The sequence below is a fragment of the Nicotiana tabacum genome, chromosome 16 (assembly GCF_000715075.1).
Source record: "Nicotiana tabacum cultivar K326 chromosome 16, ASM71507v2, whole genome shotgun sequence".
Lineage (NCBI taxonomy): Eukaryota > Viridiplantae > Streptophyta > Magnoliopsida > Solanales > Solanaceae > Nicotiana > Nicotiana tabacum.
The window spans coordinates 3,757,650-3,901,828 of NC_134095.1; the positions used below are offsets into that span (position 1 = coordinate 3,757,650).

General features: G+C 36.7%; 6 protein-coding genes and 1 long non-coding RNA gene across 14 annotated transcripts; 4 read left to right on the top strand and 3 right to left on the bottom strand.

The window, feature by feature from the left end:
- Positions 1-37,729: 37,729 nt before the first annotated feature.
- On the top strand, positions 37,730-41,387 carry LOC107785588 (uncharacterized). Of its 4 annotated transcripts, none has more exons than XR_001647888.2 (5): positions 37,731-37,881; positions 38,176-39,479; positions 39,601-40,170; positions 40,258-40,540; positions 40,637-41,387. It is a non-coding gene; the product is annotated as an uncharacterized LOC107785588 (long non-coding RNA). The 4 variants fall into 4 exon arrangements; XR_001647899.2 differs by having other exon boundaries at positions 39,605-40,170; XR_001647912.2 differs by having other exon boundaries at positions 37,732-37,881; positions 38,176-38,221; positions 39,361-40,170.
- Positions 41,388-60,076: 18,689 nt separating this feature from the next.
- On the bottom strand, positions 60,077-61,700 carry LOC107821183 (protein FAR1-RELATED SEQUENCE 4-like). The gene is made up of 3 exons (XM_075232516.1): positions 61,645-61,700; positions 60,652-61,396; positions 60,077-60,379 (listed from the first exon to the last, which is right to left on the bottom strand). Exons 1-3 carry the CDS (start codon positions 61,698-61,700, stop codon positions 60,077-60,079), a joined length of 1,104 nt encoding a protein of 367 aa, XP_075088617.1.
- A 6,527-nt stretch (positions 61,701-68,227) lies between these two features.
- On the bottom strand, positions 68,228-69,405 carry LOC107764142 (uncharacterized). Its single transcript, XM_075232517.1, has 3 exons — positions 68,773-69,405; positions 68,668-68,689; positions 68,228-68,556 (listed from the first exon to the last, which is right to left on the bottom strand). The coding sequence occupies exons 1-3, from the start codon at positions 69,403-69,405 to the stop codon at positions 68,228-68,230; spliced, it is 984 nt and encodes a 327-aa protein (XP_075088618.1).
- A 7,029-nt stretch (positions 69,406-76,434) lies between these two features.
- On the top strand, positions 76,435-80,843 carry LOC107821398 (uncharacterized protein At1g01500). Of its 4 annotated transcripts, none has more exons than XM_016647833.2 (3): positions 76,435-76,880; positions 77,677-78,540; positions 80,355-80,843. In XM_016647833.2, exons 2-3 carry the CDS (start codon positions 77,833-77,835, stop codon positions 80,574-80,576), a joined length of 930 nt encoding a protein of 309 aa, XP_016503319.1. In that variant the 5' UTR covers positions 76,435-76,880; positions 77,677-77,832; the 3' UTR covers positions 80,577-80,843. The 4 variants fall into 4 exon arrangements, with proteins under 4 accessions (XP_016503319.1, XP_016503332.1, XP_016503326.1 ...); XM_016647846.2 differs by lacking the exon at positions 76,435-76,880 and adding an exon at positions 76,888-77,533; XM_016647840.2 differs by lacking the exon at positions 76,435-76,880 and adding an exon at positions 76,899-77,181.
- Positions 80,844-81,905: 1,062 nt separating this feature from the next.
- LOC107821388 (uncharacterized) lies at positions 81,906-87,028 on the bottom strand. Of its 2 annotated transcripts, XM_075232558.1 has the most exons (7): positions 86,785-87,028; positions 84,773-84,836; positions 84,601-84,700; positions 84,050-84,226; positions 83,295-83,393; positions 82,949-83,194; positions 81,906-82,442 (listed from the first exon to the last, which is right to left on the bottom strand). In XM_075232558.1, exons 3-7 carry the CDS (start codon positions 84,658-84,660, stop codon positions 82,143-82,145), a joined length of 882 nt encoding a protein of 293 aa, XP_075088659.1. In that variant the 5' UTR covers positions 84,661-84,700; positions 84,773-84,836; positions 86,785-87,028; the 3' UTR covers positions 81,906-82,142. The 2 variants fall into 2 exon arrangements, with proteins under 2 accessions (XP_075088659.1, XP_075088660.1); XM_075232559.1 differs by lacking the exon at positions 84,773-84,836 and having other exon boundaries at positions 86,785-87,001.
- Positions 87,029-93,940: 6,912 nt separating this feature from the next.
- On the top strand, positions 93,941-94,822 carry LOC107785581 (uncharacterized). Its single transcript, XM_016606922.1, has 2 exons — positions 93,941-94,570; positions 94,667-94,822. The coding sequence occupies exons 1-2, from the start codon at positions 93,941-93,943 to the stop codon at positions 94,820-94,822; spliced, it is 786 nt and encodes a 261-aa protein (XP_016462408.1).
- A 1,070-nt stretch (positions 94,823-95,892) lies between these two features.
- On the top strand, positions 95,893-98,462 carry LOC142170627 (uncharacterized). Its single transcript, XM_075232518.1, has 6 exons — positions 95,893-96,280; positions 97,066-97,088; positions 97,506-97,616; positions 97,751-97,998; positions 98,261-98,372; positions 98,430-98,462. The coding sequence occupies exons 1-6, from the start codon at positions 95,893-95,895 to the stop codon at positions 98,460-98,462; spliced, it is 915 nt and encodes a 304-aa protein (XP_075088619.1).
- Positions 98,463-144,179: the final 45,717 nt, after the last annotated feature.

A 144,179-nucleotide genomic window follows, 5' to 3' on the forward strand; every position in this document is an offset into this window, starting at 1 on the left:
ACTCGGCAATTAAGGCAACAACTCAGGTCATTCAGAGCGGCACGGGAGGTACGCTCGGAAAGAAAAGGAGAGAGGAGGTCACGACAATAGAGGCAGGCAATTGGTCTAGATCTAAAGTCCCTTCCCCTCATTACCAATCCAAACCCCATCATCTAAACTACCCACACAATCAATACAATCCTCCACAACCCTACTACCCACCACAAGAACAACATTTTTCCATACATCACGCCCAAACTTACACCCAGCCTCTGGCTCGTCCACAATGGCGTTTACCGGCTCCCCAACATACATATCCCCCTCCACAAAATACATATCCACCACCGAGGGCCTACAGGAATCCTTCAGGGCCAAGCTTCCGCGGAAATCAGGCTTTCAGAAACGAAAGGATGCAGAAGCCAAGAACATTCACTCCGTTGGGAGAAACCTATACTTCTCTGTTTCACAAGTTGAAGCAGATAGGCCTACTAAGTCCTGTTGAAACCAAATTGCCAAATCCCCTTCCCAGAAATCTGGACCATTCAGTGAGCTGCGAATATTGTTCGGGTGCTCCCGGGCACGATACTGAGAAATGTTGGAAGTTGAAGACTGCCATACAAGATCTTATTGACACAAATAGGATCGAGGTTCAGGCACCAGGGGCCCCCAACATCAATGAAAATCCGTTACTGGTGCACCATGAAGCCCACATAATCGAATTAGTGCACGAGGGAGGGAAACCAAAAACACCCTCACAAACGGTAATGATGATTCGCGCCAGTACTAATGAAGAGTCAACTAGTGGAAAGGCAGTGGTACAGTCGGGAAAGGTATATGACAAGCCCTTTGTAGTAGCAGGGAAAGGGTCATCTATTACTGCGAAGAGGCCAGAGTCAGTCAGAGCAGTGTTGCAGGGAGTAGCAAACAAACCAAGGTTGGTAGTAAAAGGGGTCCATGTGGGACCGGTTGTTATCAAGCCGGTCATACAGTTGCCGATAACAAGTGAGAAGGTTGTGCCATGGAGCTACAATCAAGTGACGGTGACGCATAAGGGGAAGGAGGTTGTAGAAGACGTATGCGAGGCACAAGGGTTAACTCGATCGGGAAGGTGTTTTGCTCCAGCAGAGTTGAGAAGGGTCAATCCTGAAACAATAAAGAAACCTGTAACAGAGGAAGAAGCAGAGGAATTTTTGAAGAAGATGAAGGCGCAGGATTACTCAATTATAGAGCAATTGAGAAAGACCCCAGCCCAGATTTCGTTGCTATCCTTGTTAATCCATTCAAACGATCACTGTCAGGCCTTAATGAATATTCTGAACGAGGGCTATGTCCCGGACAAACTCTCAGTGAACAACTTGGAGAAAGTAGCGCACAAGATCTTTGAAGTAAACCGAGTGACATTCTATGACGATGAGTTACCGGTAGAGGGTACTGAACACAACAGAGCACTCTATCTGACGGTAAAATGCGAAGAATCGGTGGTCACTCGAGCATTAATTGATAACGGGTCAAGTGCCAATATCTATCCTTTGGCCACTCTCAACAAGCTAAAGGTTGTTGATGACAGGATCCACCAGAACAGTGTCTGCGTCCGAGGGTTTGATGGGGGAAGCATTCACACAGTAGGTGATATCGTACTGGAACTAACCATTGGCCCAGTCGAGTTCACCATGGAATTTCAAGTAATAGATGTGGCAGTGTCATACAATCTTTTGTTGGGGCGACCATGGAAACATGCAGCTAAGGCAGTACCTTCTACACTGCATCAAGTGGTCAAATTTGAATGGGATAGACAAGAAATTGTGATACACGGGGATGATGGCACACATGCCATCAGTGATGCTATTGTGCCCTTCATAGAAACCGATGATGATAAGGGCCCGTGGATTTATCAAGTTTTTGATGCAGTCTCGGTAGACAAAATTCCTGAGGGTGAGGGCCTTCCACTTCCCAAAATCACAGTTGCAGCCTACATGATAGCAGCAGAAATGTTGAATAATGGGTTTGTACCAGGGAAAGGTCTGGGGGTTGATTTACAGGGAATGATCCAGCCAGTTTCTTTGCCCAAGAACCTGGAAACTTTCGGGTTAGGATTCAAGCCTACCACATCGGATGTGAAGCAAGCCCAAAAATTGAAGAAAAGAGTTTGGGTCCTTCCTAAACCAGTCCCACGCCTGTCCAGATCATTTGTCAAAGCAGGATGCAGAAAGTTGCCAGTCCCGGAAGTTCTTGGACCTTTGATAGGGTCAAACAGAGATTTGAATGAAAGCTTTGGAAGAGTGTTTGCCGACGTCAACATGATAGAAGCTGGAGAGGGTTCCAGTAAGGCAGACATACAGTTTGTGGGTCCTAAGGTCAAGGTCAACAATTGGATGGCTACTCCTCTGCCTACTTGGAAGGAGTCTTGGTAGTTGATTCTGATTTTCCTTTTCTGTTTTCTGGATTGTTCCAGGGTTGTAATCCAGAATTCTTTTTATTATATCGAATACAGTGTGAAACCTTGTTATCCTATAAATAAAGCGAAGTTTCTTCTTTATTTCTTATCTTATTTTCTATTATTTTAATTTTGTTTATTTCGTTTCTTTTTCTGAACAGTTCTTTTCATACTGGTTCTAATGACATGGCATGCACAACGGATCTTCAACCTAGTCTAAAAGATCAATCTAATTCCGAGCTAACCATACAAGAGGTCGATTTTGATAATGAATCGGAATACGATGAGGATGAAGCATTCGAGGAGATAAACCGGGAGTTGAGCCAGTTTGAAGAAAAATACAAACTCAACTTAAATGACACAAAAGCCATCAATTTAGGGGATGCCGGCGATATCAGAGAAACTAAAATAAGCATCCACATTGCACCAAATATCAGGGAGGAATTGATCAAAACACTTATTGAGTTCAAAGATGTTTTTGCATGGTCATATGATGACATGCCGGGGTTAAGCACAGATTTAGTGGTTCATAAATTGCCCACTGACCCGGCATGCCCTCCCGTCAAGCAAAAATTGAGGAAGTTCAAAACGGATATGAGTGTGAAGATTAAAGAAGAAGTAACCAAGCAGTTGCAAGCAAAGGTTATTCGTGTCACTCGATATCCTGATTGGTTGGCTAATGTGGTGCCGGTACCAAAGAAAGATGGAAAGATCAAGTGTGTGTCGATTACCGCAATCTGAATAGGGCAAGCCCTAAAGACAACTTTCCTTTACCCAAAATCCATATCTTGATCGACAATTGTGCCGGACGTAAGATCGAATCTTTTGTGGATTGCTATGCTGGGTATCATCAGATTCTGATGGATGAGGAAGTTGCGGAAAAGACAGCCTTCATTACGCCGTGGGGAACTTATTGCTACCGGGTAATGCCATTTAGTTTAAAGAATGCAGGGGCAACGTACATGAGAGCAATCACCACTGTGTTTTATGACATGATCCATAAACAAATTGAAGTGTACGTAGACAACGTAATCATAAAGTCCAAGCATCAGGAAGACCACGTAGCAGACCTAAGGAAGTTCTTTCAAAGATATGATATTAAGCTCAACCCGGCTAAATGTGCATTTGGTGTTCCATCTGGGAAACTTTTGGGATTCATTGTCAGCCGGCGAGGTATTAAACTGGATCCATCAAAAATCAAATCTATCCAAGATTTGCCACCACCTAAGAACAAAACAGAAGTAATGAGTCTGTTGGGAAGGTTGAATTACATCAACAGATTTATTGCTCAACTCACAGCAACCTATGAACCCATTTTTCGGCTGTTGAAGAAGGATGCTGCAATAGGATGGACGGTGGAATGCCAGGAGGAATTCGACCAGATCAAAGAATATTTATCAAATCCACCTGTATTGGTTCCCCCTGAGCCGGGAAGACCATTAATTTTTATTTAACGGTCTTGGAGAATTCTTTTGGTTGCGTGTTGGGGCAACACGATATTACAGGAAGAAAAGAGCAAGCCATCTATTATCTCAGCAAGAAGTTTACAGTATATGAGGTTAAGTACACTCAATTCGAGAAGACATGTTGCGCCCTAACCTGGGTGGCCCAGAAGTTGAAACATTATTTATCCTCATATACTACTTATCTCATTTCCCGGTTGGATCCGTTAAAGTATATTTTCCAGAAGCATATGCCCACAGGAAGGTTAGCAAAATGGAAAATATTACTCACAGAGTTTGACATCGTCTATGTGACAAGGACATCCATGAAGGCCCAAGCATTGGCAGATCACTTGGCTGAGAATCCTGTTGATGAAGAATACGAGCCGTTGAGGACGTATTTTCCTGACGAGGAAGTAATGAATATAGATGAGTTGAACTTACCTGAGGAACCAGGTTGGAACTTTTCTTTGATGGAGCCGCAAATGCGAAGGGAGTTGGAATAGGAGCAGTGCTTATTTCTGAAATAGGACGTCATTATCCTATTACAGCTCAACTGCGTTTCTATTGTACCAACAACATGGCTGAGTATGAAGCATGAATTTTGGGTTTGCGATTAGCTGCAGACATGGATGTTCAGGACGTCTTGGTCTTGGGGGATTCGGACCTCCTGGTGCATCAAATTCAGGGTGAATGGGAAACACGGGATTTGAAACTCATACTATATCGACAATGTTTGCACGATCTGAGCAAGCGATTTCGATCAGTGGAGTTCAGACACATCCCAAGAGTTCACAATGAGGTTGCCGATGCATTGGCCACTTTAGCATCAATGTTGCATCACCCAGACAAAATTCATGTTGACCCGTTGCACATCCAGGTTCGTGATCAACATGCCTATTGCAACATGATAGAGGAAGAAGTGGATGGCGAGCCATGGTTTTATGACGTCAAAGAGTACCTCAGGATGGGGATATGCCCGGAGCAGGCCACCGGAGATCAAAAAAGAGTCATTCGGCGATTGTCAAATGGATTCTTCCTCAGTGGAGGAGTGTTGTACAAAAGAACCCCAGATTTGGGATTGCTGAGATGTATAGATGTCAGTCAAGCCACGACAGTTATGACAGAGGTACATGCTGGAGTTTGTGGGCCACATATGAGCGGATATGTATTGGCAAAGAAGATTCTTCGAGCAGGGTATTATTGGCTCACTATGGAGCGTGATTGCATCAATTTCGTGCGGAAATGCCATTAGTGTCAGATACACGGAGATCTGATTCATTCTCCACCAACGGAGTTGCACACAATGTCAGCACCATGGCCATTTGTGGCATGGGGCATGGATGTCATTGGGCCCATTGAGCCGGCAGCTTCGAACGGTCACAGGTTCATTCTGGTAACCATTGATTATTTCACTAAGTGGGTTGAATCCAAAACTTTCAAGTCAGTAACCAAGAAGACAGTGGTGGATTTTGTCCATTCCCATATCATCTGTAGATTTGGGATCCCGAAAGTGATAATCACGGACAATGGTGCTAATCTTAACAGCAATTTGATGAGAGAAGTATGTGAACAGTTTAAGATTATACACTGTAACTCCACACCATATCGTCCCAAGGCGAATGGAGCTGTTGAAGCAGCCAACAAGAACATCAAGAAGATACTGAGGAAGATGGTAGAAGGATCCAAGCAATGGCATGAAAAATTACCATTTGCATTGTTGGGTTATCGCACTACCGTCTGGACTTCAGTAGGTGCAACCCCTTATTTGTTGGTATACGGAACTGAAGCAGTAATACCGGCGGAAGTTGAAATTCCATCCCTTCGGATTGTCGCCGAGGCTAAGATTGATGATGATGAGTGGGTCAAAACCCGTTTGGAACAGTTGAGCTTGATTGATGAAAAGAGATTGGCAGCTGTGTGTCATGGCCAGTTATATCAAAGGAGAATGGCAAGAGCCTATAACAAAAGGGTGCGCCCCAGAAAATTTGAAGTGGGGCAACAAGTGTTGAAACGAATCCTGCCACACCAAGCGGAAGCAAAGGGCAAGTTCGCCCCAAATTGGCAAGGACCATTCATTGTAACCAGAGTATTGTCCAATGGCGCTTTATGTTTAACAGATATCAAAGGAAAATGCGTCGATATGGCTATCAATTCCGACGCAATTAAGAGATATTATGTATGATCTCTTTTGATTGTAATTGACATTTGTTTGTGTTTGGCATTTATCGGAGAATGAAATGACGGAGGCAATTCTTTCTTCTATCAAAACACTTTAACCTTTGCTTACCCTTTTGAGCCTTATTTATTCTTTCATATCCCTTTTTTGGAATCAGTAATTAAAAAAATAAAAGATAAAAAGAGTGAAAAACAATAATAAAGACAAAATAAAATCACAAGAAAAAGAAAGAAAGTGGGAACTACGTTTGACCTGATTCCTCAAAGAAGGATACGTAGGCGCCTCACGGCTCGGTCATAATGTAACCAAAAAATAAAAATCCCCAAGCAAGAAGAACTGGGGCAGAAGTTGTGAAAAGAAAGTTGGATTCCAAGAGTTGTACTGTTTCACCCTTCCCAAATTATTTTAAACTTTTGATACCCCTTTTCTTTTTAGCCATACACAAAAAACCATATTGATGTCCAAAAAAGACCTCCCGATTAGTATCCGAGAAGTGCCAGGTTCATGCACGTGGAAGTTGGGAATAACACTCTAATACCCAGCAAAGAAGAGGATCATAAACTGGAAATGAATTGATAGCCGAAAGAATCCCCAACAAAGAGCGTCATATCGACAAACGCTCCAATCCCCAACAGAAAAATAAAATAAAATGAGAGAGTCTTATTGGTGAAAACCTTCACAGGCACCATGAGGCGACGGAAGTTGAGAGAAATGAGAGAGTCTTATTAGTGAAAACCCCTCGAAGGGCACTATGAGGCGACAAGGCAAGGTTGGCGGAAAAGGTCCACCTTTGGCAAAAGTTGAGTAATTATTTATCACCAGCGAGATAAGGCCATCCGAAAAGATTGATTGATACAAATAGACTGGGTTAATCAATCCGGAATGCACGACATGATCGTTGGGATTGGTTACATCATTCAGATAAGTTCTTTTCTTTTCTTTTTCCCCAGCATTTGTTCAGAAAGACTTCTTTTTCTATCTTTAAAATTATCACTCTTTCATTTTTTGGTTTAAAAGATTTTATTTCCCTAATAGTTTATTTTTGAAAAGGATTTTCAGAGCTTACTACCAGTTGCCAAAATGGTGCAAGGCAAAATGCGAAAAAGACAAGCCAAAGATAAGGCGACAAAGCGAAAAGAAGTTTGTCGCAAGACCAAATGATGAATGAGTCTAGATCTTAAGAGGCCCAAATTTCCAAGAGAAGTTATGGATCAAATTCCAAGATGATCCTCAGCAGATTTGCGAGATACAATGACAACTCCGACAGATTCTCGACCAAGCTCCACAATGGTTGGACGACACGGAGCGGGGAAGGAAGAGAAACGACAACCATCCCCAGCAGGAATATCAGCCCCAACAATCAATATTCTCCCCAACAAGTTTTATAGCAATGCAAGGAAAGGAAAAAGGAAAAACCATCCTCAGCAGAAGTGGCACGACCACTCGCCCCGTTTTAAACTAACAAATTTTTCTTTGATTTGAAACAGGGCAGGGAAATATTATTGACCGCAGGAAGACAGGGTCATTATTAAACTGGGGCAGAAAATTTTCTTAAAATCAGATAGTCATTTGGGAAAGAGAGAAGATAACACAAGTGTTGAAGGAAGAAAAATCCCCCAGCAGTATACGAGAAGGGAGAAACAAGTTTTAAGAGAAAAGCAATCTTGGAAGAAGCAAGATAATCAGTATCATCCTCACCATTATTAAAAGTAGAAAGATAATTCCCCAGCAGTGCTATTCCCGGCAGGTTTCAGGGAAGTGAAAATGCTAGCTTTAAAGGAAATAGTCTTTGATGAAGGAAAATGACACATTGATGAAATAAAATATCGGTGTTATCCCCAGCAATTTTCAGAGGAATAAAACACCAGTTTTGAAGGAAGAAGTTATTGAAGTCAGGAGCCCGCCTGGAGAATGGAGGCTGAATTATTTTGAGGAAGTTGTCGAAGTCAGGAGCCCGCCTGGAGAATAGAGGTGATAAAATTTAAGAAATTATTGAAGTCAGGAGCCCGCCTGGAGAATGGAGGCTGAATTATTTTAAGAAAGTTGCTGAAGTCAGGAGCCCGCCTGGAGAATGGAGGTGTTACATTTAAGTTGAAGAAGTCAGGATCCCGCCTGGAGAATGGAGGCTGAATTACTTTGAGAAAGTTGTTGAAGTCAGGAGCCCGCCTGGAGAATGGAGGTGTTAAAATTTAAGAAGTTATTGAAGTCAGGAGCCCGCGTGGAGAATGGAGGCTGAATTATTTAAAGAAGTTGTCGAAGTCAGGAGCCCGCCTGGAGAATAGAGGTGATAAAATTTAAGAAGTTATTGAAGTCAGGAGCCCGCCTGGAGAATGGAGACTGAATTACTTTAAGCAGTTGTTGAAGTCAGGAGCCCGCCTGTAGAACGGAGGGTGTTATATTTTAAGTTGAAGATGTCAGGAGCCCGCCTGTAGAATGGAGGTTGTTATATTTTAAGTTGAAGAAGTCAGGAGCTCTAGAGAATGGAGGCTGATTTATTTTTCAAAGTTAGAGAAGTCAGGAGCCCACCTGGAGAATGGAGGTGTTAAAATTTAAGAATTTATTGAAGTCAGGAGCCCGCCTGGAGAATGGAGGCTGAATTATTTAAAGAAGTTGTCAAAGTCAGGAGCCCGCCTGGAGAATAGAGGTGATAAAATTTAAGAAGTTATTGAAGTCAGGAGCCCGCCTGGAGAATGGAGGCTGAATTATTTTAAGCAGTTGTTGAACTCAGGAGCCCGCCTGTAGAACGGAGGGTGTTATATTTTGAGTTGGAGAAGTCAGGAGCCCGCCTATAGAATGGAGGTTGTTATATTTTAAGTTGAAGAAAGTCAGGAGTCCGCTTGGAGAATAGAGGTGTTAAAATTTTGAGAAAGATGTTGAAGTCAGAAGCCCGCCTGCCGAACAGAGGAACACATTTCCAGATCAAACAGAAATCAGTAATCAGGAGGAGTACAACGAAGAATCCCAACATAACAAGCTTTAATATAAGAAGCAGTTGTCCCCAGCAGACAGAACAGAATAATAAAGCTTATGCTCAAAAAGGCAAAAGGCCAGTGTCGTCCCCAGCAGTTTTCGAAAGAAAGACACCAGGGAAAACACAAGCCGACAAGAGTGAGGCAACCAGAGCAAAGGGAAGACAGATAAGATTTTGTAATTCCTAGCTTAGTCTAGCTTCTTATTTTCTTTTGGCACGATGTAATAAGGAGATCGGGAGGCAGTAGCAACAGCAAGCAACAATAGTAACAACAATCTCATGGTAGTCCCATCTACCAAAAGTTCCCGAACTACATTGACCTGATTCCCTTTTAGCCAGGGATATGTAGGAAACCTTTGAAGCAAGGTTCGGTCATATCTTTCAAAAATACTTCACACAAAATAGTCAAACGGGCAAAAATCGCTCGTATCCGCTCACTTTATCTTTGTACGAGAACTCTTCGTATTTTCGGACAAAGAGGGGCAGTTGTGAGCACGTGATTTTTGCCTCGAAAGAACTACTCCAAAAAAATCACAAATAATTTTTCTTTGTATGCAATTTTTGAATTTTCGTGACATTTCGTCTGTGCATGTGCATTTTATTCTAATTAAGGAAAAAAACAGAAAAATAGTAATATAGGTACATGTGCATTTAGGAATTAATGTTGCGTTTTCATAATTAATTAATCATGAGTTTATATAAAAGGATAAAATAAAATATATTTAGGAATTAAATAAACCATAGTTGGTTTTAAAAGAAGAAAATATGCATTTAAAGTGTGCCATCGTGGGATTTTATTTTTTACTTGTGTGGTAATTGTTGATAAGAGTTAATATTTTGAAGTTTGATTTTGGTTTTATATTCCATTTTTTATTTTAGAATTTTTGTTAAAGTGTTGATTAAAAGAAGAAATGAGAAGAATAAAAAACATAGGCCAATCAGATCTGGGCCAAGAAACTTTAAACCAAAAATCAGGCCCAAAACTTTCTCTATACCCGGCCAAATCCAGTCCACCTACAGCCAATCCAAACGACGTCGTATTGGAACCTTACATCTGGACCGTCGATCAAGATGATTTAATGGTCCAGATCAATTCTCTTGTTAAACCAAACGACGTCGTATGGCTGTATTTGATCAGGACCGTTCATCGTTATTGATCCAATGGCTCCCAGGCTTTCCCTCCTAACCCGACCCATCCCCATCTGAGGCCGACACAATCCCCACTAAACAAAAACTGCATCGTTCCTTTAAGTGGAGAGATCCTGGCCATCGATCTTGCCTGATCTAACGGCCCAGATCAGACCACCCCTCCCCTATATAAACTGAATTCCTAACCCAGCCCCCTAACCAAACACCCCCCCTCGTCCTCCTGTTCATCATCGTCTCTGAGACGATGCCCAACCCCCCCAAACCCTAGCCGCCCTAGCTCCCCCTCGCCTAAAACCCGGCGGCAACTACGCTGCCGGTCACCAAACCAACACCCTAAGACCACCTGACCACCTTCTATCCAAATCTGGTAACCACTTAGCTCGAATCTTCATCGAGCTTCTCGAATCTTCATTTGAAGATTCGAGCCAAACTCAGATCCAAACCAACCAGTCCCTAATTAACACCACAGCACCCCCGAACCACCCTCGTTACAGATCTGTTGGTTTTCACCTCGAATCACCCTACATCGTCTCGAATCTTCAATCGAAGATTCGAGCATAACCTAAACCTACCCCAATGTACCCCAAACTCACACCAGTCACTCTCCTAACCTCACTCGTAACCAAACCAAACTTGGTTTGGTTAGAATCTGACCAGAAGTGGTTGAGCCCTAAATCAGACCCTCAAGAACCCTAAAATCCCAAATCTTGGAATTTGCCCAAATTAAGTAGAAGGTTGAGGTCTAATCGACCTTTATCGAAGTATTTTCAGTTGAGAATACTTCGACTAAGGTCTGTTCGATTTCAAAGTGTCCGAATCAGAGTTTCGAAGACTGGGTCCGTATAATTCTGTTATTGTGAGGTATTTTCTTTCTTTCCTTCGTGTTTGTTTTCATTATTTACGTATCTGTTTATTTACTATGTTGATTTTGGTTGTTTTTAGTCAAATTGACTCTATTCATTTTCAAAGGACCTTTTATTTGGTCCGATTCTGTCTATTATTTATAGTCGCCTTAACTGTATGTGTTATAAATTGTGAAATCGAGTCCTAAATTGCGTCGCTTAATTAATTCCCTGATTAGTATATAAGTTCGTCAGTAACACTGTTTGATAGTTGTTTTGTTACTGATTTGTTTAAGTGTTAATTGTAATATATAATCGATTAATTAAAGAGGTCGTTCATATAATTTGAGTCACTTGGCATCCTGTTGATAATAGTGTCCGAGTAGTCTCATGTTGTTGTGTTTGATCCTTTCTCTCTTAATTATTTACCATCTTTTGCATATATTTCCATTCAAAGTGTTTACAATGTTCTGTATCTAGGATTTGTATATATGTCAATTGTTATTCTAGTTAATCCAATTTCTTGATCCCTATTCTAATGCTACTCAATCTGATTTGAGCCCTATATGTTGAGTAATCTGAATTGGTTATAGCTGTTGGCCAGAAGTAATCTTAGATAACTGTTAGATTAAGCAGAGGTCAGATTTTAAAAGTTGTAATGCAATAGTGTTTGTGTTAGGAAGACAGTAATATTAAGAGTTTTTAGGGGTATTATGGGAATGAAACAGTAGGAATAATATGTTAGTATTAGTGTGTTATTAGTGGAATGTTAATGGCTTTAATTTAATGTGATAATGGGGAACAAAAGGAAATGGGGGGCTGAAAATCAGGGAAAAGGCTTACTTAATGGGATTTAAAGTAAAAAGAGCAGATTTTGAGTGGGGAATTCTGATTTTTTGAAAAGAAGAAGAGTCGGGCAGCACTTAAGGAGAGGGGACGGACTTGTATAAAGAGAGGGGGGGATCTGAAAAAAACAGACAGAGATTTTTAGAAGAAAAAGGCAGACTGAAAAGAGAGAAAACTGGACTAATTTTCGAAAAAAGTGACATTAGGCTGGACTCTTTAACCTAAAAGACCATTGTATTTCAAGAGGGATAAGGCTGAGGTTTATTTCAATAGTCTCATTTTGTTTCATTTGAGTGTTCAAAGTAAGGCAACTCTTGTTACTTTGCATCTATTTCTCTTCTGCTTTGATTGTGGCTGCATTTTGGTATTACTGGGTTTCATTTGGCATTGCTGTTTATTTTGCTTGAAGCTACTATTGGATATTCTTAAGTTTGCTGTTGGTTTTTCAATCTGCTACTGGTTTATCTGTTATTGGTTTTACTGGTTGTATTGCTGGATACTGTTGAACCTACTATTGATGTTGCTGTTGTTTACTACTGCACTACTGATCTCCCACATCTTCTTTGCCTTTCCAATATCAGGTACCATTTTTGAACTCGCTACCATGTAACTAAACTGGAAGTTGGAATAAAGAAGTTCCATCAATTCTATGTGCCAATGAATGCCTCCTGTTGATTGATAGAACTTAGTTATTTTGTGGTAGTTATGCTGACATTGTATAAGGCTGATGATTTCGTGAAGTACTTGGCTGTATAATGGGGACATTTACAGTTTGTTTAGAACTATGTTAATTGGAGTTTATATTGGACTATTTGAATTGTATTAACTAGACCTCGAATTTGAATTAGTTGGATTATTAAACTCTGGAACATGCGGCTTCAATGAAGCGTAACTGAACTTGTGTGTTAATCATAGCTATACGAAATCATCAAAAACAGAATCAGTTTGCCATTATTAGTCGTTATTTCCAGCTTGTTGTTCACTTAGTATAAATAAGTTAGTCGTTGTTTCAAGTCTGCGTAAGTAGTAAAATACGATACTAACCTCATGTTTACATAATTAATTTGTAATGACCTGGATTGCCTAACCCAAAATAATTGGTCCATTTTGTGTTTGTAAATCACGTTCCATTTAGGATTTCACATTAATATTATTGGAGAATTCAAGTAAAAGTCAGTAGGTAAAATGACGAGAATTAAAATGCAGTCACTTAACGTTTGGTGCACTTGGACCCAATAAGAATCAATTTCAGTAGGTGTTCTCATCTATCTGGGCTATCAGATCTCCCAGGCGCCTTTGAGCCTTGTTACTTGTGTTGAAGGCCCAGGTCCTGTCATAAGTATTTGTCTATTTGGACCTGGGCCAAGCTTCACTGGTCTACCCTCTGTCCGGTGTGGATTGATGTCGGGCCCAATATATTGGTGGGTTGAAATTTTGTCTTGCCCGCATGTGTCATTTTGCTTCGGGCTTCTTGGGCCCAAGACTGAAGTGGCCACTGATTCATTAGCACTTAAATGACAGGCTATGGGTTTTAAGTTAGGTAGCGGGTTCCAGCTAAGAGGTTCGTCCTTTTGTTTGGACCCGGACTTGAATTCGAAACCCGGACTTTGATGTTAACCAATTGTCACACCACCTTTTTCCGCGCCCGAGGGGGCGTAGGGGGAGTTTTTTCCAATTAAAGGACAATCGAGACGGGATTGGTTTAATTATTTCAGAGTCGCCACTTAGGAGATTTAGGGTGTCCCAAGTCACCAATTTTAATCCCGAATCGAGGAAAATAATGACTCTATATTATAGTCTGCGTACCAGAAATCTGGATAAGGAATTCTGTTAACCCGGGAGAAGGTGTTAGGCATTCCCGAGTTCCGTGGTTCTAGCACGGTCGCTCAACTGTTATATTCGGCTTATTTATATGATTTTTAATGCAATTATGAACCATGTGCAAATTTTATCTTTTAACCGCTTTATTAATTATTATTATTAGGAATGTGAACGTCGCTTAAAACATGTCTTTGGACTGCGTCACATGAAATGCACCCACAATCCGGAACATATCTTATTTGACGTTTTGGGATTTGGATTTGGGTCGCATGAAATGCACACCCCAAGTTTTAAGAAAGTAAATTATTAAACACGCGCCTAAAGAGACTATCGCGTTATTATTTTGGGAAGGCCACGAAATTCACTAAGCGGCCCTCCTGAATTCTAAGTAATTTAAAACAAGTATTTACTGAGGGCCCCGCAATTTGTGTTTTTTATTCGGCGAGGCTCATCTCATTCTTATTTTTTAAAGGGATTTGCAACGTCAGGGAAATGCATCTCGGGCCACACCATAATCAATATAACCGTGATTAGAGACACATTTTCGAGTCCGTTGAGATTTAGATTTGGGTCACATAAATGTGCACCCGAGTTTAGGAAAATTAAATTATTAAAGGCGCGCCTAGAGCAACTAGCGCACTATTATTTTGGGTAAGGCCGTGAAATTTGCTAACGGCCCGTCCCGGAATCTAAGTATTTAATATATACATTTAGAGGGCCTCGCAATCTGTACATTTTATTTGGCGAAGCTAGCCTCGTTTTTTTTTTTATTTTATTTATTATTTTTTTTAAAAAAAAGGACAAGGCTAAAATGACTACATTTCTTTGCTACTTCGCGAGGTCATGGGTTGTAGATTAAACTTATTTGATGAAACGAATATCTTTCCGCGGGATTAGATTACTACTATGATTTTAACATTACTACTACACGTACACACAACTATTAAGACAAACATTTAGATGACAATAATCTGAGCGTGAAGAAACAAAATGCCGAATAACTACTAAACATGACGAAACAAAGGAAATGCATTCACGACCAAATTTCAATATCATACGGAGTTAATTAACAAGAAATAGTGATTTACAAACATCATATGAATATGTCTCGCTCATTTGCATACTATTCGCATGAACTAGGATTGTATTTCAACAAACACATATATATATTACTAACATAAAACATGAAGGACACGGGCAGGGATACCTACTTGCGATCGACGTCCGGTGCGTTGGACCTGCGACGAAACCTCGGACAACAACCTCGACGTACCGAACCTCGACGGAAAACAGAAAACTCGGCAAGGCGGGATCGCAGCGACCCACAACTGCTCGCGAAAGATGGAACAACGTCGACAGCAGTAAGGTCGACGCGAGGGGAGGGGGTTTAATGACGTGGCTGTTCGGTGGTGGGATTACTGGTTCGCTTCTGTGAGTGCGAGGGATCGTTTGGGCAATGGACGATGGTTAACGGGGGTGGCGATGCAGCAACAAAAGCTGTTGCTTGATGGGTGGTTTCTGGATGGTGGAGGCAGCTGCGGTGGTGGTGTTCGGGTGGTGGTTTGGGCTGGTTGCGAGACGACGGGGGAGATGGTGTCGGGATGGTCGCCGGACGTGAGGAGGGTGACGGACTGTTTGGTCGTTTGGTGGTGGTGTTTGGAGGAATCCGTTCGGACAGTAGGGTGGTTGCCGTTGATGGAGGTGGGTTTTTCCAGTAGGTTTTTTGGTTTTTTAAAGAAGACCCAGGAACAGTGGTCGTTGATGGTGTTCGGTCGACGGTGATGGGGGAGCTGGTCGGGACGGAGTGGTCGTTTGGTGGTGGTGTTTCGCTGGGGAGAAGTAGGGTTTTCTTTCTTTCTTCTTTTTGAAGAAGAAAGAGGAACAGTAGTCTTTCCTGCAAAAATTTTCAAAGTCCCTCCCAGTCTGTCCGTTGGTCCCCCCCTTTAAAAATGTGTTTGTCCGTGTTTTTGTAATACAATGCCCATGAAAATGAGCCCCACGCGTGGTGGGGTTCGAGGCATATGTCCCCCACGCGTGGTGGGGTTCCCCACGTGTCCTGGACACGGTTTATTACGGGCTAGGTCCGAAAATTAGGCCTAAAACCGGGCAGTTTAAACCCGAATATTATTCTTTTGCCCGGACCCGAGAAATAGGAACGTGTTGCTTAACTAGTCCTATGTAAGCAAAATAACTACCAAAAATAAGACTAGTATTTAAACAAAACTATATCTTTTTTAAATATTTTTCAAGATTTAAAATAGCTACAAAATATTAATAAAACTATTTTTTTGTAATAAAAATATGAAGTAATATTTTTTGTATTTTTCAAAGTTAAAATGATTATAGAATATTAATAAAACTATTTTTTTTGTAATTTTCGTTCTTTAATAAAGACAAAAATATGAAGTAATATTTTGTATTTTTTCAAAATTATAATGACTGCAAACATTAATAGAACTATATTTTTTTTTGTAATTTTCGAATTTATATAAAGTACCAAAATAAAGTACAATTTTTGTATTTTTCAAGTTTATGAGAGATACATAAACTAAAATTTATATATATATTTTTTGAAATTTTCTTTTTTGCAACGAAATAAAGTAAAAATAGTTAAAATAGCTATACTAGACCCAATTTCACATATTCACGCTAAAAATGTGAAAATTCTCGGGGAGGGTCAAAAATCACGTGCTTACAGCTGCCCCTCTTTGATTGGAAACACGAAGAGTTTTCCGACAAAGAACGACTAGACGTGTTTTTGACCCGACCATTACTTGGACGGACTACACTTAAGGAAAGAGAGGGAATGTGACCGAGCCCTGGTATCTGAGCTGCCTACATATCCTTGGTTATACAGGAAACAGGCCACGTGTAGTTCGGGATGAGAGAGATAGTGAAGTGTACCGAGGTGAAGAGCCGATCGAGGTGCCGTTCTGTTGAGGTTCCGGTCCGCGGTCCTGTCATTACAACAAAAGTGAAAACTGAAAAAGACTACCTAAGCCTATCAGCTACTAGTTACAAGGATTCTTATCTCTTAAGTCTTCTGAAACTTGGTCTTGAGTCTTGAATGGTGCTTCATACAGACTTTGGATTTGAACCTTGATACTTGCTAGTTGTAGGCGCTAGTTCTTGAGCATATCACATCTGTTCTCCACTTCCGTGCTTTGGATTCATTCATTTTTCTTCTTCTTTTTTTTTGTGTGTTTTTGTGACTAGCTCTTGTTGACCCTCTCAGACTGTTGACTCGCATTCTTGGGGCGAGCTTCTTGTTGCTTCTATCTTGGATTGAGTGCTGGGGACTTCTATCGTAGCCTTCTGCCTTCCAATGGGTTGCGGCTTGACTTTGAACGATGTTCCGCTGTTCTACAGGCGGACCCCTAACTTCTTCAATCTTCGGCGTACAACAACCTCCGCTCTATAGGCAGGCTCCTGACAACCAAAACAAACAACACAAATGAAATTTCCTAACCCAGTTTGCACTGGGAAAGTTTGTGAGTCATTAGCAAAATTGTAACTCATTGATACTACTGATGCAGTGCTGAGAGTGAACTAAACACTAGACTAGGATGTATTCCCTTGTTATACAGGTGGGCGCCTAATTTCAATGCTTGAAATGTAAGGACTGAAATGTATTCCTCTGTTCTATAGGCGGGCTCCCAATTTCAACACTTGAAAAGTAAAGACTGAAATGTATGCCTCTGTTATCTGGGCGGGCTCCCAATTTCAACACTTGAAATAAAAACTGGAATGTATTCCTCTCGTTATACAGGTGGGCGTCTGGGTTTAGGAAAATGACTCTTTTTTCCTTTCTTTTTTTTTTCAAAAATGTTTTTTTTTAGCATCTTAGGAGAAAGATTCATCGGACTAAGATTTTGATCCTAGGAGAAGGTTCGTCAGACTAGGTCTCTATCTTAGGAGAAAAATTCGTCAGACTAAGATTTTGATCCTAGGAGAAGGTTCATCAGACTAGGTCTTTTATTTTTGGTTATCTTAGGAGAAAGATTCATCAGACTAAGATTTTGATCCTAGGAGAAGGTTCGTCAGACTAGGTCTCTATCTTAGGAGAAAAATTCGTCGGACTAAGATTTTGATCCTAGGAGAAGGTTCATCAGACTAGGTTTTTTCTTTTTGGTATCTCAGGAGAAAGATTCATCAGACTAAGATTTTGATCCTAGGAGAAGGTTCGTCAGACTAGGTCTCTATCTTAGGAGAAAAATTCGTCAGACTAAGATTTTGATCCTAGGAGAAGGTTCATCAGACTAGGTTTTTTTTTTCTTTTTGGTATCTCAGGAGAAAGATTCATCAGACTGAGATTTTGATTTTGGTATCTTAGGAGAAAGATTCATCGGACTAAGATTTTGATCCTAGGAGAAGGTTCGTCAGACTAGGTCTCTATCTTAGGAGAAAAATTCGTCAGACTAAGATTTTGATCCTAGGAGAAGGTTCATCAGACTAGGTTTTTTCTTTTTGGTATCTCAGGAGAAAGATTCATCAGACTGAGATTTTGATCCTAGGAGAAGGTTCGTCAGACTAGGTCTCTATCTTAGGAGAAAAATTCGTCGGACTAAGATTTTGATCCTAGGAGAAGGTTCATCAGACTAGGTTTTTTTTTTTGTTTGTTATTTTTTTTTTTGTTATTATTTTTTTTGTTATTATTATTATTTTTTTTTTAATCTTTAACAACCACTTAGGAGGAAATGCATCTCCTATGGGTGAAACTAAAACTTAAACTTAGGAGGAAATGCGTCTCCTATGGGTAAAACTCAAACTTAGGAGGAAATGCATCTCCTATGGGTGAAACTAAACAAACCTAGGAGGAAATGCGTCTCCTATGGGTGAAACTAAACAAACCTAGGAGGAAATGCATCTCCTATGGGTAAAACTAAACAAACCTAGGAGGAAATGCATCTCCTATGGGTAAAGACGTGGAATGTATTCCCTTATTATACAGGTGGGTGCCTAATGGTAACGACACAAAATGTATTCCCTTGAAGGGCGGATGAACCCGACATATCCTATTTGAGGGCGGATGAACCCGACAGATCCTATTTGAGGGCGGATTAACCCGACAGATCCTATTTGAGGGCGGATTAACCCAACAGATCCTATTTGAGGGCGGATTAACCCGACATATCCTATTTGAGGGCGGATGAACCCAACATATCCTATTTGAGGGCGGATGAACCCAACAGATCCTATTTGAGGGCGGATTAACCCGACATATCCTTAAGACTTGAAGATGTCTTACCTCGAATACTTGCTGGGGATTGGGATGAATTTTCCTTTTCTACCTTCCCCATTTTTATTATTATTCTTTTTTTTTATTTATTATTATTATTATTATTATTATTATTAGCTTCCTCCTTTGAAGTCTAACCGCTGAGGATACCGACTTTCCAACCTTGTGTTAGACCCCTCGCAACTGCTAGGGATAACACTATTGAGGAATTATTTACTTACCTGTTGGGGGTAAAATGTTATCAGCTGGGGGTACCTGACTTTCAGAAAATTTTCTAAATGGAAGGAAAATTTTCTGCCCCAGTTTGATGATATCCCTTGTGGCACGCAGTTCTGGCATCAATGCCATTTCCTTTACCTGTTTCAAATCAAACAAAATTGTTAGTTTAAAACATGGTGGTTGGTTGTGATACTTCCAACGGGATGACTTTTCCTTTTTTCCTTCCTTGCTTTGCGTTGCTCAACTTGTTGGGGATGATCTTATGTGCTGGGGATAATCCCTTCCTGCTGGGGGATATCCCTCTTCTTTTGTGGCATAGCTCGGAAACTGGCATTTCCCCGACCTTTTAGTCTAGTATGGATTTCGCCAAATCATGCTCACTGCTTTCCTTGCTTTGTTCATGGGCCTTGGCCTTGAGGTTTATAACTTTTGATAAAGGCAATGGTATCCCTCTTGACGCTTGTGAATCCTTCTGTCAATTCCCTTTTGCTGGGGATATCTTTTTGACACTGGCCTCGCGTTTGTTCCCTGCTGACTATACCACTTGGATGTACTAGTCAGATCTCATTTTGGAAAGCTGATGGCCTATTTGAAGTCATTTCATACTTGTTCTGACCAGACAGACTCTATTGGGGATTTTTCTATGAAAGGAAAAAGATAAAAGGGAACAGAATAAAAAGACAAAGGAAAAAAAAACATGACTCTTTAACAAAAGAAACTATAAATAAAAACCTATCAAACGCAGATACCGACTCTAATGGCCATGACATGCATATGGGGGCCTATCCTTTACCGTCAATCATCTTTCGAGATCCTCAATTGGCGATTCCCCATCTGATTCTCACTCTTATTCGACTTGTAGTGCCCGAAGGGTTTTCACTATCAAGCCTCTCTCATTTTGGTTTTCTCTCAGCTTTTATCGCCTTATGGTGCCTGTGAAGGTTTTCACCAATAAGACTCTCTCATTTGTATCACTTTCCAGCTGGGAATTTGGAGTGTTGCCGGCATGATTCTTTTTGTTGGAGATTAGAGTCCTTTCTGCTGTGGAAACAGAATGTTATGTTCGACGGTAAGAATCTTATTTGTCTGACTTGGCATCTTTTGAAGACTGGTCAGAAGGTCTTTTTTTGGACCGTAATGTGGGTTTTGGATAGGGCTAGAAAGAAAGGGTATTAAAGGCTCAAAAATGAATCGATTTTGGGTTATTAATTACAACCTTCGGAATTAGATTTATTTACAACAAACGCAACTTTTGCCCCAGTTTCTTGCTTGGGGATATTTTGATTGGTTTTTTTTTTTCATTTTTCAAAACTATGACCGAGCCGTGAAGCGCCTACGTATCCTCTTTGAGGAATCAGGTCAAACGTAGTTCCCAATTCCTCTTTTCATTTGATTTTTTTTTCTCTTTGTTATCAATTTCTTTTCTTTTCTTTTTCTCTTTTTTTTCTCTTTTTTCGTTTTGTTGTTTTCTTTCTTTCTCTTTTTTTCTTCTTTTTCGTTGCTACTGATTCCGAACGAGGGGTATGAAAGAAAATAAATAAGGCCCAAAAGGGGTTAACGAAGGATAAAGTGTTTGGGTAGCAGAACAAAATGCCTTCGTCATTCCAGTCTTCAAATCATACCAAGTGCAAACAACACAACTTAAATTCGTAGTCTCTCCTGATGGTGCTGGACTTGACAATTATATTCAACATCTGTTTGGTCATTTGTCACTTCTAAAGCACCGTTGGGCGACACTCTCATTCTCATTATTATGAATGACCCTCATGCCAATTTAGGCGAATCTTTCTTTAACGGTTTTCTTTGTGTTTAACTTGCCCCAGTTCAACATGACTCGAGCTCTGAATAATCTCAATCGTCCTTATTTCCTTTAAATGGTCTGAATCGCCTTTCCAGGGTTTTATGATTAACTTTTAAGATTAGGCCCAAACTGGGTGCGCATGTCATGTCCTTAGAATCGGCATTGAACAAAAATGGTAAAAAGGACCAAACAAAAGATGACTGGAAATAATAAAAGATTGGATTTTGTGCTAGACTACCGGTGAAATGGTTTGAATAACAAACAAACGAAATAAAAATCCTAAACAACCTGGACAAAACTAAAACAAACCGCCATGACAAAACGGAAAGATAAGCGGAAAGATAATGACACAAAACAAAATCCGAATTACAATCCTAATAATCCGAACAAACAGGAATGACAACAAAATAAGCCACCAACTGCTTCTTTCTTGTTAACCAAGGAACGGAGCGTCCTCTCATTTTATCAAACTTGGCATCGTAGCCACTGAGCTTTGCATTAGTATTGCAATGACGATTGCCAACTTCCATATCATTACCCTTAGTCAACAAGTTCCCAATAGGACTCGAATGCTTCCGTCATCAAGCCTGATCCCCGCAGAGTGTGCATCAGGAGGTGCGAGTAAAGGATTCTGGGTGTCACTGTCCGGCTTACCACAAACCAACCACCTTAACTTATTTGCAAAACAAACAGGTTAGAATGGACTCAGTCGGTCCTCATTATTGACAACACCTTTTCTTTCTTTTCTCTTTTTGATGTTTTTTTCTTTTTTTTTCTTTTTTTTCGCTTTTTCTTTTTCATTCTTTTTTCATTTCTTTTTTTTTCATTTCTTTTTTTTTCATTTTATTTGTTGTGGTGGTCGAATCTTATGGAGATTGCCTACGTATCATGACCCCGCATGAATTAGACCTTGCGTAGTTCGGACCAATAAAAGATAAACAATAATGAATATTTTTTTTCTTTTCACTTTCATATTAAAACAAACTGGGTTTCAAAGGTTTAAAGATGACCTACAAACTTGAAAATCAAACAACCCGCCTATTTTAATCAAAAGGTTTACCAACTTCAAAAACAAAAGGCTAGCTCCCTTTCTCTGTTCAACAAATGCAACCAAACGGTTATTTTTGCAAATGTGGCCCCTTCCAAATTTCACATGAATTTTGAGGCCGGGGAGGATTATTTTGACACTTTAAAACTTGTCCATTCTTTTACGAAAATAACCTTTCGACAACTGAAAGATACTCTAAGGCTATTTCGGCAAGAACGGTTTAAGACGCGGCCGAAGCTGGCTCAGCTTATTATGACAAAAGACGGTATTCACATGACCGTTGACTCTTTGATTTTTTTCTTTTTAAAATTACCATGAAAGACTTGGCGTTGTAAACATGGCCCTTCAGCGCCTCGGGGACGAAGATTTATAAGGCTTGTGGGTCCATATCTCAAAATGACCCAAAGGTGGCTGTTTATGCCAAGTCAGCCTTCCGGCGTCCCTTTCGGAAACATTCGGCCCTTTTTATGACAAAACAGCATCACCTGACTTATTTATAACTTTTTTTTTCATCGTTTTTTTTTCAAATTAGAAAAATCAATATTGCAAACACGGCCTTTCAACGTCTCGGGGACGAAGATTTTTAGGTTGTGGGGGTCAACTGGACCAAGTCTTAAAAAGTGACCCAAAGGTGGCTGTTTATGCAAAGTCAGCCTTCCGGCGTCCCTTCCGGGAACATTCGGCTATGTCTTGATAAAACAGCGTCACCTGACTTCTTTATGACAAAATTGAAATTTTGACATGTTTTTTTTTTATTATTATTATTATTTGTTTGTTTGTTTTTGGCTTTTTAGCAAAACGGTGGGGTTGGACCCGATGAGGGTTGCCTACGTATCTCACATCCGGTGAGAATCAAACCCGCGTAGTTCGGGCAAATAAACTGTTTTTGAGAGGACCCTTTTCCATTTTCTATATTTTTTTTATTTTATTATTATTTTCACAACAATCAAATAGACTATTATTTTTCATTCATAACAAACAAACAAATTAACGAAAAACATAAAACATTCCTTCTTTTTTGAGAAGGTGGGGTTGGACCCGATGAGGGTTGCCTACGTATCTCACATCCGGTGAGAATCAAACCCGCGTAGTTCGGTCAAATAAGGATAAGTAGATGAACTAACCCTTTTTTTTTTGAATTTGAAAGAACTACTTTAAAAGAAGAAAGGAAGTATATTTTTGATTTTTGATTGATTTTCTTTTTAAAAGAAACACTTCTAAAGAAGAATAAGTAGAAAATAAGGATAAGTAGAAAATATTTTGATTTTTTTTTAAGATATATTTTTGAATTTCATTTGCTTTTTTTTTATTCTAAAGAAGAAGAAGAAAATATTTTTTTGGAATTTTACCTTTAATAAAAGAAATGCTTCTAAAATGTTTTTTTTTTGAATTTTGAATTTTCATTTCTATTCTAAAGAAGAAGAAGAAAGACTTTCTAAAAACTTTTGGCAATAATTAGAAAAATATATTTTAGAAAAACAATTAGAAAGACTTTCTAAAGAAGTCAATAATGGAAAATATTTTTGGATCATTTGTTTTGAAAAATTGGGATTCTAAAACTTTTGGCAAGACCAATGTTCTTGCAACAGATAAAGATATATATATACATATTTTGGAAATAAAGAAAAACTTTTTGGATTTTTTTTTATATATATATATATATATTTGCAACAAATAGTAAAACTACTTTCAACGCCCAACTCTTTTTATTCTTATTTCTGGCATTTTCATAGACAAACAAAATAAAATAAAATAAAACATTTTTTTAAAAAAAAACAAAACAAACTCTTTTCATTTTCATTTAATGGCAAAACAAACTTTTATGGCAAAACAATGATTATTTTTTCTACTTTTCCTTTGCTTTAATAAAACAAACTAATAAGACATATTTTTTTATTTTTATTTTATATCCTCCAAATTTCGGCAGAGTTTCGACACTACTTGGACATTTGTTTTTTTCTAACAATAAGTAGTTATATCTCTACACTGTTATTTTCTCCTCTTTTCCACTATTTTCTAATTTGTGGATGATGATGAAAACATACACAATCTTTTTTTTCGAATTCAATGTTTTGTTTTTTATTTGTATTTTTATTTTTTATATTTATTATTTCTTTCAAAAATGTGGCATGTGAGACATAATGATTTCCAAGACTTCTTGGATTCCGCAAATGCTCCCCATGCGCTTTTCCCAACATATGAAGCGTGGGGGACATATGGGAATTCCAAGACTTCTTGGATTCCACAAATATTCCCCATGTGCTTTCCCAAAAAGCAAGCGTGGGGGACATAGGGAATTCCAAGGCTTTTTGGATTCCACAAATGTTCTCCATGCTTTGATTAAAATAACATCATGCTGGAAATGACCAGATGACCCATACGCCCTTGACTAAATACAACATGTAGCACATAGGATGCCAAAAGATTGTCTATTATTTTCAGGTTGCTTGTCCTAGACGGACTCAACCCCTATGTTGAGTCCCCTAAGTCAAATGCACATGATGCAAATAAACGTTCCTACTAGGGATCCGGCATGTGGCTTTGTTATACTAGGTTCATAACCTGGGTATTTGTTCTAGACCTGGCTTACCCAAACGGACAGTTTGAGCCGAAGCGGGGGCAACGTATCGGGAGCACGAAAGTCTGCCCGGCCTAGTTACTTGTCCCAACTCCGTCTTATTTGGTATGACTTTAACAGAAAGGTGGGTCACGCGCACGTGTACAACATAAATTCAGAAGACTCGGAAGGAAGGGGGTTTCGTAACAGTTGTATATATTCACAATTCAAATAATATTAAAGCGGTAAAAGCATCATTTAGCACATTAGGCTCAAAACATGCGATAATCAGATAATAAATAAAGCCAAATAATAACAATTATTTTAAGCTCGAATTCTTAACCCTGAACCAGTGGTTCTGGGTTATTCAATCCCCAGTAGAGTCGCCAGAGCTGTCACACCTCCTTTTTCCGCGCCCGAGGGGGTGCAGGGGGAGTTTTTTCCAATTAAAGGACAATCGAGGCGGGATTGGTTTAATTATTTCAGAGTCGCCACTTAGGAGATTTAGGGTGTCCCAAGTCACCAATTTTAATCCCGAATCGAGGAAAATAATGACTCTATATTATAGTCTGCGTACCAGAAATCTGGATAAGGAATTCTGTTAACCCGGGAGAAGGTGTTAGGCATTCCCGAGTTCCGTGGTTCTAGCACGGTCGCTCAACTGTTATATTCGGCTTATTTATATGATTTTTAATGCAATTATGAACCATGTGCAAATTTTATCTTTTAACCGCTTTATTAATTATTATTATTAGGAATGTGAACGTCGCTTAAAACATGTCTTTGGACTGCGTCACATGAAATGCACCCACAATCCGGAACATATCTTATTTGACGTTTTGGGATTTGGATTTGGGTCGCATGAAATGCACACCCCAAGTTTTAAGAAAGTAAATTATTAAACACGCGCCTAAAGAGACTATCGCGTTATTATTTTGGGAAGGCCACGAAATTCACTAAGCGGCCCTCCTGAATTCTAAGTAATTTAAAACAAGTATTTACTGAGGGCCCCGCAATTTGTGTTTTTTATTCGGCGAGGCTCATCTCATTCTTATTTTTTAAAGGGATTTGCAACGTCAGGGAAATGCATCTCGGGCCACACCATAATCAATATAACCGTGATTAGAGACACATTTTCGAGTCCGTTGAGATTTAGATTTGGGTCACATAAATGTGCACCCGAGTTTAGGAAAATTAAATTATTAAAGGCGCGCCTAGAGCAACTAGCGCACTATTATTTTGGGTAAGGCCGTGAAATTTGCTAACGGCCCGTCCCGGAATCTAAGTATTTAATATATACATTTAGAGGGCCTCGCAATCTGTACATTTTATTTGGCGAAGCTAGCCTCGTTTTTTTTTATTTTTATTTTATTTATTTATTTATTATTTTTTTTAAAAAAAAGGACAAGGCTAAAATGACTACATTTCTTTGCTACTTCGCGAGGTCATGGGTTGTAGATTAAACTTATTTGATGAAACGAATATCTTTCCGCGGGATTAGATTACTACTATGATTTTAACATTACTACTACACGTACACACAACTATTAAGACAAACATTTAGATGACAATAATCTGAGCGTGAAGAAACAAAATGCCGAATAACTACTAAACATGACGAAACAAAGGAAATGCATTCACGACCAAATTTCAATATCATACGGAGTTAATTAACAAGAAATAGTGATTTACAAACATCATATGAATATGTCTCGCTCATTTGCATACTATTCGCATGAACTAGGATTGTATTTCAACAAACACATATATATATTACTAACATAAAACATGAAGGACACGGGCAGGGATACCTACTTGCGATCGACGTCCGGTGCGTTGGACCTGCGACGAAACCTCGGACAACAACCTCGACGTACCGAACCTCGACGGAAAACAGAAAACTCGGCAAGGCGGGATCGCAGCGACCCACAACTGCTCGCGAAAGATGGAACAACGTCGACAGCAGTAAGGTCGACGCGAGGGGAGGGGGTTTAATGACGTGGCTGTTCGGTGGTGGGATTACTGGTTCGCTTCTGTGAGTGCGAGGGGTCGTTTGGGCAATGGACGATGGTTAACGGGGGTGGCGATGCAGCAACAAAAGCTGTTGCTTGATGGGTGGTTTCTGGATGGTGGAGGCAGCTGCGGTGGTGGTGTTCGGGTGGTGGTTTGGGCTGGTTGCGAGACGACGGGGGAGATGGTGTCGGGATGGTCGCCGGACGTGAGGAGGGTGACGGACTGTTTGGTCGTTTGGTGGTGGTGTTTGGAGGAATCCGTTCGGACAGTAGGGTGGTTGCCGTTGATGGAGGTGGGTTTTTCCAGTAGGTTTTTTGGTTTTTTAAAGAAGACCCAGGAACAGTGGTCGTTGATGGTGTTCGGTCGACGGTGATGGGGGAGCTGGTCGGGACGGAGTGGTCGTTTGGTGGTGGTGTTTCGCTGGGGAGAAGTAGGGTTTTCTTTCTTTCTTCTTTTTGAAGAAGAAAGAGGAACAGTAGTCTTTCCTGCAAAAATTTTCAAAGTCCCTCCCAGTCTGTCCGTTGGTCCCCCCCTTTAAAAATGTGTTTGTCCGTGTTTTTGTAATACAATACCCATGAAAATGAGCCCCACGCGTGGTGGGGTTCGAGGCATATGTCCCCCACGCGTGGTGGAGTTCCCCACGTGTCCTGGACACGGTTTATTACGGGCTAGGTCCGAAAATTAGGCCTAAAACCGGGTAGTTTAAACCCGAATATTATTCTTTTGCCCGGACCCGAGAAATAGGAACGTGTTGCTTAACTAGTCCTATGTAAGCAAAATAACTACCAAAAATAAGACTAGTATTTAAACAAAACTATATCTTTTTTAAATATTTTTCAAGATTTAAAATAGCTACAAAATATTAATAAAACTATTTTTTTGTAATAAAAATATGAAGTAATATTTTTTGTATTTTTCAAAGTTAAAATGATTATAGAATATTAATAAAACTATTTTTTTTGTAATTTTCGTTCTTTAATAAAGACAAAAATATGAAGTAATATTTTGTATTTTTTCAAAATTATAATGACTGCAAACATTAATAGAACTATATTTTTTTTTGTAATTTTCGAATTTATATAAAGTACCAAAATAAAGTACAATTTTTGTATTTTTCAAGTTTATGAGAGATACATAAACTGAAATTTATATATATATTTTTTGAAATTTTCTTTTTTGCAACGAAATAAAGTAAAAATAGTTAAAATAGCTATACTAGACCCAATTTCACATATTCACGCTAAAAATGTGAAAATTCTCGGGGAGGGTCAAAAATCACGTGCTTACACCAATTAGGATCTTTTCTTTTTCTTTTAGAAACAATAAAAAAAATTTATAGAAAAATATAGTTGCTCTTAGGTTTACCCTTTAAAATAAAATGAGACGAGCCTCGCTCAAGAAAATACAAAATGCGGGGCCCTCAATAATTGGTTATCGAAATATTTAGAAATTCGGGATGGGCCGTTTAGCGAGTTTCGTGGCCTTCCCAAAAGATTATGATACGTTAGACACTTTAGACGCGATTTTAATAAAATTACCTTCTTAAATTTGGGTGTGCATTTCATGCGACCCAAATCCAAATCTCAAAACGTTGAATAGAGTGTGTTTAGGATTGCGGGTGCATTTCATGTGACGCGATTCGAAGGCACGCCTTAAACGACGTTCACTTTCTCTTAAGTAATACATGTTGAATAAAAACGGTTAATGGTAAAAATTGGCACATAGGAACTTCATGTAATAAAATCAGATGAATAAGCTAAATACAACAGTTGAGCAACCGTGCTAGAACCACGGAACTCAGGAATGCCTGACACCTTCTCCCGGGCTAACAGAATTCCTTATCCGGATTTCTGGTTCATAGACTGTAATACAAGTCATTTTTTCCTCGATTCGGGATTAAAATTGGTGACTTGGGACACCCTAAAATCTCCCAAGTGGCGACTCTGAATCTTTTAATAATAAATCCCGTTTCGATTGTCCTTTAATTGGAAAAACTCCCTTATACCGCCTCGCGGGAGCGGAGAAGGAGGTGTGACAATACCGACATCATCGACGTTGAAGTTGTACTCCGATAACCTTGGTGCTTTCTTGGACCTGATAGGTCTGTCAAAACCATTCTTGTTCATGAGTCCCTAATTATTATGACCTAGATCACTGCTTCTTTCACTCCTTGCATGGCTACACCTGGACCCACTGCTTTTTCGATCTCTATTGTATAGCTGATACCGATCTCTGTTCGATATTGGTTCGTGATCGACGACTTTTTTTACATCTGTCACTGGTCCTGATGGGGTAAACAGACTCAGAAGGGGCCCCGAGCTGATCATCTTCGACCCTAATTTTTGATTGGTACCTCTTATGAACGTCGGCCCAGGTTATCGCCGGGTACTCTATTAAATTTTGCTTCAACTGATGTGAAGCCAATGAGCTTTGGGGATTGAGTCCTTGGGTGAATGCTTGAATGGACCAATCGTCTGCGACTAGAGGTAGATCCATTCGTTCCATTTGAAACCTCAACACAAATTCCCTAAGCATCTCGTTATCTCTTTGCTCTACCTCGAAAAGGTCTGACTTCCTGGTCTCGACTTTGATGGCCCCGGCATGTGCTTTTACAAAGTCATATGCAAGCATAGCAAACGAGTCAATAGAATTAGGGGTAAGTTATGATATCATATCATAGCTTGTTTTGACAAGGTCTCTATGAACTTTTTCAGCAGAACGGATTTGATTTCAACATCCTCCAAGTCGTTCCCCTTAATGGCACACGTGTAGGAGGTCACATGTTCATTTGGATCGGTCGTTCTATTATACTTCGGGATTTCAGGCATACGGAACTTCTTAGGGATCGGCTTCGGGGCTGCGCTTGGAGGGAAAGGCTTTTGGACAAACTTCTTGGAATCCAGGCCTTTCAGTATCGGTGGTGCTCCTGGAATTTGATCGACCCTGGAGTTATAGGTCTCTATCTTTTTGTCCTTAGCTTCGATTTTCTTTTCACCCGATTCTACCTGTTTCGTCAATTCCTCAATCATCTTTATTATCTTCGGGTTGGTCCCGGATTTAGCTTCACTCGGCCTTTCCTTGACTGGTTCAATTTCTGCGAGTGTTTTCCCGAGATAGTTTGGGCTCAACTCTACTAGGGGCACGGATTTGGTTCTGCAACTGACCTATCACCACATGTTGAGCCTATAACATTTCAAGATCACCCGCAAGTTGATCCCATCGCCTTCACCGCCTTGCGTATCCCTGGCTACCGACATGGCTCCCCTATGAATGCTATTTTCCGGATCGGTGGGCAAGTTAGCATCGATGGCCACGTAGGAGTTGGCATCGATTGGATCTGTGACTGGGACCTAGTTGGGGTTAGCATGGTGAGCCTTGTTGCTGGGTACTATATTGTTGTTCTCGCCGTGTTGGCCAAATTTAGCATCAACGTTTAGGTGAGTAGATTGAGAGTTTGACATCTTTAAATTTTCCTAAAATTAAGATCTCAAAGAACAAGAGTAAAGCAGAGTGTGCTGTGAAAATTTATATCAAATAGCCACAATTATCCTTAGTCCCACGGTGGGCGCCAAGATGTTTATCCTCAAAAATAGATAACAATTGAATTTATATGTGATTTTATGGATATGCGGATTAATTCAATACAAATGATAAATTTTCTTAGATTAGATAGATAAAAAATGTGATAAGTGTAAAACCAATTATGAGGGGTGAAACATGACTCAATAACAGCCTCAACGAAATGCCTGCCTTTGATTCCGGACTCACGATAACGAAACACTGATGAACGAAAATAAAGAACTTTGAATAATAGAGAAGATGAAAGTATATTGCCTTGGTGTGCGTATTGTAGTATATTGCCTTGGTGTGCGTATTACAATGAATTGATGAATAGTCAGACTCCCCTTTATATAGTATGGGAGTTTTACCCTAACCACAATTCTATAAATGGTAAATTCTTCTGTTTTACTAATCCCTGATCTTTTGTCAGTGCGTGCCGATATTCACGCCGTGATATCCGGCTGGGCACGGATATCATGGCCCTTTGTTAGTCATGCTCGATTGTTTGATTACATTCTCCGAAGTTTAGTGGTTCAAAATCGGGGGGTGTGACTCTGATTACTCCGAGGGCAGATGTTTTCCAGGACCTCAATTTGAGGAGCTTCTTGCCTCGATTCCTACTCCTCGCATTTGCAGTTCTGTTCCACTTACTTCATCGAGAACTGAGGCGTCCAAAGGGCTCGGTTTTACCCGTATACACCCTTGTATTGTTCAAACATGTTTTAAAAATGCTTTTCTTTAGCCGAAAGTCTATTCGAAATGATTTCTCTACCTCACATATAAGGTAGGGCTAAGGTTTATGTGAATTCTATCCTCCAGAAATCCACTTATGAAATCACACTTGTATATAACGCAATACTAGAGGTATGAATTTTAAAAATGGAGCACCACTAGTCACAAGAGATTTTAATAAAATATTTATTTGAATTTTCAAAGTAATAACTAGGTTAGTCACATAAATGTCTATTGATATTTTGGTTAGCGTTTTTTATTACAATTACAGGTGTCGATTCCTATCATTCTTTATTTTCTTACAAAGAACAAGAGGTGTACATTTTGCTCTTTATCATTTTGATTATCAGTTGATCGTTTAAATGATTACTTGCATGGACAGAGCTCAAATAACTGCAGTAAATTTCGAACCAAAATTGAGTAAACGGTGTTTTTTTTTAACAAAATTTGACGTTTGATGAACCCCCCAAAAAAAGTAATAACGTTTTTTCCTCTTTTTTTGGGGGGGAGGGGGAGGTACTGTTGGAAAACGGAATTGGAAATCTACACCGTGTAACCGCTCCAAAAATAATAACCAAAAAAATATCTCCCTCTCTCTATATAAAAATCAATCTTCCAAATCCATTTGGGCTTTTAATATATTAGGCCGACCAACCCATAATAATTATAATTGCTAGCCAAATTTACAATAATTGTAATTGGAAATTTTACTTCCTATAACAAATGTTAACACCTTATTTATTTTAAATAAATATCATTTAAAAAAATTATATTCTATAGATACCTTTTAAGGTTTATAGCAAAATATTTAATTTTGGTTACCTCCTAGCCCTAAGCCACTAAATACGCTAACCAGTTACATTATTTACTTTCTCTCTCTACTTTGATACATCTCATTCTCTTCCCACATCCCATTAAAATTAAAATCAATTACACCAGCATATCAAAACTTCTACCGCTGTTCTTGACTCTTGATTATCTAACGAGTGCCATTTGCGAGAAAGGGAATCCACAACACTATATATCAAAGCTATCAAATATGGAATTCATCACATCAATTCCCACATTATCTTCCTTCCCCAACATGAGATGTCCAATAGTTTACTCCTTTGTCCTTCTTAACAAATATTTGCGCAGAACTGATACTAAGTGCTGCTTTCGCTCATCAGCAACTCGAACAAATCTATCTGGAGCACTTGATCGCTGACCATGTTTAAGGGGCTCATCGTAAAATTCTCGGAAGTGTTCACGTGTCCCCAAGCAACCGGGTATCACCCAGTCGAACAGATTGAACAATTCCATTAATATTTCAATGTAATTTCAATGTATTACGCTGTATTCATGATTTTCATTGCATTCATTGTCTTTTTTATTGTAATTCAACGTATCTCGTTGTATTCTATGTATTTTATTGTATTTTTTTTTATCTTTTTTCATTATATTTCAATGTATCCCGTTGTATTCTATGTATTTTATCGTATTCACTGTGTCGTTATATGTCATGAATGTATTCATAAGTTCTTTTTAATTAATATAATTTATGTATTCACATGTATTATATAATTTCTCTGAAAATTGCTATGTTTTTTGGGTATTTTTTGGTTGAGAATCTTTTTTATAACTGAAAATACAAATTTTGTGTATTATAAATGAGTTTGTTGAGTTATATTAGGAGTCTATTATGTTAATTGATTCACTTTTCGTTTTAAAAACAGTGTAATCCCCTGTTTCACGCCGTGAATATAATCGAATACAGTCGAATACAATAATCTGTCAAACTGTAATCCCATGTTTCACTCCATGAATACAGTCGAATACACTCGAATACAACAATTGATTAGCTGGACTTCCCTGATTCACGCCTATTTTTGTTACTATATTCGTGAATACAATAACTTAAATACATCAAATATATCTTATAACCACATAAAAGGTATCTATAATCCGTAATATAGCAAATGGTATCTATAGATGGCTAATTATTACTAAAAGATAGTGCTTTATGAAAATTTCTCATTGTAATTATTATGGGTTGGTCGGCCTACAAATGGATGTAAAAATTGCACGAGGCGCCCTATTTGGTCGCTCCCATTTAACCTATATCCATTTTTTTAAAAACTTTTAACTTGTACCAACTTTTTAAATAACTTCAGCCCCCTTTCTCCTCCTTCTTCTCCTCCTCAAAGTTATATCCGCCTCTTCTTTCTCAAACTTCTCCTTCTCCCTTTTCTGCAAGAAATCTGTTACGGCTATGTATATAACCTGTGAATGCAAGTTCATTGGTGGTTGTCTGAGATTGTATAGTGTGGTGGAGCTACTGAATCTTTTGAATATGTCATCTTAGGGATCATTACTGTTCTTGGTAGTCTGAGTCTTTGTTGTTTTCATTTCAAAGTGGAATGCTTTTTCTGTGTTGCATCTCTTTTACTGCATTACACGCCATTACCCTTAATCGTTGTCATTCTCTTATTTTAAAGTTGTAATTGAACCTATAAGCCAGACTTCGACTCCAACATATCATAAAGATAAATCCTCATAAGGATTTCGTAATTGTTTTGTATTTTCGAATATCAGTTGCTTAGCAATAAAAATGGCTGAGCAAAGCTGAGTGTGAGTTAGACGAAATGAGGTTGCTGCATTTAAAGCGGACGATAACATAAAAAGCTTATTTTTCTAGAAAAAACTTTAGCTCTAGAGCTAAAGTTCGCCAGTTACAAATAAAAACTTCAGCTCTAGAGCTGAAGTTCGACAGTTACAAAACAAAACTTCAGCTCTAGAGCTGAAGTTCGACAGTTACAAAAACAAAAACTTCAATAGTTAAAAAACAAAAACTTCAGCTCTAGAGCTGAAGCTTACAAACAAAAACTTTAGCTCTAGAGCTGAAGTTCGCCAGTTACAAACAAAAACTTCAGATCTAGAGCTGAAGTTCGACAGTTACAAAACAAAAACTTCAGCTCTAGAGCTAAATTCAGGGCTGGCTACTAGAATGCTAAAGTTTTGCGCGATTGTCTTTGCTACTTCAGCCCCGTATCCTGAAGTTATGCGAAAACACGGGTACACTTGCAATTTTTTTTTGTAAAGCAGACACAAGTTAAAACGTGACACAAAAAGCGGATATAGATGCAAATGTCCCCAAATGGATTTGGAAGATTGATTATTTGGCCCACTAAGCAAAATAAAGTGGTTGGGCTTTATTGTCCAATATTCGAGCTAAGGTCCAATGAACTGATCCAACACTTGTCATTAAATTGTACGAGGCGCCTTATTTGGTCGCCCCCATTTAACCTATACGCTCTTTTTTTTAAAAATTTTTTAACTTGTACTCACTCTTTAAACAACTTCAGCCTCATTTCTCCTCCTCCTTCTTCTCCTTCGTTTTCTTCTTCTTCTTCTTCTTCTTCTTCTTCTTCTTCTTCTTCTTCTTCTTCTTCTTCTTCTTCTTCTTCTTCTTCTTCTTCTTCTTCTTCTTCTTTTTCTTCTTCTATTGTTGTTGGTGCTGCTATGAAACTTCAGTTCATGGGGATGATTGCCATAAGTATGTTTATCAAATTATTTAAAAACAAATTATAAATAACTTTCTAAAGTAAGTTTTGAAGAAGATAATAGTAACTTGTTGGATTCAGCTTTGTATATTATCAATGCATTTTAACCTGTTGTGCTAAATCATTTATCTAGTTTTATAAGTTACTAATTCTACTTATGATAAACTTATTATCTGTACAAAAAATCAATTACATGATAGCATAAAACATGCTGAAGTTCAGCAAATATAGAACAAAACTTCAGCTAAAACATGCTAAAGTTCAACAAATAGAGAACAAAACTTCAATTACTAGAATGCTTAAGTTCAGCAATTAAAAAACAAAAACTTCAGCCAACACTAAGTTTACGTGAAAAACTTCAGCTAAAACATGCTGAAGTTCAGCAATTACAAACAAAAACTTCAGCAAATAGAGAACAAAACTTCAGCTACTAGAATGGTTAAGTTCAGCAATTACAAACAAAAACTTCAGCAAATAGAGAACAAAACTTGCTTAAGTTCAGCAATTACAAACAAAAATTTCAGCACACCTGGTTCAGCAATTTTTGCTACTTCAGGCTCGTCTACTAGAATGCTGAAGTTTGCGTGATTGCCTTTGCTACTTCAGGTCCGTATGCTGAAGTTACACGAAAAGTGGGCACACTTGCATTTTTTTTTGAAAAGCGGGTACAAGTTAAAACGTGGACCAAAAAGCGGGTATAGATGCAAATGCCCCTCATTTCGTTTGAGGAAAAGTACACAAGCATCCATTCTTATAGCAGCTATTTAGAGATTAGTTAGTATTTATTTACCCTGGAAAATTAAACTGAAAATCATAAATTCAGGACATTTATCCCAAAAAATTGAACTGAAAAACTAAAATTCAAGTTATATGGACTATTCTAAATAACAATCCTTTGAAGCAGCTACCTGAGGTCATTTCTACTCTCGTTTAGTAAACTGATCAATTAATTCTGTTAAAATAGCACAGTCTAGCCAGTTTTCGGACTGGTCATTCAAAAATAGCCAGTATTTTCCAAGTCATTGAAAAATAGCCACTATTTTGCTGCAACAGAGACCGGTCCAGCATAATGTACTGGAGTTCGGTGTACCTGTGCATGGACTTCCAGCATATTATACTAGACCGGTATACTTTGCTGGCTCTAATATAATATACTGGAGTTCCAGCATAGTATACTGGAACTCCAAACTCCAATATAATATGTTGGAGTTCTAGTATTCTTTGCTGTAACTCCAGTAGTATAATATACTGGAGTATTTTTCAAATTTTGAACAGTGTTTTCGTTCAGATTCTTTGTATGAAAAGTGGCTAAATTTCGATGACTTTTGAAACTGTGGCTATTTTTGAATGACCACTTGTAAATCTAACTATTTTTGAATTTCTCCCATTAATTCTCGTCATTCACTGGTCAATAATTTGACAAGTTTGCAAAAATAACCAAAAAGTGCAAATAAGAAAATCTAGCTCCCAGTTGCTTATTCCCTACTGTAACCGTCTAAACTCTAAAGAACTAACCATGTAAACGTATAACTGATAAACTGATAATATATATGATTAAACCTAGTAAAACTGATAAACTGACCAAAATAGTTTTGCCTTATTTTCGATCGAGAAGCAGAAACTATATAAACCTACCACTATAATTATTTTATGATGTAGAGAAAAAGGGAATTACCAGTTATATCAGCCCATAAGTAAGTTAGTATAAGAATGAGTCAATTTATAAAATATTATTAATTATGTAGAAGATATGGAAAATTAATTATGTATATCACACTGTGTATTATATTTGTATCAAATATGTATCACATGTATATCCATATATACATGTGCGTGAAATACATGTGTGATACATGTTTGATACATGTGTCGCAGAAAAATTATCTTAAACTCGATTTCAAATCAGTCCAAATCACCTCCAATCTTCTTCAAATTTTGTAAGTTGACTCATATATATATTTTTAATGAATTTTAACAATATCCATTAAAAAAAAAGTTCCACTTATGACTCATCTTTTATATATATATGGGTTTTGCTAACATATTACCTTCATGTGGTATGTTAGCATTGTCCCCAACTTTCTTTCCTTTTAAATATCCTTAACAGTGGTTCAATAACACACTTAGTAGAGGGGTGTTTTTGTCCTTTTTCCCAAAAAATAAAAAACAATTTGTACTCCCCCATTTCCCTTTCTTTCTCCCTCTCGTTCTCTTTAAATTTTTGCTAACTTTCTCGATCTGTTTTTTTGGCTGCAAAGGTGTCGCTAGACTCGCTAGCTTCTTTTTTCTTTTTGTGATAATTTTGGGTTTTCATTCTTCTTTGAGTTATTTGTGAATATTTCCGGAGGCTGAGATTTAAATAAGTACTTGATTGAGCCAAAACTTTCAGAAAAAATCATGAAAAGAAAATGGGGAATACCAAATCTAAAATGCATTTCGTAAATGGATGTTACTCAACTCGATAACCAAACTATCTGAGAGGATTACATCAAAAAAAGGATTTCCGATGCAATTTCTTTTGATAAACGAAATTTTAAATCTTACTGATCTGATATGATAAGAGAAGGAAAATGCTTATAGGCGAAAAATAGTGAAGGTAGCGTAAAAACTATTTGAAAAGAAAATAATTGCAGAACAGATTGTCAGTGCCGAAACATTCTGCCATTGAAAGAGAGAAAAATTCGTTGAGGAGAATGACAATAAAAACTATCTTGCTCAAATTATAATTATAACCTTCAATTAATAAAAAACACAAGGGTACTTAAAAGGGCAATTTTGAAAATTAGAAAATGGACACAATGCTGGCATACTACCTTCATGTAGTATGTTAGCAAAACTATATCATCTTATTTGCTATTTCATTCATGAAATTTCCTTTTCGTCTTGCCTCTAATGTTGCTAATCACCCTTAAAAATATGGAAGGAGAACTTTGCATTTGATTCTTGGAGAGAAAGAATCTTTATTTATTTGGGTTTTCAATTTTTATATGTATCTAACTAGTTTTTGTAAGTGTATGATTAATGGCTACATGTTGATAAATTAGAACTTATTTGGAATATTTTTGCAAAATTCCCGAGAAGAAACTTACTTGCACTCGCTTACATATTAAGTTTGGAAATAGGCCAAAAATGTCCCTTTACTATGCGAAATTGAGGGCTCTCCTCCGTTAAAACTTTGGCTCTAGCCTAGGCCTCCCGTTAATACCTTGGGCCAAAAATGCCCTTTTTCGTTCCCCACCCAACAGAAAATAATTTAGGGATACATTAGAGTTAATTATATTATTAATTAATAAGATTTGACTATTTGACTTTTAAATAAATATTTTAAATTACTTTTTAACCTAACCCATTATAATCTAAGGTGACCCGACCCAACCCTGCTCTTTTAACCCCAATCAGTCCTCATTGTTATCTCATAACTCTCAGAATATTATGCGAGTTCTCTAGGCTACTCGTTCTAGGGCTTCGTTTGTGAGGGCTTTGCTGGTCGAAAAAGGAAAATCAAGGTATACTACTAGTCACTGTTATAATTTTTTATTGTGTAGTTAGGGTTTTGTTGGCCCTTTTTTGTTTAAAGAAATATTTTCTTTTTGGTGTTGTTGCAAGAGAAAATGATTTAAAAACTTGATTTTATATCTAAAGTTTATTTTTTTGATGTCTTTATTGGAATATTTTATGGCCCGATAGCCAGCTTCTTGCCTTTTAGGATTTATTATGATTTTTAATTGATACTTGTTGTTGTATAGTTACTGATGTGGTCCATCTTTTGTCTCCTTTTTTTGTTCCTTTGCATGTGAAAGCTATTGAAGATGATTCAGAAAGTTGACCTGATTTTCGACTATGGGGGTAATTTCACCTGAACTTCTATATAATCAGAATCTATTGTATGTTTTGTCTGGTCATGAATCTAGTGGTGTTCGATTTGCTGTTGTATGTGATGAGTTTACAAAGAACTTAGGTTTTAAAAAAAATCAAACATCTTTTAGTAACTGGACCTTCTGGAAGATATTACTTGGTAACAGATAATGATGGTATGAGGATCTTGTAGTATTTATTCAGTAAGGAGTTTAGAGTTATAAATTTCTTTGTTGTAGATGATTCAGATTTGAGGGTTTTTGCTCAAGATATCAAATACTACACTGAAACATACATTGTAAATTTTGATGTAGCTTCTGACCAAGAAAGTAGTGTACGTGATTGTGAGTCTGATGATCTAATTTCATATGGTTATAATTCTGAAGAACTTAAGGCATTTAGCCAATAAAGAATGAGGGATATGAGTTATAAATTAGAGAACTATAAGGAATTAGAAAAGGGTCAAACATTTAAAGATATGACTGAGGCCAGAAAGGTGATAAACTTCTATGCAATAGCTAATCGTAAATGTTTGAGGGTAAAAAAAAAAGTGATACTACTAGGGCCACATATAAGTGGCAAGATGAATGACCCTTTGACTATTTCATATCAGAAGATGGGAGGAGTGACACCTTTAGAATCAAAACCTTAAATCTCAATCACACTTGTGACCCTATGGTTAAAAATCTTAGGGCAGGTGCCAAAACATTAACACATATATTTAAGAGTAGGGTTCAGTATAATCCTCAATACAAGGTAAAAAGATATGAGAGGGGAGTTGAAGATTAGTTATGACCTAAATGTATCTAAGACTATCGTGAAAAGAGCTAAGAGGTTTGCTCTTGAGAAGTTTGAAGGTAGTTTCTTTGAGGACTACAAGAAACTTGAAGCATATGGTAGAACTTCTAATCCGGGAAGTGATGTAGTTATCAATATATCAAATGATGCTCTTGAACAAGGCAAAAGGAAGTTCTTGAGAATGTAAATTTGTTTGAAAGCAATGAAGGATGGATGGAAAAGTGGTTTGAGACCACTAATTGGTTTAGATGGTACTTTTCTAAAGGAAAAATATAAAGGGTAGTTGTTAGTGGCTATAGGGCAAGATTATATGGATTATTTTTTTCCCATAGCATGGGCAGCGGTAGATAAAGAAACAAGTAGAACTTGGAGTTGGTTTTTGGTGCTTTGGAAGCAATCTTTGGATTTTAAAGATGGAGATGGAGTGACATTCATCTCAGACATGCAAAAAGTAAGCAATTTTAATTTTTTTTTCCTTTCAGTTTTTTTCTGTCAAGTTCATTTTTTTCATAATTGTTGCTTAATGAATTTACATGAATTAATTGATGCTAAGAACATTGTGGTTCTTGAAGCTAGGCATAGATTTTGTGCAAGGCATATTGGTGTAAAAAATAAAAGAGTGGACAAGCAAAGAAGCTTATGTGGTGGTGTGTTTGGGCCACATATGAAGAAGACTTTAAGGATCAATTGAGAAAATTGGATGATATTAACGAAGAAGCTGCTAAAGACTTGCTAAAATATCCACCTCAAACTTGGTGGAGAGCTTATTTTGACACTCAGTGTACAAAATATCATGGTTGACAGGATAAATTTTTCCTCAAGTTGACATTAATTTCATTGAATCATTTAATGCATGGATTTTGGAGGCAAGACAGATGCATATCATCAAAATGTTGGAGGAGATAAGGTTGAAGGTTATGAAGATGTTGGTATACAGTCTAACTTGAATTGAAGCTATACAATTCTTATAGAGAAATAACTCTTGGTTTTCATATACACTTCAATGGTGAATTTGACTATGAAATCAGTGAGGGAGATGATAGACACACAGTTAATCTTGAGACAAAAGGTGCACCTGTAAGCTTTGGGGCTTATCTGGGATCTCATGCCCCTATGCTATCAAGGCTTTGTAGCATGATAAGGTATATTGTCTTGAGTTGAAACTTTTTTGTTACTGATGCAATTGTTTAATTTTTGATGTATTTTATTTTGCTTTGCTTGTATCTTAGATTGATCCAGTAACACAAATACATTGGTATCACAGTAAAGAGGCATACTTGATGAAGAGCAAATACAGCCTGTTAGGGAGGTTAATTCTGGAAGATCAATCCTGCACAAGCTATGAAGCCACCAGAAGTTGTGAAAACTGTAGGCATACCCAAAGTTAAGAGGAATAGAGTACTATATGAAAAAGGAAAAAGGAAGGGTGAATGTAGTGTTTCTAGGAAGGGAGCTACTATACACTGGAGTAAATGTGATAAAGCTGACCATAATGCAAGGTCTTGTTACAATGTAAGCATTTATTTTCTAATCTTTCCTTTTTATTTTGAGACTCAACTAAATCATTGTATATCTTCTTTTGATGACATGACACTACTCATGGAGAAGGTTCAAGCTCGAGGAAAAGAAAAAACTATGGACAAATATCAATTTCAACTGTACTAGTTTCAGGTGGCACACATGAAGAAGAAGAAGCAGAATTTCAAACTGAATCTGGGACACAACAATCATTTTATTCAACTGAATCTATAACACAACAATCAGTTTATTCAACTCAAGCTGTAACACAACAATCGCAACCTTATGGTCCTAAAGTTGGTATTGACGAAGACCCACTACTTAGGCCAAAGATTTTTTCTAAGACAATGACAAGACTGAAGGAGAGGATGACAAAGGCAAAGCCACCAATTGGGTCAAGGAGAATTATATTTACTAGAGATGCTAATGGGGTGTCAATACCATCGGGCTTGCCTTATTCACCAACTAAGACTACTTTGAAGGGTAAGGCAGTAATGACATCCAAACAGCTACAGGATGAAGGAAGAAAGAAAAAATTTAAGATAATTGATAGAAAGGGAAAAGGAGTACCAACTGATGAATCAATTGATGAGGAGGGATTTGAAGATTAGTTTGTTCGTAGCTTCTTTTTACTTACGTGGGAAAATCAATTAATTTATTGCTTGCATGTACTTGGAAACTAACTTGTGAAAATTCTCCAAATGTTTGGTTGATCTTCCATGAACTCACTTTCACAATTTATCTTGTTGACAAGATCACATGTAGAATTTGTAATGGATTAATGTGTATCTTAACTGCTTTTGGCTTGTTAATGTTAAGTCCAGAATGTGAAATTCTAGTATTTGTTGTGGAATCTCTTGTTCGTTGTTTACTTCATCTTATGGGAAAGTTTTAAAAAAAAAATTGTGGGATTATAGTGTTTGTTGTATATGTGTACTCTAGAATAGTAAATATTGTTTCTTGGAGAACTGTTTTGTGAAATAGTAATTGCCACCAATTCCTTTTGCTGCTTTGGAAACTATTACTCTCATACCATAATGTGGTCAATGATTTGAAGGGAGGCTATTGATTTTAGTTTGTTTCTGAGCTTGTTTTTTTTTTTTTCTCATGTGCTGTTATGAAGTTGAGGCTACTAGTGCTTAGCATTTGCTTCTGTAATCAGCTCACAACTTATGAAACAGTTGTTGATCTAAGGTTTCAGATACCAAACAATACTACTCTATATCGATGTTCAAAGTCCATTGGTCTTTCTTGCTTGCATTTTTAGTTTTAATAACAGTAGTAGCTGATTATTGTGATCACACAGAGCAATGTGTATCATGGCAGTTTTTAATTGTCATGTGTTCATATGTATTCACATTACTTGTAAGACTTCCTATTACTTTGATAAGTTTTGGGCTTCTTGTTAACTTACTGCAGCACCAACTAGTAGGGATTGAGGTGCGTCGTCAGTTGAAATTTGCATTTTAGTTCCAATTTTTGTTTACAATGTTATGAAGTGTTTAATGCATTGGCTTATTAGAGATTCTGGAGGAATGAATCACTGGAGTCCCTTTTCTTAACCTTAGCACTGATGATATCTCTTATGTAAAGGAATTAAGCTCACACATTAACATAAATCCACTTCCAAAATAGTTTTCAGCAAGCTTTATTGCACTGCAATTATACATTAACTTTGAAAATGCATCACAATACTAGTATTTAAGTCCATTTCTTATAGGCTCAAATAATATTGCTAATATCTTTTACCATAAGAAAATACATTACATACTTTATATTTCGTTAAACATCCTAATGCCATTACAATCAATCGAACAACAACAATGCATTTAACATAAGAATGTTAAATGCATAAGAATGAGAACCCAACAACTTTGCAACTACTCTATCATGATCAGTAGAAGAAGCTTCAAAGGCAGCAACTTTTTCCTTTAATACATTGATTTCAATATGAAGATAATCTGATTTTTTCTACAAAAAATCTATTTTCCTCACAAGAGCCTCCTTTCCCCTCTTCAATTTATTGATGACAACTAAAACTTTCGAAGAGAATTCATCGTCTTCCCATTCCCAATAACCACATAACCCCTTATTCTGCAATAAAAAAATTATAACATTAGAACAAATGATCCATATAAGTATGTTCAAAATTAGACACAAAATTCACAAGATACAAACGGCCAATTACATAAGGCTTTGGGCACCTAAAAAAACGTCTTCTAGGATTCTCAAGAGTTCCATAGAAACACATCCTATTACACCCGTAGAAAAACTAGAAAATTGAGAAACTTCATGAACAATGGAAATAAATAAATAAATAAAGAAGATGACTTTAATCTTACTCTAAAACTCTACACAATAAGAAATTTACTAGAATTAAAGAAAAAATAATACTCACTTGAGCAGAATTGAGAATTTTAGAAGAGGGGCTAGGGTTTTGAAGAAGGAGGGAAATAAATCTTAATAGAAGAAGAAAAATAGGTTCGGATCGCTTAAAAAATGATGGGTTGGAGAGAGGGGAGGGGGTTGGTACATTAATTAGGAGCATAAAAAGTCCCTAAATTATTTTCTGTTAGGTAGGGAACGAAAAAGAGTCATTTTTAGCCCAATGAATTAATGGAAGGGGTAGGCCAGAGCCAAAGTTTTAACAAAGGGCAGATGCCCTCAATTTCGCATAGTAGAGGGACACTTTTGGCCCATTTGAAGTTTAATTAGTTTAACTTTTGGAGGAGCACTACCCACTTGCTGAGGTAAAAATTGCACAGGCGCCCTATTTGGCCGTCCCTATTTAACTTATACCCATATTTTTAAAATTATTTAACCTATACCCTAATTTTTACAACTTTAGACGCCTCCTTCTTCCTGCGACTTGTGCGCTCCTTTAATTTTATAAGGTCATCACTTGCTTTAAAAGTAAATTCTGCGTTTTGAGGCCTCAAAAACCGCTTTCGACATCACCTCAATTTGCGTGCGCGGTCCGAACGCGTAGCCGGAAAGCCATTATGTGAAAATCTATGAAAAATGATGAATTTTAACTTTAAAATGGATTTAAGTTGACTTCGGTCAACATTTTGGGTAAACGGACCCAGACCCGTGATTTGACAGTCCCGGAGAGGGTCCGTAGGAAAATATGGAACTTGGGCGTATGCCCGGAATCGAATTCCGAGGTCCCAAGCCCGAGAAATAAATTTTTAAAGAAATTATTTTCTGGAATTATTTATGAGTTTTGGAAATGAAATGTGTTTAAAATTTGATGGTATCGGGCCCGTATTTTGGTTCCGATACCCGATACAGGACTTATATGTGATTTAAGATAAGTCTGTGAAATTTGGTAAGAAATGAACGTGAAATGATGTGAATCGGATCGTATTTGAGAAAATTGGAAAATTTAAAATTTTTAAGAAATTTCATGATTTTGATGCTAAATTCATAGTTGTTGATGTTATTTTAGTGATTTGAATGCACGAGCGAGTCTGTATGATGTTTTTAGGTTGGTGTGTATGTTTGGTTTGGAGCCCCAAAGGCTCAGGTGAGTTTTGGATAAGCCACAGAGTGGATTTTGGACTTGGAAAGTTGCAGACTTCAATTGTTTCATTGCAGGCCTGCAGGCTTCACATTTGCGAAGCCTAGCTCGCAAATGTGTGTTCGCAAATCCGAGGCTGAGTCGCAAATGCGAAACAGCCCAGGCCAGCCCCCCTTCGCAAATGCGAGATTTTCCTTCGCAAATGCGATGCTCCCCATTTGGGCTTGTCATCGCAAATGCGACTGTTTGTTGGCAATTCTGACTTCGCAAATGAGAAGTTAGCAGAGCCTGGGTCCGTAGTTGTGAACCCTGATCGTAATTGCGATGCCTGCAACCTGTAAGTTCATAACTTAGACGCATTTTCAATCATTTTTCACATCTTCTCAAAACATAAACTCTCTAGGGCTATTTTTCAAAGGTAACTTCTCTTCCTAAACGATTGTAAGTGATTTCTAACTAGTTTTCTTCAATCATTAACATCTTTTCACATGATTTCAACTCAAAATCAATGATTTTCATGGGGGAAATTGGGTGTTTTGGGTAAAACCTAGGTTTTTCAAAAATTGGGGATTTGGACCTCAATTTGAGGTCTGATTTCAAAACAAATTATATATTTGAGTTCGTGGGGGAATGGGTAAACGGGTTTTGGTTCGAACCTCGAGTTTTGACCATGTGGGCCCGGGGGTGATTTTTTTGACTTTTTGGGTAAAACTTTAGAAAACTCATTTTCAAATGCATTAGAGTTGATCCATTTAGCATTTATTGGTGTAATTAAGTAACTTGTGACTAGATACGAATGAATTGGTGGTGGAATCAAGAGGTAAGGCGATAGTATAGACTTGAATTGTGTTCGTGGCATCGAGGTAAGCGTTTGATCTAACCTTAGCTTGAGGGATTAGGAGTCGAGTCCTATTTGCTATGTGGTATTTGTCGAGTACGACATATATGCATGGTGACAAGTATCTATACGTTGGTGTCAAGCATGCCCGTGAGTCTTACATTGTGATTATTCTGACTTTGTTGTATTATTCATGCTTTGATGATAGTTTCTATTGTTGGGCAAAGTTTGTGAAAGTAATTGAGATATTTGAACATTGAGGAGCGTTGGCTCAAGTTGTACAATGAAATGTGAAAGTATAAGTGGTAATTGAATCTTTTAGAGCATTGACTCAAGTTGTGAAGTGAGTTGTGAAGTAAAAGTGAAAAAGAGAAGAGAATCATTATATTATCTCCCTTGCCGGGATATTGTTGCTTTTGATGTAATCTCCTTTGTCGGGATATTGATGTTTCTTTTGATGTTGTTCCCTTGCTGGGACTTGATTGTTGAACTATTGTTCCCTTGCCGGGATTCTTATTGTAATTTCATTTATTTCATTGCCCTATTGTTTGTGATTGTTGTTTGGGTGAGGAAGAGTGTTAAAGCACGAAGGGTGATGCCGTGTATTGTTTTGGTGAGAGAGTGTTAAAGCACAAATGGTAATGTCGTGTATGATTTGTGAGGAAAGAGTGTAAAGCACGAAGGGTGATGCCGTGCCGCATGATGTACAATTCCGTGCCGATTATATTGATTATATGGTGAGGACGAGAGTAAAAGCACGAAGGGTGATGCCGTGCACATTTTCATTACTTGATTGCTTTGGTGAGGATGAGAGTAAAAGTACGAAGAGTGATGTCGTGCACTTATTGATTCCTGATTTTTGTTGATATCTGAGATATGTTGTTCCTTTTTAATTTCCAGTTGTCTTTCTATTCTTAAGTTATAGTTCCCCGCAACATGTTTCCCCTCCCATACTTGACTTTATATTACCGTTCTTCTTTTCCGTTGTATATGGTTTAAACTGCACAGGTTTATCTGGCAGTCTGGTCCTAGCCTCGTCACTACTTCGCCGAGGTTAGGCTAGGCACTTACTAGCACATGGGGTCGGTTATGCTGATACTACACTCGATTCTGTGTGCAGATCCCGGAGCAACAACTTTTGGACCTTAGATTGGGTGGCTGCCTTCAGTCCACGCAGAGATCCAAGGTAGTCCTGCAGGCGTTCGCAGGTCCTTGCGTCTCCCTCTATCCCTTTATTCCTGTTTCATTTAATTAGTTCAGAAACAGTGTATCTTTTATCTTCCAGACTTTGTATGTAGTATTCTTAGACCGTCTGTGAAACTGTGACACCAGTTCTGGGTGGTCGAGCCTCAAACAGTTGTATTAGATACATATTTTCGATAGTTTACTACAAAACTAGAATCCTTCTTCCAGTTCGACTCTGAATCATCCGTTAACTAAATTCAACCATGCACACAAGTCGATACTCATATTATAAAGTTGTTCCAGACCTTACGCTGCCGGATGGAGCTTGATTTCTTAAAACGGCCGGCCGGGTCAAGAAACTAAATCTTGCAAGTAGGGGTTGGACTCATTAATGATAGAAGTAGATAGGAGCATCGAGACAAGTGTTTAAAATGTGAAGCAGATAAGAAACTTACAGCAAACATCAGTCTTCATAATTTGTTATATGAATAAGAAAATTTAGAACTATGCACATAAGTGCAATTAAGACAAACCTGTTCGATTGTCTTCTGCTTATTATAATTTTCGTTGTCTACACGTTATTGCTTTATAATTGTTAAAGAAGATAAAATGGGTAAAAAGATAATTTGTTCAAATAGTCGGCTTGCCTAGCTTACATTAGTAGGCACCATCACGACTCCCGAGGGTGAAAAATTCGGGTCGTGACAAATTTCTACTGAAATATGAAAGCACGACTTGATTCCCTGTGCATTAGGTGAAGATGTTACTTTCACTAATGGTTTTGTTTTATAGGAGTATTGCTTTTCAAATTTCCTGATAATTCCATTATAGCAACTGGATCTTAATAACAACTTGTCATAGAGCTGAGGTTCAGCAAATATAAAGAAAAACTTCAGCTCCTAGAATGCTGAATTTCAGCAAATACAAAACAAACTTCAGCCCTGAAGTTCATCACAAACATAACAAAGATTCAGTTAAAACATTCTGAAGTTAAGCAAATATAGAACAAAACTTCAGCTAAAACATGCTGAAGTTCAGCAAAATAGAGAACAAAACTTCAGCTACTAGAATGCTTAATGTCACGTCCTTAGTTGTTAACTAAGTACACGTGCGGCACTTGACAAGTCGCTCACGATCTTGCACAACTTGCTCACGTTCTTACTATGTCAAGTCAGCCTTACTACACTTAAGATCGCTAAGAGAATGGAAGAAAGAATACAAGAGAATTGTTAAAGGAAGCGTTGTATTAAAGAGAACTTGAATTGTTTGCTTGATAAATTACAAATGAATGGTTCCCTTTATATACTAGTCTCCTAGGGGCTAGTGGGTAAATATTAATTATTACACAAGTCCTTGATATTTACAAGATAAGAGCTTTTTCTAGAATTCTCTACAAGCCTAGAAGATTTCAAGGATTTTCCTAGCAAATCCATAAGGATCTAGGTTCTTCCTGAGGAAATGTTCATACCTCTCTAGAATCTTCTCACAAATGCTAGATTTCTTCTTATGTAAGCTTCCACATGGCATTAATATATGCCAAATGGCGCCTATGTGGCATGATGACATGGCAGGTCATCACACTCTCCCCCACCCAATATTGCGACGACTGCGACGCAATGCTGCTGCATAACCTCTCGGATCTTATCTTTGAATTTCCACAAGTCTTCATATCGTTCCCACGTGGCCTCCTCCAGTGATTGCCCTTTCCAATGGACAAGGAACATAACGGTGGCTTTTTGCCCTTATTTTCACTTGGTCTGGTAATCTATGATAGCCTCAATCTCCCGGTCATGCGAGGCGATGATAGTCATTGGCACCCGACTTGATTGGTCCCTACTCGGATCATCCTTATCTTCTTGATATGGCTTAAGCATGCTGGCATGGAAGGCAGAGTAGATCTTAAGATACGATGTCATGTCAAGCTTGTATGAGATCTTGCCTTTGTTAGCTAACTCGATAAGTTGTTTGGATGCTGCATCATGCTGCATGCCTTCTTTTATAGCCTCCCAAATGTCCCCACTCGCTGAAGTGATTGTAGCAATCTCAGCTTTCCGGCTCAAGGCATCGGCTACAACATTACCTTTTTCAGGCTTATACTCCAACGCATAATCAAACTCGGCTAAGAAATCCTGCCACATAGCCTACTTTGGTGTGATCTTCTTCTGTGTCTGAAAGTAGCTAGTAGCCATATTATCAGTCTTGACCATGAACCTCGACCCGAGCAGATAATGTCTCCATGTATGAAGGAAATTCACAATGACAGTCATTTCCTTCTCTTGCACTGTGTAATGCCACTCCGTCTCATTTAACTTGCGGCTCTCAAATGATATGGGATGCTTATCCTGCATCAGGACACCCCCAATGGCGAAGTCTGAGGCATCTGTGTGCACCTTAAATGTCTTGGCAAAGTCAGGTAATGCCAAGACTGGCTCTTCTGTTATAGCTGCCTTAAGGCATTCAAATGCCTTTTGACAATGCTCCGTCCAAACCCATGGCTTGTTCTTCTTTAGCAACTCAGTCAATGGTGCGGCCTTTGCTGAGTATCCACTGATGAACCGACGATAGTAGTTAACAAGGCCAAGGAAGGATCTCAACTCAATTACCTTTATGGGTGCCTCCCACTCCTGGATAGCATGTACCTTAGCCTCGTCCATGCGTAGCTCACCATTGCTAATGACATGGCCCAAGAAGTGTACCTTTGATTGTGCGAACTCACATTTCTCCCTCTTAATATATAGCTCGTTCTCTCGCAAGACTTGCAAAACCTTCTTTAAGTGCTCCATGTGCTCCTCCAAGGTGTTGTTGTAGATGACTATGTCGTCTAGGTAGACTACCACGAACTGATCAATGTAGGGATGGAAGATCTTGTTCATAAGGGTGCAAAATGTGGTCGGTGCATTGGTTAAGCCGAAGGACATAACCAACCACTCAAAGGCTCCATATCTCGTCACACATGTTGTCTTTGGCTCATCCCTTTCCGCAGTGCGAAACTGGTAGTAGCCCTTTCAAAGATCCACCTTGGTAAAGTACTTGGCTTGCCCAAGTCTATTGAACAAGTCCGCAATGAGCGATATCGGGTACTTATTCTTTAATGTGACCTTATTAAGTGCTCGGTAGTCTATGTACAAACGTAACGATCCATCCTTCTTCTTCTGGAACAATACTGGTGCGCCAAAAGGTGCCTTTGATGGGCGAATGTGACCAGCATCTAGCAGCTCCTTCAATTGTTTCCTGAGCTTCTCTAGCTCGGGAGGTGCCATACGATATGGGGAAAATGCGAATGGCTTAGCCCTTGGGTCCAACTCAATCTTGTGATCCACCTCTCGCCTGGGCGGCAAGTGCTTAGGCAACTCCTCGGGCATGGCATCTTTGTTTTCCTTAAGCAATTTCTCTATGCAATGCGGCACTGTCTCTTGAAAATTTTTGTCTTCCTCTAGACTTGCAGTGGTTGCCACGAACGTCGGCTCCCCCTTCTTGATCCCCTTGACAACCTGCATAGCTGAGAGTTGTGCTTGGATCTGTCCGTGTGGCATAGTCACTGTAGGTACCATGCAAGCTCCTTCTCGCTCCATAACCAAGAGACGTTGGAGGTAGGGGTCGATTAAAATATGACAATGTCTAAAGAACTCTTGCCCCAGTATGATGTCAAAGATATCCACAGCGGTTACGGTAAAGTTTGTTATACCTTTCTAAGTTCCCAATTTGACACCAACTCCATTAACCACCCCACGAACATTCTGTATCTCGGCATTCACGGTCTTGATGCGAGAGTTGGTTGGAGCAAGCTTCAATTCTAGTCTCTTTACGGCAGCCTCAGTCACGAAATTATGAGTTGCTCCAGTATCCACCATTGCACGAGCGGACTTGTTGTTAATGGTGAGATCCACGTACTGATTGCCATTCTCGGTAGGTTGGATAGCTTGTTTCGTGACAGCACCACATAATCCAATCATACTTAACTGTGTAGTTCTCAGACTCTCTCCTTGTGGCTGCTCCTTTCGCTCACGTACCATGGCACTAAGGCTCTTGAGGTCACGACAATTCCTGAAGCCATGTGGCCCTCCACATATTTAGCATCCCTTCTTCTCGACCTGCGCCTTCTTCTCGGTGTAGCCCTGACGACCACTCGACTTTTTGAAATCTTGAGTCTTGGAGTATTGTTATTGTATCTCCTTGACTTTGCCACAGTCTCCCCCACCTTTGGCATTGTTAACCTTTGACTCCTTGCCACTGCCTTTGTCGTGCTTGTCATGCCTGAAATCCATTAATGATTCGGCCTCCACTATGGCTTGGTCTATATCAGTAACTTGTCGGTGTTGCAACTCCTGCTTAGTCCAATTTTGCAACCCGTCCATGAAGTGGAACAACAAGTCATCATTAGTCAAGTTGGGGATTTAAAGCATAAGGGTAGTGAACTCCTTGACATAGTTACGTATGCTCCCTGTTTGCTTCAATTCCCTAAGCTTGCGCCTTGCCTCGTACAAGACATTGTTTGGAAAGAATTGTCGCTTGAACTCCACTTTGAACTAATCCCATATGCTAATAGTACATAGACCTTTATCCACATCGGCCATCTTCCTTCTCCACCATAGCATGGCAGTCTCTGAGAGGTACAACACCACAGTGTTGATCTTGGCCTCGTCGTCCCTCACTTTGCCACGCCTGAAGTAATTCTCCAAGTGCCAAAGGAAGTTTTCCACTTCTTGTGCATCACGAACACCTTTTAACACCGGGGGTTTGGGAGCCTCGATCTTGGCCTCCCTCGTCACCACAACATTGCTGGCTATCTCGGTCACGCCAGTATTGACATGCTCTTCGAGTGACTCTATATTTGCCTTCATAGCATCGATAGTACTCAAAGCCTCCATGAGTCTTCACTCTAAGGAAGTGATGGTTTGCCTTAGTTCCATCTCAGTCTGTGTACACCCCTCCAAGTCATTTCGGATACTCCCAATCTCTTCAAGAGTGTGCCCCTCAAGAACGTTAAGGGTTCCTTCCACCTTCCCCAATCGTTGGCCAAAAATCTCCACGGCGTCCATCCCTGCGTTCATCTTCATCATCCACTCTTTACCGAGCAACACGTCCTCTAGAAGGAACTCCACTTCATCCTCGCTCGCCTCAGTGGCAGATGGTTCTTGGGATGTAAGCCCTTCATTTGACACAACCTCAGGTGGCACCTCCTGCTCTTGTTGGTGGCATTCCTCTTTTTGCTACGACCGCTCTTGCCAGCAGCATCCTGGATGACGTTGGCTTGGGTGTTGGCAGCGTTAATTTCTCCGTCGTTCGCCATTCCCTTAGTTGAAACCTTTGCTCTGATATCACGTTGTCACATCCTTAGTTGTTAACTAAGTACACGTGCGACACTTGACAACTCGCTCACGATCTTGCACAACTTGCTCACGTTCTTGCTATGCCAAATCAGCCTTACTACACTCAAGATCGCTAAGAGAATGGAAGAAAGAACACAAGAGAATTGTTAAAAGGAAACTTTGTATTAGAGAGAACTTGAATAGTTTGTTTGATGAATTACAAATGAATGACCCCCTTTATATACTAGTCTCCTAGGGGCTAGTGTGTAAATATTAATTATTACACAAGTCCTTGATATTTACAAGATAAGGGCTTTTTCTAAAATTCTCTACAAGCCTAGAAGATTTCAAGGACTTTCCTAGCAAATCCATAAGGATCTAGGTTATTCCTAAGGAAATGTCCATACCTCTCTAGAATCTTCTCACAAATGCTAGCCTTCTTCTTATGTAAACTTCCACATAGCATTAATATATGCCAAATGGCGCCTATGTGGCATGATGACATGGTGGGTCATCACATTAAGTTCAGCAATTACAAACAAAAACTTCAGCAAATAGAGAACAAAACTTCAACTACTAGAATGTTTAAGTTCAGCAATTACAAACAAAAACTTTAGCCAACACTTGGTTCAACAATTTACTACTTCAAGCCCGTCTACTAGAATGCTGAAGTTTGTGTGATTGCCTTTGCTACTTCAGGCCCGTATGCCTGAAGTTACGCGAAAAGTGAGTATGCTTGCAATTTTTTTTTGCAAAGCGAGTATAAGTTAAACATGACCCAAAAAATGGGTATAGATGTAAATGCCCCGTGCTGAGGAGTTAAGTTTTTTTTTTCCGGCTTTTCATTCTTTGATTATCATCATTGCCATGATTCAAAGTGTTTTATTCAGGTTTTAATTTTATTTTTTTTCAAAAATTTTAGGAGAAATACGCGATGTTACTCATAAATATATAGAGTAGTAAAATAAGTGAATAGTCAGTAAAAGCTTTTTCTTAATCATGTGCAAATTCTTAATAAGTTATCCTAATTAAGTAACAAAATTTTAATTTAAAAAATAATAAATATATTTATTGATTTAATATAAATATTAAATATGCATAAGTTTTTTAGTCCCTGACTTGGTGACAAAGAAACCTAACAACATCGAGGTAGGTCGTAAAAAGAAAAATACCCTCACGAAATATACTAACATTCCGAGAAAGCTTGTATTTTTATTTGTATTTGGTGTTTATACAAATCTAATAAATACATGACACGTGTTACATGTCTTTACAAACATGAGTATTATTAAATTATAATTAATTAATGCTCATTCTTACCTTAATTATTAACTTTTTCCTATTTCTATCCCTGTCCCAATGAGTCGAAACTAAAGCTCTTATTTTTTATTGAGTATAGTTCGAGTAAGCCTTGAATGAGGCCCCGAAAGCTTGATGCCAATAAACAAAGTTTTCTTCTAGCTATATATCTCCATTTAATTATAGTCATTAAATAAATAAAACTTTGACGAAGAACTAGTCGATTTGGTTCTTCAATCTGCATACTTTATGTGACTCCCCTTTCATTCCATACCCGGATGCTATCTCTATATATACCTCCTCGTGCGTGTCAAATAGTGGTGATGAATCACTCCCCCCCTCTTTTCTCTTTTTTCCCCTTTTTCGAATAAGCGAAGAAAGAGAAAGAGTAAAAAAAAAAGTGGATTATTCGATATTTGGGCTCAAGTTCAAATTCACTTGATAGTGATAAATTAGTAAATTAAACATAAACACCTGAATGCGCATAAGTTTTTATAGTGAAAATGGCGTGTAGTAGCCACTAAATAAGGGTGTATTTAATTTTTATCCACTATTTAAAATGCTTATAAAAAATAGCCACTACTAAGGGGGAAAAGACACAATTACCCTTTCTCTATTTCTTGTATAATCCCAAAATCGACGAAAACCCTTATTTCATTCGTTCAGAGTTCTGCGTTTCTTCATCTTCCTCGTATGCAAACTGCAATCTCAGTTAAACTTCTGCTCCTTCATCTTCTCCGTCATCTTCATCTTCATCTTCTCCGTCATCTTCTATCCTTCATCTTCTTCGTCATCTTCTCCGTCATCTTCGTTTTTCTTTATTTGTAATTTGGTTCAATGCCATGTGAAGTATGTGTGAAATTTCAAAAATTAGCATTATATGTTGATTCAGTGTAGTATATTTTGTGTGATTCTGTTTTTGATAAAATTTTAGTGTGTGAAATTTAAAATGTGTTTGTGGTTGATTCAATATATTTGATTATGTAGGTATATTTCATAAATATAGTTGTAGAAATTCATAAGCTTACTGTGATTATGAATTTTCAGTTAACTGTGTTCATTAAATGTAAGGAAGAAACGACATTAAATTTTGTAGTTGGAATTCAAAGTTAAGGACTGATTGTCCTTAACTTTTGCACATGAAACTTGAAGTTAAGGACAAAATGTCCTTAACTTTGGATGTTGAAAGTATATGTTAAGGACTGTATTTCCTTAACCTATGCACTTACAATTTAAAGTTAAGGACTGATTGTCCTTAACTTTTGCACATGAAACTTAAAGTTAAGGATGTGTCCTTAACTTTGGATGTTGAAAGTATAAGTTAAGGACTGTATTTCCTTAACCTTTGCATTTACAATTTAAAGTTAAGGACTTATTATCCTTAACTTTTGCACATGAAACTTGAAGTTAAGGACTAAGTGTCCTTAACTTTGGAAGTTGAAAGTATAAGTTAAGGACTGTATTTCTTTAACGTTTGCACTTAAAATTTAAAGTTAAGGATTGTATTTGCTTAACTTTTAGACTTGAAATTTTAAGTTAAGTCCTAATCTTTGTTTGTTTTTCCTTCTTTTCTAGTGTTATAATGGAAGGCGATCATTTCTTTGATTTTGACGATTGGCGTAATTTTCTGGTATATTGGAAAGGAGATTTTCAATATAAGGAAACAATTAAAAGTTTTCTGTCGAATAGCCAATGGAAGAAATTGAGGGAAAGCATTTTTGGCAACTTCTTCAGATTACAAAGTGTGAAGTTCTCGGGTAAACTTATGCACTGTGTATTGCTTTCTGAAATTGTTAGTAATGAACCTGATTCGATGACCTTCAAGGTATTTGACCGCGATATTAAGTTTACTCGTGATGCATTCCATATTATTACTGGTTTGAAGTCTTATTCATCGCTTGACATGAAAGGTTTAAATGAGAAAGAGAATAGGCTTTTAAGAGTCTATTTCCCTAGAAAGGACAAAATTGAGTTGGCTGATTTGTATAGTTTTATTTTTAGTCGCCCACATGGTACAACTTCATCATTTGCTGGCAGTGATGATGATGCTTTGAAGTTGGCAACACTCTATTTTGTTGAGTCGGTTATTATGGGTCGGAGCAAATAATGAAAATTGTTGACGATGATGCACTTTGCGCTTCCTTCAACTGGGGCTCTCTTGCTTATGAGACGCTATTAAAATCATTGAAGAGTTGCTTGAAATTAAATGAGAATGATGTTCATAAGGAGAAAGAGAAAGAAAAAGATATTGATAGCTACACTTTAGTTGGCTTTCCTTTTGCGTTTTGTGTCTGGATTATGGAAGTACTTCCTATTTTCCAAGAGAAACAATTTGTGAACTTCAAAGAAGTTGGTTATCCTCGAATGTTATGTTATTCTGAAATGAAGTCTCCACAATTTGATGCTCTTTGTAGAAAATATTTCCATAATTAAAAAGTAAGTTAATGTAATTACTATCTCTTTTTTTGTTTATTTGTTTTAGTTATGTATACTTATGTTTAGTTTTTCTTATATAATAGGTGTTTAAGTTGATTGAGGTGTCACCCTTTATTCCCGTGGAAGAAGAAGATACACAGCCTCTTTGTGTGGAGGAGCCAGTTTCACAAGATCAAGGCTCAAGGTCTTCTTCCACACAATTTGACGAAGGCGTACTTAAGGAAATTGTTAGAGTATGTATTTCTGCCTTTTAATAGTATTAGTTTTTTATTTGATTATTTCTTGCTTACGAACACCTTTTTTTTATATTATGTTTTTTGATTCAGAGATTATCAGAGAGTTTTAAGAAGGATTTGCAAGCAGAAGTTACCAGAGTTAATCAGAAAATTGCTGTATCAGAAAAAAAGATTGAGAACGAAATCAAGGTAATTTCAGTTAGTCCAACTTTAGGATTTTGTGTCCTTAAATTTTGAACTTAGAATTGAAAGATAAGGACTTCTTGTCCTTAACTTTTGAACTTTGAAATGAAACTTAAGGACATCATGTCCTTAAGTTTTGAACTTGGAATTCAAAGTTAAGGACTTCTTGTCCTTAACTTTTGAACTTGGAGTTCAAACTTAAGGATTGCATTTCCTTAAGTTTTGAACTTTAAGTTCAAACTTAAGGACTGCCTGTCCTTAAGTTTTAAACATGTCCTTCTCTTTGTAACTTAGTTGCTTTCTCAGGATTTAAAGAAAACTCTAGGATCAAAGCTTGATACTTTGATGAACATGTTTGGGAAAGCTGATCAGATGAACACAGATAAAGAATCTAGTGTTCCAATTAGAAAATATGGATTTGATGATCATTGTCGTGCTACTGAGCGTACTGGCATATTCAACCAAGATGCAGGTGGTGTTGGACGTGATTATATGGATGTGCATGCAGAGGGTCAGTATGAAAGAGAATTTAGAGATGCACATCTAGATGATGAAACTGAAAATGTTACTGATATTGGGAAAGGTTAGTTATAGATTTTGATTTTTATTTTCGTTGAAATGTATATTCAATAGATTAATACATATAAACTATGCATGTGCATGCAGAAGTTTGTGGAGTGCCGGAGAAAATTTGTAGAGTTTGTGGATTGCAATCACAGGAGGATTTAACAAGTCCATTGGGGACAAGTGTCAGCGAGATTGTATGCAAATGCTTAGAAGGAACGTATGATCTCTCTACACCGCTGTCATACAAAGAAAAATTTGGAGTTCAAACTTGTGCCAGTCAAGGTTAGATAAAATTTTCATTATATATTGTATCTTTATTTCATTATATATTGTATCTTTTGAAGCAGCAAGCAAATAAGCTGAAGTGCAGTATCAAGAGAAAACTGGACTACAATCTCAAGACATAGGCAGAAGTGAGATTGGTTCCAAATCTATAGATGCAATATGTGATGATGATGATGTAGCTGGAATGATCTTGGATATTGCAAATGGTTAGGCAGTGCTTTTTAAATTTTATATATGTTTGTTTTAATTAAAGATTATTAACATGTTAGCTGTTGTAAATATTTTTGCAGAATCTTGTCAACAAGCATCTAAAGATCATGGTGAACAACTGCAAGATAAAGAAAATGTGGAATTGCAAGAAAAAGAAAATGCTGCACGCAATATTTTAGCTGAGTTGTCTCTTGAAAAAATACAAGAAGGTACTGTGGAGAAGACAGGTACTGATTGTGCCCTAATTATTATATGTACAATTGAAATTTTGTCTCTTCATTTGACCTGTTGCAGAAAACTAATATGAATATGTATATATATATATATATAGTGTCGCCAGCAGAGGAAAACAAAGAGGACACCAATGATGACAATCTTAACCAATATACAAGGAAAAGAAAGAGAGACAGTATTGGTTATGATGGTCCGTCATTTTCTCTTCTTACTCCTACTCCTCCAAGTATACAAATGGACAATGATGCGACTTTGACTATGGAGGGTGAAGGAAATGTTGAAGAAGAACTTGGTCGAGGTAAAAGGAACAAAAAGTTAAGCTGGCAGTTGAAATCTCCTTTTGATAAGGAAGGAAAAGCAGTAAGTTCCAAGGTAGACAATCCAAATACTCTGAAGAGTTCAGGTTGGATAAAATCAACCAATACTCGTAGGTGTATTTTTCATTATGCCAAAGAAGATGAAAAATTAGTGAAGAAATTCATTGTGTGGTTGGGCAAGGAGAAAAGGAGAGGTCGCAAAAAAGAGTAAGCCTCTTAATGTGTTTCACTACATCCTTAACTTCTGTGATTGTAAGACTAATTTTAGGACTAATTGTCCTTAACTTATAGATTCAAGTTTAAAACTTAAGGACTTCTTGTCCTTAAGTTTGAATTCAAAATTCATAAGCTAAGGACATGCAGTCCTTAAGTTTGAGTATCAAATTCAAAAGCTAAGGACACTTGGTCCTTAAGTTATAGATTAAAGTTTTCAAAATTCTAACTTGACATTTTCAAAATTTTCAGGGGACAAATTGATTAATATGCTGATGATAATAGTTTGAGGAAAAAACCATACAAATTGTATCATCAAAAAATCAGTAGCAAAATGTTTTTCCTTGAGCATTCAGATAGCAAATTTGTTCTTGATGATAAGGTTAGATAATTCACAAGGCATTTATTTTTTCTATTATTAATTTATCATTTTTTCATTATTTTATGACTGATTTGTTATTGATTTGTTTTATTTTTTGTCTTTTTATGAAGCATATTGACATTGCTCTCTATTTTCTGAGAAAGAAGGAATGCTACCACCCTCGCGATCATCCTTTTCGATGCACAACTACTGATGTTCTTTTTGATAATTATATGGCACTTGTGTATAAAGATTTCAGTGAAGATGCTAGTGATGAGTTTTGGTGTGCTGGTGATAATCAGTTATTTCTGACACCATATGTGTGGGGGACAGCCGTAGATGTGGAATTGCATGGACTGAGGTTGACAAAATCTTTTTTCCATGTCGGCTTCCTTCAGAAGATGATGAAGCTGTGACACACTTTTTGTTGGGAGTATTGGACTTGAATCAAAAAAAGATTGATGTATATGATTCCATATACAGTGAGCCATATGAAGCAGGAATGAACTACATGCAAATGTATGCACGCATGATCCCCCATTTGCTAAAGTTCTCACAGTTTGACAAAAATCACAAGTCTTTTGGGAATGTCTTCAACAAATTTGATATACAGTGGCAAAGATCACCACACCAAACTGAATCGTACGTGTTATTATTTGTTATATTATTTATATGTACTTAAGATTTATTGTTTAATTCACTGCATATCTTACATTTCTCTTAGGACTGATTGTGGTGCATTCCTGATCAAATTTGCCGAGTTGCTAATGATTGGAAAGGACGTGCAGCAATTCCAACCCGAAGACATAAAAGACTTTCGAAAAGAACTTGCTGCAAATCTTTGGGCACATGGTGAATGGAAAAGAAATTCTGGTTATGGTACTCCACCAGAAAATGTTGGTGATGATTATGAGAGTGAAAATGAAACATTCTGTCCAAAGGAGTTGTAAAGAAATTGTGGTGTTATTTTTGTATAAAATTGCTGTAAAGGTGACATCTGAATTATGCCAGTTTAGGATAGTTCTGAAATATTCTGTAAATTTGTGAAAAGGCACTTATATTTTGTTTTGTTGGCATAGCGTAATTTTTTGTAACAGCTATGCAAAATTACAATTTCAAAAGTTATGTCAAGGCATTTTGTTATTTATTTCGTTGTTTCTCTCAACTCTTGATTTGTCCATTGAGTTTGTTAGTATTTGTTCATGACTAAGTGTAAGTGAACTTCAAATTCAAAGTTAATGACCAAATGTCCTTAACTTTTGAACTTGAAATTCAAAGTTAAGGACCGACAGTCCTTAAGTATTGAACATGGGACTATAACTTAAGGACCTCATGTCCTTAACTTTTTAACTTGTATTTCAAACTTAAGGACTCCTGTAGTTAATGACAAACAGCCCTCAAGTTTTTAACATGGGACTATAACTTAAGGACCTCACGTCCTTAACGTTTGAACTTAAAATTTAAAGTTAAGGACAGACAGTCCTTAAGTTTTTAACTTGTATTTCAAACTTAAGGACTCCTGTAGTTAATGACAAACAGTCCTCAAGTTTTTAACATGGGACTATAACTTAAGGGCCTATGTCCTTAATGTTTGAACTTAATATTTAAAGTTAAGGACAGACAGTCCTTAAGTTTTTAACTTGTATTTCAAACTTAAGGACTCCGGTAGTTAATGACAAACAGTCCTCAAGTTTATAACATGGGACTATAACTTAAGGACCTATGTCCTTAACGTTTGAACTTAAAATTCAAAGTTAAGGACAGTCAGTCCTCAAGTTTTTAACTTGTATTTCAAACTTAAGGACTCCTGTAGTTAATGACAAACAGTCCTCAAGTTTTTAACATGGGGCTATAATTTAAGGACCTCATATCCTTAACGTTTGAACTTAAAATTCAAAGTTAAGGACAGACAGTCCTCAAGTTTTTAACATGGGACTATAACTTAAGGACCTCATGTCCTTAACTTTTGAACTTGAAATTCAAAGTTAAGGACAGACAGTCATTACGTTTTTAATATGGGACTATAACTTAAGGACCTCATGTCCTTAACGTTTGAACTTAAAATTTAAAGTTAAGGACAGACAGTCCTTAAGTTTTTAACATAAGACTATAACTTAAGGACCTCATGTCCTTAACTTTTGAACTTGAAATTCAAAGTTAAGGACACACAGTCATTACGTTTTCAAAATTTCAAGTTGAACTTACTGACTCCTGTTAATAACTTTTAATTGTTGAACTCAAAAGAAATTAAAAGAACGTAACAAGATATAAATATTGAAAATCTAGGCATCCGCTCAAATTAGAATAATAATGAATACAATCTATAGCAAAAACTTAAAAGAGTCGATAAACATAAGTGTATATTTCTACTCCTCTATGCTTTCTTGAAAATGGATGGAGTGCCGGAGAATATATACAAGCTGTTCTATTATGACCAATTCTTCTGCAACGACCACATTTGAATTTTATTTTTGATGGCTCGGTAGCAGGAATATGCCTTTTCTTTTGCCTTCTACCTGGTGGCACTTTGAAATCTGGAGGTTTAACAATTTGTGACTTAACACTCTCTGGTACAATCCATGAATCAGCGTGTCCTACGGGATGTATTTGTCTTTCATATGTTTTCAGCCAAGATTCCTTTAAGTACCAGTGCGAACAAAAGTCAGACTTCTTGATGTTTCTCTTCTCGATAGCTGCAATTGCATGTATTCATGGTAATTCATCAAGTTGAAATTGAAAACAATCACATGTTCTTTTGTTTAAGTCCACCAAGAAAGTTATTCCTTCTTCTTCAACTCTAGAGCGCCATGAATCAACAGGAAAGACCTTCAATGTTGAAAAATTATAAGTGAGTACATTATGTTAAAAAATGTCAAAATCATAATATAAACATAAAACATAATACTTACGTTCAAAGTAAATGCTACATCTATTCTGTTCTTCAATTCCTCCTCTACCCAACAAGAAACATCATAAAATGTTCCTTCTGCTTTATTTCTTCTTTCATAAAACCAATGTTGTAGCTTCACTTGAATGAAATCCATCATTCTTAGTATAGGCAGCTCCCTTGCTTCTAATAGCACTGAATTCATCGACTCAACTATATTTGTTGTGAGCATGTCATATCTTCGTTGTGGACTACAAGAACGTGCCCATCTTTCCTGTGGTTCTTCCATCAAGTAGTCATAAGTTTTTTTATTTACATTTGCAATATCTAACATGTATATGTCAAATTCTTTACGCTTGTATACTCTTGCAGCACTTTGGAAAAGTTTTATGACCTCACTTTTCACCTTTCTTCGCTTTAGGTTCTGCTCCAAATGATAGATGCAAATCCCATGATGGCTTTCAGGATATACCTTTACAATGCCATTTGCAATAGCTTGATGTCTGTCTGATAAAAAAATCAAATTCTCACAGCTCCTAATTGCATTGCGAAGATGACTAAAGTACCACTCATAGGAATTGTTGTTTTCAGATTCTGCTATTCCAAAGGCTAATGGGAAAATTTGGTTATTTGCATCTTTTGAAACTGAAATCGTTAAAACACCACGATATTTTGACTTCAAAAAAGTCGCATCAATAGCAATCACTGGTCTACAATGATTCCAATCAGCTATCGATGATCCATATGCGTAAAACATATAAAGAAACCTGAAAATACAATATAAAACAAGGTTAAAATACCCGAAGTTTAGGACAGTCAGTCCTTAACTTACATTTACAAGTTATAAAGTTAAGGACATGCTGTCCTTAACTTTTATTTCAAAGTTCAAAACTTAAGGACTGGAAGTCCTTAACTTTTAATTACAAGTTCAAAACTTAAGGATAGGCAGTCCTCAACTTCTGGTTATAACTCAAAAGTTAACAAGGCTAAAGACAGCATGTCCTAAATTGTTTACCTGTTGTTGTCGTCTATCTTTATGTTAGTATAAGTTCCCGGGTTTTTACTTGTCATCATATACAAGTATGAACACAATAATTCATAATTTTCTTCGGGACTTCCTCTTATTAAAGCGGAAGCATGTTGAATAGCACGCCACGCCTTGTGATATCAATGTCTAGTCCATGCAATTTTTGCATCTCTGCCATGACAAAAGCTGGTGTTACTTCAAATCTTGGGTCCCGAAGATTATCGATAATGTAACCACTAATCAACTTTGAAGTAGCATGCCTTTGATATGCTTTCCTAGTGTTAACAGAGCAGTCATACTTTTTCTCAAGCTTTACTATCTTGAATAATGTTGAGTCTTTAATTCTGAAAGCACGCACACACCAACGACACCTATCATCATTGCATGTCAACGAATATCTTTGTGAGCTTGATCTAACAACTTTGAATTCAAAATGTCCTTTGATTGCTACATTAGAAAAACAATTAATTATGCTCTTCTTCTTGTCAAATACTGATCCGACTTTTATTTGATCCAAAGAAGCATTTTCTCTTAATATCGTAGTTGGGGATTCTTTTTGTTTCAAATTTGATCTTTGTTTAGTTATTTGAGTGCAGGTTTTGTCAGCAATTACTTCGATTATCGGTGCACTCTCTAAGACTTGAATACCGAAAGCTTGTTCGTTGTCAATCTCTATAATGCTTTGTCCTTCTACTTGAATAGAATCAAATGTTTGATGCACCTCTTCATTTAATGGTTGAGCTTCAACCATATCTACTTCAACTATCTATTGGCATGACTCTTCATTGTCATGTTGAGTTTTTGTGTTGGCATGTTCATTGCTTGTTGATGCAAAAACTCTTTCCGAAATATCAACTATGAAACGACAGCTCTTGAAGAGTGAATGAGTTTTTAGCAACTCTATACATGTGTGAAGATCTAAATTTTTGGATACAAGCATTCCTTTTCTTGTTCCAAGGTTGATATCAAACCATATCACTATTTCAAACTTTTCACTATCCAATTCAATAAGCTCAAAAATCTGTTTAACAAAATCTTCAAACTGAATTGACTCAGGTGCTACTAAGCGTACTGGCATATTCAACCAAGATGCAGGTGGTGTTGAACGTGATTATATGGATGTGCATGCAAAGGGTCAGTATGAAAGAGAATTTAGAGATGCACATCTAGATGATGAAACTGAAAATGTTACTAATATTGGGAAAGGTTAGTTATAGATTTTGATTTTTATTTTCGTTGAAATGTATATTCAATAGATTAATACATATAAACTATGCATGTGCATGCAGAAGTTTGTGGAGTGCCGGAGAAAATTTGTAGAGTTTGTGGTTGCAATCACAGGAGGATTTAACAAGTCTATTGGGGACAAGTGTCAGCGAGATTGTATGCAAATGCTTAGAAGGAACGTATGATCTCTCTACACCGCTGTCATACAAAGAAAAATTTGTAGTTCAAACTTGTGCCAGTCAAGGTTATATAAAATTTTTATTATATATTGTATCTTTATTTCATTATATATTGTATCTTTTGAAGCAGCAAGCAAAGAAGCTGGAGTGCAGTATCAAGAGAAAACTAGACTACAATCTCAAGACATAGGCAGAAGTGAGATTGGTTCCAAATCTATAGATGCAATATGTGATGATGATGATGTAGCTGGAATGATCTTGGATATTGCAAATGGTTAGGCAGTGCTTTTTTAATTTTATATATGTTTGTTTTAATTAAAGATTATTAACATGTTAGCTGTTGTAAATATTTTTGCAGAATCTTGTCAACAAGCATCTAAAGATCATGGTGAACAACTGCAAGATAAAGAAAATGTGGAATTGCAAGAAAAAGAAAATGCTACACGCAATATTTTAGCTGAGTTGTCTCTTGAAAAAACACAAGAAGGTACTGTGGAGAAGACATGTACTGATTGTGCCCTAATTATTATATGTACAATTGAAATTTTGTCTCTTCATTTGACCTGTTGCAGAAAACTAATATGAATACGTATATATATATAGTGTCGCCAGCAGAGGAAAACAAAGAGGACACCAATGATGACAATCTTAACCAATATACAAGGAAAAGAAAGAGAGACAGTATTGGTTATGATGGTCCGTCATTTTCTCTTCTTACTCCTACTCCTCCAAGTATACAAATGGACATTGATGCGACTTTGACTATGGAGGGTGAAGGAAATGTTGAAGAAGAACTTGGTCGAGGTAAAAGGAACAAGAAGTTAAGCTGGCAGTTGAAATCTCCTTTTGATAAGGAAGGAAAAGCAATAAGTTCCAAGGTAGACAATCCAAATACTCTGAAGAGTTCAGGTTGGATAAAATCAACCTATACTTGTAGGTGTATTTTTCATTATGCCAAAGAATATGAAAAATTAGTGAAGAAATTCATTGTGTGGTTGGGCAAGGAGAAAAGGAGAGGTCGCAAAAAAGAGTAAGCCTCTTAATGTGTTTCACTACATCCTTAACTTCTGTGATTGTAAGACTAATTTTAGGACTAATTGTCCTTAACTTATAGATTCAAGTTTAAAACTTAAGGACTTCTTGTCCTTAAGTTTGAATTTAAAATTCATAAGCTAAGGACATACAGTCCTTAAGTTTGAGTATCAAATTCAAAAGCTAAGGACACTTGGTCCTTAAGTTATAGATTAAAGTTTTCAAAATTCTAACTTGACATTTTCAAAATTTTCAGGGGACAAATTGATTAATATGCTGATGATAATAGTTTGAGGAAAAAACCATACAAATTGTATCATCAAAAAATCAGTAGCAAAATATTTTTCCTTGAGCTTTCAGATAGCAAATTTGTTCTTGATGATAAGGTTAGATAATTCACAAGGCATTTATTTTTTCTATTATTAATTTATCATTTTTTCATTATTTTATGACTGATTTGTTATTGATTTGTTTTATTTTTTGCCTTTTTATGAAGCATATTGACATTGCTCGCGATCATCCTTTTCGATGCACAACTACTGATGTTCTTTTTGATAATTATATGGCACTTGTGTATAAAGATTTCAGTGAAGATGCTAGTGATGAGTTTTGGTGTGCTGGTGATAATCAGTTATTTCTGACACCATATGTGTGGGGGGACAGCCGTAGATGTGGAATTGCATGGACTGAGGTTGACAAAATCTTTTTTCCATGTCGGCTTCCTTCAGAAGATGATGAAGTTGTGACACACTTTTTGTTGGGAGTATTGGACTTGAATCAAAAAAAGATTGATGTATATGATTCCATATACAGTGAGCCATATGAAGCAGGAATGAACTACATGCAAATGTATGCACGCATGATCCCCCATTTGCTAAAGTTCTCACAGTTTGACAAAAATCACAAGTCTTTTGGGAATGTCTTCAACAAATTTGATATACAGTGGCAAAGATCACCACACCAAACTGGATCGTACGTGTTATTATTTGTTATATTATTTATATGTACTTAAGATTTATTGTTTAATTCACTGCATATCTTACATTTCTCTTAGGACTGATTGTGGTGCATTTCTGATCAAATTTGCCGAGTTGCTGATGATTGGAAAGGACGTGCAACAATTCCAACCCGAAGACATAAAAGACTTTCGAAAAGAACTTGCTGCAAATCTTTGGGCACATGGTGAATGGAAAAGAAATTCTGGTTATGGTACTCCACCAGAAAATGTTGGTGATGATTATGAGAGTGAAAATGAAACATTCTGTCCAAAGGAGTTGTAAAGAAATTGTGGTGTTATTTTTGTATAAAATTGCTGTAAAGGTGACATCTGAATTATGCCAGTTTAGGATAGTTCTGAAATATTCTGTAAATTTGTGAAAAGGCACTTATATTTTGTTTTGTTGGCATAGCGTAATATTTTGTAACAGTTATGCAAAATTACAATTTCAAAAGTTATGTCAAGGCATTTTGTTATTTATTTCGTTGTTTCTCTCAACTGTTGATTTGTCCATTGAGTTTGTTAGTATTTGTTCATGACTAAGTGTAAGTGAACTTCAAATTCAAAGTTAATGACCAAATGTCCTTAACTTTTGAACTTGAAATTCAAAGTTAAGGACCGACAGTCCTTAAGTTTTGAACATGGGACTATAACTTAAGGACCTCATGTCCTTAACTTTTGAACTTGTATTTCAAACTTAAGGACTCCTGTAGTTAATGACAAACAGTCCTCAAGTTTTTAACATGGGACTATAACTTAAGGACCTATGTCCTTAACGTTTGAACTTAAAATTCAAAGTTAAGGACAGACAGTCCTCAAGTTTTTAACATGGGACTATAACTTAAGGACCTCATGTCCTTAACGTTTGAACTTAAAATTTAAAGTTAAGGACAGACAGTCCTTAAGTTTTTAACTTGTATTTCAAACTTAAGGACTCCTGTAGTTAATGACAAACAGTCCTCAAGTTTTTAACATGGGACTATAACTTAAGGACCTATGTCCTTAACGTTTGAACTTAAAATTCAAAGTTAAGGACAGACAGTCCTCAAGTTTTTAACATGGGACTATAACTTAAGGACCTCATGTCCTTAACGTTTGAACTTAAAATTTAAAGTTAAGGACAGACAGTCCTTAAGTTTTTAACTTGTATTTCAAACTTAAGGACTCCTGTAGTTAATGACAAACAGTCCTCAAGTTTTTAACATGGGACTATAACTTAAGGACCTATGTCCTTAACGTTTGAACTTAAAATTTAAAGTTAAGGACAGACAGTCCTTAAGTTTTTAACTTGTATTTCAAACTTAAGGACTCCTATAGTTAATGACAAATAGTCCTCAAGTTTTTAACATGGGACTATAACTTAAGGACCTATGTCCTTAACGTTTGAACTTAAAATTCAAAGTTAAGGACAGACAGTCCTCAAGTTTTTAACTTGTATTTCAAACTTAAGGACTCCTGTAGTTAATGACAAACAGTCCTCAAGTTTTTAACATGGGACTATAACTTAAGGACCTATGTCCTTAATGTTTGAACTTAAAATTCAAAGTTAAGGATAGACAGTCCTCAAGTTTTTAACATGGGACTATAACTTAAGGACCTCATGTCCTTAACGTTTGAACTTAAAATTTAAAGTTAAGGACAGACAGTCCTTAAGTTTTTAACTTGTATTTCAAACTTAAGGACTCTTGTAGTTAATGACAAATAGTCCTCAAGTTTTTCACATGGGACTATAACTTAAGGACCTATGTCCTTAACGTTTGAACTTAAAATTCAAAGTTAAGGACAGACAATCCTCAAGTTTTTAACATGGGACTATAACTTAAGGACCTCATGTCCTTAACGTTTGAACTTAAAATTTAAAGTTAAGGACAGACAATCCTTAAGTTTTTAACTTGTATTTCAAACTTAAGGACTCCTGTAGTTAATGACTAACAGTCCTCAAGTTTTTAACATGGGACTATAACTTAAGGACCTATGTCCTTAACGTTTGAACTTAAAATTTAAAGTTAAGGACAGACAGTCCTTAAGTTTTTAACTTGTATTTCAAACTTAAGGACTCCTATAGTTAATGACAAATAGTCCTCAAGTTTTTAACATGGGACTATAACTTAAGGACCTATGTCCTTAACGTTTGAACTTAAAATTCAAAGTTAAGGACAGACAGTCCTCAAGTTTTTAACTTGTATTTCAAACTTAAGGACTCCTGTAGTTAATGACAAACAGTATTCAAGTTTTTAACATGAGACTATAACTTAAGGACCTATGTCCTTAATGTTTGAACTTAAAATTCAAAGTTAAGGACAGACAGTCCTCAAGTTTTTAACATGGGACTATAACTTAAGGACCTCATGTCCTTAACGTTTGAACTTAAAATTTAAAGTTAAGGACAGACAGTCCTTAAGTTTTTAACTTGTATTTCAAACTTAAGGACTCTTGTAGTTAATGACAAACAGTCCTCAAGTTTTTAACATGGGACTATAACTTAAGGACCTATGTCCTTAACGTTTGAACTTAAAATTCAAAGTTAAGGACAGACAATCCTTAGGTATTTAACTTGTATTTCAAACTTAAGGACTCCTGTAGTTAATGACAAACAGTCCTCAAGTTTTTAACATGGGACTATAACTTAAGGACCTCATATCCTTAACTTTTGAACTTGAAATTCAAAGTTAAGGATAGACAGTCCTTAAGTTTTTAACATGGGACTATAACTTAAGGACCTCATGTCCTTAACTTTTGAACTTGAAATTCAAAGTTAAGGACAGTCAGTCATTACGTTTTTAATATGGGACTATAACTTAAGGACCTCATGTCCTTAACATTTGAACTTAAAATTCAAAGTTAAGGACAAACAGTCCTTAAGTTTTTAACATAAGACTATAACTTAAGGACCTCATGTCCTTAACTTTTGAACTTGAAATTCAAAGTTAAGGACAGACAGTCATTACGTTTTCAAAATTGCAAGTTGAACTTACTGACTCCTGTTAATAACTTTTAATTGTTGAACTCAAAAGAAATTAAAAGAACGTAACAAGATATAAATATTGAAAATCTAGGCATCCGCTCAAATTAGAATAATAATGAATACAATCTATAGCAAAAACTTAAAAGAGTCGATAAACATAAGTGCATATTTCTACTCTTCTCTATGCTTTCTTGAAAATGGATGGAGTGCCGGAGAATATATACAAGCTGTTCTATTATGACCAATTCTTCTGCAACGACCACATTTGAATTTGATTTTTGATGGCTCGGTAGCAGGAATATGCCTTTTCTTTTGCCTTCTACCTGGTGGCACTTTGAAATCTAGAGGTTTAACAATTTGTGACTTAACACTCTCTGGTACAATCCATAAATCAGTATGTCCTACAGGATGTATTTGTCTTTCATATGTTTTCAGCCAAGATTCCTTTAAGTACCAGTGCGAACAAAAGTTAGACTTCTTGATGTTTCTCTTCTCGATAGCTGCAATTGCATGTATGCATGGTAATTCATCAAGTTGAAATTGAAAACAATCACATGTTCTTTTGTTTAAGTCCACCAAGAAAGTTATTCCTTCTTCTTCAACTCTAGAACGCCATGAATCAACAGGGAAAACCTTCAATGTTGAAAAATTATAAGTGAGTACATTATGTTAAAAAATGTCAAAATCATAATATAAACATAAAACATAATACTTACGTTCAAAGTAAATGCTAAATCTATTCTGTTCTTCAATTCCTCCTCTACCCAACAAGAAACATCATAAAATGTTCCTTCTGCTTTATTTCTTCTTTCATAAAACCAATGTTGTAGCTTCACTTGAATGAAATCCATCATTCTTAGTATAGGCAGCTCCCTTGCTTCTAATAGCACTGAATTCATCGACTCAACTATATTTGTTGTGAGCATGTCATATCTTCGTTGTGGACTACAAGAACGTGCCCATCTTTCTGGTGGTTCTTCCATCAAGTAGTCATAAGTTTTCTTATCTACATTTGTAATATCTGACATGTATATGTCAAATTCTTTACGCTTGTATACTCTTGCAGCACTTTGGAAATGTTTTATGACCTCACTTTTCACCTTTCTTCGCTTTAGGTTCTGCTCCAAATGATAGATGCAAATCCCATGATGGCTTTTAGGATATACCTTTACAATGCCATTTGCAATAGCTTGATGCCTATCTGATAAAAAAATCAAATTCTCACGGCTCCCAATTGCATTGCGAAGCTGACTAAAGTACCACTCATAGGAATTGTTGTTTTCAGATTCTGCTATTCCAAAGGCTAATGAGAAAATTTGATTATTTGCATCTTTTGAAACTGAAATCATTAAAACACCACGATATTTTGACTTCAAAAAGTTGCATCAATAGCAATCACTGGTCTACAATGATTCCAACCAGCTATCGATGATCCATATGCGTAAAACATATAAAGAAACCTGAAAATACAATATAAAACAAGGTTAAAATACCCGAAGTTTAGGACAGTCAGTCCTTAATTTTTATTTCAAAGTTCAAAACTTAAGGACTGGAAGTCCTTAACTTTTAATTACAATTTCAAAACTTAAGGATAGACAGTCCTCAACTTCTGGTTATAACTCAAAAGTTAACAAGGCTAAAGACAGCATGTGCTAAATTGTTTACCTGTTGTTGTCGTCTATCTTTATGTTAGTATAAGTTCCCGGGTTTTTACTTGTCATCATATACAAGTATGAACACAATAATTCATATTTTTCTTCAGGACTTCCTCTTATTAAAGCGGAAGCATGTTGAATAGCACGCCACGCCTTGTGATATCCAATGTCTAGTCCATGCAATTTTTGCATCTCTGCCATGACAAAAGCTGGTGTAACTTCAAATCTTGGGTCCCGAAGATTATCGATAATGTAACCACTAATCAACTTTGAAGTAGCATGCCTTTGATCTGCTTTCCTAGTGTTAACAGAGCAGTCATGCTTTTTCTCAAGCTTTACTATCTTGAATAATGTTGAGTCTTTAATTCTGAAAGCACGCACACACCAACGACACCTATCATCATTGCATGTCAACGAATATATTGTTGAGCTTGATCTAAAAACTTTGAATTCAAAATGTCCTTTGATTGCTACATTAGAAAAACAATTAATTATGCTCTTCTTCTTGTCAAATACTGATCCGACTTTTATTTGATCCAAAGAAGCATTTTCTCTTAATATCGTAGTTGGGGATTCTTTTTGTTTAAAATTTGATCTTCGTTTAGTTATTTGAGTGCAGGTTTTGTCAGCAATTACTTCGATTATCGGTGCACTCTCTAAGACTTGAATACCCAAAGCTTGTTCGTTGTCAATCTCCATAATGCTTTGTCCTTCTACTTGAATAGAATCAAATGTTTGATGCACCTCTTCATTTAATGGTTGAGCTTCAACCATATCTACTTTAACTATCTGTTGGCATCGCTCTTGATTGTCATGTTGAGTTTTTGTGTTGGCATGTTCATTGCTTGTTGATGCAAAAACTCTTTCCGAAATATCAACTATGAAACGACAGCTCTTGAAGAGTGAATGAGTTTTTAGCAACTCTATACATGTGTGAAGATCTAAATCTTTGGATACAAGCATTCTTTTGCTTGTTCCAAGGTTGATATCAAACCATATCACTATTTCAAACTTTTCACTATCCAATTCAATAAGCTCAAAAATCTGTTTAACAAAATCTTCAAACTGAATTGACTCAGGTGCTAGGAAAAGCTTTGTTTGATGATCAAGATATTTATAGTCTTCAGTCCATCTACCATTAAAAGCAACTATTATGCATATTGTTTCCATCCTACAAGTCAAGAGAATGGGAAACAAAGGACATACGTTATAAAGCAATCCTTGTAGAATTAAGAACAGGTGTACTGTAAGTGCAAGACCAAGATAAGGACTGTCTGTCCTTAACATTTAAACATGTAATTAAAGTTAAGGACTGCCAGTCCTTAACATTTAAACATGTAATTAAAGTTAAGAACTGTCAGTCCTTTAACATTTAAACATGTAATTAAAGTTAAGAACTGCCAGTCCTTAACATTTAAACATGGAATTAAATGTTAAGGACTGCCAGTCCTTAAGTTTTAAACATGGAATTAAAAGTTATGGACTGTCAGTCCTTAACTTTTGAACCAGAAATTAAAAGCTAAGGGCTGTCTGTCCTTTAACATTTAAACATGAAATTAAAAGTTAAGGACTGTCAGTCCTTAAGTTTTAAACATGGAATTAAAACTTAAGGATTGCTAGTCCTTAACTTTTGAACCAGAAATTAAAAGCTAAGGACTGTCTGCCCTTTAACATTTTAACATTGAATTAAAAGTTAAGGATTGTCAGTCCTTAACATTTAAACATGGAATTAAAACTTAAGGATTTCTAGTCCTTAACTTTTGAACCAGAAATTAAAAGCTAAGGACTGTCTGTCCTTTAACATTTAAACATGGAATTAAAATTAAAAGTTAAGGACTGCCAATCCTTAAGTTTTAAACATGGAATTAAAAGTTAAGGACTACCAGTCCTTAACTTTTGAACCAGAAATTAAAAGCTAAGGATTGCCTGTCCTTTAACATTTAAACATGGAATTAAAAGTTAAGGACTGCCAGTCCTTAAGTTTTAAACATGGAATTAAAACTTAAGGATTGCTAGTCCTTAACTTTTGAACCAGAAATTAAAAGCTAAGGACTGTCTGTCCTTTAACATTTAAACATGGAATTAAAAGTTAAGGACTGTCAGTCCTTAACATTTAGACATGGAATTAAAACTTAAGGATTTCTAGTCCTTAACTTTTGAACCAGAAATTAAAAGCTAAGGAATGTCTGTCCTTTAACATTTAAACATGGAATTAAAATTAAAAGTTAAGGACTGTCAGTCCTTAAGTTTTAAACATGGAATTAAAAGTTAAGGACTACCAGTCCTTAACTTTTGAACCAGAAATTAAAAGCTAAGGACTGCTTGTCCTTTAACATTTAAACATGGAATTAAAAGTTAAGGACTGCTAGTCCTTAACATTTAAACATGTATTTAAGAGTTAAGGACTGACATATTTAAGAGTTGTCAGTCTTTAACATTTGAACCAGAAATTAAAACATACAATTTGAAACTCAAGTTACAGGACTTTGTATACAGAAGAACAACAACAAAGTGAAGGACATTTTGTCCTTAAGTTTTTTTTATTCAATTTGCAAAATGAGGCCAGTAGAATCAAAGTTAAGGACATAGTGTTCTTATTTTTTTGAATTCAATTTCTAAAATGAAGACACTATGTCCGGAATACAGAATTATCATAGGAGGCGGTGTCTATAAATTTATCAATCCAGAAATTCAAAAAAAATCAAATTCTTATCTAATATATAATCAAATCAATACAGATCTAAAAAAGTATAACTATAGCGAAATAAAAATTGATAGAAACACATGAAATTACAACTTACTGTTTATCTATGTTGTTTTTTTGGATTAGATTGCTGAATTTTTGAAATCGGGAAGAGAAATGGTGGTTCGTCCTCAGTTGATCGCCGCTGCTGCTGTTGCTCGCTTCTTCTCTTTGTGTAACTGCTACTTGTGTTGATAGCGTATGTATAAGTTATACCAGAAGTGTATTTTCGTCCAGTCAGGTATAAGTTTTTTAAAAGGAATGGCTAAAGTCTAAATACATTGAAAATAGTGGCTTTAAAATAAAAGCCACAGCTTTTAGTGGCTATTTGTGCCATTCGCCCGTTTTTATATTGCATGACGTATCCGAGAGCATTTTGAAAAAAAAATTCACAACTCTGAATAGCTGAACTACTTATCTTCCAACGGCAGAGTTTCAACCATAAGAAAACTTACGATATAAAAAAAAATGAGAACCATGAAAATTCCATGTGGATGAAACAAAAAACTAATAGCATTCAACTTTTGAGAACCACAAATTTTCTACGTTGAAACAATCGTTTTGAATTTAAGACCAAGCACATAATTTTTATTATATTCAGTAAATGATAGTGACGTCCATTAACAGCTTGTTTGGATGGTTGTTACCGGTTAATTATATCGTATCATATTATTATTTTAAATATAATATTTATTTTGATTGTTACTTAAATTTTATTATATCGTATTGTTAAATTTGTTGTTACGTAACGATGAAATATGACACTTTATGTAACGACCGATTTGGTGTGGTCGCGTCATTTTCTTGTGTTTTTCTCTTAATCTCAACCTTTATTATTATAAAATAATTTTATTTTATCATTTATCCTACCTTTTTATATATGTATCATAATTTTTCTTTATAATATTGCACGTTTATTCATCATATTACTGGTGCGTGATACCATGAAATGACGGTAAAACTACACAATCCATCTAGATAATGTAATCATCAAACGATACAGTACAGTACAATATAATATAATACGATACATTATGAAACGATATGTAACAACCATCCTCTTAATTAGTTGTTAACTACAGACAAGTACTAAAATTCTAGATAGACTCTCAAGTTATAGTCTTCTGTTTAATTATGGATAAGTAAAAGTAAAATGCAATGAAAGCAATTATTTTTCTAATATTTAAGACTTTGAAATAAACTAAAATTTATTATTAAATCTTTCCTTATTTGAATTATGTAAAAAGTCCTAATATGTAGGACTTTAAAATTCATTAAGATTTGACCTTATATAAATTTATACCTCCTTATATTAATATAACTGTAACATCTTCTATATTAATTTTTTAATATTTAATACTTGAAATCAACAAAGAAATATCCCTGAAATCCTATGTGAATAAAAAAATGTTTGAAAAATATGTCCAAAATTTTAGCATAAACATGGAAGTCAATTAGTGATAGGATTTTAATGCACATGATTCTCGGATTCTATGACTTTTTTTTAAAGAAATTCTAGAAATTTATTATTTATCTTTTCTCATCACGAAAGTTCTATTTGAAAATTAAAGTATCTTTTATCTTCAGCTGTTACATGATATTGCTGCTTTTTTGCACTTATTTGCATGATTTTATCACATAGTCTAATTTTTTGTCTTGATCAATATTTTCATAGTTGCATGAGAAGTTTCTTTCCAATACTTTGATTAATTAATTTTCTTAGAGATGAGTGGTTTAACATCACTTTTCTAACACTACTTGATCACAATACTTTAAATTTAATGTATAAATATTCATGCAGATTGTGTACATATTAATTTTTTAACTGATTTAACAAAATAACTCTTTGAATCAATTAATTTGTTAAAGAATCAATTTTTTTTTTTTTTTTACAAATTCATCATATAAGTAATTACAAAACTTTAGTGTGCATAAATTTATTTATGTAAGAGGAGCATTGAATATTAAAGAAATAAAAAAAATAGAGCAACATTAGTTACAATATAGTATTGAGAGTTGGTTACACGCGCAAAGCGCGTACCCTAAGGCTAGTAGAAAAAATAGCACGAGCTAGCCAGTTTTCAGACTGATAATTGAAAATTAGTCAGCATTTGCAAAGTCATTGAAAAATAATCATTATTTTGCTGAAACACGGAAAGTTCCAGCATAATGTGTTGGATCATAGAGCTACTTCATATAAACTTCCAGCATATTATATTGGAAAGCACACAGAAAGTTCTAGCATAATATGCTGGATTATGGAGCTCATGCGTATAAACTTTCAATATATTGTGTTGGAACTGCTACACATTATGAAATTCATGTGCTGGAATTTCATATGTAAAAAAATTGAACTCCAACATATTATACTGAAATTTGTGTTTCTATTCAGATTTTACCTTTATCTGAAAAATGACTAAATTTTGGGTACTTTTATAATTGTGGCTATTTTTCAATTACCAGTTGTAAATCTGGCTATTTTTAATTCCCCCAAATTAATACCAACACAAATTTTTGCATAATACGATGTTCGTTTAGCTGTAATTTTTTCTTTTTTAAAACTAATATAATGTCTTGTTGACGATATTAAATAATAATAGATGTATTAAGTTGTACAGGAATTCAGATTTTTTGTGTGTACCAAATTAGAACGTGAATATTAGCAATAACTATTTAATAAAAATGTGTTATTAAAGTAAGTAATTTATATATAACAATCCCACCATTATTAATCATATTGTATAACAATTTTTTTTCTTTTTTTTATAGTGACCATATGAACAATCTCTTTATTATTTGCCACCACCTAAACTATCCTTGAATTATAACCTCTGCATAACTAGTAAGTGAATCAGAGGCTTAAGCAAATTAGGAGTATCATTTATCAGCAAAGGTTGCATGATTACTTGAAAAAAATGTCATACATGTATTAAACCACATTAATTTATCATGATTAAGTAACAAATTAAATTTAAATATATACTAATTAATATATAATTATAGTAGCATCCCTATATAACAATATTTCACTATAAAAGCTAAGCTTTTTGGTGAACCAACTTTTATATAACAACATCTCACTATAATAATCAAAAATATCCGGGAACAAACGTGTCTGTTATAGAGAGGTTTGACTGCAGTTCGCCTTTTCTAGGGTAATCTTTTGTTTGGTATGAGGTATAAGAAGGCATAAGGGTAGTATAAAATTTTAATATCACCTTAATACTCTGTTTGGTTAGCAAACAGGGTATAAGTTATCCCAATGTTAATTTTTACACCGGGATAACTTATACCTTATAGAAGGTGAGGTAATTAACACCGGTATAACTACCTTCTTCTTAGAAATTATGCAATTATCATTCTTAGAGGGTGTTTGGCTAAGCTTATAAACTGGTCAAATTGGCTTAGAAACACTTTTTGGCTTATCTACGCGTTTGGTAAAATTAAAAGTGCTAATAAGTTAAGTGCTTATAAGCCAAAAATAAGCCAAAAGCCATAAGTTGGTCTCCTCCAACTTATCAAATTTCAGCTTATATGCATTTTAAGTTTGACCAAAATATTTACTATTCTATGCCTGAATACTTATTTTTAAAACAAAACTCTTCGTATACTCAGTTCTTCAGCTGCATATTATTAATCTCAGCACTTTTATCCAAACACGTAACTGCTTATTTTTTAAATTAGTTTCAGCACCTAATATAACTTATCCCAATATAACTTATACCGGTATAAATCGTATTCTAACCAAACTATATTTATTGTATTCAATTAAGTGTTTAACGCTGAATTATGACTCTACATGTGGCTAGGTTCAAAGTTGATCAAAACTACGTACATTTTTAATTAAATTTAAACAAAACCTTCAAACCTAAACATCATTTTCAATTTAATTAAAGATGCCGAGTAAATCTCAAAATTTTATTCCTCATTTAGATAAGGTTCAAATGTAATCCAAATACCCATCCTCTGTCACAACCCCCCCTCCCCCAAAAAAAAAAAGAAAAACCAATCACCATCAACATTTTTTCTTGCTTATGAATTTCTGCTCCTTTTTTTTTCTTCCTTTTATTTCAGATTTGTATATATTATGCACCAACCTTAATATCAAAGGCTATGTACATTCTTTAGAATACTCAAAGATCCAAAACAGAAAGATCGGATCTTTTTACAGAATTAATATAGTTTTAAGTCTATATATATAATATACACACACATATACACTTTATATACATACATACACACAGAAAAAGAAAGACAACTGAAAAAAGCTGATTTTGATTCATAGGAATAGTCCATAAAGTAGCATCAGTGTGCTTAATTTTAGGCCACAAGATTTGGAGGAGGCAATCAAAAGCTCTTATTGGAGTTTTGAAAGTGATTTGATAGATAATTTGCAGATAAACTTGTGGATTTAATATTTCTCTGTGTAAGTTTATTGTGTAGAAAAAGATTTCAGCTTTTCTCTGTATTAGTCTATTTTTTTTTCTTCTACTATTTTATTTCTTGGGTATGGAAGTGAATTGGGTGTGTTATTTGGCAGCTTCTGTGATTTATATTTATTCTTAATAGCCTGCAATTTGTTAGCATATTTTTATCAATCTTTGAGAAGCCAAAAAGTGGTTCTTTAATTCCCATCTGCTGCTTGTTTTTGAGAGTGAAGAGCTGAAAGTTAGAAAAAAGATTTAATTTTTGATCACCAATTAGACTTCAAATCATTGGAGCTATAGGTGGGGTGGTCTTTGATTTTGATTATTTTGTATTTTCTCCTCTCTTTTTTCAAAAATACAAGATAGATTTGTGGACAATGTTGTTTTGATGTAATTTTTGATAAAGCCAATTTGTGTGGGTGTACAAATTCATATAAAGATTCCATTTTTGTGAATCTTTTTTATGTTTCTTTTGTAGTGATCTCCTCCATCTTTGGTTTTCTAGCCTTTTTAGCATAAATGACCTTTAAATCCTTTTTGTTGGGTAGTCTTCTTTTTTTTTTTTTCTCCATCAACCCTTTTGTAAGGTAGTTTGGTTTTCTTTTTATAGCCTTTTATTATTGATTCTGTCTTTTCTCTTCCTTATATCAAGGTATTCTGTTCCTGAAATTCAGGTTTCTTTTGTACCTGGCATACCTTCATTTCCATTTATGCTTTCGGTTATGATTCCTGTTATTTTTTCTTTACAAATTTAGTATATGATTATCTGATTAGAAAATGACTTTCTGTTGGCAGCCAGATTCAGATACTCCAGAGGCACCGTGTTGAGTAGGGATTTGAATTGAAACGGTGTTCCTTGGCCTAAGGGGGTGCCGGGTTTATGGTTCTGTTATGTTCTTATATCAGACAATGGTGAAGGATTATATATAGTGAGGGATAAACTCCTGAAATATGGAGAAATCGCGTGAATTGCTAAGCAATGGAAAACCAGCTGATGCTGGTCTCCAAATTATAAGGCACCCTTCTTACCAATCTTGTGGTAAACTATCGTTATCTTGGTTTGATATTAGAGTTTTCTACATCAGAATTAGCAATTTTGTGGTCGACGATTCAACCCCAGAAAGTCTTACTCTTAACCATATCCCATTAAGCCCTGATACACTGCTTGAAGTAAATGGTAAAAGATGTTCCATGTATTCGGAAGGAGTTTCTTGCCTTCTTCGAAGGGACCGGGTTGATAAGAAAGCTGAAGAAGCGACATTTGTGAGCACCGATAGCATAAGATTGACAGGGAATGTGAACTTTGAGGTTTTCCATAAAGATGATCTTGTTCTCTCTGGGGTTTTGGAAATGGCCGACGTCAATGGTTTTATTAGGGAGTCTAAAGAGACTGTTTGGAGATGGAGCATGAATTGCGAATCAGTTATGAGCGCTGGCACTGGCTTTCTCAAGGGAAAACACATTGTCGGTTCTGAATCATTCTCGCCGACAATTGAAGTATATGTTGCCGGTTGCTTTTCTGGTACACCTATCATCTTAACTAAGACTCTGCAGCTGATTCACAGGAAGAAGCACCACCGAAAGGGTATGTTAGATTCCATTCCGGAGCATGAAACAGCTGAACAGCAGAAAGAAGTCTCATCTGAACATGATCTGCAGGTACTGTTTGTACTTCAAACCTTGTTTTTTATGTTTATTAACAAATATATCGTCTAGTTGGTGTTCTTGAGTTGTATGTAGTGTTCATTATAATCGAAATGTTAACCATGCAATATTGGTGATAAGGCATATGCAAATAGCCAAACTCTTTACATAGTTAACCAACAGGTGTAGTGAGTTGATCAACACCGTTGCCTTCAGTGATTGGTGTGTTTCTTACATTTATTTTGACAACTTAAAATTGCTCTGTGATCCTTCTTCCACTTATATCTCCTCCTCTTTGATTCGAACTGAATTTGAGGTTATTTTCATGGTCAAAAGAAGCTAGAAAAGTTGAGGGAAAAGAGTCTATTAAAACGTAATATTGGGGCATGTTATCTTTGAAAGTTTCCAAATGGTTTACAAAACACCAGCTATGGTGACTTGAGCAATTCTACAGTTTTTCTCTTTCAAATGATAACAAGGTACATTGTACAAAATTTCACTTGTCTGGATGGTCTTTCAAAGATTCTTGTGCGTTTGAGCCCTAAATTGTTTACATCTCTTTTCCCTGTCGGTGATCCGCCAAGAGTGATGCCTTCACTAGCTATATTGGCCGGTTCTTTCCTCAGAATTGTTATTGTTGATTGCACGTGTACCCAGCTAGAGACCGAGATGCGGGTCCGGCCGAACCTAGTAAAGAATTTGTCTCTAGAACGTCATTTAATATGTATAAATTATTAATTTAGAATCCAATAACTTAAAAGAACTAGACTCCTGAGCTTCAAATCCTGGCTCTGCCTCCGCCTATGCATGTACCTTCAGATGTGTTTCTACCCTCCTTAAATTTCCTTGACCAAATGTAAATACTTTAATGGTATTTCAATTTTTGTGCTACAAAATTCATGCTATAGTTTATTGACAGAGTGGGGACTAAAGTGATAACCTTGACCCTGACAACTCCTTATGGTTACCCTACCATTGCATCTAGCTGCATAATGTTTCATATCTTGAAACATGTCACAACCTGTAAAAGTCTCGTATCTTGTAGGAAAAGTACCTGGCACTGGAAACAGAATCTTATCCTAAAAATGTCAGAGGGTATGGGCAGACTCATACTTTTAAGTTAATTGTTTAATATTCAATGCTCATTCTTTCCTGTTGCATTGTCCCTATCCTTCTAGATTTGAAGTTAACAAAAATGTGGTTGCATTTCATCTTCAGTTTCATATTATTAAGTTTTTTCTGTGTCATTCCAATTGGAAAATATTCTCAAGGCAGCAGCTGTTCGATTAGCAATTCTTAGTATTCATTTTGAAAGGTAAAGGGTTAGGTAGCCGAGCGTTGTCCTTGTTTGTAATCGTAGCTTTTGTACATTACTTAGTGTCAGTCGTGTATTTTTGTATTCCTAGACTTCTGTTATTACTTGTTGCTTTCGTTTCGGTTTTCTGATTGCATTACTTAGTATTAGTTTTGTATTTTCGCTTTGATTTTCTGATTGCATTACTTAGTTTTAGTTTTGTATTTTCGCTTTGGTTTTCTTATTGGTTTGCTTGTTGTTGACCCTTCCTTTTATCTGTCCTGAGCCGAGGGTCTATCGCACACAACCTCTCTGCCTTTTTTAAGGTAGGGGTAAGATCTGCATACAATACCCTCCTCAGACCCCACTTGTGGGATTACACTGAGTTTGTTGTTGTAGTATTCATTTTGAACCACAAATTATGTTTCATAGATGCAATTAATTAGATGAATCAACGCAGCTTCTCAGACACTTAACGCATGATTACTTGTTGATGGAAACTTCACGGCTTCTGAAGTTCATTTTGTGTTAACAGGTAACAGACAACAGAAGTTATAAACCAGAAAGCGAAGAAGACTATAACAACATGTACTGGAGACAAACAGAGCTTATGGATGGCGAAGACGGGGAACTATCCTGGTTCAATGCTGGAGTCCGAGTTGGTGTTGGGATTGGCCTTGGCATTTGTGTAGGAGTTGGAGTAGGAGTTGGGTTATTAGTCCGTAGTACTCGAAAATTACGAAGGCGCCTTATGTAATTATATATAGCATAATCCAAAGGCTAACAACAGAAAGATACTTGTTTTAAGAGTATATTCTACTTGTTAAACAAGCTTAGCATGTTTTCTGCTTCCCTTCCCCTAGTTTCTTTTTACCTCTCCAGTTTGCTGCCTTTTGAGTTTTGTAGCTGAGGAGTGCAACAGGTTGCTAAAGCTGTATGCACATGTTTAGCTGATGTTACATCATGTTTAAGCTTGTTTTGTTTTTGTGTAAATGTTTAGTTTTTGATAAGGTTTTGTATTTGAGATACTTATGTCCTGGAATTAGTGCCCTATTAATTGATGAAAAAGCAGAAGGGGAGTTGGAGCAACGATCAAATTGTCTCTGTGTGACCTATAAGTCATGGGTTCGAGCCATGGAATCAGCCACTTGATCGTGTTCGAGCCATGGAATCAGCCACTGATACTTGAATCTGGGTAGGCTGCCTACATAACATACCCTTGGGGTGCACCCCCCTCCTTTTTTTTTTAAAGTGATGAAAAAGCAGTCTACAATTTGTTCCAACAAATTTAATCCTCTGGAAAAAACAGCAAAAAAAATTAAATATGTATACAGCTGCTGTTAAAGTGTATTAAAAATGTCTGCCTGACTTAAATCAAAGAAAAAATACATTATCATAGATGGGAGATTAAACTTATATAACACAAAACAGACAAGTGTTGATTTCAAATTTTCAATTAGTTTGTTATTTAGACGTAATTAAATTAATATGTACTAGTTGATTACTCCTACTGTTCCATTTTGTTGTCATGTTTGCTAAAACTAATTGTTCCCAAATGTACTTGTCATTTAGAAAATCAAGAAAGAACTAATTATTTTCTCGGTAAATAAGTAATTAACTTGCTAATAGAAAATAGATTAATGTGGTCAAAGATTAAAGAATTAGCAAGTCTTAATCAAATTTAATGTTTTCTCGAAGGACATGTAAAAATTTATCCCGACAACAACAACAACAAACATTACCCCTATCTTGTGAAGGCAAAGAGGCTGTTTAAAGATGTTGTTTCAGATAGACCTTCAGCTCAGGGGGAAAAAAAACAGGAGCATATAGTCGCCAAAAAAAAAAAGAACTAAGTTTTAGCAACAATTGCCTGCATCATAAGAATACAAACCTGAGATTCCAGATTCTCATTCTGCTAAAACTTCCTCTTCATCTTCAGAAGACAACTAAATGGGAACAAAGGGAGTAATTGACTGATTGTAGTATTTTATGGTAGACGGTACCGACTCTCTCGATGCTGTTGATATTAAATGAAAATGGAAAAGCAAGACAGGAAAGATTAAGTAAAAGGTGAAAGAGGGGAAGATGAAGCCTTAAAGCTTGCAGCTCTTTGACTCTAAATAGAGCATAATACAACCAATAAATAAGGTACCAAGGTTTTCAGCTGCCATGAGTTAAATCTAGAAAATAACCTCAGGAAGTGTTCTAGTCTCTGATAATATGCTGGGGGTGGGTGGGGTGGGGGGACAAGATCTTACATTCCCCATTATTTATTTAACTCAGTTAGGCAATATAAGACTGAACTGGTCAGTGGATCAAGCATCTAAGCTATGGCTGGAGGGGCAATAGATTCAGGCTCTGGAGCAACCTCTGCCGCAGAGAAACCATTAGCATCAGATTGGTGTTTGTCGAAACCCCAAAACTTGGCAGCTTTCACATCATCTTGAGCCATTTGCCTTGAAAACTCCTCGTGATCATAATTCAAAGTCGCTGATCCTCCAAACTCAGTAGGAAGATTATCCACATCGAAGAATGACTTCATCAGTTCCACGCTATCCTTGTTCTTTGGATAGACAAATTTGACTTTCTGAAATGTTTTGGGATCCATAAAGTATTTGACAATCTGGAAAACAAGAAAATGGCGTTAATCAATGGAAAGGATAAAAATAAGGGAGTGACTGATGCTTGAACAATATAAATGAGCTCAACAGGTTGGAAAAGGAGCTGTAAATTATGAATTGCAACTAAATTGAATAAATAGTATGAGAGGGGGACAATTTCAAGCACATGGTAAAGAAAGAAAATTCGATACATGATATCACTACGCCAGATAGCACATATACCCTGTCAAAGGTTCGAAAGTTTACAGATCCACTCAAGAGACAGTTTTACCAAAGGCATTAACCAGCCACATCTACTTCTGAAAGGAAGTACTAATCTTTTTGTTTTACCCAACCAATGTTGTACAGTAGGAAATGTTTGTCCAAAGAAAAAGATCTTAAAATGATGGTGTACGTTGGTAATTTGGCACCTTTAATAAGTTCTGATGTCTTTGAAATAGTTAACACTACAATCAGCTAGGTTTGATCAACAAGCAGGGACAAAAGACAAAGAGGATGTAGATCATACCTTCCAAAATGCTTCAAAAATTCGCGGTGGGTTATAAAGAAATGCTACAGCGAGTCTCTCAGGGTAGTGGTTTTGCAAAATGTTGATCGTCTCGCGAGCAGATTTTATGGGAACATTATTGGTTATAGACCATCCTGTGAAGTCGATTAACCAGGCCATCTGTTCTTGACCTTCTGGCAGATTAAGAATGGCATTCTCTATCAGATATACCAAATGCTTCATTTGGTTGTCCAGTGCTGATGTGTTCTGCATATATGGGAAACATATTTAAAATTTCACTAGATGGAGAAGAAACTAAAAAATAACAAAGAGAGATTTTGAACACATCAACTTGCTTTTACATTACCTGCTTTCCTGGCCGCAATATAAGTACTGTCCTGCCGTAGCGGTCATGAAAATTTGCTTTATACACCTTCCCAGTCTCACCTTCTATTGCTACTTCATGCTAACAATGCAACACCATTTCTTGGTCAGCAGAAGCAATTGTAAACTCACATAATACTTAAAGGAAATCTTATCCGTGGAGGTCTAAATATGAAATTCGCAGAGCATTGAATGGTAGATATATCGATAATCATCTACTTCCAACAAGACTTATGGTTAAAGAAAAAGGAATTGTTCGTCAATAGAAACAAATAGACAACTACTACACTAATCTAAGTATTTCACATTAAATTAAGTCAAGTGGTCAATGCAGTTTCATCATCTCCTTTAAAATATTCACACAACACTACCAGAGACCCATACGTTTTTTTTTTCATCATTCAAGCTAGTCATGGTTATTAATGTGATTTCGGCAAATCCCAATGTTGGGGAATGGGAGTAACAACGTGGAGAATCCTACATGTTCATTTTCCAGCTACAACACTTGATGTGAGCCCATCTGCTCTCACCTTGATGAGCAGGATTACTTTGGTAACCTATGTTTGTGGACTGGACAGGTTACCCGGTGGATTAGTCGAGGTGTGAGCCCACACCACTGATTTAAAAAAAAGAAGTTAATGTGATTTCCGACCTAGATTTTTCATGCTAGCTCTGATAAAAAGGACATGTTATATAACAATAAAAGATATCACTAGTGCAAATATATTGTTCCCTTACCCAGCGGATTTCTTCAGGTTTAAAAGATGACCTCCATTTAAGTGTCTCCTCCAACATCTTCCTCGATTTATCTACACTCCAGTTCCGTGCTTCCAAATACCTCCTTAAACATGCATCAGTGCAGTACTGCAAGTTGCGCCCTGATAGTGGCCCCAGGGAAGCCCTAAGCTCCTTAACCTATAAGAAGAGCCAATATTCTAAGAGCTCATAATAGGATTTTGATTGGGAAAATCCAACAGAAACCAATGTCTAAAAATTTAAAGTATATTCAGCATCCTTGCCATGCGGTATTCAAGAGGATTCAAGCACACTTTATGAAACTTTTCCAGGATAAGTATCAATATGCAATGACAATGCACCCACAGAACATCAACAACTCTTCCAAAGTACGAACCCGTTCAAAATTTGTATAAACATAACAATAGAAAACAAGTCCTTGAAATGCCCAAAAATATACAGAACCAACTATAATCTAACTCAAAGCACTAACCCAAACAATGTCAGAATAGAGGCTATTAACAAACACATCCAAACAGTAGGACTATTGTTACCTTGTGCTGCTTCTCCTCACCCTCCTGTTCAACATTAGAATGATTCTTGCGACGAAACATGGTCAATGCTGCTATAATTGGTCTCTTAACTGAGCTTTACCTGATAAAAGGATCCATATGAACAAGCGAGTAACTTTCAAATAATTAAAAACTTTGCCAACATTAAAATTACCCATGTAGCAATGCAGACATTTTCTCGCAGCGGAAATGCTCACACAAATAGACGAGGGAACAACCTTCATTAAGCAAAGAAAAACAGAGGTACAGTAACTGACCTTTTATTAAAAAAAAAAAAAAGACTTAAGATTTGCAATGACAATGTCACAGTCTAATAAAGAAGCTCAGACCAATCTGCTGCACCTTTCAACATTTGTATGCTTAAACAAAGTGGATGATGGAATTGGGAGGAAGGGCATTTGTCCTAGAGTACATTTCTAAAGGCAACTGAGTTACATGTCTGAAAACCCCTATTAGGTATTCTGTCACTAAGCAGGTATCACTTTAATTCATCTTTTTAAGTATTAGTGGGTGTTTGGCTAAGCTTATAAGCTGGTCAAACTAACATATAAGCATTTTTCGGTTTATCTACGCGTTTGGTAAAGTTAAAAGTGCTTATAAGTAAAAAATAAGCCAAAAGACATAAACTGGTCACCCCCAGCTTATGAATTTTTAACTTATAAGCACTTTAAGTTTGACCAAGATTTTTACTTTATTCTTAAAATATTCCTTTTTAGAACAAAGCTCCTACATCGATACTCACTGCCTCAAGTAATCTTTCAACCTAACCTCCCCCCTCCCCCGTGCCTCTTCAAGTTTGCAATTCTCATTGACTATTTAAGATAAGCAAATTCTCTATTCCTTTGCATATTTGTATCTATGTGATTGTGTATTAATCTTTGAACTATATGTAATAAATGAGTACATATCAAATTTTTGATGTATTGCTTTCTAAGTGTTGTGGTGATGAAGACACTGTTTTGTTTGTTTCTCTTCCAATATTTTGTCCTATTTAGGTTTATTTTTTTACTGAAAAACTTTTGTAAATTTATTAATTATTATAACTTATGATTATATGCTTATCATAAAATAAATTATATTTATCATAAAAATTATCTTATGCAAGCACAATCGTATTTAAAATAAAATGACAAATATAATATTTTGTATTTTGAATTGACCCGGAATCTATAATTTTGAAGAAATTACGCCCTTATAAGTGTAAACAGTTCTAAGGTTATTTGAGTCATGTTAACAGAAAAAAAGTTTATCAGCACTTTTTTATCAAATATTGCAACAACTTATTATCAATTTCAGTATTTGTATCCAAACACATAATTGTTTATTTATTAAATCAGTTTCGTCACTTAAAAGTTCTTTTCAAATGCTTATCAGCTACTTCAAATCAGCCAATCCAAACCGGCTCTTAGTCTTTTTAGCACAAAATCATCATTATTCACTGGTTGAAACAAAAATTAAAGAACTAACACAATGTCAAATTCAGGAAGAAGTATAAGTTAGATGACAGAACAAAAACTATCAAACACATACACTCTTAGCAGAGCTAGTCTCTAGCTGTCTGACTAATGATCTACCTACAACAGAGAGGTGACTCATGAAAAAACACACTCTTTTCCTCATTCGCAACGCCAATTAGAGATTGCATAAGATAGGAAATATTGGAAAAAGAAAAAGAAAAAAGCTAAACTTTCCCTATCCATAATAACTTTAACTGTAAAACTAACACACTCATGTAAATAGTAATCAGCAACCATTCAATCAATCGATCATTTCCAGGTCGGCTCTGTCAGAATCATATGTATCTATTCAGCTCTATTCTTGCTCATTTCAGCTATTCAGGCCCATTCAAGAGTACTTAATTATGACATAAATCCCAAATCAAGCTTAAACATTAGATTAAGCCAAACAAATTCGGCAACAAGATAATCACCTATCCATAAAACAAAACAATCAACAGATCCAACAACCCAATTAACAAAAGCAAACACAAAATAAAAATAAAAAGTAAAAGAAAAAGAAAGGTACTTTACCAACTTATGAAAAAGAAAACACACACACACACGCACAGAGAGCAAACAAAGAACCCCAAATTTAACAAAAGTAAAAACACATAAAGTCTAAAAACTCTCCGCCACCCTGGGCGGCGGCGGCAGCCACTGATCATACCTGACGACTGAAGACAAACGGTAGCAGAAGCAGAGCACAAAAAAGGTGAGTTTTTCGGTCCTTTTTTCTAACAGAATAATGACATGCAAATTCTGCCAAAAACTGAACCCCAATTAATGCATATACTACGCGCACCTCTGAACTTTCTCTCTCTATATCTGGGGAGCAGAGTGTAAGAGTCTACACACCGTTTTCTCTCTCTATACATATAGTCTCATTTTCATATAAATATATGTAATATTATATAGGACTGTATGTAAGATATTTTTTATGTATAAATAAAAAGTTATTCGGCAATTCGACAATATTTAGAAAAATTAGTCCATTTGTACGACTCTTAAGGTCATTTCCTAATGATTTTTGCTATATAGTTTCTGGAAGGCGAGACTTTTGTCTGTCACAGACGACACGTGGCGTTTAGATCTACTCGATTGAGATTTCATGGTAAAAATCTCCCGAGTAATTTTATTTTGTGTCTCATACAATTTGCTCTAATTGTTTGAGGCTCTTTTTATCTTATATATTTGTGAATCCATATCTTACACATTTGGGTTCACAAAATTTTAGGACCACACAATTATGAAACAAAAAAGAGGCCCCACACAATTAGTGTTAATTACATGAGACACAAAATAAAATTTTTCTAATCTACCGTTTATTTCCTCGTGAGTGAGTGTCATGTGTTTGAGATCTGTCACGTTAGTCCAATTTGCCGTGCGTTACAGGTGCATTTTGTTGACCGAATGACCCCGGGTCCATCTGATTTACTCACCGTTTTAATTTATATGAACATATTTAAAATAAATACAAATATATTTTAATATAAAATAAAGTATATGTATTTTGTATAGTTATAAGTCATTATATAAAAGTAAATTATTCAAATATGGAAAGTAATTATTCTTTTTGACAGATTAAAAATAAAATAGATTCACATAAATTGAAACGGATGAACTAATGTTTTTTAAGCTTACTCTTTTTTTTCATTCAGTATCCACTTGGGGCTCGATTAATTTTAATTTGTGTCCTACTGCCAGGAAAATACACTTTGAAGGTAAAGTGCTTTCTGGCTCGAACCTATGATCTATGGTTAGGGGTGTCAATGGTTCGGTTCGACCGGTTGTTTTATAAAATTTGTACCATACCAATTTTTCGGTTATTCTATTATGTATTACCAAAATTAGACTTTTCGAAACCGTCCCAATCATGTCGGTTTCTCTTCGGTATCGGTACGGTTTGGTTAATTTTCGGTATTTTTTTTATATCATGTAAAATTCACCAGTAGAAGTAGAATGCAACAACATACGTTCTTTTATAGGACTTAGCAAAATTCTCTAGACATTTTTACTGTTTAAAGGGAGATGAATTAAAAAAAGAAGAAGAGATGACTAGAGTATAGATCCATCAACTATTCTACAACAGCGTAAAAGAAATCAAACAAAGGCAAAGAAAATATAAATCACACGAGTTGAAAGATATACCAAGTTGGGACTCGAGAATAAAGTCTATAGAAGATTAAATATTCAAAAAGATAAATCCAAATTATATGAAAGGAAACATATTCAATACATTGTAGTTTGCTACTCATAATCGCTAGAATACTTTTGGGTCTTGCTAATAAAGATACTTGAAATAACTTAGTTTAAGCAGAAGTAGAATAATAGGTTTTAGGAATTAGTATTTTGAGTTTAATTACTTGTTGGCTTGTAATAGTTTTCATAATTCCAAGGCTTAAAGAAAATTTAATGCATTATTACTTTTAAAATTACTAAATAAATATATTTTCTACATGTAAAATTTATTTGGTACGGTTCGGTATTTTTTCGGTTTATTTTTATCAAATAAAAAATCTACCCTAATTATCGATGCGGTTATAGATTTATATAAAAACCTACGGTTTCTTAAAAAGAAACCTAAAAATCGATTCGGCGCGGTACGGTTCGGTCGGTTTAGTCGATTTTCGAATATCCATTGACACCCCTATCTATGGTTATGGTTATGGATGACGAAATATTACTACTCCATTAAAATATTTGATGGTTCAATTTTTTAACTTAGTAGGATTTCTGTAATTTTCAATGTAAAATAAGTGGTTTCAGGCCATATACTTTGAAAATTTATTGAAGTTCTAAAATGAAGATGCTTGAAATCTTTTCGTGCCACATAAATCTTCTAGTAATATTGCAATATTTAGGGTGGGAGGTAAAGAAAAGTCTTAAATGCTATAATAATGATATTTATAGCATTTATGGAAGTACAACTTGCTGTTGCTCCAATTAATTTATAGTATTACTTTTTGTTCCATAAAATACTCACCTAATACTCCACGTTGGGCCTAGTTGTTTTATTCTTTTTTCTTTTCTTTTTTATTAAGAAAAAAAGGAAGAATATGGAAAGGTGCTAAGTGATATATACTAATATTCGAATCCTACACTTAATGGAGGAGTTGTATATCCTGTCTTATTATAAACTTTTGATTAGATCGATCACATTTTAGTTTCTATGTGGTTCCTAAAATTTGCCCATATGAACATTTCAAAGCATAATTGGTGGAGTATTAAGCATGATAAATGAGAAGGATTGCGGTAGGTCGAGAGTAATGTAAAAAAAATATCGTAATTAGTTGATTAATTAATTTAAAATCTGAATAATGGAGTTTATTGTGGACATACGCTAGTTTGTAATGAGGGAGTTATCGATCGGAGTAGTAATCTATTCCAAAGTAAAAATTGTATTTTGGTAAATACTTTTTTGTTTTTTTCTCTTTTGAAATTAGAGAATATTTCATGAATTAGAAAGAAAAGTCCAGAAACAGAATCATATTTTATTTTTTATTTTCTTACTGTTTAAAGAATAGAATTACTATTCAAAGTCAAGTTCGTTGTCTAAAGCCCATATCATACTGCCTTTTAATTTAAACTAGTAAATAATTTCCACAACTTTATGGGAAAGTTAAAAAAACACATTAAATAACTAAGGGTCCCCCTTTCCTTGACTGTGTTTTTTCCGTACATATGGCCTATTCCTTCAAGTTTGGTCATAAGAGTTGTTAGAAGTGAAAAGGGAAAATATTTGCATATTTAATACAGTTACTATTCATTTTTTTTTCCTTTTTTTTTCAAATTAAGAAAATGTTGTTACTTCAATTTTTTTTATTTAGTTAGAAGCTGAAAAGAAGAGTATTTGAAGTTGGAAAAGAATATTAAAGTTGTATATAATCAATTTCATTATTTGAAATAATGAAATACTACTACAAATTTTATGGCTTGAAACATTTTCCATTATTAATTTCTATATACTTCCCTTCCCTATTCAAGGCCAACTCTATCAACAAAAAAATATTTGAAAAAGAAAACTTTAAAGTAATTCACAAATGGCAGAAAAGGTTAACCCAAGTGGTTGTAGATGAAGACATTTCACTAATGTTGTATCCCCCCTACCTATGTAGGGAAAATGTTTTCTAAATAGGTTGAATATTTGAATATCATCCTAGTTAGTCTGGTGAACTAAATTTTTATTATAAAAAAAGTTCATGCAACTACTTTTAGAAGCTAATTTTAATCCACTCAGTTTATAAAAATAGAATTTAAAGAATCGCCTCAAAAGGGTCATACAATGCAAATAATATGCTTTTATATTAAATTGATTTCCTACTTAGATAAAGATAAAATAAAATAAAATAAAGGAGAGGATTGATGACTAATTTCACAAAGTTCAAGAGAAAATTTAGACCTTTTTTAAAAAAAAAATAAGGAAGAAATATATATATGCCTCCCATGGATCTCCAGTTGGCATATTTTATTTATACTAATCATTTTAAATCACCATATAAGGAAGAAAGATATATTGGTTTCCCATCTGGTGTTCAGTATTAGGATTGAAGTACAATTATATTCGGATTTGTGCCGCATAGGGTCCCATTGAAGGCTCCCTACCAACTATTTTTTCATACTCAACCTCAAAACCTCTGATTAAGGGAAGGACAGTCACATCTACTTCACCACATCTTTGGGGGTGGGAGGCATATATATTACATTTGAAATGACAAGATCATTTTTGTAGCAAACTTTTAACAAATAAAATAAAAAATTAATTTTCGTTCTTTTCCACTCTCATGCACGGAAATTCAAAATGTGATACTTTTGCCACTAAACTGTAGGGCTGTGCACGGATCGGATTGGATCGGATTTAGCCTATTTCGGATTCGGATTTCAGATTTCGGATTCTGAAAAGGGCAATCCGAATCCGATCCGAATTAACATTGGATTGGATCGGATTTTAAACTTTGGATCAGATAATTTTTCGGATTGTCGGATCGGATTGTCACAAAATTTTTCAACAATTTAAAGTTCATTCGGTGTCTCTATCTCATCTTCCATCTACCAAAACAAACAAAAAAATCAAAATAAAATCAAAAGTTGAAGAATAGAACATGAAATAGACATAAAAGACAGAAGAGAAGAGAAGAGAGGCGGAAGAAAGAGACATAAAATCAAAGTAAAATCGGAAGTTTGAGTCATTGAGACTCTTTTAGTCTTCATTGAAGAGAAGAGAGGTGCAAGAGAGGCAGAAAAATCTAAGTGAGTGAGGGGGTGTGTGAAAAATGAATAAGCATAACCCTAAAATTTTAGTGTGTATTTATATAGGTACATATAATTTCGGATATCGGATCGGATCGGATTAAAATCATACCAATCCGAATCCAATCCGAAATTTCATAAAACACAATCCGTATCCAATCCGAAAATCCGAAATTTGAAATCCGAAAATCCGAAATAGAGTGGATCGGATCGAATTTCGGATATCCGATCCAAATGCACAGCCCTACTAGACTGTCTCCTGAAACATCCACTTGTTGTTTCTGAGGAGATAAAGGGAAGAAATAAAGACAATGGGGCCCAGAAGTAGAATATGTAGTGTTAATAAAGTAGGTGTAATAGCATTGGACAAAATTTGCCAATTGGAAGAAGACATCCTAACAGAAAAATTGGAATTTTTTGGAGGAGAAGAAAATAACCTTTATCATTTTATATAATGAATCGAAAGTGCACATTCAATTATTTCTTTATTTATTCTTTTCCTTTTCTAGAAACGAAGATTATTCTATTCTGAGTTACTGATAGAAAATAAAGAAAAGAATGCGTCAAGTTTCGCTAACAAAGATTCCGTATTTTCCATGGACGTCTCCCCGAGAGCAAGGTGGGAAGTTCTTGGAGGGAACGATGCCGGGGGTCTATTTGGAAACAGCCTCTCTACCCCAGGGTAGGGGTAAGGTCTGGGTACACACTACCCTCCCCAGACCCCACTAAGTGGGATTATACTGGGTTGTTGTTGTTGTTGTTGTGAGTGAAATGGTTGTATTGGGAAAAATTATTATAAAGTGACACGTCATGACACGTGTACCAGTCAAAGGATGACAGTTGGCAAATAATAGATGAATAGGTACGAGCTTCAACAGACGCGGGCAGAGATCTAAGAAAATCAGAAAGGATAGATGCTCGAACCTCTTAATATTCGGAAGCCGTAACAGAAGAATGAACCTGGATAGCAAAAAGCGGTATAGATACGTGTTATCGATAATTAATTGGCATTAATTATGGAAAACGTTATGGAATCTATATTAAATCAATATGATTACCAATTGTAACGTTACTTAAATGCCATTAATTGCCGATTATGTCTCTATTATGAGAGAACAAAACGTATTACGTAGAGATAGCCATAAAAGGAGAAGACTGAACATTTGTAAGGACACGAAATACTATTGGAATATACTGATTTACTTTGCTGTATATTCAGCTGTTATTTATATCAATTATTCTTATTTCTATTTGATTATCAGTAGCCCAAGTTCTTCTAAAATAAGCTTTGGCCGAAATCCCAATTTTTGGTTAAACAAATTGGTTCTGTTACCGGAAATCTGATAATCGTTTGCTTTCTTAATCAATTCTTTCATAAAAAACAACCATGTCGAATGTCAACGACAATAATCAACACAATTTACCACTCCAAGATCCACAACATCAAGTAAATGATGCGGATGACAGGACCCCACCTCCTTCGCCGCATGATTCTCAGCGAAAGTCACGAGAGGGGACTCCAGATGGCTCTGAAGCAAATAACAGAGTTGCGAACCAAAACGGATCTGAAGCAAATCAAAATGACAGAGTTGCGAACGAACAAGCACTTGACGATGCTCTGAAGAAATTAATTGCTCAACAAGTCAATAATACTCTCCGGGCTTTTACCATCCAGTTACCGGTTGCACCACCAACACCAACTCGGAATCACAATACTTTGGAAAACCAGCGTTCTGGGCTCGTTAATTCAGGCAGTGGTGGAACTCCCAGCGAGTCTCGTGATGGTGAGCCAGGTAACATAGTTAATTCTGATTTACAAAATTTAGTATTAACCTTGCAGAAACAACTCAAGGAGCAAAGCGATCGCATAGAGCAAATATCTGGAGTACCGCCCGTAATCAAGGGAATAGATATGGATAAATATTTATAACAACCTTGGAAGCCCAGTGCTGCTCCTGTGCCGATTTCGAAGAAGTTCAAGATGCCCGATATTCCAAAATATATGGCACAACTGATCCACGAGACCACGTGACTGCGTTCACAATGGTGTGAAGGGAAACGACTTAACCAAACAAGAAACTGAATCAGTATTGGTCAAGAAATTCGGGGAAACACTCACCAAGGGAGCATTAATATAGTATTCTCTCTTACCCGAAAATTCTATAAATTCTTTTGCTGAGCTTGCAGATTCATTTATCAAAGTGCATTCGGGAGCTCAAAAAGTTGAAAAAAGAATAGAAGATATTTTCAAAATAAATCAAGGAGATTCCGAGCTGCTTAGAGATTTCGTAGATAGATTCCAACGTGAAAGGATGATGTTACCACGCGTACCTGATAACTGGGCAGCTATGGCTTTTGCCAGTAATTTTAATGAGAAAAACTCGGAAGCCACGAGACGATTCAAGGAAAGTCTACGTGAATTTCCAGCAACAACCTGGAATGATGTTTACAACAGATACAACACGAAGCTCAGGATAGAAGAAGATATGATCTCCCGGTCTTAAAAAGAGGAGAAGGTGAGTTCGAGACGTGCTGAAATCGAAAAAAGGTTTGGTAAAAATAGATATGAACCCTACATGGGCCCAGCAGGAAGAGACTCGCGTTCAAAGCAGGACAATTCAAGGTATGATCATAGATCGAGAGATAGAGAGTCAGGTTCATCATCAAGGTTTGGAAAAGATCGAAACGCACGAGAGACGCGAGATGATGATAGAAACTTAAAGGCAAGATTTGGTGGTTACAATTTTAATGTCAGCACTTCAGAGTTAGTAGCAGTATTAAGAAGCATGAGTGATAAGTTGCGGTGGCCAAAGAAAATAAGATCAAATCCAAATAGTCGTAATCCTGATCACTGGTGCAAATTTTATAACGATCATGGTCATAAAACGACAGATTGTAGATTGTTACGGGGTGAAGTAGACCATTTATTAAAGCAAAGATATCTTACCGAGCTATTTAGTGAGAAAGGTAAGCAAGAATACATGAAGAACAGGCAGGAGCCCCCTAAACCTCCTTTTCCAAAAAGGACCATTAACGTTATAAGCGGAGGAGAAGAAATTAACGGCATGACATATATGACAACCAAGAAAATTTCAAAAGTTACAATTACACATGGAAAGCGGGTACGACATGTTTTGGAGGAAGAAAGTATTACATTTGATGATGCAGATACGGACGGCGTGTTAACTCCACACAACAATGCACCGGTAATATCTATACTTGTACATGATACTAATGTGAAACGAGTTTTGATTGATCCAAGTAGTTCCGTGAACATCATTTTGCTAAGAGTATTAAACGAGATGCAAGCTGAAGATAAGCTAGTACCCAAGGCACATACTTTATCTGGCTTTGATAATTCAAGCGCCGTGACAAAAGGGGAAGTAGTACTTATAACATTCGCAGTAGGAGTTGTCAGAGATACAAAATTTCAGGTGGTAGAGATGGAAATGGCTTAAAATATGATTCTCGGAGGACCGTGGATTCACGAAATGGATGTTGTGCCGTCTACCTTACATCAAGTTATTAAATTCGCATCACTATGGGGAATACGCCAAATCCGTGGGGATCAACAGACATCCAGGAGCATCAACTTTGTAGCAGATTCAAGCACAAAAATGAAGAAAAGTAGCAATTATAGAATCCAGTTGAGGATACTATGACACAAGCCTCAACTGAACATGAGCGAACAGATGTGACTCAAGGCCCGATTCCATCCAAGAACCGGAAGAAAATAAAAATATCAAAACGACGATTGAAGAGTTGGAGGCTTTAGAACTATTCACACAATGTCCTGAAAAGAAAGTCTACATTGGGCCAACTTAAGCCACGAAATGGAAGGCAAGTTGATTGAATTTTTGAAAACTAACGTGGATTGCTTTGCCTGGTCCCATTCTGATATGACAAGAATACCCCCGGAAGTAATGACTCACAAGTTAAATGAAGATCCATCGTATCCACCTATCAAACAAAAGAAGAGAAGGCAGGGATTTTTCAAAAATCAGGTGATTCAAGATGAGGTCCAAAAACTTTTAAAAATTGGGTCTATCCGTGAGGTAAAGTATCCTAATTGATTAGCTAATACTGTAGTAGTACCAAAAAAGAATAGTAAATGGCAAGTTTGTGTAGATTATACCGACCTTAACAAAGCTTGTCTTAAAGATTCTTTTCCGTTACCACATATAGATCAACTAATTGATGCTACTGCAAGACATGAATTGTTAAGCTTTTTAGATGCATATTCAGAGTATAATCAAATCAAAATGGATCCCCTAGATGAGGAAAAAACTTCATTTATAACAGACAGGGAGACTTACTGTTACAAATTAATGCCATTTGGCCTAAAAAATGCTGGTGCCACGTATCAAAGATTGGTGACCAAAATGTTCCAAGAACATTTAGGAAAAACTATGAAAGTCTACATAGGTGATATGCTTGTCAAATCTCAACAATCAGGGAATCATATACAGCACCTGACTGATACATTTCAGATCTTACGAAAATTCAATATGAAGCTAAATCCTGAGAAATGGCATTTGGCGTTTCATCAGGTAAATTTTTGGATTTTCTTGTTTCTAACCGTGACATTGAGGTAAATTCCGCGCAGATTAAAGCCATTAAGGAAATACCTGATATGCTTACAAGTAAGAAAGAGGTACAGAGACTGACGGGAAGAATTGCAGCCTTGGGAAGATTTATTTCCAAATCATCAGAAAAATACTTTAAGTTCTTTTCAGCTCTTAAAAAGCAAGATCAGTTCGAATGGTCTGAGGAATGTCAACAAGCGCTCAAAAACTTGAAGGTATACCTGTCAAATCCATCGTTGCTCGCAAAACCAAAAGATGGGGAAAGGTTGCTTATCTACCCAGCTGTTTTAGAAGTAGCGGTGAGTGCTGTCTTAGTTCGTGAAGACCAAGGTAAACAGTCTCCAATTTATTATGTTATCAAGTCATTATTAGATGCTGAGACACGGTAGCCTCAGCTAGAAAAACTTGCACTTGCATTAATCATACCATCTATAAAGCTAAGGCCTTATTTTCAATGCCACCCTATCTATATAGTAACTACTTCCACTGCGTAATATATTACACAAACATGAGTTATCAGGTAGGTTAGCCAAGTGGGCCTAGAATTAAGTGAATATGTCATCACATATCAACCTAGAGCTGCAATAAAATCACAGGTGTTAGCAGATTTTTTAGCCGATTTTAGCCAAGGGATGCAACTAGAAGCAGAAAAAAAATTACAAGTATTCAAGGGTCTAATCCAGGAACTTGAACCTTATTTACTGATGGCTCATCAAATGTGAAAGGGGCAGGTCTAGGAATTGTTTTGGTACCACCTACGGGTGAAACCATACGACAATCCATAAAATGTCATCCTATAACTAACAATGAGGTAGAGTATGAAGCTGTGATTGCAGGTTTAGAACTGGCACGCGAACTTGGAATAGAGCATATCGTAATCAAAAACGATTCGCAACTCGTAGTTAATCAAATGTTGGGGACTTATACAGTTAGGGAAGCACGAATGCATCAATACTTAGAGAAGGCATGAGATCTGGTTAGGAAATTCCAAACCTGGAAAGTTGTGTAGATACCAAGAGAGGAAAATGTCGAGGTGGACGCCTTAGCTAATCTCGCATCTGCGGCAGATGTATCGAGTAACGAAAATGCTTTTGTAATTCATTTGTTTCATTCAGTACTTGATCATGACAAGAACGAGGTAAATTTCAATAACTTAACCTGGGATTGGAGGAACGAGATTGTCACTTTTTTGCAGTATGGAACCGTCCCTAAAGATAAGAAAAGGCCTCACACGCTTCGTAAAAAGGCCGCTCGGTATTGTTTAAAACAAGGCAATCTTTATCGTAAAATGTTCGGTGGTCCTTTAGCAAGATGCCTCGGGCCTTCTCAAACAGAGTATGTGATGAGAGAAATACACGAGGTGCATTGTAGAAATCACCCAAGAGGAAGATCTTTAGTAAAAACCATGATTAGAGCCGGCTATTATTGGCCCAAGATGGAAGAAGAAACGAAAATTTTTGTGACTAAATGTGCTAAGTGCCAAAGATTCGATAACAATATGCATAGACTCGCAGAGTTGTTACATCCGTTCATTGCACCGTGGCCTTTTATGAAGTGGGGAATGGATATTGTGGGTCTACTACCACAAGCAAAAGGCAAGGTAAAATTTCTGCTAGTACTCACTGATTACTTTACTAAATGGGTAGAAGCAGGTGCTTTTAAACAGGTACGTGAAAAAGAGGTCAGAGATTTCATTTGGCGAAATATTATATGTCAATTCGGCGTACCAAAGGAAATCGTATGTGATAACGGCCCGCATTTTATAGGCGCACAAATCAGAGATTTTTTTAAAGTTGGCAGATCAAAAGGATTACCTCAATGTCTTACCATCCGGTGGGTAATGGACAAGCTGAATCGATGAATAAAGTCATTGTCAACAATTTGAAGAAACGATTGGAAGAATCCAAAGGCAATTGGCCAGAGTTGCTACCTGGTGTTTTATGGGCGTACCACACAACAACAAAAATAAGTACGGGTGAAACACCATTTTCACTGGTGTACGGAGCTGAAACACTCATCTCAATTGAGATAGGGGAGCCAAGCACGAGGTATACACAAGCGACTGATGAATCCAATGAAGAAGAAATGCGAATAAACCTAGATTTACTTGAAGGAAAAAGGGAAGCTGGATTAATAAGAATGGCAGCATAAAAATAAGTCATGGAATGATATTATAATCGGAAAGCTCGCCTAAGATACTTCAAAATTGGGGACTTCATACTCAAGAAGGTTTTTCAACCCACGAGAGCAGCTATGCGGGAAAGTTAAGTCCAATTTGGGAATGACCTTATAAGATTCACGGTATTGCAGGAAAAGGAGCATACGAGCTGGAAACAATAGATGGCAAGATATTACCTTCACATTGGAATGTCATTCATCTGAAGAGATACTATTTCTAAGGAAAATAAGTATCCACGGTCAGGTATCCTCATTTTAAAATTTTATTCTTGAATTGTTGAAATTTTACTAACGATTTTAGATGATAGGCAAAAAGCTAGCCCATACTAAATGATGAATCACGACCTACAAGACACGTGGAAAAGTATAAATTCCCGATCTAGGGTTACAACTATTCTGATAGAAATTCAAACGGGTTAAGCAGTCTTCATCTATAATCGCACCTCCGAGTCCCATATGTTTTTTCCTTTTCAGAAAAAGGACCGAATGAGAGGAGTAATCAAGTGCTCGAGATTTCATACTTCAAAGCTCAAATACTTGGGGGACTATATAATATACATAGGACATATGTATAAAGAAGGCAAAGAAGACTGAGAAATAATCAAAGTTCAAGTCAAAGCCCGAAAGTCTACCCATTGAATGAATCAAGTGCAGAGCAAAGTTACGAGCCAATAACATAAAGCCAATCAAAAGAAAACCTTATGATATCTAGGTTAAAGGCAATGTATAGAAATAGGTTATAAATAAAAACCTTGGGTTTTATTTCCTTTTTTGAAATCTATTGTAAAGAAAACAGTTACGAAAAAATTATAGAAGTTATTTAAATACATGTAAGATGTTATTTAAACTTGACAAAGTTCAAATGAAAACTTTATCAAAGTTATTTCAAGAAACATGTGTGTTCCTATTTCTTTGTCGTACATTTACACCATTATGAAGTCTAGACGTCTTCTTCATTAAGTGTCGAATATAAAAGGGCCCTCTTTTATAAAATTCATGTTTGATTCAAACATTCATGAAGTTAAGAAAGTATTTTATGAAACAAAAATGCAAAAAAGGGTAAAGTATAAACCCATGAATTATCTAACAAGTCCTTGAATATAAAGGCAAGAACGAGCAAAACAGAAGTTCAGAATAACTAAGTCAAAACAGAAAACTTCTTAATATTGAAAAGTTTAGACTAAGTATGAACTTAGTCATAAACTATTTGTCATTTATACAAAATGCCCCAAAAAGGTCTGGAGACTTGTCATTTCCAAAAACTAAACCCCCAAATGGGACCAAGGGTTAAAACCACATTCCACTAAAAGAAAAAAAAGAGAAGTAACATGTCATAAACTTTTCACTAAGGGGATGAAGAAGGATCTAAAGCAGGATCACTAGCAACAGAAGGTTCGAGTTGGCTTGAAGGAGTTGGAACATTCACTGTACCCATGTCATCTTCAATGTGCTCGGGAGTATTAGCCACGGGAGAGGGAAAGTCTTGGCCTTGTTGAGTCTTTTCAACAGTCTCTCTTATCTTAGCTAACTCAGCATCCAAGTTAAAACCCTCTTGGCTAGCTTCCACCAGGGTATCATGGCGGGTATTTAAAATAGCCCAACTCACTTCAATTGTAGTCTTTTCCTCAAGAATCTCATAATCTTTCTCCCATTGATCAATCTTGTTTTTAAGCTTTTCATTCTCAGCCAAGGCAGAATTATAAGAAACTTGCAGATGAGAGAGTGAGCTTTCTAATAAACCGACCTTATCAGAAGACTCACGAAGATCTTCTTGGGTCTGTGTAAGTGTTTGTACGAGTTCACTAGCATAAACTTCTTTCTCACTTAATAGAGCTCTCAGTTCTCTGATTTCTTCACTGGCCTTGGAGAGTTGCTTAGAAAAAGATGTTTCAAGGAGATTCTTGTCCTTACCAGCTTGATTTGAGGAAGCCTTCTCAACTGCTAATTCTGAAGTCAAAACCTTCAATTGCTGCTCTAAGGTGCACTTGCTCTCTTCTAATGCTTCCATATCAATTTGAAGACTATCATACCGTTCTCTCTAGTTGTCCGCTTCAGTTTGATACTCATGCATTAACTGCTCCGTGTGAGAAACCCTCTTCATCATATCTGTGCCAACTAGATTGATCTGAAAAAGAAAAAGAAAGGCAAGAGCCCTAATAGAAGAAGGGGATAATGAAATAAGAAAAGGGATACCTTTAAAGATGACTGCACTATGTCGTTCATCCAAGTCAAAAAGTTGTGACTCTCAAGTTTGGATCTTTCAACTGGACCAATTAGAGGTTTCAACCACACATCAGCCCAACCTGATTTTCTCAAAAGGTTACCATCGGCAGGAACCTCGATGATAACTTGCTTCATAGCTCCACTTTCACTTGAGGAACCAACCTCTGTGTGATGAAAAATTATAGGAGGAACTGCGGAAGGATTCAAAATAGCTTGGGGCGGAGCAGCAACGGCGGCAGTCACAACTGGTAAAGAAGATGTCACAGGAGCAGGCATAGGACAAGAGGCACTTCATTAGAAACTGGACCCAAATTTTCATTGTCAAACCCACGAGCAAAAAGCTGATCGACAGAATCACGAGCAACCGCAGGAGTGTCATCATCAGAGATCACCATGGTGGCTTCAACAAGATCGATAAAAGGGACAGAACAGGGAGGAGACGCTTCATCATCTGAAAAGACACGTCTTCTAGCTCGTGGCCTATTTTATCTAAGAACCCCTATCTTGTTATTCCTCTTCTTCAGAATCTTGGACAACAGTAGCCTTCCTTTCGATAAAGAACCCAAAATTATCTCTTGGGCTCTTTCCAAAGAAACTCTAGAAGCTACGATGGCCTCAGCACTTACGCCTCGAATGGGAAATCCTGATAAAAAGAATGATCAAAATAAGTTCTAAAGAAAGAAGTAAATGGAAATACGAAGGATATAAGGGAAAAAACATTTACCGTGAGTTTTCACTTTCCAACCAAACCGATGAGAAAGGTTTTTCCAGGATTTACCTTCCATTGGAGCAACACTTAACAACTTTCCTACCCAACCATAGAAATTGGGAATCTCATTAACAGTTCCCATGGTTGCTGAAAAAGAAGAGGAACTTAAAATGACAACCATCAAAATTGAGAAAAAGGTATAGAAAAGTTATAATAAGAAAACTTACGTGCAAAATTCCACTTCTCAGGAAATGAAACATTCTCTTCACCCACTAAACCAATAGTGGGGGCAACAACAAACCTGGCATACTAGCCACGGTCTTTATCGTCCTCTGGGCTGACCAAAACTCTCTTGCTTCTCGCTACTAAAGTGAAAATTCCATGTCAGAAAAGTTTGGGAGAATAAAGGTGGATTAAATGGAAAAAAGTAAAAGGCAAGCCAACCATGTTGGCCAAATGCCTCAAACAAGCAACAACCCTCCACATGATGGGGCCAATTTGTCCTAAGGAAACGTCAAAAAAGCGACAGAATTCGATGATAATAGGGTCAATAGGAGGCTTGAAATTCAATGTAAAAGGGTATGTATATACGAAAGAAAACCCAATCAAGTAAGAAGTGATTCTTTGGTTTGCATTGGGAATTATAATGGGGAAATCATGACTCCAATGGCAATCTCTACGAACCACAGAAATCAAAGTAATCTGAGTTGGGTAAATATCAGCACGATCTAATGAAGACATAGAGGAAACTTGGTTTCTGATGGACTCTCTATCATTGTAAAAAGACAGTTCAGCAAGAACAATTTCATCTACCAAAGGTTCACGAAGAGGTTTATTGGGTTCTTTATTTCTAGATGAAGACCTTTGGGAATGAGAACCTCTGGTTCTGGAAGGTGGAGTAGAACTCGTTGAAGGAAAAGAAGAGCCTCGTGATGATGAAGATCCTAAACTGCGAAGTCTTCCTACTCTCCTACTTCTAACAGGAGCAAGAGGAAGGTTATCAACGATGGGGACTCTCCGAGGGTTAGGGTTTGAAGAAGACATAATAGTACGAGGAAGAAGAAAACAAGAATTAAATATTCTAAGCCTTTTATGAGAAATACAAAGATGAAAAGTTATATTTATACTCCAGAAGCAACCGTCAAAGGAAAAGGTGCAATGATGGAAATGTCATGATGGAAGCTGTCATTTCGTAATTTATGAAGCCGTAAAAAAGCATTAAAAGGCGCTGAAAAGTTGCAGAACCAACCAGGGGATGCCACGTGTCACGAACATTAGATGGAAGTGACAGATAAAGCATCAGTTCCAGAGAAGAATTAATGGCGGCTAATATTCTCGCTTTAATGAGATCCACTTCCCAAATATTTTATTGATGAATAAATGGCAAGTGGGGGGATTATCTGTATTGGGAAAAATTAAGTTCATATATAGAATTAATTATAAGGTGACACGTCATGACACATGTACCGGTCAAAGAATGATAGTTGGCAAAGAATAGATGAAGAGGCACGAGCTTCAACAGACACGGGCAGAAATCCAAGAAAATCAGAAAGGATAGATGCTCGAACCTCTTAATATTCGGAAGCCGTAACAGAAGAATGAACCTGGATAGAAAAAAGCAGTATAGATACGTGTTATCGATAATTAATTGGCATTAATTATGAAAAACGTTATGGAATCTATATTAAATCAATTATGATTACCAATTGTAACGTTACATTAAATGCCATTAATTGTCAATTATAGCTCTATTATGAGAGAAAAAAAATGTATTACGTAGAGATAACTATAAAAAGAGAAGACTGAACATTTGTAAGGACACGAAATACTATTGGAATATACTGATTTACTTTGCTTTATATTCAGCTGTTATTTATATCAATTATTCTTATTTCTATTTGATTATCAGTAGCCCGAGTTCTTCTAAACTAAGCTTTGGCCGAAATTCCAATTTTTGGTTAAACAATGGTTTGACTCAATTTTCAATTTTAAGTGATCCACAAAACTGAAACAATCTTTGTCCCCAAAAAACAATCTTATATTAATCTTAGTTTGTTTCTTCCATTTTTATCCATTTTCTATTTTTAAAAAAAGTATTTATATTTTTCTTATCTAAATTATATTAAAAGCACGAAGCCCCTTAGCGAAATGTCCTTCGCATTTTTTTACTCTTTTAAAATAAAGTTCGCATTGGATAAAATAGTCATTTAATTATTTTTTTAATATTTAAGAATAGTCATTTAATTACTTTCCTAATTTATAGGCCTTTAAAATAAAATAAATTTTATGTATTAAATTTTTCTTATTTGCACTATGTGATATACCATATTTGTAAAAGAAAAGAACACCAAAAATATTCAAAGTAGGAAACCTACGCCTTAGAGTTCCTACTTCTAGGAGTCTTTATTCTTTATCATAAAAAGTTATCTCTCTCTCTCTCTCTCTCTCTCTCTCTCTCTCTCTATATATATATATATATATATATATATATATATATATATATATATATATATATATATATATATATATATATATATATTACATGGCACCTCTCTTTGGCCAAGATGAGTATTTATTTATTTTTTTCGAATTTTTGGATTTTCATATCATAACTCAATTGTTAAATCTATAATATTAAGCTTCGGTTATAGTTACAAAATAATAGGGAATCGTAAACCGTTTCAAACCAAAATCTGCTTCAATTGCAATGGCACTAAAAACAGAGAATTACATTGCATCTTTAATGAACCGTTTCAAACTAAAATCTGCTTCAGCTGCATTGGCACTAAAAACAGAGAATAAATATGCAATCACTAAAACGACCTAAACAAAAGAAATAGATCTACCGAATAGCCGTTTCTGGAAAATACGTGTCCGTATTATTATGCGGACTTCGATATTGCCTCTTACCTTGAAGATAAGCATTCTGACATATACAATGTTCCTGTGATCTTCTTCTTTACATATGTGATGAATTTGCGGCGTTTTTTGGGTAAGAAAGTTTATGTTTTTTAACTTTTCCATTTTTCTTCTTCAATTTCTTCTAAAATAAATTTCCTGTTTCTTATGTGCTACTTATATTGCCTTTTCCCACCAACTTCTTATTGTGCTCCTTGCTGTGAAATAATCAGAATACTATTAAGATTTATAGATAGGGTTATTCTACTTTTACCAAAATAACTGTGAGCACGTGATTTTTGTTCTATATGAATTAGTCTCACAAATTCAAAACAAAATAAATTTTCCCATTATCCGCAATTTCGTAGATTTTGTAGCATTTTTTGTTAATTGTTTGCATTTGTCTGCACATGTTAGTTTTGTGTAATTCATGAAAAATACAAAATATGTTGCATTTATATTTATGATCTAATTTTATCTTTGTTAGATTAATTAGCAAATTAATTGTTTTTTTAAGAAATGGAAAAATCACAAAAAAGTTTATTTTTGCACTTTTTAATTTTAATTCTAAATTTTGGTAGATTTCCTTTTAATTTGGTTTTTAATTATTTGTAGTAAGTATTATTCAGAGTAATTAATTTAATTTGATAAGATAATTTGATTAGGGATTATTTTAGGTTTATTTTTAATTTTAATTTAAAAGAACTTAGAAAAATAAAAAGAAAATTGAATTGAAAGGGAAAAGAAGACAATGAAGAAAATCAGATTTTTTGGGCCAAAAATTCGAATTTCCCAAGCCCAAACCAATTTCCCCCAAAACCTAGTCCAGTTTCCCGCATAACCCAAACGACACTGTTTTGATTACCTTTGATCTGGATTTCCATGGATCAAACGGTCCGGAACTAAGGGTATCCCTAATATATAACTGTCCGAAACACGCATACCACCCCACCTTTTGATCGTCTCTCTCAACCCTTCATCTCTCAGAGACCAAACCGAAACCCTAAACCGCCGCCCCAGTTTCCACCGCCTCGAGCCCGGCAGCGCCACCACCAAATGACCCCAAATCCACACTACAGAACCACCTTCACCACCTCTTCCCTAATCTCTAATTCTTTTCCCTCGAATCCCCCCAAAACTCATCGAAACTTGAATAAAAATATGAAACCTAAAATCTCAAAATCCTAAAGTCGGCAAGCTTAGTGAAGATTGAGGCCGAAATTGACCTTGTTCATGTGTTTTCATTTGAGAACACATGATTAAGACTCATTTCGGTCAAAATCGAAGGATCGAGGAATGACTTCAAGGTCTGGCCAGCCCGGTTTAGGTATTTTCATCTTTTCTGTTTCTTTTCTTATATTTTTCTGTTTACTCTTCCTTCTTCATCTCTTTTCTGTCTCTTCATCTCTTTTTCTTCGTTATGTATTCGTGTTCAATTTTGTCCATGCATAAGTAGATTGATAATCAAACATAGTTTATTTTATTTTATTTTTTTATTATTGTTTAAAACTAATTAGTTCATTTCCCTTTTCGTTTGGGTTTTGGGTTTTGTCTTAAAGGTTCCGGGGTTTTCCCTTAGCCCGTTAAATTAGGATTTTGGATTGGGTCTCAATTTGGGTTTGGGTTTTGGGTTTTGGATTAGCCCAAAAAAGGGATTTGACCTGAGACCCATAGTAATTTGATTTGGGTCAACTTGACTCATACTTATTTGGTCTCTGAAGTAAAAATAGGGCTCTTAAGGGATAATCTAGGAAATCTAGGTGAGGGAATAATCTGTAACTAGCTGAGGGAAGCTTCCTAGAAGCTGTCATTGAGACCTGGATGAAATCTGAAATTTAAATTAAGGGTATGTGAGCAAAAACCAAAATGGCAAAAGGTCTTAAGTGCAAAAATGAGCTTACTCTTGCAGCCCTAAAAACCTTGCTTATAAAGGAACCTTTACTTCAAGCTCAAGTCAGAAGAATGAGGGATTGAAAAACACAAAAATTTTGAAAACGGCTAGATATTTTCTCTCAAGTAAGAACACTGAAAATTGTTTGAAGTTTTGGCTTGGTTTTCGAGTTTTATTTTCCTTTGGTAAATCAGAATTTCAAGGGTTCAGTAGAATGGTTTAAACTGGGTTTTAGAAGTCTGGAATTGATCAAGGCTTCGAGGCTTGTTCTACTGATTTTATACTGTTTCATTGCTGAATTTTAAGTTGGTTTCTGCTGCTGCTCCTTACTGATTCTTCACCTTTTTGTTCCCTTTTAGTTCCCAGGTACATGTTCTGAATCTTATCTGATGTGAGGCTCAATTTGAAGATGGAAATGAAAAACAGAATTGAGAGCGTAGTAATAGCTTTATTTACGATTCAATTGTGCTTTCTTCATGATGTTTGTGTCTCTATCAACCTGATTCAATGTATATTCTAGTTGATTTTTCTTTTGGATAGTTGAACTCTTATAATTGTATTTGACTTTGGGATTGTTAAGACATTGTGTTAAAAGACTCAATTAATTTACATATGTCTTAGATTTGCTTTAGTCTTGGACGAAATAGGCATTCATGCTTGGTGACAATTTCATGTTAAACTGACTATAGAGGGGTTAAGGATGAAATGAGGATGTGTAGTATGCTACTTGAAGGCACTGTGATGGATTGTTTTGCTCAGAATTATTTGTCTTATACAGTGTGACTGTAAACTCATGTTGAGAATAATTCGATTTGCCTATCAGTCTATGTTAAAGTTTGGCATGAATTAATTTAGTGCTTGATATCTTGTGAAGGTTTAAACCAATAAGTTTTTTTTAGATGTTGTTGAGAATCTTAGTGTGACTTTCGGGATCCAAATAATTCACCTGCTAATTTTCTGGATGGGTAATTATTAGTATCGAGAAGAGTTTAATTGATTTAAGTTTCTTGGGTAGTAGCTAGTGCAAAATCATGTGAAAAAAGGAGAAAAATGTTTTAAAATGCCTCTTTAAGGATAGAGGCAGACACTGATCTATTTTGGTTTTGCTTAGGAGCATGTTTAGGATAGATTTGGTTGCTTAAAATTCAGAACGTCAGCTGGTTGTTCTGTGCTAGAACAGTTAAACTTCAGAATCAAAATGCTAGTTTAATCATTTGTTCCATACAGTCCTAGCTGATTGGTATCTAATGGATTTTGTACAATTGTTGGTTTGAAAGTTGGGCCCAAAGCTGGCCCAGTTAATGAGAGTGCAATCTCAGACCTGAGTGCATGATTCTATGCCATTTGGTCATCCATTCTCTCGTCATAATTAGGCTCATTTGGAGCCCAAGTCCGAAGGTATTCATGAATGAGATTCGAACTTGTTTCGTTTGGTTGAGCCCAGTCTTCTTTTAAGTGTTTATGACGGCACAAGCCACTTCTTTAACTGATTGACCCCTTTTTCTTTTAACACAAGCTTTTTTTTAGACAAAATCTCAATTCCCTTAATGCTTAATAAAATAGATTTCAACAAATAGATTTGAGGTGTGCCATGGCAAATAAGATATAGTTAATGGCCCTCAAAGTTTAGTTTGAATTTTCCTTAAAAATTGGAATCGAGATATGCCATGCCAAATAAAATCTCAAAATGCATGGCCCTCGCTTAATTAATATTCTAATCCTTAGAATTCGAGGCGTGCTATTTAGCGAATTTTTCATGGGCCCCGCAAAATTGAAAATGCATAGTTGCTTTAGGCGCGTAATTTAAAATTACCTTCTTAAACTCGGGTATGCATTTCATGTGACCCAAATCCAAATCTTAACAACGTTAAATAAAATGTGTCTCAAACTGCGGGTGCATTTCATGTGGCGTGGTCCAAAGATGTGTTTTAGATGACGCTGAAATCTTCCTTAAAATAATTAAAAGCAGTTTTAAAGTTATAATGGCACCATAGGTTAAAACATGTATTAAAATTAGATAATTAGGCCAATAATACCAGTTGAGCGACCGTGCTAAAACCACGGAACCCGAGAATACCTAACATCTTCTCCTGGGTTAACAGAATTTCTTACCCAGATTTCTATGTTCATGGACTGTAATACAGAGTCAATCTTTTCCTTGATTTGGGATTTAAACCGGTGACTTGGGTCACCATGAATTATTCCAAGTTGCAACTCTGAATCTTTAAATAAATAATCCCGTTTCGCTTGTCACTTTAAATTGGAAACAACTCCCTTATACCCTTCCCGGGGTGTAGGTAAAAAGGAGGTGTGATAGCTCTGGTGACTCTGCTGGGGACCGAACCCCGAATCTCTGGTTCAGGGTTCAGAATTCGAGCTTAGATGAATTATTATAGTTGACTTTATTTATTATCTGATTTTGTTACATGTTTGGGCCTAATGTGCTAAGTGTTGCTTTTACCGCTTTAATATTCTCTGAAATGTGTATAAACTGCTACGAAACCCTCTTTCCGTATGAGTCTTCTAAATCATGGAGAAGGGTGCACTTCGTGTGACTTCTCTTCTATCTAGAGTCTTATCCTATTTTAGAATGAGGTTCAGACAAGTTGCAAAGCCGGTGAAGCTTCTTTATTCCCGGTACGCTACCCCCCCTCGGCTCGAGTTGTCCACTCGGATAAGCCAGGTCTAGAACAATAAAACCAGATTTTTAAACCTAGTATAACAAAGCCTCATGTCAGATCCCTAGTAGGAATGCTTATCTGCATCATGTGCATTTGACTTTGGAGACTCAACACAGGGGTTGGGTCTGTCTAGGACAGGTGTACCCGAAATGAAAAAGACCATCCTGATGCATCCTACTTGCTACTTGTGCATTCATTTGCTTCGGATTTGCATATTGACCGGCTTATAGGGAAAAGGTTGAGAGAAGGAAAGTCAATGTGAGGGCTAAGAGAGATAATTGCTTGCTTTTGAAAAAATCGATGTCCCAAAATATACTGAAACTCTGCCGAAATTTTGAAAAAAAAGAGAGAAATTTTTGTTTTGTTTAAAAAAAAGGAAAAAGTTGGTTTTTGTTTTGTCAAAATTGCCCGAACTACGCCAGTTTAATTCTCATCGGATGTGGGATACATAGGCAACCCCCATCGGGTCCAACTTCCCTTTTGCAAAAATAGCCCAAAAAGAACAAAAAATTTATTTTTATTGTAAATAAGTAAGGTGATGCTATTCGTGTAAAAAATAACCGAATGTCCCCAAAAGGGCGCCGGAAGGCTGTTTTTGCAAGAACAGTCGCCTTTGGTCTTTTTGCAAGGTTTTGGCCGGTTAGCGAACACAGCCTTAAGATCTTCTTCCTTGAAGTGTGGAATGGCCGTATTGGCAAAACCGGATATTTTTATGAAAATTTTGAAAAATAGTGATAACTTTTGAGTCAAAATGAGTCATAATTTTTCTCCTAATTAAAATCACCCTAATAAATGTGCAGGATGAGCACAGACGAAAATGAACCCTTCTCAGCTCTTAAAGAGATCCCCTTACAGCTCCACATGTGATGGAACGATTTAGGGAAAGACAATAGAGAAACTGTGGTCAAAGTTTTGGGTGGCCTTATCGGACTTTTGAACATCAAGCCAAGATTGGACGTGATTGAAACCCTAATACCTTTTTGGGATCCGACTCGCAATGTGTTCCGCTTTTCTGACTTCGAGCTCACACCCACGCTAGAGGAAATTGCGGGTTACGCCAGCCTTAGTGGAAACCTTAGAAGTTTTTACCCTGTGTCACCAAGACCGGTATCCTACACAAATTTCTCGACATGTTGAGTATTAGCTGGGACGTTTAGGATGGGAGTTTGTCTGAAGGGTATTGCACTTTTTAGTTCTTGTATCATCGCTATGGTAACCCCCAGGGCTTCGAAGCACCGAACACTGGTTTGACTTATGCCGGAAATAAAGATAAGTGGGAGGCAATGCGAGGTTTAGTTTTTATAGTGTCATTCTTGGGTACTATAGTTTGTCTACGAGACAATGTCAACATAGAATTGGGCCTCGTGGGAATGGTTGATGTTGCAATCAAGAGAGTTAATGGAACCTTGGTCCCCCTGATTTTGTCTGAGATTTATCGAGCTTTGACCATTTGTCAGGAAGGGGGAAAATTCTTCCAGGGTTGTAACTTGCTACTACAATTGTGGATGCAGGAGCATCTCTGCCACCGTGTTGGATATATGAACCACGGTTTGACTGGTTTGAAATGCATCAAAGAATTTGAAAACCGAAGCCTTCCCCGAGGGTACTGAGGCTTGGTTTGCACTTTTGAGTTTTTTGACTGCCGATAAAATTGAGTGGGCATTCAGATGGCTTCCTGTCACCGAAACAGTATACATGTCAGCTGAAGTGTGTTATCTTCTCTTTATGGGCAACATCCAGCCATACGCTCCTCACAGGGTGTTGCGCAAACTGGGCAGATTTCAAACCATTCCCCACGACGAGGATCTGAGTAGACATGTCATAGAGCTGGGCCCAAAGGCCGCATTTCTGGAAGGAAGAGTTCGCCAGGTGTGGAATCAATGCAGATTTCTTAAACCTAAGACCATCGTTCGGGACTTAGCCAAAGGTGAGGTAGACCCCAAGTACGTTATTTGGTTCGGCAAAAGGTTTCAGGTTCCTGAGAGACCTGCTAAGAGAGCTCATGTCCAACAATTTACCAACGACTCACAAGAGCAGTGGGGCTGGTTAGAAAAAGAAGAAAGCTATATGGCTAAAATAAGTAAGCTGGAAGGGTAGATTAGGGGCCTCAAGTTTGGAAACAGTATTCAGGTGGCCGCAGATGAAGGTGAAAAGAAAAGTCTAACTCAAGAGAATGAAGCCCTCAAAGCACAAATCCAGAAGATGAGAATAGTTGCTAGAAACCTGGGAAGAAGCCTATCGGATGAAAGGCTTATAAACGGTCTTAGAAAGAAAGCCCTTGAGTGTCAAGATGACTTAGAAAAGTCTGAGTCCAATCTAGTAAAAGTCCGGGCTTAATTGGCAAAAAAAGCAGAGGGGCGGGCACGGTTTGTGTAACAAATGAAAAGGAATTATGAAGGGACAATCACCAATCTGAAGAGAAAAGTAACTACCCTTGAGAATGAGGCAGCCAAATAGGCCAAGGACTTTAAAGCTGACAGGGAACATTGTTATGATTTGATGGCTCAGATGGAGGAAGAAATATAACAATTGCAAAATCAAAACCATCACGACACTCAGGTGTTGGAAGCCCGAAATCAGCAGATAGGGCGTTTGATTCAGGAAAAGGGTAGAATCCGAGAGAGGATCAGAGCCATTGGTGATTACATTGTCGTGAAATGCCAAGCGTGCGAGTACATGACTCGTACCACTTTCTTCGCTGTAGTGATGACATTCGTTCACCAGATAATGAGTGAGTTGGAGCGGTTGCAGGGGGATCTCACATATAGGCCCGTGGTGAGACCGAATGATGTCACACGGGCCCTAGGAGCATTTGAGGCATTGATATATTCATGATTTTTACTTGGGTCTGTATTTTCTTTCTGTGAGAGTCTGTTAGTTCGTTTTTGAGTCTGTCTTTTCATCTTGCTGCTGGAGTCTGTTAGTTTTCGTTTTCAAGTCTGTTGGTTTTATGGTTAAAATTCGGTAAGATGAGTCGTTGTAATCAAAACATTTTATTTTTATGAAAATTTGAAAATTCCAAAATGTTTTATTATTTATTTTTACACTCTGTAGGATTCGACCATAACCAAAAAAAAAGAGAAAAAAAGAAAAGGGGAAAAAGAGGAAAGAGAGAAAAAATAAGAAACCGTGGGGACGAAACAATGGGAGAATAAAAAACAAAGGGAAGTCAAGCAAAGAAAGGCAAGAATGAAAAAAAAGAGAAAAGAAAAAGAGAGGTTGCAAATGAGGGACAGCTAGAATGACGCAAGCAACCGATCAAGTGCATAATAGAAACGGTTAACTGCTTAGGTGCATTCATTCCCCAAATATGCAGTTGCCTATCTGTTAAACCCTTATCGCTAACAAGTTTGTTGTTGTCGTCAAGTAACAGGCAGGTGGTTAGTTTGTGTGGCATTCTGGCAACTCACCCATACAACACCCGGTCCAAAAACAAGACGATCATGGCTATTAAAGAACTTGATGTGAGTGTTATGGATCCTCGAGGAAGGTAGAAGAGTCGGAGGTTAATTTGATGAAAGAAGAGATGTATAAGCTGAAACAGCAGATGGCCGAAATGTACCAGGCATGGGCAAAAGGGCAACCACTACCAGCTTACCCCGCCAATCCTGCCTTCATCCTACCATTGGCTCAGTCTCAGGATCATCCTGCCACCGATTCGTCCCCGGGCTTTCCCATTTACCAACATTACCAGAGCACAACTTCCCAAACACCACTAGCTCCACCACCCAAACCAGTTTCATACCCTCCTCCACCAGCCACTCCTGTCTTTGTGGCGCCCCCTCCCGCTACACTCCACATATCCTTCAGCGAGCCTTTGTTCCCCATTCATGATAATCAGTATTATCCCCCGGAGCCCACTTTCAAAGCTCCAGAACCCTATTCCTACACGCCTCGTTTTGATCTCCCTGTGGAGGCTGAGAAACCATCCAATAATCCCGAACATGAGGAGATATTCAGGAAAATTAAAAGCCTGGAACAGTCATTCAGAGACATGCAGGGGTTGGGAGGTCAAGTAAGTGTGGCTTACAAAGATCTATGTCTATTTCTAGATGTGCAATTACCGACAGGGTTTAAGATGCCCATGTTTGATTTGTACGATGGGCACAGTGATCCAGTGGCACATTTGAGAGGGTTTTGTAGCAAAATGAGGGGAGCTAGCGGGAAAGACGAGTTGCTAATGGTATATTTCAGTCAGAGTCTGAGTGGTTCAGCGTTGGAGTGGTACACTCAGCAGGATCATGGAAGATAGTACACATGGGATGATCTAACCCAGACATTTGCTTGTCACTTCCAGTATAATCTTGAGATTATTCCGAATCGTTTGTCTTTGATGAAACTTGAGAAAAAGCACAATGAGAGTTTCAGGGAGTATGGTTTTCATTGGAGAGAGCAAGCAGCGAGGGTTGACCCTCTGATGAAAGAAAGTGAAATGGTGGATTATTTCTTGCAGGCCTTAGAGCCTACTTATTTCGGTCAGCTGGTATCAGTTGTAGGCAAGTCCTTCAACGAAATAGTGAAAATGGGGGGCATGGTAGAAGAAGAGCTCAAGTCCAACAAAATCATGAGCTGCTCAGCTATTAAGGCAACCACCCAGGCCATTCAAAACAGTACTGGGGGAGCAATTGGAAAGAAGAAGAAAGAGGATGTCGCAACAGTTGAGTCAGGGACTTGGTTCGGGCCTAGGGGTTCACCTCACCACTATCATCAGCCTCGTCCCCACCACCAAACCTACCCCCATACCCCATATAATCCACCCTAACACTACTACCCACCACCAGACCCCCATTTTTCTGTCCACCATGCCCAAACATACAGCAACCTCCTGCCCACGCACAATGGCGTGCGTCAGTCCCACAAAATACATACCCAGCTCCACAAAATGCCTATCCACCCTTAAGAGCCTACCAAAACCCCACTAGACCAGCTTTCCGGCCCAATCAAGCATTTAAGAATGAGAGGTTGCAGAAGAAGAAAACCTTCATGCCATTGGGAGAGTCCTATACTAGTTTGTTCCACAGGTTGATACAACTGGATATATTGAGGCCGATCGAGACAAAATTTCCAAACCCTCCCCCGAGAAATCTTGATCATTCTGTAAGTTGCGAATATTGTTTTGGTGCTCCGGGGCACGACACAGAGAAATGCAGGCAATTAAAAACAACGATTCAAGAGCTTATTGATACCAATCGGATTGAAGTCCAAGCACCAGAGGTGCCCAATATCAACCAGAACCCATTGCCGGCCCATCATGAGACACATATGATCGAGACAGTGCATAAGGGAGGGGAGCCTAAGAAGCCTTCGCAGACCGTCATGATGATTCGGTCATGTGAACCCAGGCCGGTTGAGACTTCAACAAGTGAGAAGTCAGGGATCAAGTTGAACAGGGCAAATAGTGAACCATCTGTGGTAGTCAAGAAGGGGTCCTCAAGTGATGTTGCAGTGAGACAAGAAAAAGCAAAAGTGGTGGTGCCAGGGGTGGCGAACAAGCCTGTCGTAATTGTGGAGGGTGCTCGCACAGATCCTGTCATTATCAAACCTGTAACCCAGCTTCTGATAGTCAACAGCAAGGCTTTCCCTTGGAATTTTCAGCGGGTGACAGTGACTTACAAAGGCAAAGAATTTAAAGAAGAAGTCTATGAGACTCATGGATTGACTCGGTCGGGGAGATGCTTTGCCCCTGAGGAGTTAAGAAAAGCTAAAATCTCCAAGGATAACCCAGTGCTGGTGAAGAAATCTGTGACCGAAGAAGAGGCAGAAGAGTTTTTGAGAAAGATAAAAGTGCAAGACTATTCCATTGTGGAGCAGTTGAGGAAGATGCCTGCTCAGATTTCATTGTTGTCATTGTTAATCCATTCAGACGAACACCGTCGGGCCTTGATGAAAATCCTAAACGAGGCCCACGTTCCTAACAAAATCTCAGTAAACCACTTGGAAAAGATAGCCAACAAGATTTTTGAGGTAAACAGAGTCACCTTTTTCTGATGATGAATTGCCCGTGGAGGGTACTGAGCACAATAGAGCCCTCTATCTTACGGTGAAATATGAAGATTCTGTGGTTACCTGGGTACTGGTCGACAATCGTTCCAGTGCGAATATTTGCCCTCTCTCCACTCTGAACAAGTTGAAAGTGGATGATAAAAGAATTCACAAGAACAGTATCTGCGTTCAGGGAATTGATGGTGGAGGGAAAGATTCAGTCGGTGACATAGTGCTCGAGCTGACAATCGAACCAATTGAATTTACCATAGAATTCCAGGTGCTAGATGTGGCTGTTTCTTACAATCTGTTGTTGGGTCGACCCTGGATTCATGCTACCAAGGCAGTTCTACACTACATCAGATGGTAAAGTTCGAATAGGATAGATATGAAATCGTTGTGCACGACGAGGATAATTTGCGTGCTCCCGGTGATGCCGTTGTTTCGCTCATTGAGGTTGAAGATGATAAGGGTCCTTGGGTTTACCAGGTTCTTGACATGGTGTCGGTAGAGAAAATTCTAGAAGGGAAGTGCGTCCCAATTTCGAGGGTAGCTGCTGCATCAGTCATGGTAGCTGTTAAAATGCTGAAAAATGGTTTTATACCTGGCAAGGGTTTGGGTGCGTCTCTGCAAGGTATCGTACAACTGGTGTCTCTCCCCAAAAACTTGGCTAAATTTGGTTTGGGGTTCAAGCCCATAGTTGCAGACGTGAAAAGAGCCAAAAAACTGAAATAGAGGGCATGGGGTCCTCCCAAAGCCCATCCCACGTCTCTCCAGATCATTTGTCAGGCTCGACACCAAGAAACGCCCAGTAACAACAGTTCCCCAGTTTTGTGGTTGGTCCTGATAAGGAGTTGATTGAAAGGTTTGAGAAGTTATTCGATGATGTGAACATGGTGGAAGCTAGAGAGGGTTCTAGCAAGGCGGATGTGCAATTTGTTGGGCCCAGTACAAAGATTAACAATTGGGAAGCTACTCCTCTCCCCACCAGGAAGGAGTTTTGGTAGTTTGCTTTGATTTTGTTTCAGTTTATCTGGATTATTCTAGGGTTGTAATTCAGATTCTATGTTCCGTCCGTTTGGATGTATAAACCTTGTTAACTGTTAATTTCAATGAAATGCAATTTCCCTTTTTCATTATTCCTGATAGTTTTTCTTTTCTTCCTTGTACAGTTCTTTTTGTGCTGGTTTTAATGACATGACATGCATGAGGAATCTTCGGCGCGGTCTTAAGAGCCAACCTAATTCTGAAATAATAATTCAAGAAATAGAGTGTGATGATGAATCAGAATATGATGAGAACGAGGCCCTTGAAGAGATTAGTAAAGAATTAAGCCATTTTGAAGAAAAACCCAAGCCTAACCTGAGTGATACAGAAGCAATCAATTTAGGGGACCCCGATAATATCAGAGAAACTAAGATAAGTGTCCGTCTTGAACCTTAACTCAGGGAGGAGATAATTAAAGCATTGTTTGAGTACCAAGATATTTTTGCATGGTCATATGATGACATGTCGGGTCTAAGCACTGACTTGATGGTTCACAAATTACCCACTGACCCGGCATTCCCTCCCGTCAAGCAGAAGTTGAGGAAGTTTAAAACAGATATGAGTGTAAAGATTAAAGAGGAGGTCACAAAGCAGTTTGAGGCAAAGGTCATTCGAGTCACGCGGTATCCCACTTGGTTAGACAATGTCGTGCCTGTACCAAAGAAGGATGGTAAGACTAGGGTGTGTGTTGATTATCGAGATCTCAACAAGGCAAGCCCAAAGGATAACTTCTCATTGCCAAACATCCACATTTTGATTGATAATTGAGCCAAACATGAGATTGGGTCTTTTGTGGATTGCTATGTTGGCTATCATCAGATCCTAATGGATGAGGAAGATGCGAAAAAGACAGCATTCATCACGCCATGGGGAACATACTGCTACAGGGTCATGCCTTTTGGTTTGAAGAATGCTGGGGCAACTTACATGAGGGAAATGACAACCATATTCCACGACATGATACACACGGAGATTGAGGTTTATGCGGATGATGTAATCATAAAGTCTAGAAAGCAGTCTGATTATGTCAGAGATTTGAGAAAGTTCTTCCAAAGGCTTCGCAGGTACAATCTTAAGCTCAATCCTGCAAAATGCGCATTTGGAGTGCCGTCTGGAAAACTGTTGGGAATCATAGTCAGTCGACGAGGTATTGAATTGGACCCGTCAAAGATCAAAGTTATCCACCCCCAAGAAACAAGACTGAGGTGATGAGTTTATTAGGGAGGTTGAACTACATCAACAGGTTTATTGCTCAGCTTATGACAACTTGTGAGCCTATTTCCAAACTGCTGAAGAAGGATGCTGTGGTCAAGAGGACAGATGAGTGTCAAGAAGCATTCGATAAGATAAAAGGGTACTTGTCAAACCCACCTATGTTGGTGCCACCGGAACCGGGGAGGCCTTTGATTCTGTATTTGACGGTCTTGGGCAATTCATTTGGTTGTGTATTAGGTCAGCATGACATCACCGGTAGGAAGAAGCAATCCATCTATTATCTCAGTAAGAAGTTCACGTCTTATGAGGTTAAGTACACTCACCTCGCGAGGACATGTTGCACCCTAACTTGGGCAGCACAGAAGTTGAAGCATTATTTTCCATCTTACACTACTTACCTCATCTCTCGTTTGGATCCGTTAAAGTATATCTTTCAGAATCCTATGCCCACAAGGAGGCTCGCAAAGTGGTAGATCTTGCTCACAGAATTTGACACTATCTATGTGACTCAGACTGCGATGAAAGCTCAAGCATTGGCTGACCATTTGGCCAAGAACCCAGTGGATGAAGAATACGAACCTTCGAAGACTTACTTCCCTGATGAAGAGGTAATGCACATTGATGAGGTGGAAACGGTTGAAAAGTCAGGGTGGAAACTTTTCTTTGATGGGGCTGCTAACATGAAAGGCGTCGGAGTAGGAGCGGTACTTATTTCTGAAACGGGGCATCACTACCCTATTACAGCTCAACTTCGTTTCTAATTTACTAACAACACGGCTGAGTACGAGGCGTGTATATTGGGTTTGAGGTTAGCCATAGACATGGGTGTCCCAGAAGTCTTGGTCTTGGGAGACTCAAACCTTCTGGTACACCAGATCCAAGGGGAATGGGAAACACGGGATTTAAAACTCATACCGTACCAGCAATGTTTGCATGATCTTTGCCAACGGTTTCGATCAGTAGAGTTCATGCATATTCCAAGGATCCATAACGAGGTTGCTGATGCTTTGGCTACCTTAGCATCAATGTTACATCATCTAGATAAGGCTTATGTGGACCCTTTGCATATTCAGGTCCATGATCAACATGCTTACTATAATGTAGTGGAAGAAGAACTTGATGGTGAGACTTGGTTTAATGATATCAAGGAATATATCAGGATGGGGGTGTATCCAGTACAAGCCGCAGATGATCAAAAGAGAACAATTCGGCAGTTGGCAAGCGGATTTTTCTTCAGTGGAGGGGTTTTGTACAAAAGGACTCCAGATCTTGGATTGTTGAGATGCATAGATGCTAGACATGCCACAACTATCATGACCGAAGTACATTTTGGAGTCTGTGGACCGCATATGAGTGGGTTCATGCTGGCAAAGAAGATTCTCCGAGCAGGTTATTATTGGCTCACTATGGAGCGGGATTGTATCAGTTTTGTGCGCAAGTGTCATCAATGCCAAATACACGGAGACTTGATCCATTCTCCGCCATCTGTATTACATACAATATCCGCACGGCCCTTTGTTTCTTGGGGTATGGATGCCATTGGACCAATTGAACCAGCAACATCCAATGTGCACAGGTTCATTCTGGTGGCCACTGATTATTTCACAAAGTGGGTTGAAGCTAAAACTTTCAAGTCCGTGACCAAGAAAGCAGTGGTCGATTTTTTGCACTCGAATATCATTTGCCGGTTCGAGATCCCGAAGGTAATCATCACAGATAATGGTACTAATCTCAACAGTCATTTGATGATAGAGGTATGTCAACAGTTTAAGATTACGCATCGCAATTCCACCCCATATCGCCCCAAGGCGAATGGAGCAGTCGAGGCAGCCAACAAAGAACATAAAGAAGATACTCCAGAAAATGGTGGAAGGTTCTAGGCAATGGCATGAGAAGTTGCCTTTTGCGTTGTTGGGTTATCGCACTACTATTCGCACTTCAGTAGGTGTGACTCCTTATTTATTGGTATATGGCACTGAGGCGGTGATACCCGCGAAAATCGAAATCCCATCCCTTCGGATTGTCGTAGAAGCCAAAATTGACGATGATGAATGGATCAAAACCCGCCTGGAACAATTGAGTTTGATCGATGAGAAAAGGTTGGCAGCAGTGTGTCATGGCCAGTTGTATTAACAGAGAATGGCAAGAGCATATAATAAGAAGGTGCGTCCGCGGAAGTTTGAAGTGGGTCAGTAAGTGTGAGACGTATACTTCCATATCATGCCGAGGCTAAAGGCAAGTTCGCCTCAAATTGGCAGGGGCCGTTCATCGTAACTAGAGTGTTTTCCAATGGTAATTTGTGTTTAACAGACATAGAAGGCAAGTGTGTAGAAATGGCCATCAAGAGATATTATGTATGATTTTCTTTGGTTAAATTGTATTTGTTTGTACTTGGCATATTTTGAAGATTGGAATAACGAAGGCATTTTGTTCTGCTATCCAAATACTTATCCTTTGTTACCCCCTTTGAGCCTTATTTATTTCCTTCATACCCCTCTTTTGGAATCAGTAGCAAAGATCAGAAACGCAAGCGTGAACGATAAGTAAAGGAAAAAGAGAAAATAAAAAGAATGAAAAGAGAGAGAAGAAAAAGAAAAAGAAAAGGAAAAAGAAAAAGAAAAAGAAAAGGAAAAAGAAAAAGAAAAGAAGAAAAAGAAAAAAACAACAACAAGAAGACAGCAAAATAACAAAAAGAGAAAAAGGAAGAAAAAAAAGAAAAGAAGAGAAAGAGGAAGAAAAAGAAAGAAAGATCACAAACAACAAAGTAATTTCTAGGACATGAACTACATTTGACCTGATTCCTTTTAAGAATATGTAGGCAGCCTCACGGTTCAGTCTCATCAAATAAAATCCAAAAGTCCCCAAGCAAAGGAACTGGAGCAAAAGTTGTGTTTGTTGTAAGAATATGATTCCGAAAGTCGTAATGTTGAACCCATTTGAATTGTTTTGAGCATTTTGATGCCCTTTCTTTCTAACCCTATCCAAAAGCCCACATTACGGTCCAAAGAAAGACCTTCCGATTAGTCTTCTAGAGATGCCAAGACGAGCAAGTAAAGATAATTCATATCAGGGGCAACACTCCGGTCTAAGCAAGAAAAATGAAAATGAGAGAGTCTTACTGGTGAAAACCCTCCCGGGCACCATATGGCAACAAAAGATGAGAGAAATTAAAATGAGAGAATATTATTGGTGAAAACCCTCACGGGGACCGTAAGGCGACAGTGAGTTGAGAGATGAACAAATGAGAGAGGTTTGCTGGTGAAAACCCATCAGGGCACCGTAGGTCGAACAAGGTCAAGGTTTTGGTGAAGAAATTGGGTTTTAAAGATCTCAGGGCACAAAGTACGACAACCAAAAGTTGATTGGTTGGATAGTCTTGGCCGATTAATCCAAAATGCATGTTATGATCATTGGTGCCAGCTGCTCCACTCAGATAAGTCTCTTTTTCTTTGTTCCCTTCAGACAGTCTTCCAACTGGATTTTTTCTTATCCTTACCTCTTAGAGTCATTGCATTTCATTACTTTTGGGTTTATTTCTCTAAGATGTTTTCAGTGTCAGTTCTGTTTAAGCAAATAAGAAAGGATTTCAAAGCTCACTACCAACTTCCAAAGTTACACAAAGCACAGGGCGGTCAAGGCATTGTTAAAGATAGTATGATGAAAAATGGGAAATAAGGTGTCAGGGAAGGTTCCATTGATCAAAAGGTTAGTAATTTCATGGGAGATGCAGAGGTTCAATAGATGGGTCATAGATGTAACACAACGGTTTGGGTATAGAACACTCGGGTCATCCAAGGTCATGAGGGTTGAAAGTCAGTCGGAAAGTCAAGCGATTTTTGGCCAGTTTGGGGAAGGCAATCAAAACGAAGCACGACAGCGGAGAGGCCACCTTCAGCAAGAATGCCACAAAGTAACCACCACATTTTAAACTGATAAGATTTTTCTTTGATTGAAACAGGGGCAGGAAATTTCGTTTGTTTTGGAAAAACCCTCCGTAAGGGAAAACAAGCACCAGACAGGTTTGATCATAAATTCTCAGGACCCTCCTGAATAATGGGACTTAGCTTTAAGATTTCCATTAGATAATAAGATTTAGCGTAAGTTCTGCTGTAGGGTAGTATAATTTAGCCGTAAAAAAAAATTGTCACTCTTAGGATAATACTTGATTTTTGACTTTCAGGACCCTCGTAGATAATGGGATTTTAAGACCTTCTTAGATAACCAGATTTAGCGGAAGTCATACCTTTAGAAAACATAATTTAGCTTTTTTTAAAAAAACTGTCATTTAACTAGGAGTTGTCAGGACCCTCCTGGATAATGGGATCTAGCTTTCAAATTCTTAAAATATTCGATAAACACTCACATATGTGCCCCGCTACCAAACTGGGGCAGAAAATTTTCTTTGTTTTGTCTATTTTGTTGAAATCAGGCGCCCACCTGGAGAGCACAGGAATACAGTTCAAGTTTGGTAATCAGGCGCCCACCTGGAGAGCAAGGGAATACAATTAAAGTTTAGCAATCAGGCGCCCACCTAGAGAGCACGTGAATACAGTTCAAGTTTGGTAATGAGGCGCCCACCTGGAGAGTACGGGAATACAGTTAAAGTTCAGCAATCAGGCGCCTACCTGGAGAGCACGAGAATACAGTTAAAGTTCAGCAATCAAGCGCCCACCTGGAGAGCACGGGAATACAGTTAAAATTTTGGCAATCAGGCGCCCACCAGGAGAACACGGGAATACAGTTCAAGTTTTGGTAATCAGGCGACCACCCGGAGAGCAAGGGAGAGCAATGCCAGTTTTAAGGAAGGGAAACAGTTTTAGTGTCGGTAATCAGGTGTCCACCTGGAGAAAAGGAAAGCATCTTAGATTATAATTTGATTTAGCAATCAGGCATCCACTTGAAGAAAGAGAAAGTGTCTCAGATCATAACTCAAGTTGCAACAAAGGGACTTCATCGAGAGAATACAAGTCAGCAAGGCAACAAGATTCACAAGATCAAGTTTGAAAATACAGATAGGATTTTTGTAATGCATAGAACATAGTTTAGTATAACTTCTTTTATTTTGCCATAGTGTAATAAGGAGTTCAGTAAGCAGTAGCAGCAACGACAGCAACAGTGAAATCACAGCTTCATGGTAGTCCCAGCTACCAAAACTTCCCGAACTACACTGACCTGATTCCTTTATAGCAAGGATATGTAGGTAACCTCGGAAGCAGGGTGCGGTCAAATCTTTCAAAAATGCTTCCCACGGAGAATTCAAATGGGCAAAAATCGTTCGTATCCACTCACTTTATCTTTGCACGAAAACTCTTTATGTTTTCGAGCAAAGAGGGGAAGCTGTGAGCACGTGATTTTTGCCTTATATGAATTACTCCCACAAATTCAAAACAAAATGAATATTCCCATTATCCGCAATTTCGTAGATTTTGTAGCATTTTTTGTTAATTGTTTGCATTTGTCTGTGCATGTTAGTTTTGTGTAATTCATGAAAAATACAAAATATGTTGCATTTACATTTAGGATCTAATTTTACCTTTGTTAGATTAATTAGCAAATTAATTATTTTTTTAAAAATGGAAAAATCACAAAAAGTTTATTTTTGCACTTTTTCTATTTAATTCTAAATTTTGGTAGCTTTCCCTTTAATTTGGTTTTTAATTATTTGTAGTAAGTATTATTTAGAGTAATTAATTTAATTTGATAAGATAATTTGATTAGGGATTAATTTAGGTTTAGTTTTAGTTTTAATTTAAAAGAAATTAGAAAAAGAAAAAGAAAATTGAATTGAAAGGGAAAAGAAGACAATAAAGAAAATCAGATTCTTTGGGCCAAAAATTCGAATTTCCCGAGCCCAAACCAATTTTTCCCAAAACTCGGTCCAATTTCCCGCATAACCCAAATGACACCGTTTTGATTACCTTTGATCTGGACCGTTGATTTCCTTGGATCAAATGGTCCGGAACTAAGGGTATCCCTAATAAAAAACTGTACGAAACTCGTATACCCCCCTTTTGATCGTCTCTCTCAACCCTTCATCTCTCATAGACCCAATCGAAACCCTAAACCACCGCCCCAGTTTCCACCGCCTCGAGCCCGGCGTCACCACCACCAAATGACCCCAAATCCATACCACAGAACCACCTTCACCTCCTCTTCTCTAATCTCTAATTCATTTCCCTCGAATCCCCACAGAACTCATCGAATCTTGAATCAAAATATGAAACCTAAAATCTCAAAATCCTAAAATCTACAAGCTTAGTGAAGATTGAGGCCGAAATTGACCTTGTTCATGTGTTTTCGTTTGAGAACACATGATTAAGACCCATTTCGGTCAAAATCGAAGGATCGAGGAATGACTTCAAGGTCTGGCCAGCCCGGTTTAGGTATTTTCATCTTTTCAATTTTTTTTCTTATATTTTTCTGTTTATTCTTCCTTCTTCATCTCTTTTTCTTCGTTACGTGTTCGTCTTCAATTTTGTCCATGCATAAGTAGATTGATAATCAAACATAGTTTATTTTGTTTTGTTTTTTTTATTATTGTTTAAAACTAATTAGTTCATTTCCTTTTCTTTTGGGTTTTGGATTTTGTCTTAAAGGTTCCGGGTTTTTCCCTTAGCCTGTTAAATTGGGATTTTGGATTGGGGCTCGATTGGAATTGTGAAATCAGAAAGCCCAAAAAAGGGATTTGACTTGAGACCCATAGTAATTTGATTTAGGTCAACTTGACCCATACTTGTTTGGTCTCCGAAGTAAAAATAGGGCTCTTAAGGGATAATCTAGGAAATCTAGGTGAGGGAATAATCTGTAACTAGCTGAGGGAAGCTTCCTAGAAGCTATCATTGGGACCTGAATGAAATCTGAAATTTAAATTAAGGGTATGTGAGCAAAAACCAAAATGGCAAAAGGTCTTAAGTGCAAAAATGAGCTTACTCCTGCAGCCCTAAAAACCTTGCCTATAAAGGCACCTTTACTTCAAGCTCAAGTCAGAAGAATGAGGGATTGAAAAACACAAAAATTTTGAAAACGGCTAGATATTTTCTCTCAAGTAAGAACACTGAAAATTGTTTGAAGTTTTGGCTTAGTTTTCGAGTTTTCTTTTCCTTTGGTAAATCAGAATTTCAAGGGTTCAGTAGAATGGTTCAAACTGGGTTTTAGAAGTCTGGAATTGATCAAGGCTTCGAGGCTTGTTCTGCTGATTTTATACTGTTTCATTGCTGAATTTTAAGTTGGTTTCTGCTGCTGCTCCTTACTGATTCTTCACCTCTTTGTTCCCTTTTAGTTCCCAGGTACATGTTCTGAATCTTATCTGATGTGAGACTCAATTTGAATATGGAAATGAAAAACAGAGTTGAGAGCATAGTAATAGCTTTATTTACGATTCAGTTGTGCTTTCTTCATGATGTTTGGGCCTCTATCAACCTGATTCAATGTATATTCTAGTTGATTTTTGTTTTGGATAGTTGAACTCTTATAATTGTATTTGACTTTGGGATTGTTAAGATGTTGTGTTAAAAGACTCAGTTAATTTACATATGTCTTAGATTTGCTTTAGTCTTGGACGAAATATGCATTCATACTTGGTGACAATTTCATGTTGAACTGACTATAGAGGGGTTAAGGATGAAATGAGGATGTGTAGTATGCTACTTGAAGGCACTGTGATGGATTGTTTTGCTCAGAATTATTTGTCTTGTGCAGTGTGACTATAAACTCATGTTGAGAATAATTCGATTTGCCTATCAGTCTATGTTAAAGTTTGGCATGAATTAATTTAGTGCTTGATATCTTGTGAAATAAGGGTTTAAACCTATTATTTTTTTTAGATGTTGTTGAGAATCTTAGTGCTACTTTCAGGATCCAAATAATTCACCTGCTAATTTTCTGGATGGGTAATTGTTAGTATTGAAAAGATTTTAATTGATTTAAGTTTCTTGGGTAGTAGCTAGTGCAAAATCATGTGAAAAAAAGAGAAAAATATTTTAAAATGCCTCTTTAAGGATAGAGGCAGTCACTGATCTATTTTGGTTTTACTTAGGAGCATGTTTAGGATAGATTTGGTTGCTTAAAATTCAGAATGTCAGCTGGTTGTTCTGTGCTCGAACAGTTAAACTTCAGAATCAAAATGTTAGTTTAATCATTTATTCCATACAGTCCTAGCTGATTGGCATCTAATGGATTTTGTACAATTGTTGGTTTGAAAGTTGGGCCTAAAGTTGGCCCAGTTAATGAGAGTGCAATCTCAGACCTGAGTGCATGATTCTATGCCGTTTGGTCATCCATTCTCTTGTCATAATTAGGCTCATTTGGAGCCCAAGTCCGAAGGTATTGCTGAATGAGATTCGAACTTGTTTCATTTGGTTGAGGCCAGTCTTCTATTAAGTGTTTATGACGGCACAAGCCACTTCTTTAACTGATTGACCCCTTTTTCTTTTAACGCAAGTTTTTTTTAGACAAAATCTCAATTCCCTTAATGCTTAATAAAATAGATTTCAGCAAATAGATTTGAGGTGTACCATGGCAAATAAGATATAGTTAATGACCCTCAAAGTTTAGTTTGAGTTTTCCTTAAAAATTGGAATCGAGGTGTGCCGTGCGAAATAAAATCTCAAAATGCATGGTCCTCGCATAATTAATATTCTAATCCTTAGAATTCGAGACGTTCCATTTAGCGAATTTTCCATGGCCCTCGCTAATTTGAAAATGCGTAGTTGCTTTAGGCGCGTAATTTAAAATTACCTTCCTAAACTCGGGTGTGCATTTTATGTGACCCAAATCCAAATCTTAACAACGTTAAATAAAATATGTCTTGAACTACGGGTGCATTTCATGTGGCGTGGTCCAAAGATATGTTTTAGATGACGTTGAAATCTTCCTTAAAATAATTAAAAGCGGTTTTAAAGTTAAAATGACACCATAGGTTAAAACATGTATTAAAATCAGATAATTAAGCCAATAATAACAGTTGAGCGACCGTGCTAAAGCCACGGAACCCGAAAATGCCTAACACCTTCTCCTAGGTTAACAGAATTCTTTACCCGGATTTCTGTGTTCGTGGACTGTAATACAGAGTCAATCTTTTCCTCGATTCGGGATTTAAACCGGTGACTTGGGACACCATGAATTATTCCAAGTGGCGACTCTGAATCTTTAAATAAATAATCCCGTTTCGATTTTCACTTTAAATTTGAAAAAACTCCCTTATACCCTTCCGGGGTGTAGGTAAAAAGGAGGTGTGACAATAACCTCTATAAATCATGAACAAATTGATGATTATATTGCACAATTAAGAGGAAGGAGAATGAAAATACAATATATGAGATATTGTGCCGAAAAGCTCTACGCTAATTAATTAGTAGCTAAAAAGTTCATTCATCCGTTTCCGCTTTCTTTTGCTAACTTTTACTAGGGTTTTATCAGGTTTATAATGGAGTTAAATGAAGTAATTGTGGAAGTTCTGCGTTGTTTCAGCTGTGAGTACAATCTTCATTAACTCTATATTCTAATGGCTACTTAATAACTTTAATCTCTATTTCAGATTTCTGTTCGTTTTCTGTTATTTTTTTTCTATCTCTTTTACTATAATTCTTCTTCTATGTCATTTTTGGGTTTATTATTTTGTTTTTAAATAATTTCATTGGTAGTAGGATGAATTTAATGGCATAATATTACAAAAGGAATCTAATATTCTTGATTTTACGCTTGATTTTAGGTTGGTTTGTAGCAATAAAGTTTGTATCTTTTGGTTATTTTTATCATTTTAATAAGTTTTTCATCGATCGTATGCATCGATAATGATACATTAAGGAAGTTTATTCACTGTATCTTGTATCTGTTTGCTCAATCAACTTCTTAATTTCTGTTTAATTTTAAAAGTATAAACGCTTTGGATTTTATATTGTTCCAGTAATTTTTTTCTCGAACACATAATGACTAATGAGGTCAAGATGTTGCCTTTCTCATTTCAGATTGATATGGGAGCTATGAATTTAGTTGGAGTAATATTCAAACATTTTGAACATTCAGATTCAGTGAAAGGATATGTATTTGTAGGTTTCTCTTTGTCAGTTACGCTTTTTAAATTTGTTTATATTGAACTTTGGGTTATACTAGCATTTGTTTTGCAGGTTCCATTAAAACGATATGAGACTTTTTTGATACACGTTGAAAATCGTGTTGCTAAGAGAGCACCAACAACTCTAATGTTCCAATTACTAATGCATGAGATGGTACTGGAGAACATTGTGGTTATACGTTATGGCGACTTAATTAAACATAGTTAACCATCTCTTCGTTTCTTCATCCTTCACTCATAATTTAGATAATCAGGAATTCAGTCGAAGCAACATTTGAATCATAAATATTAGCAAATATTTGTCGGATACAGAACATGAAGTAGAAGTTGAGAATGGTGAAGCCATAGTAATTAGTCTAAGCGGAAGAAGCGCTACAAATAGCAACACATGTAACAATTTTTCTTATAATCTTCTTTTCTTTTTGCTTTTTCCTTTTTCCTTTTTCCTTTTTTATAGAAGACAAATGATGAATTTATTATTTTTCATAATTCTTTTCTCTTTCTTCCTTGCTTACTCTCTGTAAGTTTGCACGAAATTTGTCAAACATAGTACAGAACAATATATGTGTTTACTTTTTTTAATTTTGAAATTATTATTTAAAAATATTTTTTGGCTTCTTAAATAGTACTCATATTATAGTAATATGGAGAAAGATGGAATCGTAGCTGTTATTTACTGACAAGGATAAAAGACTTTCACAATTAATGTAGTATTACCAATTCTAATAAGTCATTACCCGTTATAATGGTTCGTAGTAGAATCATGAAGAAATTTTTGATAAGCAAAGATTGAATTTCTTTCATATGTCATTTATTATTTAGGCATATTTTAATTATTTTTATTACCGCATGAAGCGCGGACAAATTTACTAGTTAATTAATAATAGAAATATTACTAACTCCACCATATTTTCCCCACAAAACTAACATGCAAGGGACGCAGCCACAATTATTCAGTGTTTGGATCAATCGAACAGGTTTGTCTTAATTGCACTTATGTGCATAGTTCTAAATTTTCTTATTCATATAACAAATTATGAAGACTGATGTTTGCTGTAAGTTTCTTATCTGCTTCACATTTTAAACACTTGTCTCGATGCTCCTATCTACTTCTATCATTAATGAGTCCAACCCCTACTTGCAAGATTTAGTTTCTTGACCCGGCCGGCCGTTTTAAGAAATCAAGCTCCATCCGGCAGCGTAAGGTCTGGAACAACTTTATAATATGAGTATCGACTTGTGTGCATGGTTGAATTCAGTTAACGGATGATTCAGAGTCGAACTGGAAGAAGGATTCTAGTTTTGAAAGTTTAAGTAGTGAGAATTTGACCGGAATTGGCCTTTTGAGTAAACGACATTGGAATGGGTTTTGGGTGATCTCAATAGTGTCGTATGGTGATTTTTGACTTAGACGCGCGTCCGGATTTGAATTTGGAGGTCCGTAGAGTAATTTGAGGCAACTTGGCACAAGTTGGAAAAGTTGAAGTTTAGAAAATGGAGAAGTTTGACTCATTGTTGACTTTTGTGCTATCGGGATCAAAATGCGATTTTGAAAGTTGGAACAGCTCCGTCTTGTCATTTGGGACTTGTCGGCAAAATTTGGCGTCATTCCGATTGATTTTATTGGTTTCGGCTTGAGTTTTCAAAGTTGGATGACTTGGAAGTTCATAGTTCGATTCTTGGCGCGATTTGCATTTTCGACGTTGTTTGATGTGATTTGAGACCTCGAGCGAGTCCATGTTAGTTTATATGACTTTTTTGCATGTATAGATGGGGTCACGGGGCCTCGGGTGTGTTTCCGACGAGTTCCGGATGTTTTGCATGGTTTTGAGCATGCCTGATTTCTGGTGTTTTCGCACCTGCAATGTTAGAGCACAGGTGCGACTCTGCTGCTGCGTGAGCCTGATCGCATCTGCGATCTTTGTGGCCTGGAAGCTAGCTCGCTTCTGCGAGTGCTGGAACGCAGGTGCGCAACCGCTTCTGCGGTTGATGCAATGTATCTGCGAAGGAGCCCCCTTCTGCGCTCCTATTATCGCTTCTGCGGGGCAGCTGATGCAGCTAATTGTCCGTAGATGTAGACCTATGCCTGTAAGTGAAGTTCACAAATGCGAACGTCTGCACGCAAATGTGATAGCACAGATGCGCTTAAGTATCCGCAAATGCGGAAGTGTTGGGAAGAATCCTTTATATCGAGGGATTGGCCATTTTATTCATATTTGGAGATTTGGATTTCGATTTTGGGAGCTTCTTTCGGGGTTTTTCAAGCAAATTGATTGGTTAATTTTGTTGGATTTGAGCCGTTCGGAGGTCTTTTCACCCGAGAACTACATTTTAGGGTATTGGTTTGTCGTCTTTGAGGTTAGTATCTTGCCTAATCTTGTGTGGGGGACTTTCCCATTTGATTTGAGTCTTCTATGTTGATTTTAGTTCGTGTACGCGAGGTAACGAGTACGTACTCTGACTTATTTGTGGGAAATTGGCCTTTTAGGGTTCTTAGGTCCTTATATTCACTATGTATGAAGTTATTCTTGATATGACTGAGTTTCCTATTTACTAGTTTTGCCTCTACATGCTTAATGGGAATTAATTGACTCATGATTCACTCTTATTGCATAATTGACTCCTATTTGATTTAACTGAAGAATTTTGCCTCTTATATTGTCATGCTATCTTTTCATAGCTGCTTGTCTTATTTGAGAATTTTTATTATCCCTTCTGAAATTGTTTAGTCTTAAGTGAAGCTAAAATCATTTTTCCCTAATTGAATTGTCGAATATCCTCGTAACTTTTCAACCTTAAAAGGGGTTTAGATAACCTATATCTTTGTTGACTTGCCTTAATTTGGGACTACTGGACTTGTGATTATTTTCTTGTTATTGACTTATATATTGTGGGATCGTTGCTACATGTTAGTCTTCCCTTTGTTGAAATGTTCCCTTTATGCCATCATTCTTTTCTGTAGTTATTCCTTTTGAGTTGGTTCTCGTGTTTATTCGTGATTTACAGTTCTTGAGTTGACTTATTTGTTGTAACTTGCATTATTGTCATTGTTGTTGTTGTACTTGTTGTGGTAATGTACGAGCTTTTTGTCGTGCTGTAATTGTATTTTCTTTGGTTGTGCTGCATATTTATTTTGGAACTACGGAACGGTATTCCGGAGATCCCCTGCACATTTACATTTGGGACTACGGGACAGTATCCAAGGAGATCCCCTATTCTGCATATTTACTTTGGGACTACGGAATGGTATTCCGGGAGATCCCCCTGCATATTTATGATTTAGACTACGGGACAGTATCTCGGAAGATCCTCTGTACATTTATGTTTGGGATTACTGGACGGTATCCTGGGAGATCCCTGTTATTATCACTGTGTTCTGAGATGTTGTTTTCTTTGATCCTATCCCTATGTAAACAGTATATGTGTTGTCCGTTCTTGTCCTTATGCTTACTAGATGGTATGAACTATATTTGGACACTTGAAAAAGCATACATGTAGCTAAGTACCCTTATCGGATAGGAGGCTACTTGAGATTGCTGAGTATAGACACCCACCCTTGTTTATTTGCTGTCCATGTGAGAATGACTCTTTTGGGCATGTGAGTTGTCAGTATAATTATGAGGTGTAGTGAGGGCACATGATGCCAAGTGTTAGGGTTTAGGTATTGAGACACGTATTATATGATTATGAGATGGGGTGTCAGAGGGTGACTTATATTTGAAGGATACTTATTTGTAAGGGTTATATTCGAAAGGTATTCATTTTTAGAGAACTATTTTGGAAAAAAAATATTTACTTGAAGGAAGTGTATTTCGAAATGTTTTTATCAACTGAAAGATTTGACTAATTGACTGAGGTTGTTGGCTATGACCTAATGTGAAAACTGTCATAGTTGCTGAGTTATGACTTGTCCTTATTGTATTTGTGATTTTGAATTCAGGTTGTATTTCCATTCACCTTTATGTGCTTTGTTATGGTGTTCCGCTGTTACTTGTTGTTTTATTTCCTTATTGTAGTTAGTGTATTGTTAGCAATATCGCTTAGTCTTTATATAGATATCATGTTCGGTTGTTTCTATACTTATACTTGTTTTGCTTATTAGACCAGTGGGTATCTTGACTATTCCTTATCACTACTCCACTGAGGTTAGTCTTGATACTTACTGGGCACTGTTGTGGTGTGCTAATACTACACTTCTGCACATTTTTTTTATTGTGCAGATCCAGGTATTGTTCGATCGTAGCTGTGTGGATTCTTGCCGAGGAGTCTGAAGGTAGCCCTGCTGCTGTGTTCGCAGGCTTCGGAGTCACCTTCCTATTTTATATTCACATTGTTGTACTTATTTCCATACAGTTGTGTTTAGAATTTGGAGTGAAACTCTGTAGAGCTTATGCCTTGTACTATCGGGTTTTAGGAATTTTAAATCTGTAGAGATTTCTGCTTCAAGACTGTTAAGTTTCATTTATTATTGTGGTATTTCAGCGTGAGTTAGACTTACTTAGTCCCTAAGACTGGGTTCCATCACGATACCCAAAAGGAGGGAAAGTTGGGTCGTGACAAGTTGGTATCAGAGCCCTAGGTTCATAGGTGCTACAAGTCATAAGCGAGTTTAGTAGAGTCTTGCGGATCAGTACGGAGACATCTGTACTTATCTTCGAGAGGCTACAGAACTATTAGGACAATCTCACTTCCTTCATTCATATTGTGCGAGCTTATTGATCTCGTATTTGAACTTTTAATATTTTATCCTTCCATTCTCTCATCGGTGTTGAGGACACAAACTACGGTTATCGATGATGTTGCTCCCAGAGCAGATGTCGCTAGAGGGAGAGGCAGAGGCCGACGAGGAGTACATGCCGCAGCTAGACCACATTCCAGAGCAGCGAGTTCATGTTGGTCAGGTTCCAAGTGTCAAGGCGACACAACCTATGGTCCCAGTTCAGCTCATAGTCAGGGCAAAAACATTTGAGGAAGGGCAGCTTAGATTTGCAAGGTTCAAGGACTATGATCCTCCTACATTCAGTGGTTGGGCTTCAGAGAGCGCACAGACTCTATTGAGGAGTGCCGTTGCATCCTCCGTACTATGGGTATTGTTGAAACGACTGGGTTGTTATTACTACGTTCCAGCTTAAGGGAGCGTTTTACCAGTACTGGTGGGTATATTAATTGGGTAGCCGGCCGAAGCAACTTCACTTACATGGGTTCATTTTTCAAAGATGTTTTGAGAGAGTTTGTACCATAGTCAGTTCGGGATGCATGGCATGGGCAGTTTGAGCAGCCGCATCAGGGCACCGTGTCAGTATTAGATTATGCCATCAAATTTAGTGATTTGACCAGAATGCACCTGCCTTGGTCACTACAGTTAGAGGGCGAGTCCGTAGATTCATTGAGGGGATCAGATATGATGTTCGGTTCATCATGGCTCGAGATTTGGAGTCAGATGTTTCGTTTCAACAAATGGTAGGGATCGCTCACCAGTTAGAGGGCATATAGGACCGGGAGTGAGAGGATAGACGAGATCAAGAGAGAGAGAGAGTATAGGGAGGCGAGGAGGCCTCATAGACCAGAGAGATCTGTTGGTCCTTATTTTGGAGGTAGGGTGCGACATGGTAGAGGTTTCATGGGTCAGCCAATTCAGTTTACGTTTCAAGCCTCACACAGTGATTCAAGTGTTCATGGGTCTCAGAGTGCCCGTACCGCATAGTTCCCACAGCCACGTCAGTAGAGGGGTTGCTTTGAATGTGGAGATACTAGCCACATGGTGAGAGATTTCCCCAGATTTCCGGCAGATGTATCACAACGAGGTATTCAGTTGAGTAGAGGGCGCCCAAGAGGGGGAGGCCCGACCCATTGATGTGTTTCATATAGTAGGCTTAAGGCCGTTGCACCAGATGATGTCATTTATGTATGATTTTGATTTGTTATAGAGGAGCACCATCCGTAGTTCATTACAATTTGGCTTATCGGGGTGAGTTCCCCTATTTGTTGCTCCATTAATGGGTGCATTTCACGATTTGCACTCTGTTTATATGTTACCCTGTTAGGATAGTTCTATGAGTGATAGTCGTGCTTATCGTTAGTTTTTATTCATTAATGAGAGTTATAAGACTAGCAGTAAATTCCTATTGTCTATTACGTTAGGTTTGGTGTGATTTCTGAGTATTTTTTGTTACGAGCTGTGATTTTTTATGCTCCACCGGTGTAGGAGCCAGCACTTGTGGTAAATTGTGACGGAATTGATCTAGTGAGATGGTTCCAACTAGTTTGAAGTATATCCTACTTGTGATTCAGAGTTGAGGGCGAGACCCCCACGATTTGATGTGATTTGATGTATTTGAACCGGACTGTGTACCGTGGTGGAAGTTATATTAGTATGAGGTCCTTGTGATTTGTTCATATACTTTAATTCTTTTCTTGTTATATTGTTTTGTAGGTTCGTACTGATAGAGAGTTTTGCCTTTAGGGCGTGTTTGATAGTTCCCTTATGTGCTTCTCTTTTAATATTTAGTCATTATCATTTTGTTCTTCTTGAGTTTTAGCTTGCGGGGTGTGTGCTCGGTGGTATTAGTTGTGACTTGTTGATTCAGGGTGTTAGTCATGAGGTTTTCGTGGTTCTTGTATCATCGTCAGTATTGTGGAGGTTTGAAACGGGATACTATTGAATATGAGGCTTATGGCCGATGCTGGATTTGATTTCGGGCAAATATTGTGATCAGAAATGTTACTGTGGGCCTATGTGTGATGTGTCATGTTGAGTGGTTGTACTCTATGGGTGTTGGAATGAGTTGATATAGCTGGTTGAGACTGATACCAGATATGGATTTAGAATTGGGACTTTTGTAAAATGAAGGGAAGGTGAGAATTCTAGCTCTAAGGCCTATTGGTATTGCTAGAAAAGCTAAATTTCAGTCGAGATGGTGTCTTTAGATTTATGCGGATTGGGGTAACGTGGTATCACCCGCGGGTGTATGTTGAAGTGTGTACTCAGCTATTTGAGGGCTTCGAGGCGAATCTTGGCACATTCGAGGACAAACGTTTGTTTTAAGAGCGGGAGGATGTAACGAACCAGTCGGTCATTTTGAGAAATTAAGCTCTGTTCGGCAGCGTAAGGTCTGGAATAGCTTCATAATATGAGTATAGACTTGTGTGCATGGTTGAATTCAGTTAACAGATGATTCAGAGTCGAAATAGGAGAAGAAATCTAGTTTTGGAAGTTTACGTGGTGAGAATTTGACTGAAATTGGACTTTTGAGTAAACGACACCGGAATGGGTTTTGGGTGATCTCAACAGCTTCGTATGGTGATTTTGGACTTAGGCGCGTGTCTGGATTTGAATTTGGAGGTCCGTAGAGTAATTTGAGGCAAATCGGTGATAATTGGAAAAGTTGAAGTTTGGAAAATGGAGAAGTTTGACCCATTGTTGACTTTTGTGCTATCGGGATCGGAATGCAATTTTGAGAGTTGGAACAACTCCTTCTTGTCATTTGGGACTTGTCTGCAAAATTTGGCGTCATTCCGGGTTGATTCGATTGGTTTCGGCTCAAGTTTTGAAAGTTGGAAGACTTGGAAGTTCATAGTTCGATTCTTGGCGCAATTTGCATTTCCAGCATTGTTTGATGTGATTTGAGACCTCGAGCGAGTCCGTATTAGGTTATATGACTTGTTTGTGTATTTAGACGGGATCTCGGGAGGCCTCGTGTGTGTTTCAGACGAGTTCTAGATGTTTTGTATGGTTTTGAGCATGTCTGATTTCTGGCGTTTTCGCACCTGTGACGTTGGAGCGTAGGTGCGGCTCCGCTTCTACGTGAGCCTGATCGCATTTGCGATCTTTGAGGCCTGGAAGCTAGCTCGCTTATGCGAGTGCTGGAACGCAGGCGCGCAACCGCTTCTGCGGTTGATGCAACACATCTGCGAAGGAGCCCCCGCTTCTGCACTCCTGTTACGCTTCTGCAAGGTTGCTGATGCGGCTAATTGTTCACAGATGCGGACCTAGGCCTGTAAGTGAATTTTGCAAATGCGAACGTCTGCCTGCAAATGCAATATCGCAGATGCGCTTAAGTATCCACAGATGCGAAAGTGCTGGGTAGAATCCTTATATCGAGGGTTTGGCCATTTTCTTCATATTTTGAGCTTTGGACTTTGATTTTGGGAGCTTCTTTTGGGGTTTTTCAAGATAATCGATTGGTTAATTTGGTTGGATTTGAGCCGTTCGAAGGTCTTTTCACCCGAGAAGTGTATTTTTGAGTATCAGTTTGTTGTCTTTGAGGTAAGTATCTTGCTTAATCTTGTGTGAGAGACTTTCCCTTTGGATTTGAGTCTTCTATGTTGATTGTAGTTCATGTACGCAAGGTGACGAGTGCGTACTCGGACTTATTTGTGGGAAATTGGCCTTTTAGGGTTCTTAGGTCCATATATTTACTATGCATGAAGTTATTCTTGATATGACTGAGTTTCGTATTTACTAGTTTCATCTCTACATGCTTAATTGGAATTAATTTATTCATGATTCACTCTTATTGCCTAATTGACTCCTGTTTGATTTAACTGAAGAATTTCGCCTCTCATATTGTCATGCTATCTTTTCATAGCTGCTTGTCTATTTGAGAATTTTTATTATCCCTCCTGAAATTGTTTAGTCTTAAGTGAAGCTAAGATCATTTTTCCTTAATTGAATTGTCGAATATCCTCTTAACTTTTCAACCTTAAAAGGGGTTTAGATAACCTATATCTTTGTTGACTTGCCTTAATTTGGGACTACTGGACTCGTGATGATTTTCTTGTTATTGACTTGTATATTGTGGGATCGTTGCTACATGTTAATTTTCTCTTCGTTGAACTGTTCCCTTTTATGCCAGCATTCTTTTATGTGGTTATTCCTTTTGAGTTGGTTCTAGTGTTTCTTCGTGATTTACTGTTCTTGAGTTGACTTACTTGTTATACCTTGCATTATTGTCATTGTTGTTATTGTACTTGTTGTGGTGATGTATGAGTTTTCTGTCGTGCTGTAATTGTATTCTCTTTGGTTGCGCTGCATATTTACTTTGGGACTACGGAACGGTATTCCGGAGATCCCCCTGTATATTTACGTTTGGGACTACAGGACGGTATCCTGGGAGATCCCCCAGTTCTGCATATTTACTTTGGGACTACGGAATGGTATTCCGGGAGATCCCCCTGCACATTTATGATTTAGACTACGGGATAGTATCCCGGGAGATCCTCTGTACATTTATGTTTGGGACTACTGGACGGTATCCTGGGAGATCCCTGTTATTATCACTGTGTTCTGAGCTGTTGTTTTCGTTGATCCTATCCCTATGTAAACATTATATATGTTGTCCGTTCTTGTCCTTATGCTTACTAGCTGGTATGAACTATATTTGGACAGTTGCACAAGCATACACGTGGCTAAGTACCCTTATCGGATAGGAGGCTCTTTGAGATTGCTGAGTATAGACGCCCACCCTTGTTTATTTGCTGTCTATGTGAGAATGACTCTTTTGGGCATGTGAGTTGTCAGTATGATTATGAGGTGTGGTGAGGGCACAAGATGCCAAGTGTTAGGGTTCAGATATTGAAACCCGTATTATATGATTATGAGATGGGGTGTCAGAGGGTGACTTATATTTGAAGGATACTTATTTGTAAGGGTTATATTCGAAAGGTATTCATTTTTAGAGAACTATTTTGGAAAAAAAATATTTACTTGAAGGAAGTGTATTTCGAAATGTTTTTATCAACTGAAAGATTTGACTAATTGACTGAGGTTGTTGGCTATGACCTAATGTGAAAACTGTCATAGTTGCTGAGTTATGACTTGTCCTTATTGTATTTGTGATTTTGAATTCAGGTTGTATTTCCATTCACCTTTATGTGCTTTGTTATGGTGTTCCGCTGTTACTTGTTGTTTTATTTCCTTATTGTAGTTAGTGTATTGTTAGCAATATCGCTTAGTCTTCATATAGATATCATGTTCGGTTGTTTCTATACTTATACTTGTTCTGCTTATTAGACCAGCGGGTGTCTTGACTGTTCCTCGTCACTACTCCATCGAGGTTAGTCTTGATACTTATTAGGCACTGTTGTGGTGTGCTAATACTACACTTCTGCACATTTTTTTATTGTGCAGATCCATGTATTGTTCGATCGTAGCTGTGCGGATTCTTGCTGAGGAGGCTCAAGGTAGCCCTGCTACTGCGTTCGCAGGCTTCGGAGTCACCTTTCTATTTTATATTCATACCGTTTTACTTATTTTCATACGATTGTGTTTAGAAGTTGTAGCGAAACTCTGTAGAGCTTGTGACTTGTACTACCGGATTTTAAGAATTTTAAATTTGTAGAGATTTCTGCTTCAAGACTGTTAAATTTCATTTATTATTGTGGTATTTCAGTGTGAGTTAGACTTACCTAGTCCCTAAGAGTAGGTGTCATCACGATACTCAAACGGAGGAAAAGTTGGGTCGTGAGAAGTTGGTATTTGTGTCCAACTTAGTTAGTTTGGTTTCGAACTTCCAGTGATAACGATATGAACTTTATGCTGTAATATCTAGGATTTTGATAATTTTAATATTTAGGATCTAAAATTAAATTTTATTTAAAAAAATCCTTCCAAAGATTTAACACTTTAAAATTAACTAAGATTTTACAGACAATTTTGTATTAGTGAAATTTCATTGAATAATCGTGTTTGCAAAAGAATCTTTTTGCTAAATAAATTTCAATTTAAATAGAAGTTAAGGTATTGGACAGTTCTTCGACTCACAAGTAAACCAGACGTTGACGATGATGAGGAAGGGACGGGGAAGAACTCGAAGATGATTTTAATTGCTGATTTCAAATTTTACTCTGATTCTAACAAAAAAGAAAAACTTTATTTTCTACCCATATCACCTTATTTATTTACAATTATTAAAGACCAAGATAAAGTATTGACGAGTTTGAGAAGAGAGATGAAATATGGTGGAAAATTGAAGCATAAAATTTAGGAAGAGAGGATGCAAAATGAATGATAAAATAATCATCAAATGATATTAATACTTATACAATTAAGAGAGGAAGCATATATAAAAATATAACAATATATGTAATATAGGATTCCTAAAATAAGAGATTTTTTTATTCCTATATACTATAGGAAACTTTATTACCCTAAATATTCATGTTTGGTAAATTACCCTACCTACACAAGATTTGTTTACAAAATATATACATTCCACCTTAAAAGGCCCTCAATCCATTATTAGTGCCTTCAATTAAGGGATTTAGTACCCACTCACGCAATTGTAAGACATTGAACATGTTAACATTAACGACTACCAAGAATACATTGAGCATATTAATATTAAATGGCTATCTCCATTGTGAACCACCAATCATTTTTTTAAAGGAAACAAATCAGCTAATAATTCATTAAAACTTTTCAAGATGTTAGCTTCTCTGTTTCTTTATAGTTTTTATTCAGCCATCTATTTCTTCATGATATGTAAAACTTTTGTTAATCTTTAGCAATCTGTGGAGGAGTCATGAATGCTTATTAAGAACTTTGTAGCAAGTATCATTCTTGCCCTTCAAACAAATTGAATTCTTATTCATTTAGAGATTGTAGTAACAATGTAAAGCAAGATATAAAATATGATTCATCTTTCTTTTCAATGAAATACGCCTATATGAATTGACAGAGAGTCAATAGTTGTATTCCAAGAAAAAAAGAAAATAAGGTAAGTGAATTAATTAAACTTAACAGAATTTAACCGATTGTATTGGTAGTTCATAAGGTTGATATATAGATTGGTTTTATGATAGTATAGGTAGTTGAAGAAGTTGTACGGATTGTTCGTGGGGAAACGTTTGGTATTTCGGCACAAGTATTGTAAGTAGTAATCTTACCGTAATTTGTGTTTTCATAACTTGCATGATTTACACATGATTTTTAAGATGAATATGTTACCAATTATTCTGAGTTGCATGTGGGACAAGTCTTTTACTCGATATGATACCAAAATAGTTATTTGAGATGGTTACCGTAGTTTTAAATATTTTCGTTGTCACTAGATCTATTTTACTGTTACTTGAATTTACTGTTATCGAAATGAAATTATATGATTTGATAAGAACCGAAATGCCCTGTATTGTTTTAAAATATTTTTTACGAGTATATATACGGATTACAGAGACAAGTATAAATGAGAGTAGCTATTGAAGTATCTCGTAGCTAACGGCGGGTTCGTTAGACCTGGTGCATCTTGTAATTACAGATTACTGTTATAGCCCTCGCTAGTGGGAAGGTAGAACTAGCATACTGTTACCGTTTTTCCTCGAGTAGGGACTACCGTTATAATTGACTTCTTGCGAAGAAGTTCACAGTTATACCGATTACATGATCCGTTCATTGAAACCTCCCAAAATATGAATATTGATATTATACAGTGGTTACCAAGCTTATTACGGAATTGTCAATCGTATTATACTACAAGAAAAACATGATGAGACGGAAAATTGTTTATTGTTTCTGAAAGGGGCATTTTTATGATAATTTCTGTTTAATATACTAGCATGTTTTCTGACTTGTCCCCAATAAAAATGGTTGTGGTTAAGTGTTATTACTCACTGAGCTAGCAATTCATTTTCCGCTAATTTTTTTTTTACAGAGACAACATTTGACGCGGACGAGGATTTTGTTAATTAGAGAGCACATGTTGATAGTTCTTGGTGAGCCTCGCACTTGTTCGCGTGGGCGGAGACTTTATTTATTGTTATACTCTTTTCTTTGAACTCTTAGAGTCTCTCCATAGTCATTATTTTAGTGTCATGAGTATTCTTTTGTTATTATAGTCTTATGTTGAGTATATAGGGAATATTAGTCTTTTAACATAACTTTAAGAAAAGGAAAGAAAAAAACCTAATCAAGTAAAAGAGGGGCAAAAGCCCACTGGAACAAAAAGAAGAAAAGGGGTTAGGGATAGGGAGACACAACAATTGCTGCTAACAAGGTTTAGAAGAAAAGAAAATAGAAGATAATAAGGAGGAAAGCCAACAACCAAAGTACACAAGGAGAGTTGGGGAAAAAACTTTGGTGGCCCAAAAAGGAAGCTTTTTCCGGCCAATTTTTTGTTTCAAATTTCAAGGTACTTTGTTTCACTAATTTGAGAATATATCTTAATGATTGGAATTAAATAATGAGATTGGCTAAAAGTGAGTGAAAACAAGGAAGGATATGTAAAACTTTTGTTAATCTTTAGCAATATGTGGAGGAGTCATGAATGCTTATAAAGAACTTTGTAGCAAGTACCATTCTTGCCCTTCAAACAAATTGAATTCTTATTCATTTAGAGGTTGTAGTAACAATGTAAAGCAAGATATAAAAATATGATTCATCTTTTTTTTTTTCCAATGAAATACGCCTATATGAATTAACAGAGAGTCAATAGTTGTATTCCAAGAAAAAAAAAAGGCAAGTGAATTAATTAAACTTAACAGAATTTAACCAATTGTATTGGTAGTTCATAAGGTTGATATATAGATTGGTTTTATGATAGTATAGGCAGTTGAAGAAGTTATACGGATTGCTCGTGCGGACGCGTTTAATATTTCAGCACAAGTATTGTGAGTAGTAATGTTACCGCAATTTGTGTTTTCATAACTTGCATGATTTACACATGATTTTTAAAATGAATATGTTACCGATTATTCCGAGTTGCATGTGGGACAAGTCTTTTACTCGATAGATACCGAAATAGTTATTTGAGATGATTACCGTGGTTTTAAATATTTCCGTTGTCACTAGATCTGTTTTACTGTTACTTGAATTTATTGTTATCGAAATGAAATTATATGATTTGATAAGAACCGAAATTCCCTGTATTATTTTAAAATATTTTCTACGAGTATATATATGGATTACAGAGATAAGTATAAATGGGAGTAGGCATTGAAGGATCCCGTAGCTAACGACGGGTTCGTTAGACCTGGTGCACCTTGTAATTATAGATAATCGTTATAGCCCTCGTTAGTGGGAAGGTAGAACTAGCATACCGTTACCGATTTCCCTCGAGTAGGGACTACCGTTATATTTGACTTCTTGCGAAGAAGTCCACAGTTATACCGATTACATGATCCGTTCTTGGTGAGCCTCGCACTTGTTTGCATGGGCGGAGACTTTATTTATTGTTATACTCTTTTCTTTGAACTCTTAGAGTCGCTCCATAGTCATTATTTTAGTGTCATGAGTATTTTTTTGTTATTATAGTCTTATGTTGTATATCGTTCTCATTTATTAAAGTTGGAAATAAATTAGTATTTCTAGTGGTTAGTTGGTGGTTTAGTTATGGTGGAGACTTGTATTGGTTAATTGACAAGTTGTCAATTGTTTGGTATGATATTAGGATGTTTGGTTGTTGATTTGAGACAAGAAATTTTTTGAGATGGTCAAAAAACAGGGGAAACTCTATCTGATTTTTTGTAAAATTACCGATGAAGCTTACTTGAAAGCACTTGCTCATAAGCGCCGGTCACCACCCTAAATTGGGCCGTGACATGTTAGTGCTGGTCGAACCTTGGGTAAACTGGAAGCTTAGAAGAATTCCATAGTAAATGGTGGCGCCTTCCTAACATTTAGATGTATTGGGTTTGGGTGCCATTATAGAGAAATTCGAGGAGAAAATCCTCCATTATAAGGGACAAAGGCAAGTGCTATTGGGTGTTGCATACGTTCACTCAAATAATAAGCCAACTGATCATCTTCTTTTGCGTTTCGTCTTTCACCTATTTCTCTGTGTCTACAAGTATTTTGTAGAAGAACTAAGAGAGGGGAGGGGAAGATATATTTTTGCCCCTAAGGAAATTTGTACAGTAGAAGTTTTTCCTAAGGAAAAAATGTTTATGTGCAAGTCTTTAAAGATATCCAGTTAAATACAACTACAATAACATACAACTTAAATGCAAATTTTATACAAAAATTATATAATATGTCTTTTGTATATTATGTATCTAATTTATGCATAGTAAAAATAAATTTCATACAACTAATTATGTATTATACAATTTATCTACAACTTAACTATAATTTTCACACATTGTTTCTACCTAGTTAAATACAACTACAATAACATACAACTTAAATACAAATTTTATACAAAATTTATACAATATGTCTTTTGTATATTTGGTATCTGATTTATACATAGTAAAAATAAATTTCATACAACTAATTATATATTATACAACTTATCTACAACTTATCTACAATTTTCATACATTATTTCTACTCAGTTATATAGAACTACAATATCATACAACTTAAATATAATTTTTATACAATGTTGTTCAACTTTCATACAATATTTAAATAAATAAAAGAAAAATATATAAACAACATAATACAATTTTTCTACAATTTCGTAAATATAATGTATATCATGTCTTCTTCTTCTTCTTCTTCTTCTTCTTCTTCTTCTTCTTCGAGTTTCTTCTTCTTCTTCTTCTTCGTCGAGTTTTAATCTGAAATTCAGCCAAAACTAAGTCTAATCTTCACCAAAACCCCTCAAAATTGAGATATAAACTCCAAACCATATTCTCAATTGTTTGCAACAACACCCAATCCAAACAAATAATGATTTTTGAAAATCCAAATTCGAATTCAAAGCTTCAAAGTTTTTTAATTGCTGTCAATGATGGAATTGCTGCTCTCTTTTCCTTTGCTTTACATTACTGAAATTAGGAATTGAGAGATAGAGAGAGACGTAGAGAGAATTCCCAATTCTTTGCAACAATATCCAATTCAAACAAATAATATTTTTTAAAAATCCAAATTCGAATTCAAAGCTTTTTAATTGTTGTCAATGGTGGAATTGCTGCTCTCTTGTGCAAGATACGCGGGGGAGAGGGGGTGGGATGTGGAGAGAGAAATGTGGGGGTGGGGGTGGGGGAGTGGAAGATACGTTAGAGTGATTTTAGGACATTAATTATTATCATTAATTCCCTTAAAATGTACATAAATGGTAATTCGGTATATAAAATGTAATTATAGTAAAACTTGAGTAGGAAGGGTAATATAGTTTCATATAGTGTATAAGAATGTAAAAATTTCCTAAAATAAAGACACACTCATATTTTGTCATAATAATAAGATTAATAAACACAATCCAAAGGAATCAAATTAACAATAAAATTTTGACTATTTAACACAACTAAATATGAAATAGAGTATCCACTTTTAAAATTATTTTTCATTTCAAATTTGATCTTTATCCAAAAAACTATTTTCATTAGTCCATAAAAGATGTGTTAATTACTATGATATCATATAAAATTCTTCGTTTTCTATTGCTTGATTTTTGTTAAAAGAATGATCAAAGTAATAAGGCTCAAATTAGATATAAGTTCATGCATTTTTATTTCTCATAATTTTTATTTGAGTTGAATAAAATATGTCATTAGCCTTTTTATAAACGTTTTCTTTCTAAAATCGAGAGAAACAAACACAAATCAAGAGAAGAATTGCCTAAGTTTCAATGTTAAAAGAAATTAGAATTTAGTGGGATTTAGACATAAGCCAACATGCAAGATATGAAATTACAATAAGTTTTACTCTTAAAAGGTAACTATGATTTTTTGTCGAGATAGTTCTTACTAAAATTAGAATATTTAAATTAAATTCATTAGTTTAAAATCTAATATTTTATAGAATTACATTTATGTGATTTTCTACAATATTATGCTCTCTTAGGTAGGGTGTATATGAATGTTCGAATCGAGGTTTTAAGTTAGTAATTCCTTCGAAAAGATGGAATATAATAACCTGGTTGAAGCGTAATGATCATATGTTTGTATGCATTGCATATTATAATAGGTCTTATTCTTCTACTTTTTTCCAAATTCGATGATTATTCATAGCTATTACCTTGATACCATAAAAAAGATTTTGGGCTGATGATCACGCCCAACTATGCCTTATAAAAGGACAATGCGGACGTTGCAAATATAACCTGAGTATTTATGCCCAGAGTCGAATACACAGAGAATTAACCTATCAATTACTTTTGTTGGACTTACTAAATTCTTTAGAATCAACTTCCCCAAACGTTGTGAATAACAGTTGATGGTATATTTAATAACTAAGATTGAAAGTTAATAAACAGTTGTAAACTAAATATGCTTAAGTTGTGAACAATAATGAGAAGGTTCTAAGGTAGTGATTTCCCCTATTGATGGAATCCCTTCTATTTATGTTTCATATAGATTTACCAACACATCTCTATCAACCATGAACACTCTTTTTACCGTGAATCTCTCCCGAGTAATCACGATAATTTACTAGACGCACTCTCCCGAGATAC

What these genes read in the sequence shown, in the direction of transcription:
- LOC107821183 (XM_075232516.1), bottom strand. Translation starts at nt 61,700, where the DNA reads ATGACAAGTAAAAACCCGGGAACTTATACTAACATAAAGATAGACGAC. An exon ending in AAGATAGACGACAACAACAG is followed by an intron (nt 61,397 to 61,644) that starts GTAAACAATTTA and finishes TTGTATTTTCAG; the next exon opens with GTTTCTTTATATGTTTTACG. An exon ending in ATGTAGCATTTACTTTGAAC is followed by an intron (nt 60,380 to 60,651) that starts GTAAGTATTATG and finishes TGGTACTTAAAG; the next exon opens with GAATCTTGGCTGAAAACATA.
- LOC107764142 (XM_075232517.1), bottom strand. Translation starts at nt 69,405, where the DNA reads ATGATTTCAGTTTCAAAAGATGCAAATAATCAAATTTTCTCATTAGCC. An exon ending in ATTTAGCATTTACTTTGAAC is followed by an intron (nt 68,690 to 68,772) that starts GTAAGTATTATG and finishes TCAACATTGAAG; the next exon opens with GTTTTCCCTGTTGATTCATG. An exon ending in TTTCCCTGTTGATTCATGGC is followed by an intron (nt 68,557 to 68,667) that starts GTTCTAGAGTTG and finishes ATGCAATTGCAG; the next exon opens with CTATCGAGAAGAGAAACATC.
- LOC107821398 (XM_016647833.2), top strand. Translation starts at nt 77,833, where the DNA reads ATGGAGAAATCGCGTGAATTGCTAAGCAATGGAAAACCAGCTGATGCT. An exon ending in CATCTGAACATGATCTGCAG is followed by an intron (nt 78,541 to 80,354) that starts GTACTGTTTGTA and finishes TTGTGTTAACAG; the next exon opens with GTAACAGACAACAGAAGTTA.
- LOC107821388 (XM_075232558.1), bottom strand. Translation starts at nt 84,660, where the DNA reads ATGTTTCGTCGCAAGAATCATTCTAATGTTGAACAGGAGGGTGAGGAG. An exon ending in AACCTGAAGAAATCCGCTGG is followed by an intron (nt 83,394 to 84,049) that starts GTAAGGGAACAA and finishes TTGCATTGTTAG; the next exon opens with CATGAAGTAGCAATAGAAGG. An exon ending in TATTGCGGCCAGGAAAGCAG is followed by an intron (nt 83,195 to 83,294) that starts GTAATGTAAAAG and finishes CCATATATGCAG; the next exon opens with AACACATCAGCACTGGACAA.
- LOC107785581 (XM_016606922.1), top strand. Translation starts at nt 93,941, where the DNA reads ATGGGCCCAGCAGGAAGAGACTCGCGTTCAAAGCAGGACAATTCAAGG. An exon ending in CTCCACACAACAATGCACCG is followed by an intron (nt 94,571 to 94,666) that starts GTAATATCTATA and finishes GTATTAAACGAG; the next exon opens with ATGCAAGCTGAAGATAAGCT.
- LOC142170627 (XM_075232518.1), top strand. Translation starts at nt 95,893, where the DNA reads ATGGCATTTGGCGTTTCATCAGGTAAATTTTTGGATTTTCTTGTTTCT. An exon ending in CTTAGTTCGTGAAGACCAAG is followed by an intron (nt 96,281 to 97,065) that starts GTAAACAGTCTC and finishes TGTTTCATTCAG; the next exon opens with TACTTGATCATGACAAGAAC. An exon ending in ATAGGGGAGCCAAGCACGAG is followed by an intron (nt 97,999 to 98,260) that starts GTATACACAAGC and finishes ACGGTATTGCAG; the next exon opens with GAAAAGGAGCATACGAGCTG.